Genomic DNA, 144179 nt, shown 5'->3' on the forward strand with positions numbered 1-144179 from the left:
AATGGCCACAACACATTTGAATCATCAGATTTTATTTTATTTTATTTTATTTTGACACCTGCAGATTTAGACATCCATGGTGAAATCTTAAAGGAATAATTCACCCTAAAAATAAAATTCTTCATTACATTTACTTTTGTTTTCTGTGTATCAGTGTTTATGTTTTTGTCCATACAATATCTGTGTAACTGACTCTCACTGTATGAGCAGCAGTTGAAACATTCACAAAACATGTTCTTATGGAAAAAAGAAACCCAAAGAATAGTAAGTCCGAATGTATGTCATTTATTTAACATTACAGGTCAAAAGTACCCATGCCACAGTCTCTGAACACAGAGCGCGGGCTTCCATGATCACTCTATTGGTGATTTGACAGTGCGTCAAAGCTGTTTATCACCTTCCTGAGCTAATATAAACCAACCATCTGCTTTTAACCAAAAAATAAAAAATAAAAATACATGCTCCCCTTGACCCAATACAGTCCCCAATTTAGCAGCACAGAGGGGGGAGAAGGCAACTGTAGAGCTGATAGTGTGTGGACTGTTCTGGTGAGAAAATCCACTCCAGATGTGAACAAAATCACCCCCTGCTTAATTGCCATTGTTTCCATAGATGTTTTTTTTTATTTTATTTGTTATGCAAGGCATTGGTAACTTTAATAGGATGTCACAGGATCTTTTGAATAAATGTGCTGAATTTTGTAGAAATCAAGCTAACAGAGCATCAAGAGGCAAACAGGAGGAATTAGGATGACACCTGAATCTGTTAGAGCTTTGACTACTGGCTACTTACTCCTAAACAGCCACAGATGTTCCCCACTGCCCTTCAAACAACATTGGTCGGGCTTTTTTTAGTGTGCATTTCCCCCATTCTGTTTCCTGTCATCATGGCATTATAAAGAGCCAAATATTGGCTTTGTGAGTCCCATGGTTAATCACAGAGTAATTAGGAGCTGGTCCTGTAGGAATGGAGGGTTGACTTTGCTTTGAAACTCACTCTCCCCTTGTTCCTCATAATAGGTTTTTTTACAAGCACTTTTGAGGTGGAGAGAGAGGAGAGGTTTTACTGGGCCGGCAGTGTGGTGTGTGGCGTTTCACAGAGCACTTTAAAATCAATCTGGAGCATCTAAATGACAGACCACCACTCCACTGTAATCAACCTGAATGAAGCCCAGCCGCAGAGTCCGGGAAATAAAAAAAAAAGAAGAACAAATAAACAAACAAGCAGATAATGACTCCTCAGCTAGCTTCTTTTTAAATGGTTGTTTTGGATTTAGAACTAAAAGACAAAGAATGAATGTGTGTGGATGCTGATGTCTAACAGAAGCTGTGTGCACAGGCTTGTGTGTGTGTGTGTGTGTGTGTGTGTGTGTGTGTGAGAGAGAGAGAGAGAGAAAGCGGCCACTTCCCAAATTTAATGAACTCTTTGATTTTTTTTTTAAAACGACATCCTTCTGGACTCAATCAAGTTAGTCATGTTCTACATTTGGCCTCAGCATATTTATTTAGTGTTTTCAAACTACTATGTTGTTAGGCAAGCTTTATTTTCACCTAAATATTTGGTCATGCCATTGTAAATACGCCGCACTTTTGAAGCATTCGACGCAAGACATTTTCAGAAACTTTTAGTAAAGTTACTTTTTATTCCTATTAGCTGTTTAGGTCATTTTCATAGAACCAATAATTGTTTTGTTTTTGTTTTTTCCTCAAAAAGAATGAACACAAAAAAATGTGTACAAATTCTTAACTTATATCTTAACAATGAACTTTGAATTCATGGTAAAAATAAGAATATCATGCATTGTACTGATGTGAAAATACGTCTGTTTGGAGAAACTTTCAGAATCATCTCTCCAGAAATTACCATCTTAAAATAAAGGAGCATCCTTGGAACCTTTTAAATGCAGAAAAATGTTCTTTGTATTAGAAAAGGTTTCTTTAGATTTTTCCAAATGTTCTTCAAAATGGTTCATTTAAGAACTGTTCACTGTAAGGCTCTTTGGGGAATCGAAAATGGTTCTTCTATGGCCTCACTGCAAAAACACCCTTATAGAGCCTTTATTATAAACAGTATTATCTTCACTGCTGCATATCATTCCATGATATTGGAATAGCATTGATTTTATTAGTCCATATGAGTCCAGTTCTTTCTATAGTCTTCTTTCCCTGAAAAAAAAAAAAAAGAAAAAACATTTTAAGAAGTTTAGAGGAATAGAAAGATTGTGAATCACTGCTTTGATATTTCTGTTTTTGTAGGCTTAGAACGTCACCTATTAACATATAAGATTATCTCTAATATGTAAAATTATGCCAGCAGTAAACTTTGAAAGATAGTTCTTATTAGGTGTTTTAAAAAGTTAATTTAAAAAAAAACTTTTTTTTTTTAATTTATTATTAATAAATATATACTTTGAAATGTGAATTCTTTTGTTTGGATAAACTTCCGCTGCTCCCCAGCTCGGTCTGCAGCACCCTCTCACCTTCACTTCACAGTGTGTGTGAAGTTTACCTGACCTTCTCTTCACAGTCCTCTGTGTGCTGTTTGGAGAAGTCGCCTCTGACCGCTGCACTCAGAGCAGTAATGCTTCAGATAATCTGAACACACAATATATCTCAGATGTTTTGACACCATGACAATGGCTTTAAGCAAGATATATGTCAGGGATCCTCAAATCTGGCCCACGAGATCCACTGTCCTACAGAGTTTAGCTCTAAACCTGATCAAACACACCTGAGCATGCTAATCAGTGCCTTCAGGATCATTAGAAAGTCCCAGGTAGTTTGATCAAATTTGGAGCTAAACTCTGCAGCGCATTGGCCACTGATACAGTATATGTCATTTAACCTAGAACCATAAAATCTCTGTTCTGTTCATCCCCAAAGTGTCACATTCTTTAAAGAAAATTGGCCACAATATATTTAAATAATTTTTAATTTAAGGAATTGCACATATTGTGATTTATTGCGAGTTTCTTCAGCAGAATATAGAATATTTTTGGTGGGCAAATCTGTAATTATTGTTCTGTAATTATGTTCATGCTGTTTAACTTAACTTTTAAATGATCTGATTGCTGTACATGCATCAGATATGCATCAAAAAACATCTTTAAACATTTAGGGGAATAAAAAAAATAGATGAACACATTTTCTCTACTTGTTATTTGATCAATGAGTAATTTGGGGTTCTTGCTGTGTCTTTTTTAATTGTATAAAAGCCCCAGCACCTAACCTTTAATCATCTCTTACCACACAGTGTATAGTCATTTGGGCTTTCCCTTTTGATCTTTCTTTCTTGTCTGCACACATAAGTCTTTTAAAATATCATTCATCCATTTGGTCTAAATTTAATGTGGTGTACAAACTATTACTTTTCCAAGTCTGTCACTCTGATTTGCATTGTTTGTAAATGATGCTGTGAAAACAAGTGCTTTATGTGGTAACATCTAAATGTAAAGATATTAGTTTAACTGAATTAATTTATTATGACTTAATCAGGGTTAAATTAACGGGGGTAATTATTATAAGACTTTTATTTTTTAGAGTCCTTTTAGCTTATTAGTAAAATCTCAGATCTTTTCATGTTCCTCTCAACCGACTGTTGGAGAGTCTTTTAACGAACACTTTATATACGTTTAGACCGGTTTTATGTTTCCTGTGTAGCCTATATATATATATAAATGTTGCTCGGAGAAAATGCATTTACTTTCAGACATTTAAATTATTTATTTTGAAGTTAAAAAACAATTTTATATTATTTTATATAGGCTAAGTGACTGTAAGGCATTAAAAGAGAACGGCTTAAAATAAACGTAGCATAGTATATATCTTTTGCACATGCCTGAGGTAAAACATCTCTTCATTTCAAACGATCTCGTGAACTTCCCCTCCAACTCACAAAACCCGCAACAATTCCGTTTCCAGCCTGATATTATCACCTCAAATTAGCATTCAATATCAAGACATTTTTGTATTGTTATTTTTAATATTACTATTATTATTTTTACAATTTCAAAACAAATCTCATAAATTCACATTCGGGACCGAGAAAGAAAAAGAAAGAAAGAAAGAAAGAAAAACTCCTGAAACCTTCGTGAATACATTTAATTTCACTCAGGTGCCAGAAGGTCTCCTGGAGGGTTTTCTTTTTCTTTTTTAAAATAAAAACTCGGAAAGGTTTCGCCCCTTTGCATTCAGCATGTCGAGAGGCTTATTGAAGACCCCTGCTCCCCCACCCCCCCTCTCTCTCTCTCTCACACACACACACACACACACACACACCCGCTGGTCGGAGGGGGTTGGGGTGGTGAGGAAACGGGCTGGTGTGCCCTGGAAGTGATTCTTCCCCCAAAACACAAGGTGAAACGGGACTATCGGAAACTACACGTGGGACCTGCCCTCTACATCTTTCATCAAATCAAACATTCGCTTCCGACGTATAACCACAAGGCTATTCAGTTCTCTAGCAGTATAAAATCGTACTATCTTAATAGTTGATTAAATATCTAAAGAGAAACTATTTTTTTGATAAACAATCGTTTGAGAATTAAATCTACCTGATCCGAATATTTAAGGACCATCCAAGATCGTTTGCTTGTGAATGACCTTGTTTATGCATGATGTGTCTTGATTTCTATCTGAAATAATTAATCAGTCAGAATGACTCTCAATGCCTTCCCCATTGAATCAACATCCTGTCAACAATTTAGTTTGATGAATATCTGCATTTATTGCAGCCTATTTTTCTTCCTTATAAATTTTTTTCTTCACTTGTAAATCTGATGGACATTGTAATACAAACATGCCATTTTCAGCAATAACATGTAGGCTAATAGATGAAAACTTTTAATGTTAGGGCTTTGACAGATCATAGTTTGTTTACTTGTGTATAACCTTTTGTCTTTCTATTTGATATATTAGATTTAAAGAACACTGTAAATAGACAATAACTACAATGTCCATTTTTTTTATTATATACAATGTAGATTTATTATGTAACATTTGTAAACCTAAAAAACATAAACAATAAATAAAGAATACTTCAAGAAACCTGCTAAAATAAGAAGCTAGGTTTTGTACAAAGGTTACACTGTAAAATGTTTACATACATGTTTCCATTCAACTTGCCACAAACAATTCTGCCATTCGACTCTGTTTTTTAAGTTTGCATAATAAATAATAATAGTCTAATATGTTTTTCGTGCAAAGAACTTAGCACTGCATTCTGGAACTACTTTGATTTTACTTGCAGCAAAAACAAGTTTAAAAGTTGAAATGTTAACATTATATATATATAGCCTATTAGTTAACATTCGAAAGAAACATCTTAACACCTTCATGCAAACCACTGATACTTCCTTCAAATTCAATTCATAACTGGAATTATTGGTTTAATTGCTTAAGACCGTATATTTAGCTTCAATAGAGATTAATCAAAAGAGACGTGACAAAATAAAGAGCTGCTTATTGACACCTTGCATTAAACATGCCTGCATTAAATAATTAAAAAACGCTATCGGCTGTCTCAGTCCTTTTACTTTCGATGCACATTCAGCGACGAGCCTCGTCGGCCCGCCGTTATCATTCATCAATCATAACGATAAGAAAACTACAAGCCCAAAAACACACACAACACGCGCGCGCGCGCACCAGTTTACCAGCCCCTGTGAAAAGTTTGTGAAAGTGGCCTGACGTCACACTCCCACAATGCTCGCGCGCCCCATAACTCTGCTGCTGCAGCCTGAGGAGCGCGAGACACTCAGGCCCCGAAAAAAGAAAAATTAGAGAAAAAAATTGGAAAAAATAATAAAACAACAGATCAAGAGGAGAAAGACCGGGGACGGTGGCGTGGGGCTCCCACGGTAGGTTTGCGCTTATTCGGTGCTGGAATGTGACGGCGGTTCCTTGTGAAATTGACTAATGCGGCGCTGGAAAGTTTTTGGTTGCTAGTTTTTTTTTCTGCAAGTCCTCATAATGTAGCTGCACGCTCTGATGTGTGCATGTTTTTTTAATGAGATCCCGATAATTAATGCAACTCTTTCGGCCGCCGATCGATATGACAGATGATACACGAGACCTTCATAGTAATAACACGGTTGATATTTTCTCGCGAGCCGACGTCATTTATTTTTGGCTTATTTTGTAAAACATCGTTGAGGCTCCGGGTATTTAATTTTTAATTGCACGTTCGCAAACTTCATCGATAAATACACGGCGGATGCATTTTGTTTACAAACCGATACTTTAGCATCTGATCGATCATCGGCTCGGCTGTGTTTACAGATGTTCAGTAGGACTTTGGAGCGAATCGTTGAATTTTAAGTAATTTCTGAAAATGTGCTGTGGACACACACGAGCTGAAGATCCGTTCCTGTTGAGTTTCAAACTCTTGGTTTATACAAACGCGTCTGTCTATGAATAGTTCACTGCTTGATTTGAGAAAATAACACTGGGCTGTAAATATACAACTATTTTAGGCTAGTTTGTCTCGAACTAGAACTCTGCCTCCATTGCTTATCTGTTGCTCGTCATTTGTTTGCCAGATCGGATGTTCTTGGGCGGATTGTGACTTTTCTATAATGCCTTCTTGTGTGAAAAACTGTTTGTTTGTGTATTCCTATCAAGAGGTACTCAACAAACAAGAGTGTCAAGCGGTGGGTTGAGGTGTGGGGCTCCTCGTATTAATGTTCATTTACATATGGCTTGGCTGGAGGGATGATTAAGCTGAGAATCACTCTCATTTATGTTCCATAGTGAGAAATCGGTGCACTTTGTGTCAACAAATTTAACCCACAAAATTGAAAAGAAGTTTGTGCATTCACTTTGAGTTTGATGAGTTTATTACACTTTTATAACAACTCTGAATTGAAGAAAATATTGTTACAACTGGTGCAGTTGAGGACAAATGGCTTCAGTTATAGACCGAAATGTGGTGTTAGAATGATAAAAACGTGTTTACACAGAAGAAAGCTCACTGAAATGGTTTAAGATATAAAAATAAAAGTCGTTTAAAAGTTCATTTTTGTTCTTTGGTCGCAGTTATGCTCATGAAATCTATTAATAATCCACCATTAAAGATCATCCCATGCACTAAACACCTGACATCTTTTCCCAAATACCTTAAACTATTAATCCCTCTTAACTGAAAACTTGAGTTTAACTACTGGTTCAAATATGGAGTGAAATCAAAGGCACAATGTGTTTTTTTTCAATATTTGTAACCTTTTTTTATAATGTTATTGATAAGTAAAATGCATTTGAAACACTTGAAATGTATTGAAATTAATTTCTTAAAACATATTTCTAGCATTGTTCATTAAAGTGGTTTAGGATATAGAAATTGTAATTCAAGTTAATTTGTCATTGCTTTTTTTTATAAGCATAACTGCGACCAATCTTTAAATCACCAGTCAGCATCATTTCAACACTATTCAAACACCTGTAGCCATGTGATACCTTTTTCTCAAATACCTAAAAATATTCATCCCACTAAAAGGAAAACTTGAGTTTAACTGGTGCTTTAAATATGGAGTGAAACCGAAGGCACAATGTGCAAGTTTCTTAGTTTATCAAAATGTTTTTCAGTATTTTTGATAATGTTACTAATAAGTAAAATGCAGTTTAAAACACTTGAAATGTATTGAAATGAATCGTTTAAAACACATTTCTAGCATTGCTCATTAAAGTGGTTTAAGGTATAGGAAATGTAATTAAAGTGAATGCCATTGCTTTTTTATATAAGCATAACTGCGGCAATCTTTAATTCACCAGTCAGCATGATTGCAACACTATTCAAACACCTGTAGCCATGTTTTATCTTTTTCTCAAATATACGCAGTGATGTTTGTGTTGTGCTAAAGTTATTGTTTTGTTGCTGTTTGCATTGAAAATAATCCAGATGAAATATTTCACTTTGGCTGGATTCATTGGATGTATGTGTTAAAATGGCTTTCTAACAGTGATTGATAAAGAACAGGCTGCAACGAGCTCCTGTTTGGTGGTTGTGCTCCATCATGGCCTTCCACTTCCACTGCCTCGAGCTACATAATAAGGAAATGGAAGTGAGATGGTCACGAGACAGTGCTTTTGTTATTGACATTGCATGTTGAAACGCATATTGTGATTTGTGAGAGCGTTTCGTTTTTCAGCATGGGCTTTGCTTTTGCTTTTGAGGATCTTTGCAAGGGTTTGACTGATTAAACCTCATTCATTTAACGTCAAGTGTTCTTGCGTGTTCAATTGTTCACTAGAAGAATTGAGAAATGGGTTTACAATATTTCTTTAAAATACTTCCAGCTCTTGATCCATCTCAGATGTAGTTGCATTTTGTTGAGCTTGTCATTTCTGGACACCTCATCAGGAGTTGTTTCAAACAGTTGTCTGCTTTGAGAGATTATTTGAGAGCTGTAGATGTTGTGGGACGTTTTAAACGAACGTTTCAGCGGTTTAATTTTCATGTGTTCTCTAAAAAAAGGCGTCTTGCATGCTTGATTCAGTGTGTGAGTTTGAGAGAGAGAGAGAAAGTGATGCATGTGCATCAAGGGGGGTTTCTCCTCTGAAAACATCCCACAATTCCATGCTCCTCGGTGGGTAACAGGCTGATTATCATGAGAAAGCACATCAGAGGGGTTAATAGGTAGGACAGGCTTTGGAGAGCACAAACGCTACTTAATACCCAGTGTAGAATGGGGATCAGCCCTCATCTGAGTCCTTATATCCTCCACTTACAGCATTGAGGAGTGAACAGGGACAATGCTGTGCCTGAGATATGCACCGAGTTACATTAAAATAGCTATTTATTTTGCATTATGATTTAAGTGTTCTGTGACAGTAATATGGGTTTGTGGTTCAGTCGATGAGTTTGTTTGTACTTGCTGTCGTGAGCATATTATATGTGCTTGTGTTGTGTCTAAAATGTCTGAATGTCTGAAATGGGCACTGGGGAGTGTTTTTGTGGGCAGTATGAACAGTAGCTGGTTACTAAGTCTCCCCATAAAAAAGGGAGGAGAGAAAGAGAGAGATAAAGTCAGGCCAAGTTCACAAGGGCATTATAACTCCTCCGAGTGCCTTAACACCAGATTTGATTCTTATCAAAAAATAATGTGTGTCAGAACTGACAGAAACGTGAAGAATCGTTCGTTCAGGATTCAGGTTTGGAGCGCCTGAATGATCGGAGAAACATTATTAATAGCAATCAATTAAAAACAGTGTATTGCATGTTAAATTGTATTATAGATATCAATTAGTATAGTGAGTTGTAGAAATGAACTTTATATGCTATACAGTTTTACTGTGTTTAAAAACCTTTTTGTTTACTAATAAATGTTTTTTTTTATTATTGTTGTCACAAATGGTTTTTTATTAAAGTACTTTTAAAGTTCTTTTTCACATAGAATTTGTTCAACTCAGCAGAGAGGGTAATGTTATAGTTACAGCCAAAATATTAAGATTGATAATAATAATGTGTACAACAATAATAATTTGATGACGTGCTATTGACAAATATTTTAGTCTTTTGCTCTCAAGATATTGTTCTTGATTTGATTTGAATTATATTGTGTTGATTTAAATGAAAACATTCTCAGAAACTGATTTGAATCAGTTTGGATTGTACTGTAAAAAATGTTTTGAGATAACCCGAAAAATGTGCTTCTTGTGATAACATGTAAATTAACTAGGGCCGGGACTCGATTAAAAAAATTAATCTAATTAATTAGAGGCTTTGTAATTAATTAATCTGATCATTTTAATCGCATATAAATATTTGACCTGAGAACAGTGAGAAGTAATTTTTTTTCACATGGATTTATAGTATACCATTGAATAATGACTGAATACATAAGCTTAAACAACAAAATATTGTTTATTTTTGTTCAACCAAGTCTAGCAGACCAGTGCAATTTTTGCCATTAAGTGTAGCAATAGCCTATTTAGAAACAATTTAGAAATAGTACATTTCAGAAATTCAGGAAGCTTTTAGTGCTGGAACCTTCTGTAAAGTGTTTTTTTAAGTAAAACACAATACTGTCAATTACATTCAGAACATTGGAAACACTGACTACAAACATCTCTCTGTTGCTTCAGAGGCCATAACATACTAAGTCCAACTCTGAATAACCTTGGCCAAAACAATAAAGAGTTCAACATAAACTGCCAGTTGCACCAACAAAATAATACATAGTTCAACATAAAGTGTAAAGTCCACGCTAGCTGCTATATGTTTTGCGTTGAGATGATACTTGAGGCTCGATGCGCTGCAGTGATATGCGAACGCTAGTTGGTGCTTCAGTATAATCGGTCCGCCGAAACTCATCCAGTGAGAAAGTTATAAAAAATGCGGGAATTTTTTTTCTGTAATTAATTAATCTTAGTTAACGCGTTATTTTTTGTGTAATTAATTAATCTCAGTTAACGCGTTAAAGTCCCGGCCCTAAAATTAACCAATTTGATTGTAACCAAAAATATTCAAAAATATATGACAATAGTTTTAATACCATAAAATATTCTAAAAACAATCTAATTCAGATTTAGAAGGTAGAAAAGTCAGCTAGCTTCTAAAAGTAAAAGTTGTGTTTTCTTGTTTTTACAATGTGGAACGTCATAAATCGAACGGTTTATTAGTCAGAAACGACTTATTTAATGCTTTGTTCCAAACTGTTTATCATCTTTACACTTTGACTGAAGTATTTATTTTTAGCTCCCTCATCAATCAGCGTTTGATATAGAACAAAGGGAGAAGATACAACTATAAGAAAGGAAACCAAATAAAGTTTTCAGGGTCTAAACAGAACAGCGTTCAGAGCGGGTATGAAACAGTCATCTCAGCAATCACAAATCCAAGCTCATTAATTGCATGAGAAAGCGCCAGCAATCGAACAAACAATGAATGATAGAAAAGTAACCCACACTTAAATAATACATCTGTAAGTACACACTAATGTTTTTGACGCAAAACAAGTCCAAACACAAAGTACACATGCCACACACACTGCAACCAAGTCGCACACGCACAAGAGAAGAGTGTCTTTTTTTCTTTTTGGTGGCGTGCATTCTGACTGCACTTGCAGTATGCTGCGCCTTTAGATAGTGAGAAGACGCTAGATGTTTGAAATGCATAGCGCCACTGTACACGAGTAAAGCTGAGCTTTTGAAAGCAGCCAGCCAGGTGTGGCTTTTCAAGGCTCGAGTCTATCCATCACTGAACACCACTTATGCTGCAACCCCTCCTTCTCTTCCTTCAGATCCCCCTCGGCCATTTTTCCACCCCAAAGATGGGTCTTCTTCCCCTGCGAGCTACTGTCTCTCTGCTATCTTTGCTGTGAATTTATTGTCCTGCTTCAGGAAATGTACTGTACTGTTACTGTGCAGTAAATCTGTAATGTCTTTTTTCATGTGATTACATCACTGTTAAGAAACACGTTCTAATGGATTGTTCAAATATAAAATAGACATAAATGATAAAATAATAAATGATATTGGAAGCTCTCTAGAAATTATAGAAATGATCCCACATTGTATTAAACAGGTCTCCTGCGATTGCCACATTAAAAAGCTATTTCTATCTAACCCTCAAACTGTAAGAATTAGATTTAGATAAGTAATACTGAAGTTTGGTTTTCTGTTGCATCTTTCAAGTGACAAGCACAGAGTTGAATCCAAAAATAAAAGAGTCAAAAGGTTTACATGAGAAATTGAGTTAGTAAGAGAAGTAAAACCAAGAAAAATGAGATTTAAGCACTCGTTTATTCAGAGCAACATCATCCAACAGCGACACAAGGAAGATTCAGAGGAGGACTCGTCAGTCTTTTGAGCTTGTTGTGTTTAAATAGTGAACTACAGCTGTGAAAGTCACATGACGAGAGGCGGTACTTCTGTGTGGCTGTGATTGGCTGATCACACTGTTAATTAGATAATGCACACCTACTGTTTCTGGCTGGCTGCTTCACAAATGAAAGCCCTACTTTTTACTCACATCTCAAATGGCAAATACAAATAAGCATAATGTTGCGAACTGTAATATCCGTATACAAGTGTCAATTGGTCAGTGAGGGCACGGATTGTGACTGTATGAGAAAACAAACAATCAGAAACAGTCATATGGAAAAGATGTGAAATAAGATCAAGTTTATGAACCTCAAACGGTTACCGCAGCGCTCGCAGACACACAGTCATGTACGGAGAACCCAAAAGACCTTGAGCCTGATTAGATGACTCAGTCAGAGAGGAAAAAGAAAGCTGCATGACGAGGGAGAGAGTCACAGAAAACATGTATCATTCATGTGGTCGTTTGAGTTGTGTCCCGCACATATTAAAGGCACCTGTAATGAAGAGAGAGGGTTTGTTTAGTTACAGTGTGTAAGTGTTGGTCAGAAGTATAGTTATCCAGTGAGGTGTCAGGTGATCACAGGGCGATAATGCAAGTAAAGAAGGAAAATTAAAGTTGATTAGTATAATTGAATCAGTAATCATATAATGAGATATCATTTCTTAATTTTCTTCACTAAACATTAACTACAACTATTAAGTTAACTATCAGCTGAACTGCACAGAATAAGGAAAGACCATTTAATTATTTACAACGAAATGGTCACATTTTAGATCGGGGAGCAGTTAACTAACTGTTGCCTCATTAAACTCATAATTTGCTGCTTATTAATAGTAGGTATAGTTTTTAAGTTTTTGGATCTAAAATATGCTCATGCAGAATAAGGCATTAATATGTGCTATTATATATAAATAAACAGCCAAAATGCTACTAATATGCATGTTAATAAGCAAGTAGTAAATAGTGAGAATTGGTTCCTAAACGAAAGTGTTACTGAAAAAAATGTATGCGCTACAGTTGAGCCTTTAGTCTTAAGCAAAGTACAATTAAGAAAAGTATTTACCGGTACTTTTAATACTTAATATATTTCGTATTGTTTGTATTTATTATAGTTTTATGCTATAATGAGTGGTTCTAAACCAATGGTCTTTTTTTTAAATGAGGTCCTCATCTAAATTTATATATATATATATATATATATATATATATATATATATATATATATATATGTGTGTGTGTGTGTGTGTGTGTGTGTGTGTGTGTGTGTGTGTGTGTGTGTGACCCTGGACCACTAAACCAGTCTTAAGTGTGTTAATTGAGATTAATACAGCATCTGAAAGCTGAATAAATAAGCTTTCCAGTGATTTATAATTTATTAGGCCAATATTTGGCCGAGAACTTTTTGAATATCTGGAATCTTAAGGGTGCAAAAAAATTTAAATATTGAGAAAATAACCTTTAAATTTGTCCAAATGAATTCGTAGCAATGCATATTACTAATCAAAAATTAGGTTTTTATATAATAATGTTAGGAAATGTATATGATCTTTACTTAATATCCTAATGATTTTTGGCATAAAAGAAAAACCGATCATTTTGACCCATACAATGTTTTTTTGGCTATTGCTAAAAATATACCCCAGCGACTTAACATATATTTATCATGTTTCATATTCTCTCTTTTTCTTCTCCTCCTTCAGCTGCTCCCATTAAGAGATGCCACAGCAGAAATATTATATTTTATATTATTCATATCTATTGTATATTTCTTTAAAAGCAAAGCTCAGTTTGTTTGAGTGTTTTCATATTTATTTTCATCGCTTGGTTTTAACATTGAACACATCAACCGTTAAAGGTCTAAAATTATTTTTGTAGTTGTTTCTTGTTTAAACAAGGCTTTTACCTAAGATATGCCACAAACCTTCTTTTTCTTTGCAAATTTGAAGAACAATTTTCATCAAATTAGTGTATATAAAATGCGATACATTTATTTAATGTTTTGCGATCATAGACGCTCATGATGTTTTCTGGGGCTTTATGAATGCATCTGCACTCTTTCATTTGGTCAATAAAGGACAGTTTCTGGTGAATGTTTTCTTATTAATCCTACCCTCATTTACTTTGTGACGCTCTATAAATTGGCTTTATGGTTCTGGATCTCTTCCCACTGCTCTTCATTGATGTGTGTGTTTGCACATTGGTGTTTTTACTCCAAGTCTTCATGCTGGCATAATTTGGCTTCCCGACGTGGGACATGTATGCAAAGTGCATGTTTGTGCGAGGCAGCATGGTTTGTGAAGATGAATTTGTGCTGATTTGATGTGAGTTTGATGGAGAAATGTTTCCTGGCAGCACATGAGAGCGAGGTGCTTGCCGTCTCATTGTGTGCGGTCAGGTGTGTGGTCCAGCGAATCCATTGTTACGTTTTCAGCTGCAACCGGGAGGAGAATCGCTTGAAACCCTTGATGTCGGTATTCACTCACAAAATATATGAGTGGAGAACGAAAGAAAAATAATGAAATGAAGGGAATCATGTATCGTGATGTGACTGCTTTATGTTCATGCATAGTTCTAATGCTCCTTCACTATCTCTGTTACACTTACACAGACATAATTAGCAAATAAATTAAGTCTGTTTATGCTTCACTTCTTTCACTTGCCTCTCTCTCTCTTATGTAATTTCTACTTTATTGGCATAATTAGTTTTTATAAAAATGAGCAAAAATGACAAGCACAGTAAATATCTAAAATCATATAAAATCAGTCTATCATTAAAATGTAGTGATGGGATAAAATGAGGTACCAGATAGTAATGATAATTAAAATAGAAATAACTAAACTGTACAGAGGTGTTTAGGTTGCTTCAAATATGTTTGAATAAGATCTAAATTAACTTGTTATAAGTCAGAAATGACTATGACTGAATTTAAGAAATATAAATTTCTCCTTAATGCAACTACTGCACATTTTGAAAAAATGCATTAATGTAAATAAAAAAGGACAATAAAGTAATGCGAAATTAATCAGTAATATTTAATATGAAAAGTATTTTTTCAAGGGTCAGAAAAGGTAGAAATACAATGTGGAAATTTCAGAACTGCATAAACAAATAATAATGCAATAAAAAGATACTAAGTGCACTCATCGATAACCTGAATGCCATGATTCATGATCAACAGTATTCAAGTCAAATATAAAATGTAATATGATTCAAAGTAGTAGAAATTGCTCGGGGTAACAACTGCACGTTTTCAGAACTGCATTACAATGAAATAAAAACACAATACACACTCAGCAACACCTGTTGAATGCCTCAATCAACAACTGCACCTTTTCAAGACTGCATGCGATAAAATAAAAACTGTTCTAATAAAACATAACTTAAAGTGCACAGTTGAAATCTTATTTTGTATTTTCAGAAAGGTTGCAGCTCAAATCTGAGGTTGTCTGCAGGCAGATGCTCCACAGTAACACTCATCATTGATGCTTTTCCAAAAATCTTAAAAAATATGTGGTCTCTCTCTCCCTCTCTTTCCTCCGTGTGTTCTCAGGCTAACCACAGCTCACTCCAGTGGCAACATAACAAAATTGTAGATGCTGATTTCCTCTCAAAGGGACAGAGAGAGAGAGAGAAGAGGAGAAAAAGAGAGAACAAAGGGAAAGAAATGAAAAAGAGCGAGAGAGAAGCTCTGGTGTTAACAAATGACCTCTGTTACTTGCTTTCTTCCTCTCTTTCACTCTCCCTCTCTCTTCCTCACAAAGTCCAGAACAGCACCAACAGACAGAGAGAGAGAGAGAGAGAGTGAGAAATGAAAGTAGAGAGAGGACTGTGGGTCTCTTTCTGTGTGCCCTCCAGTGGCAGCATGAAGTTTTCAGTTTGATTGAAGGGCCCTTTTCTCTGCTGTGTGGTGTGAAAGCTGTCCTAATTGAATGATAAAGTGGCCCGAGATGGAGTCCAGTGAATAGGCAACAATACACAGCCTGTGTGTGGTAGAGGGGTTTTTTTGGTTCTCGTCCAGGCCGTTCTCTCTCTCTCGCCCCGCTGTGAGTGGGGGTCCCATTATCGAGCGCTCTGCTAGATTCGGTCACATGACTCCTCCCCTGCCGAAGACCGGCCAATCAGACGGCCGCAGGGATATTTCTCAGCGACCATGTGGTTGAGTGCCCTCATTTAGCGAGCAGCTGACTCACAGCACATGTCTTTCTCTATCACACACTTCGCCTGCTGGACGCTGGCGAGAGAGAAAGTTCCATGGCCGTTCATTTTGAGCGAACGGCGTTAAAAGTCCAGACTGGCTCTGTAGTGGGACCGTACTCGATGAACGTGAAACGCTCTCTTCTGTTTAATCAGAGGCAGATGTTGTTCATCTTTTGATTCGACTGCTACTAATCAGGATGCAATTATTGTGTAGTTCACTAGCGGGTCACGAGCTGATTTTAGATGGTAATGCTTTATAATTCATTAGTGTTACATGTGTTACGAGTCCAAAACTGCACTGGATGAGCATCAGTGTCGTGTAGAGGATGTATGTCGAGGAGTTTTTGAAGTGTTGAAATTATGGAGATGTTTTTTCCCTCCCAAATTAAACAGCATAGTGTTATGCACGATGGAATCAAAAGGCAGTACACTAAAATTAAAAAAATAACAAAGACCATTTGTATCACAAATGTGCCTCTAAGAAAAAGCCCACTCTTAAGTTTCGGTTTGTCATCTTTTAAAAGGAAGTGGTTTGTAATGTCTCTTGAAATTGTTTGTAAATTCGCTAAGTTCTTTTGACCCAGCTTGTTTCAGTTTGTACTGCCAAAATAAATGTAGAGATAAATAATTGTTTATTTACATGGACAGTGTCTTCACGAATGTTACAGTAACTGTGTGCTGAGCATTGAGCTCTTTAGTGAACAAAGCTGACTTGTTTGGTTAGCAAAGACAAACAGTCTGAGAATTTTAGTTTTCTATTAACACATACATGAGATTAATGGCAATTGTTATTATTTCCCCTTAACTCACAGACAAATATACCTGAAAATGTTTGGTATAAAATAATAATTTTATTTATTTTTTATTTTATTTTACAAGATTACTATTTTTGATTAAACAAATGCATGCAGCTTTGTTAAATATAAACAAGTTTTTTCTTAAATATATTTTTTATAGATATTTTTTATTTTTGACCTAAAACTTGTGACCAGTAGTTAATGTGTATATACTTTTAGTAATACTTCACAGCAATATTACAAAATAAATAAATCATTTTCAAGTGAGAAATGACTCCACTGCATGGGTGTCATCAACAGTTGTGTGATTTTGAAATGCACAGTAATTGTCCCTGGACTCCTTTGGAATGATGGGAAATAATGGGTTCAACCAATTCAAATCCATAATCAAAACAAAGGTTTCTTCCAGAGTTGAGTAGATCAGTTTCTCTTGAGTTGTTGTCTGTCTAAAGCAGTTCCCCTGCTCTGTTTCTTCATCTTGTATTGGTTCACAGCACGCCTTTAAAAACCTTTTCTTCTGTTTACTCTCCTGGTTTCTTTTTCAGTGTATTTCAGAGGCATCACAATTTTGTCAGTAACACACCATTAACTACGACTTTTGCGTGTTTCCATAGGTTTATTCTTATCCATTGCAGTTTCTCCACTTATATATTTTTCACAATTCATTTTTAACCAAATATTCAGTCTGTCTGTATCATCAAGTTTCAGGATTTATCATGCACATTTCTTGACTCTACTCAACTTCCTTACTGTACTCTAGTTGAACTTCCTCTGCTGTTTGTGCCAGTAACATTGCAGATCCTTCCTCTCATTCAGCTGTTGTCCACTTTGAGTTTAAATATCTGCTGTGGGATGTGGAAAGTCAATCTCGTCATCAGTTTCAGACATTTGTGCCTGCTCAGCTTCATCGGTCGTTACAGTAGTCTGAGTTTAACATTGCTTTTCAACACTTTGCACTGTAAGAGAAATGCTTTGACCCTTTATATAAACCACTTTTAACCCCGGCTCCTGCTTCGCTATAAAACTGTTGCTGTCTTAAAGGTTTCCTCACATAGATCTTTTTTTATATATACAATAACGATTCATAATGGCCAGCAGGGTTGTCCGCCATTCAGAATTTAATTTAGCATGCAGTTAAAATCCATTTCAATTTTAAAGGAATAGTTCACACAAAAATGAAAATTTGCTGAAAGATAAGAAAGATCTGTGTGGAGAAATGCATTACATCACTTGCTCACCGATAGATCCACTGCACTGAATGGGTGCCGTCTGAATGAGAGTCCAAACAGACAAGAAAAACATCACACTAATGCACATGCCAGTTAATTTATTGTATTAAATATAACCATCAAAACATTTTAACTTTAAACTGTCACCTCTGCCCAAAATACAAGTCCATAAGCCATAAGACGTGAACGGTGCTTGATTTGTTTATATTTCTGCCTGCTTGAGATGAAATTACCTTTTCACTGGAGAAAGCAATATTTAAAGATGTTAAAAATGTCTTAATGATGTATTTTTTTTTTTTTTTTTTTTTACAAACATGCAGCTTGTGAATTATTGTGATGTTTTTATCAGCTCTTTGGACTGTTTGGATTCTGGTGGCACCCATTCACTTTGTGAGCAAGTGACCAAATCTGTTCCAATGTAGAAACAAACTCATCACATCTAAGATGGCCTGAGAGCGAGCACAGTTTTATCAAATTTTCAGTCCTATTCTTTTATTATATTTAAAGTAGCCAACAGCGTATGAAGTAGGATGAAATTGAATTAATTGTTTTTTAAATGCATATGTTTGCTTTTTAACTCAAAAATAACAGTTTGTCAACTCTTTCCTAGGATGCATTACTTGCACTAATTTTTACACTAAAAACTGGCATATTTAAGCATATTTTCACACTGATAATCTGGAAGTAAAGCCGTAAATATCCTTGTAAAGAATATTAAGTTGGTGACGGACCACAGACATGGAACTTTACAGAGGATCATCTCCTCCTCTTCTGTTCCTGGTGCAGTGCCAGGTCTATGCAGCCTTGCATCCATGTGCAACAGGTATGAGTAAACATCGAAGTAGTCCTATATAAACCTCCTGCTATAACCTGCAAATCCTTGGAAGGACGCAAGCTCCTTGATGTTTCTGGGTCACGGCCAGGTAGTAAGGGTGGAAATCTTTTCAGGACCTGTCTCCACTCCATTCCTCCATTCCCACATGGCCGAGATATTTGACTAATGTCCAAAAGTATGGCATGTCTCAGAGGACAGTTACATTCTTTCAGTGCACTGAATCCTCAAAACAAGCAATTCTATATTCAAAGACAAACATGGCATTGGCAGAGGAGACATTCATGCTGTTCAGCTCAGCATCACATTCTGGAAGCTGCTAGACTAGGGCCATTCAATTGGCGGCCCGTGGGTCAAATACGGCCCGCCATCCATCTCCATCTGGCCAGAGTAAGTAAGTACGTAAGTATGCAGGTCCAAATACACCTTAAATTGATTTTGCACTAATTAGTTTGTCCATAAGGTGGCAACACTGGCCCAGGCCAGCTGGAAAAAAAAAGGAAGAGATGCAATAACTACAATCTACCAGTGACGCAGTACCAGTGTTATTGGTCATAACTTTTGACCAGTGCCTACACCGGACGAAGATTATTATCATAGGAAGTAGCTTATAGATAGAGAGTCTGCGCGTTCAGTTGTAATGTTACGCATATGCTGTTCCACTTCAGACAAGCACGCCAGCAATTGAACGGACAAAAACACACACAATGTGTAAAAATATGTGGGTTTTGGCGAGTTACCACATAAACACAGTCTTAAATCAGTTGTTAAGCCCTAAACAACCAGAAAGAGTTGGGAGAAAATCGGGTATGTATTCGCGTCATGTCCATCCGGATTTAATGAGACAACGCTGGTTTGCAGTTTGTGACCGATGCAACGTTTAATCAAAGAACAAAAGAAAAAGAGAAATCACTCGACTGCTGTTCTTGCTGATTAACTTTTGTAGCTTGAATAAAGATTAATGGTAACACTTAAGAATAGGTAACACATATTAGTTGCATATTAGCATGCATATTACTAGATTATTAGCCATGTATTAGTGCTAATTAAGAACATATTAATGCCTTATTCTACTTGACCTTATTCTACATCCCTAATCTTACCCAATACCTAAACCTAACAACCACCTTACTAACTATTAATAAGCAGTAAATTAAGAATTTATTGAGAGAAATGTCGTAGTTAATAGTTAACAAGTGTTACCTATTCTTAAGTGTTACCAGATTAATCAATATATCTTATGCATACAATTTATAGTTTAAGATTTTTTTTTTATTACACTTAAATTAAAAGTTATGGTAACACTTTAGTATAGGGTCCAATTCACACTAATAACTAGTTGCTTATTAGCATGTCTATTATTAACATATTGGCTGTTTATTAGTGCTTATAAAGTACATATAATGTATGACATCCATAATCCTACCCAATACCCTAAACTTAACAACTACCTTATAAACTATTAATAAGCAGCAAATAATGAGTTAATTGAGACAAAAGTCATAGTTAATGTTTAGTTAATAGTGAGAACTGGACCCTAAAATAAAGTGTGACCAAAGTTATATTTGTTAAAGCCTGTTAAATGTTGAAAATAATGGCTTTAATAATAGCTAAAATTGAGGGAAAATTTTTATCTAAAGGGGGGGTGAAATGCTATTTCATGCATACTGAGTTTTTTTACACTGTTAAAGAGTTGGATTCCCATGCTAAACATGGACAAAGTTTCAAAAATTAAGTTGTACGTTTGAAGGAGTATTTCTGTTCCAAAAATACTCCTTCCGGTTTGACACAAGTTTCGGAAAGTTTTTTTCGAGTATGGCTCTGTGTGACGTTAGATGGAGCGGAATTTCCTTATATGGGTCCTGAGGCACTTCTTCCGGAAGAGCGCGTGCTCCCGTATAGCAGAGCACTGAGAGCAGAGGCATTCATTCACTGATCAGAGCGAGAGCGTCGCAAAATGTCACAAAAGGAGTGTGTTTTTGGTTGCCAGGGCAAGACAACCCTGCACAGATTACCAAAAGAGAAACAGCATTAAGGGACCAGTGGATGGAGTTTATTTTTACAGAGCATCAACGGAGTTGTGCAAGTGTTTGTGTTTGTTCCCTGCATTTCGAAGATGCTTGTTTTACAAACAAGGCCCAGTTTGACGCCGGATTTGCACATCGTTTATTTCTTAAGGATGATGCAATCCCAACGAAAAAGGGTCACGATCGTGTGTTGGAACCGCAGGCGGTGAGTAAAACTGCTTAAAATATCTCTGTGTTGTTAACTTAGCTATCGGCGCGTAAGCACATCAAGTAAACAACATGCGATGTTGTCATCAAACTGCACTTTCCACATGTACAGTTTAAAAAAAAAAAAGACGACATAAAGTGGAACTTAGTCATTTTCCAAAACCGCTAAGCAAATATATACAGTTTCAGTACATACCACATAGAGACGTCGTTGCTGATGCTGCTCTTGTTAAATTTCAGCCTCTGGATCTGATTCTGGATCATAAATAAACGGCTGAATCTGTCTGTTAGCCATGGTTTGTTTGGGATGATGGTTTTTTCCTCACGGTAATGTCACAGCTTCCAAACGCTCTCAACGCAAAAGCCTACTGGCGCTCGTGATTCTTTAGCTCCGCCCACACGTCACGCCTCCAGACGCTCGTGTTTTTCCGGGAAAAATCGGTACAGACTATCTTTCTCTTATGAATATAATAAAACTAAAGACTTTTTGGAGTTATGAAGGATGCAGTACTACTCTATAGGTACTCAAGATTAACAGGATATTGAGTGAAAATGAGCATTTCACCCCCCCCCCCCCCTTTAACCTTTTATAGATGTTCCTGTTGGTAACATTATTTAATTTTACTGCTGAATATGCATTTAGATTTAATTTATAATTGAATAGGCCTCCCCAGAAAGAGATTGGGACAGCCCCCTTCAAATTTTTCAGTTTGATAATCTGGTCCTCAGATGAAGATGATTGAATAGCCCTGTGCTAGACTCATTTAAAACATTGGTGTCACGAAGGCAGATTTACTGTGGGTTGTTTTCACTAGATGTACCTTCACTACTTTTATCTACATCTCTGAAATGGAAGCATTGACTGTGGCGAGGGACTTTCCTCAAAGCTACACAACTGTTTAAAGTCTTATATTCTGGTTCTTTGATTGAACATCTGAAAATCTACACCTAGCCAGCTTGCGTCACTCGTGTTATTTACGACTGTAGTGGGAGATGTCAAGGGGCTTTCGGCGTTTTGGAGACTCTTTAGGGTGAAGTGCATTATTATGTGTCACTAATGTGTCACATAATATTTCTTTAGGCTGAGGCACAATCTGACCACCTTCACTTTCCGTTTCTAGTTTGCAGTCGAGAAGTAGCTGACACTTGACCCTCGTTAAATAGCTTCGACACTTTAGTAAGTTGAATGCAAATGCATTTGCCGCACAAATAGTGATAAGGCTGTGCGATCAGCCCGTCTTCGGGTGATAAGAGTTCGGACATTACAGTTTGTTCTCACTTTTTTTGTGAATAACTTTACTCATTGTCATGTGCTACAGATTGTGTGTCCTCTTGAACACCGTGCTCTTTATGTACGCTCCGGTTTTCATCTCACTTTCAGGTTTTGTGTATCAAAGTCTTGTCAGGTGCCAGCCTCACTACAGTACACAACAAACACTGTTTGGTTAAACATGGGACATTGGTTCAAATGAACAGAAGATATACTAAACAGATACAGATGTTCCCTCACAGATCGAGCTGTAAGTGTAAAAAAAAAAAGTGATAGGTTGTTAAATGATTTCACATGAAGGTTTAAATAAACCCTACAGCGGGGTTCCCAAACTTTTCCATTTCACGAATCACGACCCACCTAGACAAGTATGATCTATTTCACGACCCACCGAAATATTGGAGATCAAAAACAGTTTATCTGGGGGGCGGGTTGTGTTAGAGTTAACACGTCCCTCGCTCGTAGATATACCTCCGGTCTCTCTTTCGGTGTGAGTTTGTGGATTTTTTTGTGCGGTGTTTTGGCCTGTTGTTTGCCGGGCAGAAATCATGAAGATAAATCTCTTCTCAACAGGGCATGTGATTTCGAAGTGTTGTTCATGCCCACACCACAAATCTTGCAATCTCATGAAGTTGGTTCAGTGCATATCCAGAGCGTGTAGAAGTGTTATTGAGGCACAAAGTGGCCCATTTTTAAGAAGATAACATATATTTACGATTTAACAAGTGAAAGTTACGAATACAAGTGTACTAAGTTATTAGAGTGAGTGTGTAGCCTATGTGTGGTCTTGGTATTCCTTACTTTATGGGGACTTTTTCTTGGTGCAGAACGTTTTGTGTGGGGGGTAGGGTTAAGGTAATGGGATAGAAAATACAGTGTAAAAACATGTAATCCATAACATTTAAAGATTGTGTCTATGGAATGTCCCCGTAAAGCAGGGAAAGCATCTGTGTGTGTGTGTAGGTTAATGTTGAATTGAGCGGGACTGAGGCAGCAGTCTGTTAACTATTCCACCGTTCACGTGAAACCCAAACCCTTTCAGCACTTAGCGATTAAGCCACACACACACACACGCACACACACACGCGCAGACTAACAGAAAGACATTCTCACCCCCTGTGTCCCGTTACACTATACACACAAACACACTTTTATGTCGTAAAGTTTGTCCTGATCGTGTCTTACTACTAGAGACTGATGATGTTTATGACTAAAACGATAGCCTATGGATTATTTTAATCTTGATGTGTCTGATAATCATTATGCAAATCTGATTTTAATGGATTGATTTGTTTTTGCTTTGTGACACAATAATTCATTTATCCTTATGCTACTGCACAAAATATTTAAATATTTAAATAATAATAACAAAAATAATTATAATGCAATTAATAATTAATAATGTTCTAATAATAATAACAATAACAATAATAATAATAATGCTTGCTATTATTATTATTTTAATTATTATTAAAAATGTAAAATAAAATATATAATAATCAAATTATCCTTATGCTAAAACACGAGGATAATAATAATTAATTTAATAATAATAATAATAATAAATAGTTAAATTATCCTTATGCTACAACAAAAATATTGTACATAGAAATATATTACTTTTTTATTTAATTGTTGTTGTTATAATTGTGTACAAATTATGAAAATTATCTAAATCTAAAGATCAAAAATATATATTTTTAAATTGTATTTATTCAGTGCATAAAATAATAATACAACGAATGATTACAATAACAACAATAATCCACATGTGTTTTATTGTTATTTATAAATCTATTTTACAATTGTAAAATATTTAATTTCTGTATTACTATTTCATTTATTATTTTATATTCTTAATAATGATTGACATTGTCATTTATTGTAATATACATTTAATACATGTACATATATTTGTAATATTTCAGTAATGATATTAACAATATTAACAATAATTCATATTTATTATTATCATCATCATCATTAAATATTTTAAGTTTTTTATATCTATATTCTTATTTTAAGTTTTTTATATCTATATCCTTATGGAATTTATAATCTTGTATTATTCCTAATAAGGATTGTTGTTATTATTTATTGTAATATACATTTATACATCCTTCATACATTTATTTTTCACATTTCATTATTTCCATTTGTAATTTTATTCTAATAATACATTCTACTTAACAGATTTAAGTATGAGAAGTTCCTTCTTTTTAATGTCTTTGTGCCTGAAAGGGAATTTCTCTGCATGCGCACATGCACAGCAGCTCAGCGTTTGTGCTGTTGATTGGTGGGTGTAGGTAGTGGGCTGGAAGACCACCCCGGGTTAGACAGCCATTGAAGGGAGAACAAGTGTTTTTAGCTCCGGGGAAGGAGAGAATAGAGGAAGAGAGAGCAGCGTCTTAATGAATAACTGCTCTGCCTCGGTGTCTTTCACCTCACGGTCTACGGGGAGTCCTCCCCCCGACACACACACATCGCTCTCTTTCTCTCCACGGCCCTTTCTTCTTTCTCTTTATCCTCATGCAGGATTTTCATTGCACATCAGTACGGCGAACTCGTGCACCAGAGCTTTGTTGCCTACATCAGTACACACGTCTTTATGTGTGTGTGTGTGTGTGTGAGGGAGGAGGGGAGCTGTAATGCATAGCTGATCTCTATCTGTCATCAGAGAAGCTGCGAGAGATTGCTTACGGAAGGACCCCACCTCACTGCATCACTATTCACACTTGTTCTTCTCTGATCTCTGAAGTCATCAAATATCTAAACACATGGCTTCTTTGAATCAGTTGTTCAGTACGATTCACTGATTCCAACTGAATATATTCACTGAATCAACCAAAGTGATTCCTGAGTCAACATGTGACTCTTTACTGAACTGCATCGCAGACAAAAGAGCTTGGGGAAACTGTGGAGCAAAGTTATTATACTGTAGTTAACTGAAACTAAAACTATAAAAACCATGAGCACATTTAAAACTAAACAGACTAAACTAAATATATCATGAAATATTAAAAGAAAAATGTTATTGCCAAGACAACATTTCTCAACTTAATGTACTAAAATAACTAAAACTGGAATAAAAATGGGAAAAAACTATGGACCTATTTGAAAAAAGAAAAAAAGAAAAGCTAAACTGATAAAATTACTAATAGTATAAAATATTTAAATATTAGACATATTTAAAAACAAACATACAAAAAAAAAACTATCTATATATAACAACAAACTGTTAAAAATATAGTAAACTAAACTATGTAAAAAAAGAAACAAATGAAATGTCAAAAACATGCAGTAAAAGTACTCAAACTGAATTGAAATTAAAATAATACAGGATACACTGCTGTTCAAAAGTTTGAGATCAGTAAGAATTGTATGTGTTTTTAAAGAAGTTTCTTCTTATCAAGGCTGCATTTATTTAATAAAAAATTTAATTGTATTAAATATTGTTGCAATTTAATATAACAGTTTTCTATTTTAATATACTTTAAAATCAAATTTATTTATATGATTTTTTGATAAATCTAATTTCAAAAAGAACAGTGTTTATTCAAAATATACATTTTGTGTTACAATATACTATTCCAAAGTTTGGGGTCAACTGATTTTCTTTCTTTCTTAAAGAAATGTATACTTTTATTCAGTGAGGATGTGTTACATGGATAAGAAGTGATAGTAAAGACTTATATTGTTAGAAAAGATTTCAGTTTTGAATAAATGCTGGTCTTTTTAACTTTTTTATTCGTCAAAGAATCAAAGAAAAACGTAACACATATTCCAAAAAAATTAAAAATCAAAAAACAGCATGATAGTTTCAACACTGATAATGAATCAGTATATTAGAATGATTTCTGAAGATCATGTGACACTGAAGACTGGAGTAATGATGCTGAAAATTCAGTGATGCGTCCGGCGGCAAGATGCAGAATCCGATCACGTTTCGAAAGAAATCTGAGGAATGTCTTCTGCACCACAACCATTTTCACTGCCTGTTTATGCAGGAATGTTATTTTTACAACTTTCTCTCTCCCCTCCTCCACGTCTCTCCTTTACTGAACATCTTCTAAATCCAGACGGGAAAGAAGAGAGAGATGGGCTCTCCTCCAGTAAACAAAAAATGAGCTAACTTTGGAGTTGATTGACAGAAAGGCTGAAAGAGAGAGAGGTCTATTGTAAAGTGTTGCCGATATCTGTAAACAACAGAGTCGTGGAAACAATAACTGTTGTTTTAAGCGGCGCTGACGAAGCTTAACTTAGAGATTGTTTGTTGCTGAACACATCTGAAAGAGAACGAAGGGAGAGAAGAATCAGAGAGCAGATTTTAATGTGCATAGTTTCTCGTCATTAAAATAAAATCCACACTTGTGTGAAACACCGTTTGATTAGACACGTCTAAATAGAAGCTCAGATGTTTCTGTGAGTGAGTAATTAAGTTTTATCGTCAGGTTTAACTCATAAAAGTAAATTTTAGTACATTTTAGAGGTGATTAAAGTTAAAGTACTTGAGACGGCATGATTCTAATCATGTTTTTTTTTTTACTTAATCTACACTGCAGTATAATTAGCATCTTGCAATGTAAATATAAAGTTTAAGGAATATGGTAAAAAGATTGGGGTTGATTAGGTTATTTAATGTTTTTAAAGTCTCTCATGCTACCATGCATTTGATCAAAAATGCAGGAAAATTTTTAAATATTATTACAATTTAAAACAATTGCTTTCTATTTGAATATATTTTAAAATGTAATTTATTCCTGTGAAGCAAAGCTGTATTTTCAGCATCATTACTCCAGTCTTAAGTGTCACATGATCCTTCAGAAAAGTTTTTGCTGAATTGATGCTCAAGAAATTATCAATGTTGTGCTAAATAATATTTTTCTGAAACATTGTTTGAAGAACAGCATTTTTTTGAAATAGAATTTTTTGTATCGTTATAAATTAAAGCCACTTTTGATCAATTTAATGCATCCTTTCTGAATAGAAGTATAGATTTCTTTACCACAAACTTTTAGTTTATTATATATTTTATTTTCTTTAATTTTACTTGACTTTTTTTTTATTCAATAAGCGACTTATTGAAACATATACTGTACATTATATATATTATATTAAAACATATACATGTATTCAGGAAACAAATTCATGACTGGACTGGTATTGTTCACACTTTTGTTTCTGGTGCAGTTTCACCAAGAAATAAGCAGCAGCTCATCTCAAGCATTTGTCACAAATATACAATATAAAAAGTAGTTTAAACAAAAATATAGTTTTGATAAAAATACCAGTTCTCAGTTCTCACACCCAAAATCATTTTGGACTGCGTCTGAAACTGCGTCGTTTTAGGAAGCACATGATTAAGAATGCTGAAGGAATGACAGAATGAAAGAATAAAAGCATGATTGAGATATAACGCAGAGACATGGAGAAATGTTTGAGGGATGCGGTAGGGAGTTGGGAGAGTGCGGGAGAGAGAGGAAGAGAGTTGGCACGTTGCCGTCTGGCAGGATGCCTGCTGTTCTGGAGCTCTGTGTCACCACCAGGACTCCCTGCCAGAAGGGGTTTCCCCTGACTCACCTCAACTCAAACACACACACACACACACCCCCCATTCACAGTGACATCAAAATCAACCCACATTGTGAACCCCACATACACTAGAGCTAAACCTGAGATATCTTTAACCTCTTATCTATCTCCACCATACTCTGTCTCTCTGTCCCCAGATCACCTGCTTATTTACATTTATGTGGAAACCAAAAGGCCTCAGTATCTCGTCCCGTCTTAAAGTTGTTTTTTTAGCATTCACGAGGGGAATCCCTGAGGAAATCAGAAAGGCATCTGGCAGCAATATCTTTTAACTCCACACATGGCTTTTCCTGTTATCCAGCTCTTGTAGCTTCTGATAGCTTCCAAAATCAGACTTAAAGCAAAACACCCCTTCAACTAAACATCGATTTGTTTGCTCTGTCATTGCTCGGCCGCAAATTAGATCAGGGAGGGAACCCGCTTTAATTGGCCTTTGTTTGTGAAGCCTGTTAATTTCCTTTTATCCACTTTTTTCTCAGGCGTCGTTAAGTGGGGTCCGTGTGTTGGCCAGATGTCTTCATGCTACAAGTATATTGAGAGCTTTTTTCAACGTGAAGAAAGGATGAATGAAAGGGGATACAGAGAGTGCCGTTTACTCTGTGGCGTTTGTGCACCGAGGGGTCAATGGTTATAAAGTCAATGGAGCAGAAATGTTTTTTGCTGACTTTTTTGGTTTCGTTGAGATTTTTGAATGTGTTGTTTGTTTTGAATTACAAAACGGATAGTTCATGTTGTGCTAAAGTGCACAATATGTTAACAGCTTTGATGCTAAACACTTCTTACTAGAGCTGCAACTAACGATTATTTTTTCTGTCGACTAATCTAACGATTATTTTTATTACAATAAATAATTAATCTAATGTTCTTTTTTTTTATTAGTTAATGAATCCTTTGGATAACTTTACAAAAAATATAAGTGCAACTTCTAATATAATATTTCAACCTTTATTCATTTTCAACTTATGTGGTTGAAGTTTTTACAGTATAAAATAAACAAGAGGCAAAGAAAATTATTTTACCATGGTAAATATGAGCTTATGATAGCGTTTATAATTAAACCACAGTAGCCATAAATTTACAGTTGTCTGAGACGTCATGAAATGTTCTTTAGCATCACAAACCATAAAATGTAGTCAGGGTTCTGCTATGGTTTAGCATGGTTTCCAGAGATCTGGAGCTGATTTGGGGTGGCTTGGTGGTTTGTGACTGTTGTCTCGTGGCGCGCTGTCTTTTAAGGGGCCGTTTTTGTAATTTTTGTAATTTTTGTAGTCAACGTAATTGATGACATTGACGCGTCGTTGCAGCACTACTTCTTACCTACCTATTGTGTATATCACTGTTCGGCAGCCATGAAGCCAATTATTAACCTTGTTTAACCCATTTTTGGGTCATGACCCAATAGTGTAAGATCAGTTTTCTAGCAGAAGGATGGCTGTTTAATTTAATTTAACTTTTCCCTCATGCAAAATAAAAATTTTGATATGCATTAACTATGTTAGAAAAACAACAGAGCACTCAAAGCTGTGCTGTGTTGTGAATATAGACACTCAGTGGCATAATTTCAATTTAACTATGGCTGTTTTTACAATAGAACACAACCTTGAATGCATTATTGCTTTAAAGGACACCTGTTATGCAAAAAAATGTGTGTTAGGGTGTGTGCACACAACCACCCTATAATGATAAAAATCCACCCACTATTTTTTTAATCCCCTTTTAACCAAGTCAGTCTCACAAGGCCTGCCATTTTGATTTTCATTCAGTGTGATGTCACACTGCATAGGGTGGGGCCACGGGGGTTGATTGACAGCCCTGCATTGCTATAGTTTCCGTCCTCAGCGGTTGTTCGCTGTCCACCATTTTTTCCGCGCTCGTGTAGATGTAACATCAATAATGTCTCGCAAACAATCTTGATGCTCTGTTTTTGGATGTAAGACTGAATGTAAGAGCTACTGAGGACCCTGTGGATTAATTACATTTTTCATGGTAATATGCTTCAAACTCTACCTAAATACTAGGGATGGTGAAAAGAATCGATTATTGATTAATCGCGAGTATGTTATGGACGAGTATGAATCGATTATTAAATTTTCAAAAATCTATTTTTTTTTTGCATTATTTTATTTTGTAAAAAAAATTATACCGGGAGCTGAACATCACGAACGCGCCCAGTTCCAGTTAGCACCAGCCAGAGCAGGTGTGTAAAATGGAAAAACCAGTAGAGAGCAACCAACCGATCCACCCAGCTCCATCTGGGCTCAAAGCAAGCGTGTGGATTCATTTTGGTTTTCATGGCAGGAGCTCTAACCCTCTTGGTGCCATGGTCGAGTTGACTCGACAAGATCTGAATAAAACGGCCGATTTTGTCAAATAGGGTGTCAAATTTCACGCGACCTCCCCTGCACCAGATAGCAGATATGTAATACTTCATCTCTGACTCAAAAAAATGTCATGCTCCTAAACAAAATCTTCGAGAGTGCATTGAACCAGTGCGAAAAAAAAGCGGAGCTAGTGTGAGAGTGAGCCATTTTATCTGACCAATGTTGTCAACGTCAGCGAATATTGGCATTAGATTATTATTATTATCGTTATTATAATTATTATCTAATGGCATCAATAAAGCTTCAATAAACCCGCGATGAAGTGTTGGGACTTCTATTCGCGGACATTGATTCTGAAGGGGAATATCTGCATTCAGAAGATGATGGTGATACTGAAAGTGAAAGTATAGCCCTACACCAAGCACAAACGGTGAATCCTTTGCCCAATGTAAATGGTCCTTTGCCAAATGTCAGAGGTGTGAACAATGTTTGCAGGGGTCGGAGTATTCATTGCGAAATTAGCAGGCGTGTTATTGTTGCGGGGACGAGGCGGGAGATTTTTACCGCGCTAGACATGTATATTTGTCTTCTGACCGCACCTCTCCGTGATCGCGGCGACAGTATTTTAGTGGAGACTTTGTCTAATGCCTCTGGGTATGTAAGACGAGGTCGAAGTATTCATAGGACAGTTAGGAGGCAAGGTGGGGAGTCGCAATGACACTGACAGTAGTCCGAGCTGTGCACACTCGGTGCGTGCGCGAGGCAGATCTGGCTGTGCTGCTCATAGCAGAAGCAGAGGCGATGTGACACGGGGCATAGATTTTGAACTAAAAAGGTCTTGTCTACTTGTGTTTGTGTGTCATATGAATAATATATATGTGCCCCATACATGGAATCAGAGTGCCTGCTGCATGTAGTAAACTGAAAACCACTATATGCATTCGGTTTGTTTCTACCATTTATTAGTAATTTACACAGTTTGTTTACTACTTACTGTTGTGAAATGGAAAATCAATAATCGAGAATCGTTAATAATCGAAAATCGACTGTAATCGAATCGGGACTTCAATAATCGTAATCGAATCGAATCGGGAAATCAGACAGATTAACCACCCCTACTAAATACATGTATCACTCCAGACTACTTTGTGAATGTCACGTCGTCATAGTGGTTAGCGTTTTATACTTGTATGCATATATAAAGTTTTTTTTTTCCATTTACAGTGCATTTGGCTTCCTATATGAACAGTGGTTCTCTCGCTCTCAGTCATGTTGCTTCTACTGGCTGTTTATTGTAGATATGCAATGCAGAGATATGTATACATGATGCCTTCTGGAGGCGGAATATGCAGCTCATTCGCCTTTAAAGCGACACACTCCAAAACAGCTCTTTTTTAGACACACATTTTCCAGCTTTTATAATAAATGGGCTGAAACTTCACAGACACATTGTGGGGACACCCAAGACCAATATTACATCTTGTAAACGGGCACAATAGGTGCCCTTTAAAGACTCAGTTTACTCAATGAAAATTAATAATGAATTTACACAACCTCATGTCATTCCAAATCTGTATGACTTACATTCTACTGTAGACAGTAGAATTTAAGACTTTCAGTCAAACGAGTGCAGAAAATGGTACAGGAGATGAGGAGCTTCAGTAGAACAACATTGAACTATAGTCAGATAAGGTTTTGTCTGGCGGTATGTCAGTGAAAATGAATTTTCCTGTCCTGTCAGCCGTTATACTGTGCTCGTAGCGCATGCTGAGCAATTGCACGCACTAATGTGGCGGCGCCCAATGTGAGAAAATACGATGCGTGTCAGATCAGCTTTACGTTCAGTAGCGGCAGCTCTCAAAGTAACAGCAGCCAAAAAAACTTAATAACCCAGATGCTGTTCATCAAAGAACAAAAGGAAAAGAAAAGAAAAGAAAAAAACAATAACTTTTGTAGCTTTAAGGATTCATCTGTATTTAATTTAGAATTTAGTGTTTGATAACTTCTCAACATATTCAGTTTCTGTTTATTCCATTGACTGAGACTTGTTATAGCACTTGCATTTCATTGCTCTTTTGTTGTTTTTGATTGCTTCCATTCATTGTCCTCATGAAAGCATCTGCTAAATGACTAATATTTACTACTTGCTGAAGGCCACATGTAAATAGGACATTTATACAGTTGGGTTAATGTGAAAATTGTTTTAAGTTCACTTAAATTAGACCTTTTTTAAAAATTCTAATAAATGTTAAAATTGAAAGTGCTCAATTATCCTGTCATGTTGGATGGCTATAGTCAGTGATTAAATTTTAGCGAGAACATTTTTCAGTTGTATATCAGTGATACTAGCCTTCAGTCTTAAAAAAAGATGCCATTAAGGAAATATAAAAAATATACTATATTTATATTGTTTCTATATTCATTTAAAGATGGAATGTGATATTATTGCAGTTTAAAAGTATATTAAAAAACTTTAATGTTAGGTGGGATTATCACGATTAATTTCCGTGTTCCGTGTTCCATGTGTGATTATTTAATTTTTTTAATCAATTGACAGCACTAGGTTTTTTTATTTTTTATTATTGTTTATAGAATGGAAGTCACAATACACCACAGCTGTTTGGCTACCGATATGTAAAGTATTCGGTTAACATTCTTAAAAATATCTTCCCTTGTGTTCCACCAAAGAATTAAATGACATGAGTGAGTGACAGATTGCAGAATTTTTTTATTTTTGGGTGAACTGTCCCTTTAAATGTTTCATTTGTGTCAGTATTTATACAGCGGCATGTATACTATTGAAAAAGTATTGTGCTGTAGCTCTGTGTATCTGTTCTGTCATGTTGCTGGGAGAGACATTCAGTGGAGTGTTTTTGAATGGCGTGATGAATTGTTTTTTGGCAATCCTAACTTTAATCTGTTTATTTTTCTTTAAACCCACATATGTGCCAACTTTAACCACAGGAATGGCACACGAAGGGAGAGGGAGTGAAAGAAAGCAAGATATCTGTGCCGTGTGTTTTTATTGGCATCATAGATGGAGGAGCTGTTGTTGCACCTTTTATGTTCGTTAGTTAGTCATAGGCAAATAAACTATTGTTATTTTTGACCTGTAGGTTTTTATGAGCACGCTGCTCTTCTCACAATCACTCACTTTCGATATTGCATCTTTACATTGCACTTTCGATATTGCGAACTTTCTTTCTTTCTCAGGTTTGCGTAATTTGTTGGTAAATATGGTCTGAATCCTTGTTTCATTTTTTTATACTTGGAAGTCATCACACAAAATAACCAGATTCTGTTGCATGACCTAAAGGGTCAAAGTGTATCTGGCAATCATGACCCTGTAAGCTGGTAGATGCTGCAACTACATGATTTTATAGGGAAAATTATATAATATTTATATAATATAAATATTTTTTCTATAGATAGCTTTCAAAGTTTGCTGATTTAATTTTTATTTTATTTTAAATTAGACAGAGGTTTATTTAGTGCTGTCAAACAATTAATCACGATTAATCACATCCAAAATAAAAGGTTTAGTTTGCTTAATATATATGTGTGTGCTGTGTCTATTTATTTTGTATTAATACAAACACATACAGAATTTGAAAATATTTACATGTATATATTTATATAAATATCTATGAATTTATATTCATATAATTTATATTATATAAAAAAATATTTTATATATAAACATAATATTTTTCTTAAATATATACATGCATGTGTGTATTTATATATACATAATAAACATACACAGTCCACACACATATATTATGTGAACAAAAACTTTTATTTTGGATGCGATTAATCATTTGACAGCACTGGTTTTATTATTTCCTTTAGCAAGGATGCATGGAATTGATAAAAAGTGGCCAAAAACATTAAAAAAAAAAATAAAATAAACCGCTCAAGTAATTTTAACATTTATAATAAGATATGTCTTGAGCATCAAATCAGCATATTAGAATGATTTCTGAAGGATCATGTGACACTGAAGACTGGAGTAATGATGCTGAAAATTCAGCTTTACATCACAGGAATAAATGACGACATTTTAAAACACGTTAAACAGAAAACAGTTATTTTAAATTTGCATTAATACAATTTCACAATATAACTGTTTTACAGTATTTTTGATCAAATAAATACTGCCTTGGTGAGCATAAGAGTCTTCTGTCAAAAACACGAAACAAGATTTTACACATTGCAGACTTTGATTTATATTATATTATATTATATTATATTATATTATATTATATTATATTATATTATATTATATTATATTATATTATATTATATTATATTATATTAGTAATTAAAAACTGTGTAAGTACCATATCCATGAGAAAAGATTGTGGCAGCCAAGCAACTGCCATTGAAATGAAAGTAAAATTTAAGCTTTCTCTGGGCATTAAAGACAACTTTAAAGGGGCAGTTAACCCAGAAATCAGTATGCATATTTAAAAATACGTATCAAGATTTGGGAGATATGATTTCACAGACTTTCATGAATTTCCTCACTTAAATCTACTATATGACTGCAAAGCATGGACCACTTTTAGCAAGCCTTATTGTACTTTATGCCCTTTTTGTTGCTAGTCATCCACTTGTCACTGTGAGATTCTTTTGAAGAATCACACAGTACACTTTACCACTTCCCTTAGCAATTGTGAAGAATGAAATGCACCAATCAAATCTGTTCTAATGAGACAAACACAAGGCAGATGAGGTGAGCCGGCCTGCTGTAACGGTCAACCACAGCGGGGCTAAGTATAGCCAAGTTTCCCTGTGTTTGTGCCCAGGCTGGTGGATGTGTTTAATGTGTAGGGGGGCGGAGACGGTGCAGATTGTGGCCACATCCCGTGCTGGTAGCCAGGGCCAGTGCAGTGTAACTGTTGAGGGTTTGGCAGGGCTTTACCTCTGTGTCAGTAGGGTGGGAAGAGAGGGCAGCTTTCCGCTCTTCACGACCCCCGTTAAGATCTCTGTACAGTCCAAACGGACACTGTTTGAGGAAGTGAAACCTGTCCGTCAAAGCAAGCGCCACAGACAGTGTGACCAGAATGTGGTGCATTTAAAAAAAAAGGTGTTGATTTTTTAACTACAGGTTCGAAATGACTTGGACAAAGTGCACATTGTGGTTTTTCACCGGCCTTCAGGTTAAAAGTTGACTTTGTTCGTGTCCAAGCCCCTGAACATCAAGATAACACACACACACACATACTCTCTGTCCCCCACAGGTCTCATATCTGGGATCTCCTGTTGCAGTTGCTCCCCTTTCCTCTGTCTGTCATCTCTTGTCAGTGTGGTCAGTAAAGCATGACCAGCCATCCTCCGTTCTGGAGTCTGTGTGACTATCACTGACCGAGAGCTCCTCCCTCCCTCCCTCCCTCCCTCCGGCCCTCTCGTTCTTTTCTTTTTTCTCTCTCTCTCTTTCTGTCCTTCCTCTTTCCTTCCTCTCTGAAATTCTTTTCTCTCAGTCTGTGCCATCTGTTGCTCTGCTTAACTACCACAATCTCGTAATCTCCCTCGTCTCCCTCTCTCGAGCGTGCTTGTTGTCACTTTAGCTCAGTATGGTGAACTCACGGGCTATTTTTGGTAACTGAACTTCTTTTTTTTTTCCCGGAACACGTTGAGAGTCGTGTGCCCCTGTGTCACAGACGTGAGACTCGTGAAGACGGAGGCTTGGGTTCACACCTAGCCCTGTCTGTTTATTGAACAAATGTCTCAATTTTGGTGTTTTATTGGTTTCTTGTGACTTATTTTACTGTTACGTTCTAATTTGCCTAGGGACGGATACCTGGATCTCACTCAAAAGTGAATCGGATGTGGTTTTGCATGTCAAATTAAATATTTTGACATTTTGGTTTGTGATTTGAGTGAATAGATTCTGTTTCTTTGAGTCCAGGACAGGTGAAGTTTGTTCTTGTGTGCAGATCAAATTAAATCCTCTTTCTTGTTTGTAAGTCCCTCCCACCTGTTGGAAGTTCACCAGAAGTGTACTCACTGACCTTTTGATAGGCTCTCTGATTGGGTAGATGTTTTGCAAACATTTGCATTTTTAAAAGTCACTCCATGACACGAGTGGGCAGTCCTAATTTCAGCTGAAATCATCTTCATAAACAAACATTCAACAAAAGGCTCTCTTTAAGGTTTTATTTATGTACTCTTAATATCCTCTATATTTCTTCTAATAATAAAAGGTATTTTGCTGGAGTCAATATTTTATCTTTTATATCTATTTAAATAAGATATTTGTAATACTGTAACGATTGTCATAAGCTATAAGTTAACAAAATAGTTATAGAAAATTATTCTCCCAACTTGTGAACATCTTGTAAGCATTGCTTCTATTGATAGTTGATTGCATTGAATTAGGCCAGAAACTATTCATGCTAGCAGTGATACTTATTATGCACCAAGTACTGATATTTTGCATAAAAATGTAGGTTTCAATTAAAAATACCTGTTTAAAAGTTTTTGATTGATTGATTGAAAGAGCAAAGTCAAGATTCTTCAAAATATTTTAATAGATAATCATAAAGGGCTGGTGAATGTGCCCTTGAATAAAATAAAAAAAAAAGACTATGTTGGAAATGTGCAGATTTTTCATGTACAGGTCCTTCTCAAAAAAAATTTTGAGATAGGAATTTGGGGTTTTCATGAGCTGCATGCCAAAATCATCAGTATTAAAACAATAAAAGACCTGAAATATTTCAGTTGGTGTGCAATGAATCTAAAATATATGAAACTTTAATTTGTATCATTACATTATGGAAAATAATGAACTTTATCACAATATGCACATTTTTTGAGAAGGACCTGTATTTGTCTATAAGCACTATGGGTGTGTTAATGATGATTTTTTGATTGTAGTATTGTGCTACAGCGCACATTCTATCAGCTGCATTTCTGGCACCTTCTTCATATACTGAACAACACCACACACATTCATAGCAGTGTTAGTTCAGCGGTAAAGTTACTCTCTCATTGTTTGCATGTGCTTTTATATGTTTCATTCGTGGGCTGGTCTGACCTGTGCTTTTTCTGAGCACCCGAGTACACCGCGCTAAAGACTGTCAAACAGTGCCTGATTATAAAACTAACTTATCTTTTGTGCTAATACTGTCAAAACCCACAAGGTTTACATGTAGACTCAGTTGGTTGTGTCTAAAATGAAAGTGAACAGTTGAGAGGAAAACGATTATGTGTCTGTATATTAGATGTGTGCAGGTCTTAAAGGGACAGTAGGTCTATTAAACATGCAGTCTACTGTTATTACTGTCAAGGGATTGATCACCCAAAAATTTAATCTGTCATTATTTACTCACTGTTACATTGTCCCAAACCTGTATTAATTTCTTTCTTGTGCCGAACACAAAAGAAGATATTTTTATGAATGTGGGTAACCAAACAGTTGCTGGTCCACATTGACCAGCAACTGTTTGGTGTTCTACATTCATAAAAATAGCATTTTTGTTCAGAAGGAAACAGAAACTCATTCAGGTTTAAAACCACTTTCAAATGAGTATATTATGTTATTAAAATAAAACACTATGACAGAATTGACAGACAGCTGACAGAATTTTTATTTTTGGGATGAACTATTTTGTTAACGTTAATAAAACAAAACACAAAGAGAAAAATCACTCACTGCTCTTGACCGAAGAAATAACCGTATTTTCCGGACTATAAGTTGCGCTTTTTTTCATAGTTTGGCTGGTCCTGCGACTTATAGTCAGGTGCGACTTATTTATCAAAATTAATTTGACATGAACCAAGAGAAATGAACTAAGAGAAATGAACCGAAAGAAAACATTACCGTCTCCAGCCGCGAGAGGGCGCTCTATAGTGCTCAGTTCTCCTGTAGTCTACACTGAAACATAGAGCGCCCTCTCGCGGCTGGAGACGGTAATGTTTTCTCTTGGTTCTTGGTTCTAAATAAATGCGACTTATAGTCCAGTGCGACTTATATATGTTTTTTTCCTCATCATGACGTATTTTTGGACTGATGCGACTTATACTCAGGTGCGACTTATAGTCCGAAAAATACGGTATATAGTGTTTTATTTTCATATTATTTTCATTCAATTTCTTAAAGGCTCCTGCTAAATACACATATATTGTACCTGAAAATAAAACACTGTTTTATTTGTATATTATGTGTAGTTCATTCATATCTTTGTTATTAAAAAATAAGAACAAGGATTATAATTTTCTCCCTCTTTGGCCTTAATATCTGCTAATTATTATTATTTATTTTTTTTTACCTTGAAAGGCTTTGCCTTGGGAAATTAGTTTGGCTGCCTGTATTGCTTAGACCACTTGCAAATGAGTAAAACCAACATGACAAAGAATTGTGATAAAATTGTGAATTGTGATATAATATTTTTCCCATGTAGCCCACCCCTAATAAGCACTGTAATGATGTAATAGATCAGAAACTGGCACACTGTCTGTATTTGACTGTGTCTGTGACCTTGAATTAGCTGTTCTCTCACTCTCTGCCTTCGGACGTAAGGGGTTAAACCTGCACACAGCAGGCAGCATGGTGTACACTGTGACCTCTGACCCCTGGGCCAGAGGAATGTGAAAACCCTTTAATCTCAAAACAAAACCTCAGACACACTCACGCAGCCAATATGGATGGCCAGTTCCCCCCTCTGTGGCAGCATCCATTGAGCGAGAGTTTGTGTGGCCTACAGAGAGGATGGTCATATATAAAGCCCCCACCCCCACTAACTGATGTGTCAAACTCTAATGAAACACCCCAAGACTGTACAGAATACCTGGACACACTTGTACGCAGAATTGTTGGTCACTTCCTAATGGATAGCTTTAAGATAGTATTTTGGAAATGAAATGGGTGTAGCGTCAGAGTTGTTTGTCTTTGTGTGCAGACAGCAGGTTAGGCTCGATGAGCTGTGTGACTGATGGGATGTATGCATGTGGAATGTTTGCGGTGGAGAAGCGTGACAATGGCGCAGGGCTCCCTGGTGCAGCTGAATGGAGTAGTGTCACCCCCGAACCCGCCCCGCTGGGTGACGACTGCAGCAGCGCCACACAGCTGTCACTTCCTCTTACCCACATACATATGGATAAACATATAGAGGTTGACGCTCATGAGAGATCAAGAAAGAAACAATACTCTATATCATACCACATAATGATAATTAATAGAGTGATGCATTCATCAGTTAAGGGATGGTAATGCATAATACTCCATACTGATGTTAAATGCTCAGTACTTAATACTAAAGAAAAGTAACAATCAGTAAAGAGATAGAAGCGTATCACACACTGCTAAAGCAAAGGAAGTATGAATGAATTCCCCTAGAGGTGCTGATATGCCAGTAGCATGAGAAGGGTGGCACTGCGGTGGGTTTCCTGCTGTGTGAGTTTGGCTCTGTGTACAAAACATCATCTCAAATGTGCTTATATTCATAGATCCATAATCAATGAATCATCCATTATTCATTGATGATTGTCTGATTTTGTCCCTAACATTACATTACAGTAAACTGCGTGTTGACTTCACAAACAAATCATACAGACAGATGTGTATACTATGTGTAAAAGAAGCTTGGATTTTTATTTTTGTTTTTTATTGAGCTTTGGAGATTTTTCATATGTAAGAGAGTCTGCAGTCTTTGCCTAAAAGTGAATAACTATCAAAAAAAAAAAAAACATACTAATGTTTTTAAAATGCTCCAGTGTATCTAGATAATTCCCTGTCTGTAATTTGTACCTGGACATTTATTCAAATGATCAAATAAACACAACAATTTCAGGTTAATTATAAAACCTAGCATGTCTATAGACAGCTTTGAACTGTTTTATCACCTTATGCCATCGTGTGATGTTTCTTTTTAAGAGTAGAAATAGTGTTTCAGGTATTATGGTCCTAAACATTATGCTTAATAATTCTAAATGAATTAAGAACTTTTTTGAGCACCAGTGGACATGTTGTCTTTTCCTAAGTGCACCAATGCAATAATCAAGGTCGTATAAACTAAATTTAGCAAAAATTACCAAGGGGTAATATCATGTGCCATGGGATTTTACGTAAGTGTACATTTGTCTGTGTAATGTGTAGTGCTATTTAAGGTCTAATTTATTTGACATTAACTTGGTGTCTGTGTTTGCTTTAGGATTACAGGAGTACATGTACACACATACATGACAGAACATGCATGGACACAAAGCTTACTTTGTGCACCTTAATTGCTGATGCGGTATAGCAAGAGAAGAATTGCCTAGTTTATTAAGAGTTCTGTACATTACTGCCCTCTAGCTAGTGTAGTGACACAGTAAATGTGTTTTAGAACAGTTAACAGTATGTCCACACAGGCAGTTGCAAATTTTCCCCTCATATTGATGTAAGGAGCCCATAATGTCAGATAAATAATGCTTTTATTGTTGGAAATGTCTGTTGATCAACCATGAAGTATTTATTAATTTATTTATTAATGCATATATAATTATAAATTGTAGATTAAATGTAAATAATGGTCAAATGTACTTGTGATTAAATATATAATCAATGCTGTTAAAGTCTTGTTTATAGTTAGATCTTCTTAAAAAAAAATTAACAAACCTAAAGTGTTACTTTTAAATATTCGAAGAAAAAAAAAAACATATATTTTTGAAAAGAAACCCTAGTCAATGATATATGTCTTTTTTTATTCTGTTTTCTTCTGAAAGGGTGAAGATAATGATGAGCAGTACTGTCACCCACTGGGCCCCAGTCATGGAAGGTGGAACTGGATGAGAGCGTGAAGGTAAACGAAAAAGACATGAAAAGAACTTAACTTAAGTTTTCAGCGCATGCAAAAAAAGGGTAAGCGCTGTTTAGCTGTCTCCTGACATGTAAGAAAAACATTGACATGCTTAAAACAAACAACAAAAAGAATCAGCTTTATCTTATATTTATATTTATTCAGATAGCAGAAAGTTTTGGAGCCGGCATCCCCTTAAACGTCGCCGCGATATCGAACCAGAGCCTGGAAGTCAAGGCAGCCACGGCCGAGTTTCAATGGCAACGGCACCCTAGGGCTGCCATGGCAGCAGCTGCCGCCGATGCCTCACACCATATTGCAACACTGACGCTGGAGGACGAGGAACGACGAGGCGCCACCAAAGTGTTTGGAGGTCCCGCTGCAGGGAGAACAGAAAGAGAGACAGAGAACGAGAAAGAGAGGGAGAGGGAAGGGAGAGGCAGTGGGAACGAGTGTTTGGTGTGCGGTGCCCTCTTCAGCTCACAGGACAAGCTCCGGCTCCACGCGTTCTGTCACACAGGAGAGAAACCTTTCCACTGTTCCCAGCCCCATTGCCCTAAGGCTTTCAGCTCCAAATATAAGCTCTTTAGGTGGGTGTTACTTGCATGTAAAGGCCACAGATTACAGTTTAAGTCTAATGGAAGAAAAAATTGGTGTGTTGTCATTTTCAATTAAATCTGGCCAAAGCAGCATTTGTTTCAGTGGTTCAAAACACCTTGTCAATGCAAACTTTATGGAAATCTTTCCACTGGCTGTTAAATGGCTGTACTGTACCATTGGTCCATGGTGATTAAATAATCATAGATGGGAGTGCTCTGGGACTCTACCTTCTTTAACAGTGAAATCTTTTCAGGTGTATTTCTTCACTCAGTTTGTTGTGGTCAGGCATGAGTGAAAATAGGAAGCTCATCCCTATAATCAAATTCTCTCATTGCTCTCATTTTTGTTGCTTGTTGTGTTAAAAGGATAGTGCAGAACGGTGGTACGCAAGGACTGGAATTGAGAACCACTGGTATAAAGGGGTATAGTCCAATTCTGTTCCTGGAGTCCCACTGTTCTGCACTGTTTAACTCAAACCCTAATTAAAGGGATAGTCCACCCAAAAATGAAAATTCAGTCATTAATTACCCTAATCTTATTCCAAACCCATAAGACCTTTCTTCATCTTCGAAAAACACAAATTAAGATTTTTTTTAATTAAATCTGACAGCTCTCAGACCCTCCATAGACAGCAACACAACTGCAATGTTTCCAGGTCGAGAAACGTAGCAAAGATATCTTTGTAATAGTCCAGTTGTTTTGAAGAACTTCTGGAAACTTCCAGAGAGGTTTGCTGTAGCAGGTTGGAGCTAAATTATGCCGGAAGGTGGTCATCCAAGGCTTGAGAGCATCCCCCTGCGGTCTGGCCTGAACTTGCTGAATGCAATGATGAAATTTCCAATGTACCTCTGTCTGCTAGTCTTTAGCTAAAGACTGTCTTTGTCTCTTTTGTAGGCATATGGCCACACACTCCCCGCAGAAGACTCATCAGTGCTCATTCTGTGAAAAGATGTTTCACCGCAAAGATCACCTGAAAAACCATCTGCAAACTCACGACCCCAACAAAGAGGCCTTTAAGTGCGAGGAGTGTGGCAAACACTATAACACAAAGCTGGGCTATAAGCGCCACATGGCCATGCACTCAGCCACAGCCGGTGATCTTACCTGTAAGGTGTGCTTGCAAAGCTACGAGAGCACGCCTGCACTCTTGGAGCACCTCAAGAGCCACTCAGGCAAGTCTTCAGGTGGTGCCAAGGAGAAGAAACACCCCTGTGACCACTGTGATCGTCGTTTTTACACAAGAAAGGATGTTCGCCGACACATGGTGGTTCACACAGGACGCAAAGACTTCCTGTGCCAGTACTGTGCCCAACGTTTCGGGCGGAAAGACCATCTGACGCGTCATGTCAAGAAGAGCCACTCGCAGGAGTTGCTGAAGATTAAGACAGAGTCTCCAGATATGTTGGGTTTACTTGGGTCTGGTTCTCCACCTTGTGCTGTGAAAGAAGAGATAAGTCCTATGATGTGTAGCATGGGACCTACCAAGGACTCGATGATGGCAAAGCCTTTCCATGGTGCCACCCCTTTTCCCATGGGCATGTACAACCCTCATCATCTCCAGGCCATGTCTAATCCGGGTGTGGGCCACCATCATTCACTGGTCCCAGGGTCTTTATCCACTGCCATGGGGATGGGTTGCCATATGGAGTCCCCATCATCACTGCACCACCACCATCCACATCATCATCACCACCATCACCACCCTCACCATCATCACCACTCCCCATCTCCACACCAGCAGCAACCTCCCCTGCAAAACCAGCAACAGCAGCACCCTCAGCCACCGCCCAAGTACCAGCTCGGATCTACCTCATACCTGCTGGAGAAGCCCCTGAAGGTGGAGATGGAGAGTTTCCTGATGGATCTACAGAGTGGACTCCAGGTTCCTCCGCCACCCTCAACCGACCCCCACTCAGCAGCTTCGCCCAATAAGGAGGGTATGGAACCTCCGGCGGGACTGTCGGATGACCTTTGCGGGGACCCCCTCATGTCCAAGAGCCCCGCTGTCATCGCTGAGTCTTTGTGTGCTGCTAACATGGACTTTTCTCATCTGCTGAGCTTTGTTCCACTCAGTCTGCAACCCTATGGTGCCCCCATGAGTTCAGGAGGACTGGTCATGGGTTACTCCACATCCTCCACCGTTTCTTCCTCTTCTTCCTCATCATTGTCAGCATCTTCGCATGCCGCCGAACCACATGCTGCCACAGCCACAGCTGCAGTGCCTCTTACCTCTTTGCAACCTCAACCTCAGGAGCAACCAGGCTCCGGTGGGGGTCTCGGTCTTGGGTCTCTGCACCCATTCCCACCAGTGTTCAGCTCTAGCCTCAGTTCGACCACTCTGCCTCGCTTTCACCAGGCCTTTCAATGAGGTCCCCACCCCAACCCTGGCCTGCCACAGGGGCTCAGGGCAGAGGAGCATTAGTGCTCCCCCTAGGGGTGGGGAGGTAGAACACTTGAACACATAGAAGCCTTAACAAAAGCGCACAACAGCTTTTAAATGAGCCTGGAGGAAAACAAGCATACGAAATATCATGGAGCTTTTATTTAGGCTGTCTGAATATTAGTTATGATTTTTTAATACCCTTTTGAACCTCTCCCACCATCCCCTCTCCTACAATTTTGTAGTTAGATAGCAGCATCATAGGCCGTAAGGCATGGTACTGCATACTTTATAAAGTAATAATATCAGTAGAAAAAGGAAAAGATTAATGTAGAAAAGATAATCTGTCTTTGAGACTCTGAAAGACTAGTTTGAAGTGATATATGAATTTCGTTTTCTTTTTCCAAATGTAAGTCCTGACTTTGCTATATTGTCTCTATTCTATTAAGATTATAAGTCAGGTGATATCTGGTTGCCCTTAAACTTAAACCGTCTTCATGGCCAGGAGTGGAAGAATTAGTGAAGGAATGAAGGAGTGAAATTGGTTATTCCAAATTTTGATGTTTATTACTTCATATCTGGATCGGTTAAATCATTATTATTAAAGATTCACATATGAATTTCAAAAGCAGTTTAAAAACTAACACCGTGCACCTGATTAGATGAAAATATCACGTTTTTGTGTTGATAATACAAATTTACACTTGTTGGAATGGTCAGTATCTAGTTTTTATGTGAAAGAAGCAGAGGGACTGAAAATAGAAAGGCAAAGAGGGTAAAAAAAAAAATTTGTTCATTTGGTACAATGTGATCACGGACAGAACTAAAGCAAAAAAAAAAAAAGAAATGACGTTATCTTACAGGTTTACAATTTTTCTCAAAAGAAGCACTTTGTTTACAGCAGAAGGCACTTGACCTCTTTGGGTTGCCAAGGTGACCCACTGAAATCCCCTCCCTTTTCCCACTCTACCTTCACACTTCCTGAAAAGAGACTGCCATTAGACACACACATACACACACACAAAGTTCAAACAACCCAAGTACCTTTGAATACTCCACAGCAATCCGAGTCTCAAGATGCTTTTTCTCCTTCCAGCACTAATTTTAAGTCTCCGTGGCAACAATATCCCACAAGATCATGATATAAATATATGTATTTTAAGAATAAAAAAGTATTTTAGGTAGGTTTCTATTTTAGAGAGATACATTGTAATGATAACCCTGGTATATGTGAATGGAAAAAAGACTAAACAAAAACAAGATTTGCAGTGTACGAAGTACCACATCAAAAATATATATTATAATTGCTTCTTTTTCAGTACATTTTGTAATTTAGATAGTTGTATTAAAACATTGCTGATGGATTTAAAAAAGAAAAAATGTCTAGCAAGTTTACAGAATGATGTATCTTGCATCTTATTGAAAAATATGGATGAAGTATTAGCTTTTCCCTATAGCTTTTCCCGTTCTTTGTTTTTCCTTGTGAGTCAACAGAGATGAATAAGATGAGATTTTACCTGCATATATTAGACTAATAGTGGCATAATCCATTAGAATGGACTAGCCTTTAATCTTTAGAGCATGAACTAGATGCCCGTAATGTGATCCAGGTTTCAGTTCGTGTATTTTGTTCTCAGTATTCGATCAGACCTGACTCATGCTGTCTATTTGTGTGTACAGTTTGTAACCTCCACGATCATACACACCGTCGCACTGAAATGTCTGAAACCGCAGTTCCAGTTGCTGTAGGTTCAGTTTAATATTACGAAAAAGTTTGAGGGGTTTTGTCATACAGTCTCTTACAAGTTTCCATTTCCCAGCAAGTGGACTGCACAAGTTCTTACCAAATAATCATTCATTACCAAGGGCCATGTGAGGAAGAGTTGTGTGCAAAGAAACAGATGATGATCAACGTACCAGCAGTGAAAGCAGTGCCTCATACAAACAGATGTATTTCTCTCTCTCTCTCTCTCTCTCTTCACCTCATCCCTTTAGCTAAATCTGTTCTGTGTCCACATCTGTGTTTATAGTGAATGTGAATATTTCACCAGCAGGAAAAACCATAGAAAGGTAAAAGGCCACGTCGCAAAAAAAACTAAGACAAAACAATATTATGCTGCTCTTTGTGCTGTGGTTGCCAGCAACCATAGACCACTCTGGAAACATTTTAACCTGCAAATGATCTTTTAGCAGAAAACATGCACAGTAGTACACGTGAACTGTTTGTCCGTTTTCTCTGTTCTTCAGCTGCTTTGATTGGAATGAACATTTTATGAAAAGGGTCTGAAAAGAGACGCAAAGAAGTCACCAGCCTGGTCTTTGACATTCAAAGCATGGGACATTTGATTGGGATATTGCCTAGTCGTTTTGTCATTATATTATTTTCTGTTTGTTGAAACAGGACCTCAAAACAACACAACGCATCACCTCATTTATTTGTTTTTTTTTTTTCATATCAAAAACCTGGGGAGAAGAAGCTTCGTTTTGCACAATTGCTATCTAAAGAATAATCGAGTTTTTGCTAGAAATAATTGTTTCATAAAAATAGTCAGTGGCTGATATTGATAGGCATTCATTGATTTTATTTTTACATGTTCACAATAATAATAATAATAATAATAATAAACATTAAAAGTAATTTAAAATTAATTTGAACATATTGACATAGTTTGGCTTGAAGCTATCAAAACATAATTTATCACTTATTTCTAAGAAATAGGAAGATAAATGTTTAACAGAATAAAAGAAGGCTATTGGCAATTTATGAGTTTGTCCTCCCTGGGTTTTCTATGAGCTGATCTGAGTTCTAGCACTTTTAAACCTTTTAAAAAAAAGAGTATTTTTCAGCCTTGTATGTTTGTGTTTTTAATTTTGTATTCGATCTTGTATGTGCCATTAGTTCAACGCGTAGAGAGAGTTTATTAATCTTTATGTAACTGTTTCTTTCCCAAAAGAGTTAACAGTATTTTAGATTTTCACTAATATTAACAGCATTGGCCCTTTTCCCACGCTGTCTTGTCATACATTTGAGGAAGTCATTTAATCTTAAAATAGATGTTAGAGGAACATGCTCCGAATCATTCTCAGTGTCTGAATTCTGATTAAATCATCATTGCCACAAACAAGAAAAATAAAAATAAAAAAAAGGTTTCCAGCTCCATCTATAACTGAGGTGTTTTCAATCAGCATTTCTTATAACATGCTGGCAGGTTCAACTGGTGTCAAATTGTTCCCAGCTCTCTGCCCCCAGAACAGCACTTTTGGTTCAAATGAAGTTTTATGTAACAACTGCCTGGATAGTTGGAGCTCAGCATCTGATTTTAGTTTTTAAACCAGCAATATTCTGCAACACAGACACATTAAGCAAATTAAAATTGATCTTTTCCTCTCTTGTTGCAATGCACTTGTCCTTTACTCCCCAAATACTAACAAAAATATTAAGGGAAATTATTAGGTAACCAAGCTAGGGTAAAACAAAACAATCTGACTTTAAAGAAAAGGAAAAATGATTCAATAAAATGCTCTTTCGGCTTATAGTGAGAAAATGGGTACGTCCGCAGAGGACAAAATCCACTTGTAGTTTGATATATTTTAGCTTAATGGGAGTCTTGCATTCCAAGCTTTTTATGTAACTTGTTTAGCGATATAGTCGTTCTATTTTTAGTACTTGCTTATTACCATGACTTCTGGAGAAAAAAAAAAAAAGGTGAAAACAAAAAAATGGAACATTCATCCTTACACTATTTTATATAACATGGAGAAGATGATTGACGGGACGAATTGTACAAAAGAATTGCATAACGGAGACAAACTGTGCTTTTTTTTGTTACACTGCTCACCTGCGGTCAGTTGCTGCATTGTAAAGTTGACAGATTTGTATATTGGTTGATCCAAAGAGATGACATTACAACAAACCTATTTACTTATTGTACAGTACATTGTACCATTTGACTTATGTGTTATGTTAAAATGATTAAAAGACGAACCCACGGTTTCATATTTCTGGTGTCCTTTTTTAAAGCGTCTTGATTTCCTGTCTGCAGCGGTGGGAGAGGGTGCGAGAAGAAATGGGCTGTTATGGCTGAAAACTGCCATTCACATACCATACAGCCAGAACAGGAAACCACACCACAGCGCACAAATGAAAAGACAAGAACGGCACAATTCCAAGTAATAAAAAACTGAGCTATAGCCAGGCTTAATTATAAAGTGGACCTCAAACCTATACTTTCGCATCTCAAAGAGTGGTTTTAGGCCCAAAATGCCCACCAACAATACATAACGCACCATCATTTCTCATGTGAAAATGACTTAAATCTGGAGGAATTTGAGGTTTTACAGTTTTGTCTTGTATTCCAAGAACAGCCAAGACTCTTGACGTCCAACTCTTCTGAGAAAACGCTCCCAAAGAGGCCGAATTGGAGAAAACGCACAACGTGCGGAGCAAACAATGTTCTTAACAAATCTGGACGGTGTTTTAAATGTCAACATATTGGCAACTTTATTTAATACATTACAAATTTACATTCTTAAAAGAGAAAGGGGAAAAAAAAAAAGATTTGTAAAGAAAAAGTAAATAACATGCTTTTGCCTAAAACAGAAATAATGGGACAAACAGCTCCACAAATAAAACCCTAAAATGCAACAATATAAAGTACTGTATTTACACCACGAACATACACCGACACATCGATCCAACGCAACAGGCAGAATGAAGTACATCTTTAGAAAATATATTCTGTAGATCTTGCATTTATTCATAAAGTCACCTGGGAGAACGACAGGGAATACAGACCGGTGCAAAAGGAGACGTAGATTTGGCTATAGTGTTTTAAACTACTGAATACTGCATCTGCTTCACTTTAGGGCAAATAGAGACAGAATTAGGATCGAAATATTGTGTCTTGTGTTTTGAGAGAGCTAAAAATAACCATTTTAAGTTCTGATCTAAAAAGTACCATGGAAGGAAGCAAATGCACGAATTTGTGTTGATACCCTTGAATCTTGGGGTAAATCCACCAGGATTAATCAGATTTTGGCTACAGCAAGTCAAAGGTGGTCATTTCATGGCAGAAATTTTTTTTACAGAAAAATGGCTTCTCTAATGTGGCATATCAAATGTGTGTGACATTGAAAAACAGGCCTTTCTCTTACTGGCATTGAACAAACAAAGCGAAACTGCATCGCAATAAAGAGTCTTTTTAGGTCCATTGACCAGCAAGCACAAGGAAACAGAAGGAAATCTACTTCTTTTAATGTCCTTGCCTCATTGTGTCTTTACATCCCATAATTTAAGTCCATGCCAACATATAATGATCACAGAGTGACCACACATTCACACAAACATACAAGACAAGCATTCAAGAACTCAGTTCTAAATCAAAGATATAGCAACAAGTTGAAATCAAATGTTATATTAAAAGGACACAAAGTTAATTTGTAAAAGTATATATGCAACTAACCCTCAATTTCTTCAAAAGCATGAGACCCAGCCCAAATATCCAACATCCCCACACAAACAAAGAAAGAAAATAATAATCAATCGGCACACTTTGGCCCATGTTGTGTGTGCAAAAAGATATACAGACATTAAAAATGGAACTGTTCATGTTGTGTCTTTACATCTTTGCTGAGGCAGAGATAGCAGGACAAAGGTTTTGATAAGTGTACAAAACCCATCTCTGTTCATTATTCCAGTCCATAGGGGGGCGCTGCTGCGCCTCACGCTAGCAATTCACACACATCAGTGCTTGCTTCACAAAACAGAAAAAAAGGAAACAAAAACTGAAAGAACTATTTCAGTCGATTTTGACCGCAGCGTAAATTTTCCGTATGAACACGTAAGCAGCATAGAAGCCAATCGTTCCCGTTAGCAGCCAGAAAGACAAAACCATCAGGGTTGTGTAGCCAAAATACAACAGAGAGGGAATGAACTCCACAATGTCCAGCTGGGAGGGAAAAAAGAAAGAAAGAAATATGTAAATTTTTAGTACCTCAAAACAGATAAATGTGTCATTGGATACAAAAATATATTAAGCTAAACACGTAAACGTCAGTCTTGGACTTAATTTAGCTAGAAAATATGTTTAAATAGGCCTATTACAATTGATGCTATGTCCATCTTTTCTTTTTTTTTGGTTTTATTAATATCACTTAATTAAAAAAGAAGAAGAATAAAATAGTAATATGCCGACAGGCAGATCCTCAAGATAATTTTTGTGCAAATAGCTGCAAACTAAAATTTTAAAGCAACTTTTTTTTTTCAAACAAGTTTCTAACAATCTGCCCATCCTAAAATAAGTGAATGCATAAGCATGTTCAGAAGCACAAATTTTACTGTTAATCTGATAACATTACAAAAAATATTTCTAAACTATGTTGCTCTTTTGAACTTCCTATATTTCAGTTTCCTGAAAAAAAAAAAAGTATCACAATTTCCCCCAAAAATATTAAGCAGCACAGCTGATTTTAACACAGGTAAACAAAAATGTTTCTTGAGCACTAAATATATCAAAGACGTTGTCAGCATCAAAAGAAATGTACAAAAGTGATTTTATGTCCATAGGAAGCAAATTAAATGTAAGTGTCTATTTTTAAGGTTTCAAATAAGTCTTTGGAAAATAAAATGTCAAAATTTCGTTGAAATAATGTCAATGTAACAATATATGTATAAATACTTAAAATAAAAATACTTATTCTGACTTGTACATATTATAATACATAAAAGAATAAGGGAGCATATTAAATTTTATTGTGTTTTAAAAGGAATAAAAAAAAAATCTTACTGAAAGATGAGCGAAACCTAGGATAGTGGAAATGTTTAAAAATGTACAATAACAACTAATTAGTATTTGGGGTGAAAGCAATTAGTCTTTTAATGCCATAAATTGATTTTTGTTGTAAATATGCCTGACAAGATTGTTACAATCAATTACATTTAAATGGGTGTCTTCTGTAAATCAGGGGAAAATGTATAATATTTATTTTTTGCTCTGAAAAAAAGAAAAAAAAGAAAATGCAATTAAATTAAATTAAAAAAAACTTAAAGTTTGAGAAAAACAACAATTTAAAGCAGTATAACATTTATTGTTTTTATACTTAAATCCTTTTTCGTCTTTGACTCCTATATGGGCTGTCAGTTGTCGATCTAATTTTAATCTAATTACACAATTTGTTGATTAATTAAATCACATGAATCGCAAATTAGATTTGCCTGTAAAAATTACCCACAAAGATTATTTAAAGCCATTCTTGTGTTAAATGAGAAAGTATCAAATATTAACTACTTATTTACTGAACTGTTGTATAAAATCACATTTGAACTTGTGATATTAGGGACAAACAGCACTCGTTTGATATCGCTTATGATATAAATGAGACAAATTCATACAGGGGCTTTTTTGGCCCCAATAACATGCATTTTAGGGCATAACTGCTTTTATGGAGTTGTTGCCCTTCTATATATTTGTCAACAGTCAACTGTATGAAATGTCAGATAATGTACAGGTCTGGGGGCGGGGCCAGTGCATTAACTGGGTTAAAATTTTAATCATGTTATTTTTATTAAGTTAATGTTTTAAACTGACAGCACTAATATATATATATATATATATATATATATATATATATATATATATATATATATATATATATATATATATATATATATGTATATATATACACAATGTTTTGTTCAAATATCTCTTTCATATCTCTGCCATTAAAAAACACAAGGTGCTGAATAGGAAAGACACTTCAGAAAATAAAAGAGGTAACATGCTATAACAAGTATAATAGCTACCTTGTTGACAAAATAGAAAACGGCATAGACTAGGACATAAAAGGCAGATCCTCCAGACACAAGAAACGTCCTCCACCACCACCGGTAGTCCTGCAGGGGGAGGAGCCAAAATGATTGACATGTTTATTCAGTATCTACTGACGCTGTGAGCTCAGTTCAAGTTCTACCAGACCGAATGCACACAGTTTTATCATGCGCACTGTTCATTCAAATGAGGTGACCTTTACTTTTGTTATCTTAACTCTTAATATTTGCCTGTTTATCTTTTGTCAGAGTGTATTTGTATGTTTCAAATATTATAGAGGTCAACAGGTAAAACAGGAACACTCAATAAATGAAACAAAGTCTAAATATGGTCCAGAAACAATGGGTTTATGGTGATTACATTTAAACTGCATTATGCCCATGGTGTTGTGTGTAATGTATAGCTGTACATGTTAACAACTGGCAAATGTTTACAGCTGTAAAATACTAAATGCTTCTTCCATTCGGCTCTGCGACTGTATACTCACCTCTGCACAAAGCTGGAAGTACACCATCACAATGCTGATCTGAGAGCAGGAAACCACAAGAATGATGAAGACAAGGAAGAGGAAGCCGAACAGGTAATAAAACTGGTTTTCCCAGATAGCCTATAAAAGAGTAGAACACACCACAATGAGCTTTAATAAATAAGAACATTTACAAGATGTACACACAGTATAAAAATGATTCCACTTGCACTAAAGATGAAGAAGAGCTCGATAAACATGGCACCGAACGGCAGGATTCCTGCCATCAGGATACTAAATGGAGAGATAAATACAATCTCATTAAGCATGCACTGATGAAGTTAAACAGCTAATTCAACTATTCACAGACTACACAAAGAGCGCCACATACCCGACAAACTTGTTCATGTACCAGCGTTGCTCAGGGACCTGCCGGGGAATCTGATTGGTACGAACTGGATTGTCATACGGCTGTTTCCGGAAACCGAAATAGTAGCCCAGATACACGAGAGGCATAGAAATACCAAACCACATACACAACAGAGCCAGCATTGTAGTGAAAGGAACCTGAAAAATGTGCGAATGAGAGACGGCCGTCAGTGTTCATGAAGATTTACAGCTTGACTAGTTTCTGTCTGAAACGTATGGCTGTTCTTCTAATGAATCTTAGACTCATGAATTATTATTATTATTGTTTAAATAAATATAATGATTCCTTTACAGAGTAAAACAGTGAAAACTATTTAAAAGTGATAATTGACACCACTGCTCAACAGTTTTTGTAAATGAATACTTTTATTTAGCAAAGATGAATTAAACTTATCAAAAGTGATCAAAAATAAAAAACATTTAATATCAAGTCTGGAATAATGATGCTGAAAATTCTTTAAAATATTTTTTTTAAATAGTATTATTTCACAACATTACTTTTTTTTTTATTTCTTACAAAAATATTACTCATCCCAAACTTTTGAACAGTAGCATATCTAAAAATGACCAAACTATTATTTTTTTTTTTTTAATATAGTTTGAACCATTATTATAAAAAAAAATGCAAATAGCCTAATATAGCATTTCTCCATAAGCAGCTAATTGCATCAGTCTGAAGAGATACTTACAGCACCAGAAGAGTGTTCTCCCCAGATGAAACAGTTCAAAACAAAACAGATGCCAAAGACAACAGCTGGGTACAGAGTTGCTGTCTAGAACGACACATCCACATAACGGTCAATATATTTCCTTATTCTTTCAGCCAGGTAATCTCATTCATTTTCATGCAACAAAAGCATCAAGACTTTGTACTCACACAGAAAGCGCCTTTCTTCCACCTGTGGCCTTTAAGAGTGCGGTAAAGTCTTCCTGCAAAGAATCCTCCGAACAAACTGCAGGACCAGACAAACGCACAGTTTGAATATAGCCACGTTTGAAAATGCAAAACCTGAAAGTCCATGGTGTTTTTTTGTTTTTTTACCCCATGAACATGAAGAGGAAGCAGGCTGTTGTCATCAGAGCTCCTCGACTGGATGGAGACAACATCCCCAGCATAGCCACAACTATAAAACAGTCATCATATTCATGACTCATAGATCAAAATTGTTAAATAAACGAGCAAGCAAGGGATATGTAGCACTGTATGAATGACAATCATTCCAATTATGCGGAAATCTTTTCTGTAGTTCTGAATGCACAGATTCCATACCGGTCTGGTCATCCGCTTCATATGCTACCCTAAAACAAAAAGATCAGCGTAATACTCACAGATAACAATGAGAATCATGCAGAAGAGCTGGATGCCAGATCCCAACAGGGAGCTAAGAATCATGGGATACTGAGGAGGGCGGAATACATCACCATGGACGTTCTTCCAACCAGATTCCTCCATGGTGTCTTCCTATTAGTGACAAAGAGAGAGAAAAAGCATTGAGATCACATGATGTACGAGATATGAAACAAAGTCAAGCATCCAATCAGAATGCAGCATCTTACAATGTCATCTTCTCTGTTGTAGTTGGCAATGTCCTTCCTCAGTGTCCTTATGATGATCATGCTCAGGATGCCTGCAGACGCCATGACATGACTTGCTTAGAAGCCATGACACCAATGCAATTGAAAATAACTAAAGTGAGGATGAAGATGAAGATCAGCCTCACCTGACAGAAAGAACACCACGACTACAGAGTTGACGATGGAGAACCAGTGGATCTGCACGTCGCTCATGGTGAGGTACGTGTCCCAGCGAGACGCCCATTTCACTTCGCTCTCCTGCAATGAAGAACAGAGTGGCTGTTTCTGAGAAAAACCAGAGCATGTAAAGTACAGACAGCATTCTGGACGGAGATGGCGACGATGTGTCTCACCTCCCAGTGCACGGAGTAGGTGAAGAGGATGCGGTTCTCTTTAGTCGGGTCGATCTCCTGAGGGACGGGGGCAACCGTTTCAGGTAAAGTGCATGTGTTTTGCCCGTCTGCTTTTATATCTACAACACATGAGTGAAGGGAGAACAAACAAAATGGCAGTAAATAAAACAGACTGAAGAGATATTTTCAACATACTGTATAAGATAAGTAAATATAAAATTTAAATATATAAGAAATACAGTGCAAATGTCTGGGATTGTTGAGGTGTTATTGAAATGTTAAAATTACTCTTAGGCTCACCAGCACTTCATAAAATAAAAAAATAAAAAACGTAATATTGCAAAGCATTTCTTGTGATGGCAAAGCTGATGTTTTATCTTTAGTTTCATATGATCCTTCAGAAATCGTCGTAATATGATTTGCTGCTTAAGAAACATTTCCAATTAATGATGACAATAGCTGTGCTGCTTAATATTCTTGTGGAAACCATGATCACTGTATTTTCAGGATCCTTTTGATGAATATAAGGCTCAAAAGAACATTTAGCTGAAATATAAATCTTTTGTTACATTAGAAATGTCTCCATCATCACTTTTTATCAATTTAGTGTTCTTGCTGATTATAAATATTTTTTATATAATATATATATATAGAAACTTACTGACCCCAAACTTTTGAATGGGAGTGAATGAATAAAAATAAACTCATCATTAATTGTATATATGTATTATACACTATATATGTATGCATTAGTGGTGCACCGATACCACTTTTTCAAGAACAATGCTTTATGGTACTTCATCTTTCATTTAATGACACATTAGGGACATTAAATCTCAAGGTGTTTTCCTGTAATAATACAAGGAACCACTCGTATCCTATCAGGCATTTTAACCAGTACAGGAGCGCAGCATCGGTATCGGTGAATCCTTAATATGCATTATAAAAGAAACCGAAATAAAAACAGAAAATGTCCATTTTAAATCAATTTATGTGTGTATACACACACATTCATTTAAAGTTGACTTTAGTTTTTACATGCATTTTTACTTCGACATTTCTTTCCATTACTAGTGACTTACCTTCCAATTTTATGCTCTTCGGCATCACCTCAAAACGTACAACTCTGTAATTGTGTTCGACATCCTCCTCCACCTTTTCTTTGTGGTAGTACAGTACGAATGACAGATGGTTGTGCAAATAGAACTACAAAGGCAGAGTAAAACAGCATGCGTCAACCAATCATGCAAAGGTCGAAGTGACATCCCCAAAAACCATTAGATTTTTTATAGAGATCAAAACAGCCTTTTGTTTCCATAATAATGTCATCTGTACAATTTTCTGTTATGGAAATCGATGTCCATGAATAAATAATGGATGACAACCAGCTGAGTGAGAGCAAACACAACTGCTCATAGCTCTGCTCACTGTCTACATCTCTAGACTGGCAGAAATGATGCTTAAGGGAGAGGATGCTCTTCAGGATTACCTTGTTGTTTTCAGTGAAGCCGAGCCTGTAGCCATGCTCAAACTGGATATCCTTCAGTGTGTCCTTCCTCTGTTCCTCTTCCGTTCCCTCCTCTTTGTTTGGGTAAAGCTCTAGCCGTGTGGCCACAGGGAGGTTATCTGCAATACTGTTCATATTCATAACATATTAATCCAAGTGCAACTGACAGAGTCGAACTATACAAATATTGGCGATTTGCTTCTATCATTGCATAAACTACATAAGCTATTCCACATAAAATAATATATAAACCATTCAACATTTTGGGGTGAGAAAGAGTTTTAAAAGTATGTTAATCGATTCTGCATTTATTTGATCAAACATACAAATAAACAAATATTGTAAAATATTACAATTTAAGTAACTGAATAACTGTTTTCTATGTTAATATTATTGAAATGTAGCCGATTTAGTTTGTCCTGTGATGAAGAAGCCATTACTCCAGTCTTAAGTGTCACATGATCCTTCAGAAATCATTCTAATATTCAGATTTATTATCAGCGTTGAAATTTTTGTGGTGCTTAATATTTATTGGGAACCCGTGATACTTAACGTTTTATTCAAAGAAAAAAGTACAACATTTATTCAAAATAAAAATATTTTCTATATATTTAATATAATATAAGCCTTTAGTAAAGCTTTACCCATTTAACACATGCTTGAGGATTAAAAGTGGTATTAAAAGTAGGGGTGTGACGGTTCGTATATAACCGTGAGACCGGCGGTTATAGTTGAACACTGTCATTAGAACTCTATAACCGCCAAAACCGTGTCATTAAAATATTTTTTACAAACATTTTTTAGATAGGATCATAAGATGCGCAATATATCGGGAGACATGGTTTTTACCACTTAATGAAGTTTTGTAAATCGTCAGACATGATATTTACCACTTCATAAAATTTTGCTTTGTAGAAAACCTTTCTTAAAAACGAATTTCGTTTTGTACAAATTTTGTCTTTATTTTAATAAATGTTTCATCAACCAATTGCATGTATTTTAATAAATAAAAAGCAAATATAGCAGACAATGATAACCGACATGGAAGCACCAGTGCGCCGCGTTCACTTGCACTGCACTAGAGCGCATCTCATCGTAAATGAAACTCAGCGTAGGCCTATGCCTCATACATTAGCATTAAATATCTTTGCTGCATCCTTTCTAGAACAGACAATGGCATTTTTTTTGCGGCTCGCATCAGCAAAGCATTGCATGGCCATAGACCGCAAAACAATCAGCGGATGGCGGGCGGGTGCGGCTTTGAAATTTGCTAAAAAAACGTTGCCGCAGATGATGAGTTTTGTGACCGATCTCCTTAATAAATGGAGGTCTGAAATCTCTGCCCCTTTACCGATCAGAGCGTGCGCTGACACAGAGTTAACCCGCTATCTCCAAGAACAACCAATTGACTCTATGGCAGATCCACTAACCCCCCCCCCCCCCCCCGACGGTTATGTTATGAACCGTCACATTTGACTCACGTCATAACCGTCATCACCAATTCTGAAACCGGCACACCCCTAATTAAAAGTGGTATTAAAAGTGTTCCTGTGGCTCAGTGGTAGAGCATTGTGTTAGCAGCGCAAAAGGTTGTGGGTTCGATTCCCAGGTAACACACGTAATGTAAAAAAAGTTAGCCTGAATGCACTGTTGCTTTGGATAAAAGTGTCTGATAAAAGTAAAAGTATTGCTAAAAAAACAAAAAAAAAACAAATACATATAATAGTTTTTTTGCCTGTTTTTTTTTCTCTTTTGAGTTTAATTTTTTAAAAGTTTTTTTTAGTTTAAAAGCTTATATATATATATAAAATTAGTTTTTTGCTTGTTTTTTTTTTTTTTTTTTACTATATATATGTAATTTATTTTATTTTTTTTGCTTGTTTGTTTTATTTTTTTTTTCTCTTTTGACGTTTAATTTATGATAAAATACTTTTCAGGAAAACAAGTCAGCACTTTCCCATTGAGCTTCATTCATGAAACACGAGCAGAAAGAATGTATGTAATCTCACTGAATGTGTAAGACTGGTTTTACAAAGAATTGAGCTCTGCTCATGTTTGATGAATGAAGTTAAGGAAGTTAAGTTAACTCACAGGTGCACATAGTACTCTTCTTGGATACGCTCAGCTAGCAGCTTGCTCTCTTCCACGCTGAGTTTGATGGGATCATCAGGCTTTTTACACAACACCTCACACTTCTTGTCCAGGTTCATGAGAACAGTGTACAGTGTGTTTACGATACGGTCTCCTCGCAACACCTCACCTGATCATATAACATTATCATCAAAATGAGAAGCATGTCAACGGCAACAATTCAACCTTCTCACTGCAAGCTTTTGGTTTAAACATATCTATGCTTAAATACTTCAGATGTGTGACTGCAGTTAAGTCACACACAATCCTTACCAAGGTTCTCTGCCTTGTAGAAGATGTTTTCAGGCTTGCAGAAGGGAAGTGAATAGTACTCATAGGGCAACTGGGTTCTAGAGCTTGTCAATTTTACAGCCTGGTAATTAAAAATAGGCAAATGTTAGAAACCCAAGCATACAAATCTAGAAACCTGTGGAGAAAGAATCTATGAATGGATGAATGATAAAAATGTGTAATACACAGTGGCTTGTATCTAGAGCAATAAAGTTGGAAACACATGTCTGTGGAAAACCGGTGGTGAACACCACACAAAATAAACGTCCCTAGAACCTGCTGTGGGTAGAGCCAAAGTGTTTTCAGCATTTTTAAAGTGAAATGAATAACCATGCCCGAGTAAAAATTTAAATCCCTCTTTTGCAACTCAAATTCTTTAAACAAAATGAAAAGTGTGAGGCCTCACCTTTATTTCAACTGGGCTGTTTTGGTGGAAATTCATGGGCGCAACCCCTGGTACATAAAAGGGGGTTACTAAAGGCAGCGTGGACACCAGTAACAGTGCCCACATCTCCTACAAAGATAAAAAAGACACACAAAGGCACATTTCTTTAGTTACTCATCTGGAATCTAGACGCCAACAGGAAAAACAAGGTGAATTTGAAATAGCCTTAATTACACATGCAGGAAAACTAGATTAATACAGCTCAATAATCTGTACCACCATCATCCAAATAAGCAGTTTTACAATTCCAGTCCTTGGAAGAAGATGAAAATCTGTGTTTGTACAGTACACACCGGAGTATGTGAGTGGTGCAGAGTGGAAACACAGAGGAGTTTGCCAGAAAGCAGAGTAATAACGGCATAATTGCAGAGGCAATGAGACAAAAGTAGTGACGGATATTTTCTTCTGTTATATGGTGCATGTCTGAGTGAATACAATTACCACAAAAAAAAAAAAAAAAAAAAAAAAGATACTGCGCATCGATTTTTGACTGGATTTTGAGATGTGCATGTTGCACTCAAAAGTGAAGTCAAATGTAAAAAAGGGACAGGTTTAAGCAGATTTAATTATTAAGAGAATAACGGTACAGGTCACAAGAGAAGTGTACAGTTTTACATATTACACCGTTATGATATTTGATTAAATGTTAGGAGCGCAACCGAATTACAAGCATACATGGATGAGTCCTTCGCATTGTGAAGTTTGAATTTTAATTTTATTCCGATTTTAATCAATCTCACACTCTCTTTTCAAAAAAATTAAATCATTTAACTTACTCCTAAATCAATACATGATGGCATTTATTCACTAGTTTCTCGATAAGTGGCGGTACAATAAGCATCGTGGTGGCAGATAGTCTAGGGTCATCTTGCCATAATGCCATTCCATTCAACTGTCAATGAACATAATCACAAACACTGCCAACCCGCAGAAGAAACAGATATGATTAATCCATGAAGGGAATTGAGACTGTGGTTTGATCACTTCACCGTTATCGTTATCGTCTCTGCTTTGATTTTGAGAGGCAGTAAATGATAAAGCAGCGAAAACAAACACATTACACTGCGTGCAGATACAGACTCCATCATGTGATGCTGTTTACTGTCAAACATACGATTTTGTTCAAGTAAAGAGAACTGTCTGCTTCAAATGGCTTGGGTTTTTAGATTAGAACAAGATTTTAACTCGGTATCACTCTTCGCAAACGCTCGGTAATTAGCTGCCTGCTAAGTGTTTATGCTAGCCGGCTGTATTTTAATCGGCAGCACACTGCGCGGAAATAGATAATCACATCAAATGGCACACTTACAGGGAGAAATACAAAACAAAGTGGTTAAAATTTGGTCATGTCTTCCAATGTGCAATTAAACCTTTATTGAAATAGACAAACAGAATTGATTTCAGCGTCGGTACTCACCAGCGCCGCCGCCATCTTGACTACACGTGTCATTGCAGACGTCACAGGAAGGATGTCAATGCGTCATCGTGCTGCTGTCATTTCACTCACGAAGATCATTTCACGAGACACGAGGAAGTCGAGGCTTATCATTGACAAGAGACGGTGGCAACAGCTGTGAAAGTTTCATATATATGCGTGTGTGTATGTGTGTGTGTGTTTGTGTATATAAATATATATATATATTTCTTTCTATGATTATAGTGTTATGACTTAACAATGTGGTAATTTCCCATGGTTTAATAAATCCATCAATAAGATAATTTAACAAGTTTGTATTGCTTTTACGAGAATTATAGTAAATTATATATTTTTTTCCTTTACACTACTCAAAATGTAAAAGAATGTATTTGTTTAATGGACTAACTGTTTCATACACACTGCATAATATTTATAGGTAACTTTTTTTTTTTTGGAAAAGACTTTACATAAAAGTGTACTGAAAGTCCACTGCATTATCAGCATCAAGTTTTTTTTTTTTTTTTTTAATGAAGCCACAGCTAAGGTCCCTCAATATGACTGCAGGAAATCAGAAAAAAAAGAATGTCACATAAGTCATTTACTATTTACTATTATTGCACAAAATTCCAAACATATATACAAAACAGAAGATGTACAAGAAAGATACATATCAAATGAGAAATTGCTTCACGCTTTGAAAAGTACCCGGAAATCTGAAAAAGGGAAGCATAAACTTACAAATTCATAAAACAACAATACACAGAGACTCAAAGAGAAATATTCATAACTACCTTAGGTACAGATGCTTTTCTTTCTGAAATGTTTGGAGCAATGGTTTAATTTTTATTTTATTTTATTTTTTCTGAGCAAATACATGCATATACATTTCCTAATCCACAATAACTTCTTTGAAACCTAATGTAGGTTGAAGTTTTAGAAATGATCTTTTCTTAAAGGGGTCCTATTATGTTTCACTTTTTCAACTTTAGTTAGTCTGTAATGTTGCTGTTTGAGCGTGAAAAAGATCTGCAGAGCTACAAAGCTCAAAGTCCACTTCAAAAGGATATATTTTATTTAACAGAAATCACGTTTCAAAAATCTACAACGAACGAATCATTTGGACTGCAACAAATATTTTCGGGGATTTCTGAAATCACAAATATCGACAAATGGGACAAGACCTGGCTGAGATGCACTAGAGAAGGCACCGAGTGTTAAATATATGAAAAAAATTATGTGTTTTTCGAACAACCTCGTATGAGAGCCTGTTCTAATACACCACCAAAACAAAATCAAGACTTTGTAAAGGAGCATAATAGGACCACTTTATGCAATCAGAGCTACAATTAATTTTATTGCTCCATGTGTACTCTCAATTCAAATACACACACATATGATTAGCTCTAAAATACATCCGTCATCATCAGGTTTTTACAAATAAATCAGAAAAGCTATAACATGAAACAAGATTATTATTTCTCATATTTTATATTAAAATTTTATATTAAAACTTTATATAACTACTGTTGTGCAACACTCAGTGTAAGGCAAAGGGCTCTGCATGATAGGAATAAAACTGCTATTACTGAGATTTTAGAATTGTATTCATTTACATATCATTAAATAACACACTGTAACTTTTCACATTTAATCCCACTACATATGTATAAAGTCAACAGGTTTGGCATGGATAAATGGCATATGTGTACATTTCTTCCTGATCAAGATCAAGGTCATGTCTAAGTGTGTGTGTGTGTGTGTGTGTCTCAAGGCTGTTGCTGATACTGGCTCTCTGTGGCAGTGTAAAAGTCCTCCAGTATACTCTGCAGGTACTCAAAGGTGGGCCTGTCCTCCGGCTTGTTCTTCCAGCACTCCAGCATGATGTCATAGAGCTCTTGAGGACAGGAGTCCAGACGCTGCATGCGGTAACCTCTCTCCAGAGCACGGATCACCTCGGGATTTGTCATACCTAAACACACCATAAACACAGAGTTTCTAGCATCAGCTCTTACCATTCATTAATTGTGGGTCATTCTGGAATCTGGAAACTGTGCAATTTGATCTTAACAATTCAGGATTTAAAAAAAAAATAATAATTTAAGGTTGTTGTTGAGATTTTAAGAAATCGTATTTTCTCACTTCATACTCCAAGAGCATAGCAAGCTAGTATTACCGCACCAGATATGATGATAAAGCCGGAAACCTACTTCTGTTTGAACCAGGTGGTGAAAAATAATTTGATTCCCTCAAATATTATGACAGGAAAAACTAACTATTATTTATTTATTTTTATTTTTTTAAAAGAGGGCTGAAGAGAGATTTTCTTAATGATGATTATGTACAGATGCTATTCAACTGAAAAACAAAGATAAAAAAATGCACTGTAAAACTAAGAAAGGAAATGTATTAAAAAGACTACCGTTATTTACCTTTAAATATAGTACTGTTACCGTTTTAAAAGTTTGAGGTTGGAAAGGAATTCAACAAAGATGCATTAAATTGATTTCTATTTCATATTCATTTTCTATTCATTAAATAATACTGACAAAACGTATCATTGTTTTCCATAAAAGTTGCAGCACAACTGTTTTCAACACTGATATTAATAAGAAATATTTCTTGAGCAGCAAATCAGCAAATTAGAATGATTTCTGAAGGATCATGTGACACTGATGCTGAATATTCACTGAAGCTGCCATCACAGATATACAATACATTTGAAAGTATATTAAAATAAATGATTTTAAAAACAATTATTTTAAATTGTAATGATATTTCACAACATTACCGTTTATAATATATTTACTCGAAAGTCTTTCTAAATTTTTCCAACCCCAAACCTTTTAACAGTTATTATATTTATTTATGTTATATTTATGCATTTAGCAGACGCTTTTATCCAAAGCGACTTACAGTACATTCAGGCTAACAGTTTTTATCTAACATGTGTTCCCTGGGAATCGAACCCACAACCTTGCACTGCTAATTTAATGCTCTACCACTTGAGCCACAGGAACACATTATTACTGACTAAGTTATGTGAAACCAAGCCAACCAAGGAGAACTGAAAAAGTTACTGGACTTTGTTATTGCTAGTAGTTAATTCTAAGACATTTTTGTTGGTTTATTTGATGGGTCTAATTTTTTTAATGGGTCATGATGGGCCTTTGTTATTTTATTTTGTACTGTTCTTTGAGGTAAACTAATAATGTTCTCAAGATTTTTGCATCAAAAACATCATAATTTAGATGTAATAGGCTATTTTCTGTTCTGTTTTTGACCTTCCTCATCAGAACACTCTGTACGGCTGACTCTTTTTTTTTATTATTCAAGACTGGTCATCAATTTTATTTTTATTCAGTTATGAAAAGGTAGACTGGTCTTATTTGTATTGGAAAAGTAAGACTGATTCCCCTTCGTCAACTACTAATTGGTCAAACTAGTTCTTAAGACAAAGTCTTAACATGGTGGCTGAGTTTATGTAACTGGCCCCAGGTTCTTACTGATTAAAAACATCAAATAAAGTTTATCTTTTGGTTTCCACGTAGACCTGCATTTTCAGCTTTTGTCATTTTCTTACTATATGTATGAATCAGTGGGCGGGGCTAAACAGGCAGTGACGTCGAAGAAGGCATTGATGATCTTCCGCAGAGGCGGTGCTTATCCACGCTATTACATCATAGAGTGGTACATTCCACAAGCTGTCATTTGGGCAGGCTGCCTTCAATATTAGCTGTTTTTAGACTTATGAGAAAGTTTGAGTTCTGAAACTTACAGGATGTATTTATAGTACAATGACCGCTTATGTCAAAAGATCAAGGGAATTTAGGTTTCTCGGTTCATGGTTTCTCAGTTCATGGTTTCTCAGCCCTTTACTGATTTTCACAAAGTTAAGTTTTATCTACACTTACAGGTAAATAAAGTTTATAGTTTCATTTACTGTCAAGATACAAAACCAAGTAGGCACAAATGGCACAGATTCCAGAGAATGACCTTTTTTGCATATTGACAGTGCACTGTGGTGACCACTAACCTGGATACGGTGTGCGCCCATAGCTAATGATTTCAGTCAGCAGAATGCCAAAGGACCAAACATCTGATTTAATGGTGAAGGAACCATAGTTTATGGCCTCTGGAGCGGTCCATTTTATGGGGAACTTTGCACCTTAGGTCACAAAAGAAAAATTAACATGCCTTCCTCTGACAATAAACCTATAAACAAACATGCATGTATCCAGTTTACCAACTTCAATTAACTTGGTTTCTCAAAACTATTGTTGGTGCATATCTCACTAACCTTCTCTGGCAGTGTATTCGTTGTCCTCTATGATACGGGCCAGTCCGAAATCAGCAATCTTACACACTAAACTCTTGTTGACCAGGATGTTGGCAGCACGAAGGTCTCTGTGAATGTAGTTTCTCTGCTCAATGTAAGCCATGCCTTCTGCTATCTGAAGTCAGAGAAAAAAAGAATGATTTAGTTACGTTTAATGATGTGCTTACATGTTCGTAATGTTTAATGTCCGTGTCACTGAGAGCAAAAGGTGCGATAAGCTATAATGGTGTGTGTGTGTGTGTGTGTGTGTGGATCCTCTTATCAGTGAAGGCAGATTCACATCTGTCCTGTTAAGTGCTTGCACTTCTCTTCCTCTTTTCAATTCATGGTCGCACCCTTTTTTTGTAACTGCCAGACACATACGTATCCAAAATAATCCTCACTTGAATCAAACATGTCATATTTAACTAATATTTCCTAATATATATTTTTGTTGAACTTCATTATTACCTGATTCTGAATGTATATCGGTGATCCAAAATTTGTTATAATGACTTTTTTATGTTTTGAAAGAAGTTTCTTATGCTCACTAAGCATCTTATGCTCAGCTTTGTTTATTAGAGAGAAAAAAATTACAGTAAGATTTTAATAATGTGAATATTCTCACAATTTCAAATAGCTGTTGTCTGTCTGAGTATAATTTATTCTTGTGATGGCAAAGCTGAATTTTCAACTTCATAACTCCAGTCTTCAGTGTCACATGATCCTTCAGAGATCATTCTAATATGCTGATTTGATGCTCAAGAAACATCTATTATAAGTTGAAAACAGTTCCATAGATTAATGGTTTTTTTTATAAATGCAGTCTTTGTGAGTATAAGAGACTTCTTTTTAAAAATTGGAATTATTTACTTCTGATTTTAAAGAATCGCTTGCACAACAGAGAACAAACTGGTATTATCTTGGATTAACAGTGACAGTAAGTTAAAGGAATTGATTGTCATGTTAATGGTGGATTCAACCCTCTCTCTCACACACACACACACACACACACCTACTGTCTGTCGGTTATCACATTTGAATATTTAAATCTACAAAGGCTAACCTGTCGTCCACATCAAGGGAACGCATGACTCTATATGTAAGAGGAAAGCACATGAATGAGATCTTCAAATCGCCTCACCTGTGCTGAGAAGTCAATCAGTTTGGGCAGCTGGACACGATTCCCTTCATCGCTTTTAATGAAGTCCAGTAAACTGCCTGTTAAACACAGGCACACAAACAGATAAATAACAGAAATATAAAGCCATGCTCTGCACAGTGGAGTCTGGAGTCACACACACCTTTCTCCATGAACTCTGTAATGATGTATATGGGCTCCTCTTTGGTGACCACAGCGTTGAGACGGACCAGTTTGTCGTGCTGCAGGGATTTCATTAAGTTGGCCTCCATCAGGAAAGCTTCCACAGACATAGTGCCAGGCTTCATAGTCTTCACAGCCACTTTTGTGTGCTTGTTGTATGTTGCTGAGAAGCAAACAGAGATGAGTTACGCTGGAATTCTTCATTTTCTCCATTTCCCTGCCCAAAGCGTGACAGGACCTGAAAAACTGCTGGGTTTCAGATTGGGTTCAAGATCAGGTCAGTTTTTTAGGTACAGCTTCAGGTTTGTGTTTTATATAATTTTATAATTTGGTTTTGAACCCTTCCAACAGTGACTCTATGTTTTTGAGATCCACATTTTCCCACTGATGACAGCTGAGGGAATCGTACACAGCTATTACAAAACGGGAAAACATTTACTGATGCTCCAGAAGGCAACACAATGCATTAAGAGGCAGGGGATGTAAACTTTTGAACAGAACGATGATGATGCAAATTCCTTTAATTTTGTTTAACGATCATATTTTTTTATTTAGTACTGCACTTCAAAAGCTCCATAAATACTTACGTTTCCCAGAAGACAAAATAAGGACAATTTACCCTGATCATCCAATAAAAAAAGTGTACACCCCATCTCTTCAGTGCATTGTGTGGCCTTCTTGAGCATCATTACATTTTCACCTTTTTTAATATTTATGCAGGAGTCCCTCAGTGTTAAAAGATGGATTTCAAAATCATACAGTCAGTGTTGGAAAGGGTTCAAATATGCAGAAGGTGCTCGAAAACCAAAGAATGTGCAGGAGCTGGTGGATTTTTCTGAAGAACGGCAGGCAGTTTAACTGTTCAGGACTAAAAGGGACTCATGGACAACTTGTTATATACTACTTGGCATATAATATAAGTTCACTGGCATTTTGCTGCTCATGTTTGGACACAGTTCTGTATTTGAACCTGGACAAATCTTCCAGATCCTACTAAACAAACCAGTCTGCTGCACAGCTCCAATTTTTGGAGTAAGCAGACACATGAGGAATACATATTAAAGTCTTTCTTGTCTTACCCATCCAGACCTCTCCAAACTGGCCTGCTCCCAGACGTTTGTCCAGTTTGAGGGACTCACGTGGGATCTCCCAAGCATCTTTTTCCCAAGGTTTCTGAGGTTTGGGACTCAGACAGGGAACAGTGAGAGATTGGCACAGCCCATCGCTTTGCTCTGTAGATGCAAATGTATACAGTTTGTTATAAACCAGCCAGTCACTGTAAACCAGCTGAGTAAACAACCCTTCGTGAAAAAGGTAGTACTTACTCTTGTAGTGGCTGACCAGATCCTGCAGGGTGTTGAAGGTGTTACGAGGAGAAATATAGAAACCGCCATTATCCAGCGTGCGGATCTTATAATGCTTCACAGTGTCTCCTGTTCGGTCGCAGTCTCTGACAGACAGAGAGTAGCTTCCTGAGGGGGAGATACAGATGTTTTTAAGGGCAGATAAGGATCTGGTAGACGTGTTATGTTATGTTACCGCTGTAAGAAAAAAACGCTGCTAATGCTTCAGTATTGCATTCCTTACATAAAACCCTTCAGTGTTAACACTGTGCTGAACATACCCTGGGTGGTTTCACTGTCTCTGATCATAAAAGATCCTATTTTGTTTCCAGATGCCAGCAGCTGTCTCTCTGCATCCTTTCTGCTGACACCTTTAAAGAACCACCTGTAGACATATACATGAATAGATTAAAAATTATGTGGAAATACCATAAACGTTTAAAAGATTATTGTGCTCAGTAAGGCTGTTTATTTGATCGAATAAATACAGTTAAAAAACAGTAATATTGTGAAATTGTGAATTTCCTGATAATATATTTTAAAAATGTAATTTATTTCTGTGTTGCCAATTTGGTGAAACATTTCTTATTATTATCAATGTTGAAAACAGCCGAATATTTTTGTGGAAACTGTAAAACTTTTATCTTTTTTTCAGAGTTTTTTAAAGTTCAAAAGAAAAGCATTTAGTTGAAATATTTTGTCACATTTTAACTCTTTACTGTCACTTTGATCAATTTAACGTTATTATATTATATTATATTATATTATATTAAACAAAGTTATTATTATTATATGTGACCCTGGATCACAAAACTAATCATAAGTGTTTTAAAAGAAAATTAATAAAGCTTTTCATTGATGGTTTGTTAGGACAGGCCAATGTTTGGCTGAGATACGTCTATTTAAGAATCTGAGGGTGCAAAAAAAAACTAAATATTGAGAAAATCGCCTTTAAAGTTGTCCAAATTAAGTTCTTAGCAATGCATATTATAAAAAATTAGGTTTTGATATATTTACGGTAGGAGTATCTTCACGGAACACGATCTTTGCTTAATATCCTAATGATTTTTGGCATAAAGAAATCCATACTTTTGATCCACACATTTATGTGTTTTTGGCTATTGCTACAAACACACCCATGTTACTTATGAGTGGTTTTGTGATCCAGGATCCCATATTATAAACAACCTTTACTGTGACACCATGGGCACCACTTCAAATGTACACAAACTCTATTTACTCACTCTTCAGTTTCCAGAGTATCCTTGGCAACATAGTTACTGGGGATGAAGCCCTCCTGACCAGTGCTAAGAGATGCTGCTTTCCACCATTCACCTGACCTAAACACACCAATCAATCAATCGATCTATCACTCAGTCAAAGAAGTGAGATGTGAATGCATGTTAAATCCTCATTCAGAATGACCGGTTTACTTACTCCACAAGGATTTTGAGTCTGTCTCCTTTCTTGAAGCCCAGGTCACCTTCATGCATAGCTTCATAGTCATACAGAGCTATGGCAATGTTCTCTGAAGCTAAAAGCAAAAGGAATCTTTAGTGTGAAAGAGCTGTAATCACACATTCACTATGCTTCTGAGTATGATACAGACTGGTGTCACACAATAACAACACATGTGGTGAGTTTAGTACGATTCCAACAGGTTTTTACACGGTTTTAAAGTATGCATACATTTTATACAGGGATTAAGGTTGAGAATTAATAGCAGGTGTTTGCACAGCACACACTGAGGTTGAATGAAATGCAAGTGGAAAGCAGTGTACTACCTGCATCGCCACTTAACCTCAAAACAAGCTATTTTTTCATGTTTATGACACATTTAACACCACATCACTGAATGTTTTACTCTTGCTAATGTCACGAGGTCTACAGTATAAGTGGAAAAGTGTGTTTTTTTAGTATTTCAGTATTTTACAAAACGCAAACATTCTGATCGAGACATCCGACCAGTTTACTAGAAACCAAAGAGAATTTCACTTACTCTCTGGCCCAGCAGCTGGGTTGGACGCGCTTCTGCTCTGTAGATGGTAGAAAAGGTGCAGTATTTAAAACAGCGAACTAGACATTTCAGTTCTCTTTTCTGAGCACAAAAACAGACCTCTCTGAGGCAGTCTTTCAGATAGAGGATATCTGTTTAAATAAATAAGCATTTCAAGCTCTTTTGAAGGTCATTATGTAAATCAGATAGCAGCAGCTAGAAGCACAAGCACAGAGCGGTCTTGATACTGTTAACTATTAAAAATGATGTTATCAGTCATTGGAATAAAGCTGAACTAAAATAAAACATCGTATTAGATGATAAGCATGAGAAATGTTAAATTAAGTCAATCTAAAGAGGAGTATTACAATAATAATAATAAAACATAAAAAAATAACTAACACCTGGACAAAATTTTTTTTTATATTTTTTATCAATATATATATATATATATAGTCAAGAGATGATCATACAGCTGAGACTACTCTGTCTCTCAGACTTAGAGAAGTACATTATTTGACGTCACAAAATGTGCTGAAACAGCCCGTTCTGGTGGTTTAGCACACTCAGCAATATTCTGTATGGAATAACCCTGAAAAGATGTCTTCCAAAACGCTTCTACTTACAGCTTTTGAGCCTGTCGTTGGGTCTTTGGTGTAATGTGCTGTCTGGTTGCGATTGTCATCGCTGCCCATTGATTTACCAACAGGATCCTGCTCCGGTTTGGTCCCCACACAGCCCATGTCGAGGCCTGAAGAGTTAACAACAGAAGACGCTAATGCAGGTTGTTCCTCTACGTTTCAAAATAGAACAGCATTTCCAGTGTAGAAAATATGCAAAACATGGGCTGTTCTGAGTTCCCACTAAACAACGGTTATTTTTAATGATCAAAAAGCATGAATGGAACAGATTATGGTGTTTGTAATATGCCATATATAACTTTTTAGGCCTACTGTACAAAAAGATATGTGGTAAGTTGGTACATCAGATTGGTATTTCCCATATTATGAGTAAGCCACAAATAAACATGATTTCAAAATCATCGTAAGCCTTTGTAGATTGTAGAGACCCTTGGCGCAATTGGTGCTAAAGGCGCTGTATGACTCTTTTGGGAAACGTAACCTTGACCTGTTAATGTAGTGAAAGTCAAAATAACCGGTTTCTCTTACTGACTTCCACGTTGTAGGCTGCAGTTCTCTCTCGCCTGTGGTTTTGTCATTAACTCACTCACACATGCACATGCGGAAGCTGCTCAGTGGAAACTGTGGTTGGTTAAGGCTTAATGTTCAAAGCTGATTCAAATCAGCTAGCCTTTACACCCTAACACTTTTCTGAGAACATAGAAGAAATTAATCAACCAAAACGTAAAGATCACCCTCCCATCAAACATAGATTCCAACTTGGTCGATTGTTGGATGAAAAAAACACTTTTGAATGAGAGGTGAGCGGAAACCACATGTCTCTGAGCTCTTGGGCCTCTCTGTGGCTATCACTTAAGAATGAAGGACCTTCGACTCGCGTCTTGGAATGAGAGTGCACTACAGGTTCATGTTTCATTACATGCTTGATAATTAACATATTAATTCTTAATATGGACGTGCATGACCCTACACAAAACCACAACCAAAACACCAAATTTCATATCAATTGTCAGTCTGTTTGTTCTGAAGATAACCAAGATAAAGAAGTAAATTGTAGAAACGTCATTGGAGAGTCTATCTGCTGAATCGTAATTTAAGAGCTGCTAAAGTTGCGTCCCTTAGTAGATGCAATGAGTTTGAGAAATATGTGGCGCATTAAAAACTTGTTTCCTGTAGCTTGTTCACCCATGTTCTGCTTTCTCTTTATCTGAAGTTGTTTCGAACGCCGAAGTCTTACTTTAACGGGATCAGGTCTGTTGTGAAAAACAAGTGCATTCAATTTTATTAAATGTACACTTGTAGTATACTTCAAATCTTCAAAGTATATTTTAAATAAACCGTGCTTGAAAATAATATATTACTGCAGTATAGTCTACTGAAGAGAGAGCACACTTTGATGACAATGCTTCCTTTAGAAAAGTGCACTCTGTAATAATGTTACATTTTTTACATTATAAATAATAGATGTTAATGTTTTGCTTTAAAGTCTGAATAAATACACTTACATACTAAAGCACTTAATCTGTAGTTTTTTTTTCCCATAAATGCTTGACAGTACTTCAACCATAATTCAAAGACAATAGAATTATGAAATTGCACACAGTATAAAGACTCAAGTTCTATTTATGTGGTTCAAAAAAGTTCAGCTAATAGCATTTAATATACATTCGAACATTCATCTGTATATAACACGCTGATGTCCGAAAACATAACGATATTGTGACCTGTATTTTTCTTTTTTTTACAAGTACTCTATAATGAAATGTATACTAAAGTAGTTCTTTTCACGGGGGAGTTGATGTTCAGCTCTCCTCTTAACCTGCTTAATTGCTGGCTTGATCACAGGTACATTTCCTTCTTCCTAATCCGATAACTGATCATGCCCGGAGGATATTTTCAGATTTGCCTTTCGACAGTGCCTCCCATCCCATCCCACCCAAAGATTATTTTGTCCCTCAAAGCCCCAGAGCTGAGAGGAACCACATCCACTTTTCCCACAGGAGCGCAGGGAGACTCAGATCTACAGCTCTTTTCGTTTGACCAGCCATGCAAATGTGAGATGTGTCAGTTCCACCTTCCTTTTCAGTACTCTCTTGTTGTTATTTGTTTTCTTTCCCAGAACCGGAGAGTTGCGAACTGTCAGAAAACACCAAAGCTGATTGACTTCAGCAGGCCAACAGCCAATAGAGAGACGTGAAAGATTACTGTAAAGAGTGTTTTTAAATGTGTCCTTTTACATGAGGAGATGGATTCTCTGAGGAGGAAGAGAATGATATTTAAATGTGTCCTCTGATATTATATTCTGTAGGACTATAGAACTAAACTATGATAGTATCAGTATAACTTAAGTTAAAGCATGATATTATTTCCCAGAAACATGCGGACTGTGTTTAAAAAAGAAAAAAAAGATAAAGGGGTAACCTATTGGATTTAACACAGTGTCATCCTTTAGAAATGAATAATAATAATAAAACAATTCAGCAGAAGAATAAACAGTTAGGCCTATATCGTGATGAAATATGGGTCTGATTAAGTCATTTTCGCCCCTTATCATTATTAATAGGATATTAACATAAAAGAGACCAGATTCTAGTTTACAGAGAAAAGACAAAAACAAGCAGGAAAATTATAAAAAGTAGCTTATGACAAAAAATTTGAGTAGACATTTTAAAATAATTTTAAATGTTAATATTAGGGCTACTATTTAAGTTAGGTTAATAGGAAGCCTCGTTTTAATAAACTAACATCGAAAATCAGCTTTAGGGTCTAAATAAACTCCTCAAGTCCTAGTTGTTCATTTTTATATAAATAAAAAAATAAAAATACTAACTAAAATAATAATCGTAAAGAGGTAGCCTAAGTAAAATAAATAAATAAATAAATAAATAATAATAAAAGTATTTTAAGCGAACTCACCACTTAAATTGTAATCCAGAAGAAAAGTATATTTCTTTTAGTGACAAAATGTCGCTAGTTAACCGAGATGCAGAAATGTTGAAGCCGCTTCACACCGGCTCCTCCATCACACTGATGAGCTTCTGAGAGACTTGTGAAACTGTCACGCTGTACTGTCCAAGAGGAAGTCGAGGGCCGTGCTTCAAAGACTGCTGAGACCCCTTCCTAGGCAACAGTTTAGAACACCAGGCGCTCTCCGAGTCAGCTCAGCTCATACAAACACAATGAACCCATCCGATTCATAACGAGCGGGTAATGGCCAAAAATATCAATCAATCAATCGAGCGCTTATAACGCTTAAAGGTTGTCTAGGTAGGGAGCTGAGTAAGTATTGAGACACTCTGAAGTCAGAGGAAATCTGTCACAAATATTCCGCTTGAATATCCGCATGCCCTTTTCACGCAATAGTCTTCGTACAACACTGTAAAACCAGGGCATTTTGTGTGAAGGTTGCAAAAAAAATAGCTGTTTAAAATCTTTTGCAATGTAACCACTTCTGATAGAGAGAGAGAGAGAGAGAGAGAGAGAGAGAACGTTCAGTCAAACTATCATTCAAATTTTGATAAATATTAAGAGCGATTTCAAATAAAAGTGATGGCAAAGTAAAAAAAAAAAAAAATGGAAAAATGTAACAATTTTTTTTTTATAAATTAAAATGAAGGCAGATTTATATCAGATTATCTTGAGAACAGATTAGAAGAGCGAGCTGAGTGTTTCTATAGTGCATAACCACAGACAGAAACACAGATGTATTATTGGATTGGAAACAGACAAACAGTTGGTCTGGCCTCACAGTTAAACAAGGACAGAATAATCCTCTATCAAATGATGAGATTAAACACCCTCTTCTTTTGAAAGAGACAGAGAAAGAGAAACATAATAAACAGGCAAATATATCAATCTACCTCTTCTTTAAAACAGCTTCATCCTTAATGTGCAAATACTATGAAATCGGACAGCCAGGAATATTAAACAAAACATACATGTGTATGGATCAAATAAAACTTTCCTATTAAAATAAAATTAGAAAACAGAAAGTCAGGAGTGATCTGTTGATGCAAGGGTTTTTATTAGGATTTCTACCTTTGTACTCTAAACTCATACACCTTTGTTCAGTATACAAAAGTAAGCAGGTCGAGTGTTATGGTGATATTGTGAAAAAATTATTCTTAATTGTTCCAATGACACTTGATTTACTAAAATGATTTACGCTCTTCCTGCAACAACGCAGGTGTTTCCCACATCCTAAACCACTACGGGTGATCGTTCACAAAGTTTGACCACAGCCATCAGTTTATGCAATGCTCTTATAATTGCTTGTAATTCGATATTTGTAGTTGAGGAACTAACGATTCAGAGTATTTTTAGTATTAGATCATCTCCAAATGATCACTTAAAACCATCTAAAAATAGTGCAAAGGAAAGGTTTACAGCTAGTTTGAAACGACGGCACAGAAAGTTCCAAAAAGTATACCTTTTTCTTCAAAGTTTTACCCTTCCTCCTTTTGCAGCTGCAAGTGGAAAATTCACTATTACAAAATATATGCTTGACATCTCAAAAAACCCAAAAGGGGAAGCGGAGGGTTTTTCTTTTTTCTTCACGTCTACAAGAAACAGGCTGTAGTGCTCAGACAGAGACAAAACTAGACGAGATGCGACCCCTTTTACATGATAGAGAGAATGAACATACAGTAAACTGAGAGGCGACATGACAGTGTTCACAACACAAGACAGCAAGCAATTATACGTACTCATGCTATATGTGCTTATTAATAACCAGTGATGTTACAAAAGAAAGTGAAACAGAGGAAATTAAAACATATCTAGCTGATAAGTTTATTAACAGTTAAAACTTCCTGTTTTTGCTACAGCTAAAGATTGCTGGGAAATTGACTCACTGAAGGAATGAATGAATGATGCATTTATTTAGCGCTTTATTGTGTATTGCTGTATCCTCCAAGTGCTTTACAATCATGTGTGTTGGGAGGGGGTTGGGGAGGGATTATGGTCTCTTCTCAACCACCACCAGTGGATTATCCAGTGGATTTAATACTTCATTCATAATCAATGAAGTAACCAATTCATCCAGCACAAATTTACCCATGTACAGTATAACGATATAGCTGCACATGCTACTAATAAATCTTATTTAATTCCAGTCTGGACTGCATTATGAATTCTCTCTTTGATACATGAGAATTATGTTGACAGAGATGAAGCTGAAGTCTAGTGTTGGTTCTTCTGGAAAACTAAAGCGAACACCAGAGATTGGCACTTGGAAACTGGCGGCGAAGGGTGGAAGGAAAAATGGGTGTGTGCATAACCACAGCAACTAGATCATAGCTGAATCCATTGCCTGTATATATAAAAAAATATATACTTATATATATATATATATGAAGAAAAACATTTGTGAAAATACTTAAAGACAATTAACATAAAACAGAGATAAATAAATGAGACCTTCATCCTTGCTCCGAGTCTACATTTTTTCCCCGGCTCAGACGAATTTTCTTCTCCTTTACTGAACGCTGGGAAGCTAAGATACAACAATAAAAGTTACATAATTTAGAAGATGCTTAATGTATTAGTTGAATAAAGAATTAATCAATGATTAAAATATGATCTCTTACCATCAGTGTCCTGCCCAAGTCTTTTTCTGCTTGTTTCATGGTTTTTGTTCTCTTTCTCCTCTTGCTCCATTGGTCTGCTGCCATGATCAGACAACTTCACCACCAGCCACAACAAAGCAGAAGTTAGAACTGATCTCATAAACGTGTTTGAAATTGAATCACATAGCATAAATTCAGCGCTAAGATTACCTGTATTCCTGATTTAAGCGTCTCCATTACCACAACTGTAAGGCAAAACAGTCCAGTTCAACATAGCACAATCCAAATAAACCTAAACCAGCCAACACGAGTGAAGCTTTACCTGGTTGCAGGGAAATGGTTAGCGGTGGGATTTTCTTCTTCTCTGAGCTGACAGATGTTTCAGCCGCTGGAGATGTTTCACCTTCCTTTACCTCTTCCGGTTCCTTATTTGTTTCCTGTGCTTCCTCCTGTTGGGTAATGTGAACCATAGATCATAAGCCATTTTATTTTAATCGTACAGAGTCTGTTGCTAAAACATGAATTCATTCATTTTAGGTCAGTCGTAACCACTCATCTATATATGACTCTCTATTATAGATCAGTGGTCATAACCTTGTTGTGCTAATTTGCTCTTTTATTTAAATTGTGGCCACAATGTAACTATGTTAAATGAAGGAATGAAACAATACAACATGCCCTTGATTTTACAAAACCACAATATCACTTTTTTTTCTATATGGCCAGGCCTTCGTAAACAGGAACAATGCAAACACAAAGAAACATTAGTATGCAGTATACAAAACAAAGACAAAGCTGAAACTTTTCCATGTCAAAGAGCAAGGACTGCATTATATTGTATTAGCTCATAACGTTTTTTTTTTTTCTACACTGGTAGACTACCATGGCTTTATTGAAAGCAAACTAAAGAAAGAGAAAGTTTAATTTGTTGTTTTATGGTAGTTTAGCCAAGTATTTCTTAACCAAGCTAGCATTATGCTAAGCTAGCAGCTAGCTAAGCATTTAGCTCACAAAGTGAAAACTAACTGAAAGCATTAAGAAAAAGAAAATGTTTAACTTGTGTATTTTTAGCTTTAGTGGTATACTATGATATGCAGTTTATAAGTATAATTAACATAATTGTAATTGCTTTGCAATGATTTGTATTGTAAAAAGCGCTATACAAATAAACTTGAATTAATGTCAGATGTATACTCAAAATGTTGCTAATTGAAGTGTTTGTGAGTTCATAACATTGTTTTGCTGATTTAATTTTTTTCTATTGCTTGGTTGGAACAGCAGCTACGCTATTTATGTCTCTATTTGTTTCTCTGCTTCTGCCACATCCCGTGGTAACTAGAAATTACACATGCGTCACATACACCCTTACAAAGACCTGAGATGACTGAACACCTGAGAAGAGATGATACATAATTTTAATATGATTTTTTCTAGATTTTCTGCTCAGGTATTAACAAGGTACACTCATTAAAACTGTCCAAACCAAAGGAATGTCTTTAATGAGGGGATATTTCAGCATTATTTGAAGTTTACCTGTGTATTATTGTCTGGTGTCTGCTGGTCACTTTGAGGGCTTGATGGGCTTTGAGATGACGATGAAAGTGTAGCAGGTGGTGAGGAAGATGAAGACGAAGATACATCACTCGGTGAGTGTGTTTTCTCCTTCTCTTTGTTTTTTGAACGGCCCGACTCAGATAGGTCTAACGGTGCTTCCTCTTCATCCTCTCTCAGATTCTCTCCAAAAACCCTCTCTGGCTGCGCTGCTGAAGGCTTCCACTGGGGCGGCGCTGTGACAGCTTCTGCCACTCTATTTTCTCTACTCTCTGCATGCTCTGACAGGTTTCTGCGGGACCAGGGCCGCAGACCGCTAGGTGTTGGGCCATGTGTGCGAGACTGGTGGCCACTGCTTGGTGGGACCAGTTTAGGGAAACGCAGTATGTTTGAGCTGGGAATCGGGGTCTGGCTTGGGTGGACTGCTATCCTGCTACCAACACCAGAGCCGCCAGCTGCTACCGTTACCCAGTCAGTAGATTCTGAGAGCGACCACGGGATAGACAAGCGACCGGTCTTGATCGGAAGTGGTCGAAAGGGGACGGGGGTGTGGATTTGTTGCCGGCTGCTACGTTCCTCAGACCCAACAGAATTAAAAATAGGGTTGTTCTTCAGTAGTCTAAGAGGGGATGGAAGAGAAGGAGACAAAGGGGACTGTCTGTGCTCAACCGAGTCCACGCTGGAAGATCTGTGGATGTATGAGGGGAATAATTAAGACACATCACGTTAAAGTGCCCCTTTTTAAAATTTGTTAAATAAGTCTCAGCTGTCCCCAGAATACGTTTGTGATGTTTAAGCTGAAAATACCCCACAGACCATTTATAATATCATTTCCACTCAAATGCCTATTTTGAGTGGAAGCAGAAACACGCTGTTTTCGTGCATGTATCTTCAAAAGAAAATGAGCTGCTGCTCCCCGCCCCCTTATCCAGAATAGAACAGTGTCTTTACAGCTCGTAACTCAAACACTCTGCTGAAAACATCTGTTTGGTTTTGGTTATCATGTATATCGCACTGAAATCATGCGTTTGAAACCATATTAGTTTAAACTACTGATATACGGTTCTCTGAGCACACACAAAATGGCTGTCTCACCTTTTTTCAGCATTGTGGTCTGTGCCCCATCTTGAGATGGGCAACATGGGCTTATTCGACTCCTGAAAGAGAGAAATTTCAGCAAACAGCGAAACAAGATTTACCATAAAACCACCAATTTCAAAAAAGAGCAAAAACAAATTAAAGCTTACAAATGAAAACACCCTGCCCCAGCTTTGCATAAGTTTGTGTTCAGAAGCTTTTTCTGTATAGGATAAAGAACATTTTTATTAAAAATAATAATAATAATAATCAGATGTTACAAGCTAATATATAGTCAATATATTCAGTAGAGGTAAAGTAAAATCTATAATCTATGATAATCTAAAGTATTATCAGAATAAAACAGCTCTGGTTCTCATATATATGTCAGAAATGTCTTCCGTATCTTACCCAGGCTGTGTGTTGGGCTGTGTTTGACAGATGCTGCAGGCACAGTGGCGTCCCCTGGTGGAGTCTGGCTGGACTTCAGCCCTGAGGCCAGTAAAGTCACAGCAGCCACTGCTGTGTCCGGTGACACCTTGACCTCTGGGGTGATTGCGTCTTCTGAATGACCGTTCTGCTGACTGAAAGGTGTAGCAGGGAGTTTTTACACGTCTATTATATACAATACATTGTACCAGCCTGTTAAACGGGTTCTGACCACAAGTGACTAACCTCGAGCGAAAGATATTTTAACAAAATTTGGTGCACGCCACAGTATATTGGTTAGTGCTGCATGGTTACAGGTACAGTAAATCAGATCGTGCCACTATATGACAGGATCAGGACATGCAAATGAGACACAACAGGAAACACTTGCCCAAATATGGCAAGGAAGCATGAGGAGGAAACTGGCCACTTACTTTGACGGATCCCTCAAGCCCTTCACCTCCTCTCTCAGTCTGTCGTTTTCTTTCTTTAGTGCGCTCATCTCACTCACTGCAGCAGGAAACAAGAATATCACTATGATTTGTATTTTATTTTAAGAAATTAATACTTTTGATCAATTTATGGATCCTTGCTTGATAAAAGTAAATAAAAACATAACATTATAAAATAGATAAAAGTTGTTTCAAACAGTACTGTTTACTGTATATACTGTATACTGTTTACTGTATAGAAACGAATTAACGTTGTCGATGCCACAACATTTTACATTTTCTCTATTTACAGCTCACCCATTAGAGAGATGTGCTGCAGACTCTGGAGCTGGGAGTTTTCATACTCCTGTTGCCTTTTTTTAGCCACATCCTGAGTGACTGTACACCTGTCACACAACCCGGCCCGCAACCTGAGGATCAACAGACACATCCAGTGTGGGCAGTGGTGCATGAGATCACATTTAAGAATGACTCTCTCTCTCACACACACACCTGTTCTCCAGCTGTTTGATGTTCTCAGTAAGAATCCGCTGCTGTTCTTTCATCTGCTGGTTCCTGTTGTAAAGTTCTTCCATGCGCTTTGCATCGCTACAACAGAATGCACATAAACCATTATTCGAGGTTATTTCAATTATCATGTCAGTTGTTTTTAGCTTGAAAAATATGGCATTCACACTCACATATTCTTTTTATTTGTCAGCTCCAGTACTTTCTCTTGCCATCCTGTAGAAAGAGAGAAGAACACAGTGAATCTGGACAGCTGGGGTGTGAAGCATTAGATGGCACATATGACAGCTGTTATGAGTTTACTTAAAAGTCATAATTAATACATTTTAACTTTAAACTGTTGCTTTCGGACAAAATACAAGTTAACATGCAGTTTATTACTACTTCACAAGTTTGATTGGCTGGAGGTGTGTGGATTACTGTGATGTTTTTCTCAGCTGTCTGGACTCTCATTCTGACGGCACCCATTCGCTGCAGAGGATCCATTGGTGAGCAAGTGATGAAATGTTACATTTCTCCATATTTGTTCTAATGAAGACACAAACTCATCTACATCTTGGAATGCCTCACGTTGAGTACATTTTCAGCTCATTTTTTTGGTCAACTATTCCTTAAAATATCAAGTTCAGGCTTATTTATGCGGACATTTTTGGGTGCTTTATGAAGCATTAATGTGAGTCACCATGTAATGCCACAGTGTTGAATCCACCCCACCTTTATTCATTAAACTATCGCCTTTTGTGTTATAAATTATTTGCATATATTTGCATATAAACAGATCACCACTTATACTACTAAATATTGTAGAAACTTAATCTTCTATAAAGTTGCTTTGCAATGATTTGTATTGTAAAAAGCGCTATACAAATAAACTTGAATTAAATAATGTCAGATGTATACTCAAAATGTTGCTAATTGAAGTGTTTGTGAGTTCATAACATTGTTTTGCTGATTTTATTTTTTTCTATTGCTTGGTTGGAACAGCAGCTACGCTATTTATGTCTCTATTTGTTTCTCTGCTTCTGCCACATCCCGTGGTAACTAGAAATTACACATGCATCACATACACCCTTACAATGACCTGAGATGACCGAACACCTGAGAAGAGACGATGCCAACCTCTCAGAAGACCTCAGAGGATGCCAACCCTGAAACAACATAAACTACCAAATTTTGCCACAAGTTTGATTGCAACAATAGGTCCAACATCCATTCATGAAGCAAAACTCACACGGAAGTCACTTTCAAACCAAGCAGCTTTCTGTTTGTCAATGCGGCAAATTCATGTGACCAAGAGAAAAATCAGAATGGGGATTTTTTTTTTTTTTTTTTTTTTGCCCTCAAGCGAAACTCCTGATCATGCAGATTCCTATTTGAAATTACTGGATTTCATCTGATAAATTTTGCTGAGCAAGAGTAAATGTGACCTATTTGTTTTTACTGTTCATAGTTATTACTGGTCATCGTTTTGAGAAGTTGTCTATTGGCAAAATCTCAATATATATATATATATATATATATATATATATATATATATATTGGCTGGTCTTACCCTCTAACTCATGTTCATGCACTTCCCGCAGTTTCTGCAGGAGTTCAGGAAAGCTCTCCAGAGCCATGCTAGTGTTCCTTCACACCTGCCTCTTCACTCGTCTTCCTTTGGATAAGGATAGGAAGGATAATAAAGGAAAACATGAAAAATGTAATATTTGTTAAATCAATGCTTGATTAGGTTTCAACTGCTGTCAGATCATGTTTTGCTGTTGGCCTGGCAATAATACCTGTTAAAATATGAGCTTACATTTCTACACTCATATATACCAAGGCTATTAAAACCTGCTCTTGCCAAACTGGTTCTGCGAGTTGTAGACCGCAGGCCTAACTTTATTTGTGTATGCATGCATGACTGTGTGTAGAAGAGAGAGGGAGAGAGTAAGAAATAAGGAGAGACGGAATTAGCATAACATGATTGTGCTTGCATCTAAAAACAAACAGGATAAGGAAGTTTATTTATGACCCTTGCAATACGCAGATAACTTATAAATGGGTTTCAATTTGACACATACAACATTAACATCTAAATATGACAACGTTCAGCTTATCTTACCCGGCCTGTGCTATCTACAAATGTCTACTCCTTCGCCTCATAAACGACTGCCTCAGAGATCTTTGAAACTAAATTCCTGATGATCTCCATGGTTGACGTAAAGCCCTAGACACAATGACCAATGTTTAATTGAAATGCACTGAACTGTGAACGTATTTCATATATACATTTCCATTCAAAAGATTAGGGACTTCATTTTGTTTTTAAAGAAATGTATACTTTTCTTCAGCAAAGAACCATTAAATTGATCAAAAGTGACAGCAAATCAGTATATCAGAATGATGTATGAAGAATCATGTGACACTGAAAAGTGAGTAATGATGCTGAAAATTCAACTTATCATCCCAAAAATAAATAACATTGTAAAATAGATTAAAATAGATAAACAGTTCTTTTAAATTGTAAAAATTTTTACATTTTAATTTTTTTTTTTTTTGTAGTTCTGACCAAATAAATGTAGCCTTGGTGAACACGACCCCATACTTTTGTATAGTAGAGCACATAACTTCTCTTAAAACTGATGGGACACAAACACACTTTCTAGTAAAACAGGGTGTTTCATTTAAATGCAAAGTGGGAACTGTGCATACCAACATCTGAGTACATTATAATTACTCATTATATTTTTTTAACCCCATCTGCATGACTTCTGCCTGCAAAGATACAGCAAGTCACTGAGGGCTCTTGGGAGGGTGTGGTTACACCCCCACCCCCCACCCCCCTCACCCGTCCCAATCTCTTTTTTGCATTTTGATCTGAGTGCTTTTCGCCTGCTCCTTCGCTCTCTCTGCATGTTGGGATACGTTAAATAACAGTTTTGAACGTTACAGCTGCGGGAGCAAGAGGGAACCTGTCTTTCAGAAATGTAACTTCACTTTTCACACACGTCTACACACACACACACACACAAACTAATGTTTTACACACACCTCTTTGAGCTGACTTTTTGTAAAAATGATAACTAACAATTTAGAATATACCAGTACATAGGTACACATCTGACCTCTGACTCTCAGTGCCCTTGGCATTTGGGGTCAGAGGTCATTCACAGTGTCTGGACAGTATACAGTGTATACTGTAATTGATCTACAAATACTATTGAGCTACTGTATCTACTGATACTAAATCAGTCAGTTAAGTCAACCCCGATGGAGAGGTGGAGTCTTTGAACAGGCCTGCGGCAAACTATTATTTATTAATATACATGAGGAAGTATGCTTCTGAGATAGATTGGTGGATCAGGTCTGACATTGCACAATCTCTGCCTATGATTTTGCCCGGGTTTTGTTTTTTATTGGCAGTTGACGGATGTTTGTGTTTTACATGTTTCAGTTTAATACCTGTTATATTACCACGGGCAGGACAATCAATATATGAGAGAGATGAGAGATTAAGATGTGAGCGAGTGATCGAGAGAGAGAGAGAGAAGGAGGGAGGGAGGGAGGGAGGGAGAGGAAGTTGCAAACAAATGTCAAACTTTGAGAATCTGTAATGAGTTTATGATACAATATCAATGCACTCGATCTTATCAGTATTCAATTAGTACTTTTAAATTGTTTTCTAATGATTCTCATCCCAAAAAAATAGTTGTGATTATTTAATATTCTAATTATTTTAATTCATATAAAGAGAAAAACTTAGTAAACAATCATTTTATTACTTAAAATAGTCATGTGAACGGAAAATGCTAATTCGTATCACTGATCAAATAGAAAAACATAACACGTCACCCCACCCAACTGAAATAGCTTAAATAATAAGTGATTGTGTTTTTGTATATATGATGTGTTGCGTTATTGATCATTGATCACATCATGCAACGACAGCTAAGTAAACAAACACCAAAACACATGATATCTTGTCAATACAGTGTGTTCAGGAGAAACGAGCCGTCCACTCACCCTGTGCCAGCTTGTGGACGTCAATCACGTCACCTGCCAATCACGCGATGCTGTCGGCCTCCTCGTCACGTCAGTGTCACCCGGAGCCCCCCGGAGAGCCACATCAATATCACATTGAAAACTAATGGGAATGAGAACGAAATAGAGAGGAAAGATACAAAAAAAGAGTTACATACGCCCTGTGCTCCTCTCCTCCTCCTGCTCTCCAAGCAGCCCCTCCTTCTTCTCTCCACTGACGAGGAAAACAGGTTTGAGCAGTTCCTTGCTGCGGCACACAAACACCAGTTCTGCCCTGGATAAACCGGTCCTGCTGAAATCCCACTAAACCTGCCCAGCCACAAAGAAAAAAAAAACCCTCAGAAGGATATAGAGAAGCTTTAGACACACAAAGCCTCTTTTTTCTGCTTTGATTTGCCCTTTTAATCTCAATGAACTAACGCTGCATTTATTCAGCTTTGTTGCAGTAACATGGGAAAGTTTTTATTAGCATTTATTTACTACATGCTAAATAAAGAGGGGGAACATTTGTCTCTTTAAACCCTCATATTTCTTGATAATAAATCATCATACTGAAGGATCTGTATTAAGTCATACGTCACTTTGCAAAATCCAAGTCATCAAAATGAAGCAGCATTGGAGCTTTCCTCTGATCTCCACACCTGAGAACCTCCTAACAAGGTGACTCCTGTCCTACTGTGCACCCATAGGTAAATGACCCATGGTTTTACTATAGTAACTACTGTAAAAACAATGATATACTGTATGGTGTAAATGCAAAACAACCTCACGTTTAACTATGGTTTTACTACATTAATCATGGCTAATAAATGATTTAGCAGCAAAACCATATTAATCAGATATTTGTAATGGTTTTACTGCAGTAACCTTCATCTAATTATGGTATTTATACTAAAAACAAGGTCAAACTGAAAACCTTGGCTAATTTGTGGAATGTGAACCATAGTTTCTGTCAAAAACCTGTTTCACTACAGTAAAACCATTATTGTGTTTTGTAAAAATACTCAAGTCAATAGTCAATATAGGGATATATATATATTGGGATATCTACCTGTAGAAACGATTAACCGGTAGAAATGTGAGATTTTTGACAATCGTCTCTTGTGGGTTACACGTTCATATGACGTTTCTGTCACTCGCAAGTTTTTAAAGGAACACTCCACTTTAAAAAAAATAAATAAATAAATAAATGCTCATTTTCCAACTCCCCTAGAGTTAAACAGTTTTTTTTTTTTTTTTTTTTACCATTTTCGAATCCATTCAGCCGATCTCTGGGTCTGGCAGTAGCACTTTTAGCTTAGCTTAGCATAGATCATTGAATCTGATAAGACCGTTAGCAACTCGCTCAAAAATGACCAAAGAGTTTCTATATTTTTCTTATTTAAAACTGGACTCTTCTGTAGTTACATCGTGTACTAAGACCGATGGAAAACGTAAAGTATGAGTATGGGTCACCATACTTGGCTGAATGTCACGTCACTCAAAAGAGAAATCATTATGCTATATGTATGTATTGTCTGAGAGACGGTTTCTAAATGCAGTCAGAGAGGCTTGCACATGAAGACAGAGCTTGAATCGTTAAATACGCACGCTTGTATGTGTCAAAATGTTCACCTTTGCATAAATCCTCATAAACACAGTAATTTAAAAGGCCATCAAACAGCTGAGAAAGAAAATATGGGTAACAGAATGGATCCAGGCAGCTCTTAAAGTGACAGCAGTCTAAGATTACGGCTGTCTGTCATTCATGTTAATCAAACAACAAAATCTTGACTAAATCACTTTTGTAAGTATATATCTATATCTCTAACTATAACTATGTAACTATATGCAACTACATATCACTTTTGTAAATATATATTTATTTTACACAGTGAAGAATGTGCATTGTTTTTATAGATTTGATTACTTTATACAGTGTAGAATCTCGTATTTATTGCTTCTAATATTTTCTTATTCTTATATAATCACCAATTACAATTTAGTTTTCTTCATTGATCTTGAGTTTTTTTTTTCTTTTTTTAGGGTAGTATTACTTTTTTTGTGATATTAAAACTGGTGGGAAAATTTATGAAATTTTATGGTATCAAAAAAGAGATTTTTTTAAGGCCTTATTTAAAGCAGAAATAACTATATTGTGACATATTGTTACCGTGAAATACAATTACTGCTACTGTGCAAATAGCATATAAAATCTATACAGGTGGAGCTGGGAAAGGAGGAGGGTTTCAGAGAAACTCTGAAAGTGAGCTGAAAAAATCTCAAGTGAATGCATTGGTATATATAAATTTAAGGCAGAATGATTTTGTTGTTGTTGTTGTTGTTGCTAATTTATGTTTTATTGATCTGTTTGTGAATCAATCATCCATGTGAATATTTCATTTTTTATCTCAGAATTTTACTCTAGATGTATTCTGGACTTCTCCAATCATTTAGGTCTCTTAAACTGCCCCTTATTACAACTTCCTGGAAGCTCACGTTCAGATCTGCCTCCATTCAATCAACAACCACTAGACAGAACCAAGTCACTGCTCTACATTTCAGTCGTTAACCCATTTAACTCAGATGTACGTCACAATATAGAAGAAGAGATATGTCGCTACTTCGGTCTCATTGTGCCTTTAAACCGCTCTTTATGATGCGGTTACTGATCTAAGCACTGACAGGAAATACAGCTCTTATAGAAACCTATGGGCTCCTCAGAGAACCTTTTGAAAGTGTGCCTAGAACACTACTGTTGTCCATAAATGATCGGTCAACATGATATGTTGATGACAAATGCTTCCTTGCAATTTAGTAATTCCTCATAACCAGATCCATAATAAATCTCAACTCCATCATATTATGTTTTTCAACCAAAATCAGTGCAAGACATGAGAAAAACCTGCTTCAAAACAGAGACACACTTCATTTATCCTGGCCTATACATTTTGAAGTAAGGAATCACTTTAACAACACTGAATGAACAGGCCAGGTCACCATTAAGCATATTAAATATGATGAACCAGCAGGGCTCTGGTCCAGCGTGAGTTAGTCAAACCTATACAATGCAGCTCTGAGAGAATGACACCAGAAGTCATCAAGACAAATGAAGGTAATGTCAGATTCTGCAGTACCAGACAGACCAGATCTCCACCCCAATAGGACTGTTAGTCATACGCAGCTTATGAGCACACTATTCCACTCTAGACTAAACCAGATTTATGTCAACTTTATAATGTGTCTATTTTATATGATGACATTTTGGAGAATAACAAACCTTGTAATAGGTTTAACTTGTAATAGAAAATGGCTATGGATTGCATATATGGATTTATAGAAGGGCCAAAAAGATCCAATCTCCAAATGGTGACAGATGCAAACTGGTTTCTCAGGTTCATGAAGCAAAGTGGAAAATCTGCAAAATAACTGTAGAGCTCTGAGATGTGATCTTTTTTTTGTCCACTGGGTGGAGTAACAGCACAGGTTTAAACAGTGTAGAGGCCTATGGGGTCGACACAGGTCCCATTCATCAATATTCACAAATTATAATGAACAAAAGTTCATTATAAAAGTTGCCAAAGACTGATTTATACATGCACAACTTTAAATAACTAACTAAAAAAGTGTTTGATATTTTAGAATTGTAATAATTACATGGCTCGATCATTCAATAGTAAAATACACACCAGGGTATTCTGGGCCTGTTCATAGTGCAGGAACACACACACACACACACACACACACACACACACAGACACACACAGGAGGGACTGGGATTCCACAGGATCAGAGCAGCACTACGATCCATGTCTGGAGCCAGATAAGACTTCAAAGAATGAGACAGATTTACAAGACATGGTGAATCCCCCTTTAAAAAATACTGCTGCATAAATGTTTATGTAACTCAAAAGACGTCTAACACCGCAGAAACAAGCTCAGTCATCGTAAAATGGCAACTCACATGAAAGAACAATGGGCTACCTGTGTTTTGCGAACAAAGCATTATTACTTTGCTATAAAAACAGATGCAAATAATTCAAAATTGATACAATGGGATCCAAACCTGTAATATAATTGGTGAAAATGCTTACATTGAGGATTATGCTAATTTAATATATCCCCCACCACATTACATATTTTAAACATAACAATTTGGGGTGCAAAGTTGAAAATTTATGTAAAAAGTGTGTTAAGAACATCTTAAGGATCCCAAAAAAAAAAAAAAAAAAAAAAAAAGTATCTGACTGTTTGTACAAAGTCACATGATCAATTTCACTAAGTTATACACTAATTTTACATTGCGATGTTTATTTGATTCTAGATCCTAAATTAGCTTCATTTCCTAGTTTTATTTGATCCCAAATCACAGCTTTTCAGTGCAGACTTTTAGGCGTACTGTAACTTGTTAGAAACTGCATGATATACTCATTGGAGTAAAGAGGTAAATATTTAAAGTGTTGATGCAGTTCGGCTGTCAGTCACAAGAGGGCGCTGTACAGTGATTAACCTGTGAGACTTAATACCGCAATTGAACAGAGGGTCAATCTAAACTCAAAATGAAGGCTTAACATTTTTATCACACACTGTAGAGATGCTTCATATAAACAAACACGTCCACACACACATTCATCAACGGCGGCAATATATGATTTCCCATTGGAAGTTGTGATGTCGTTCCTGCTCTTAAACTACTTTTGATAAACTCAACAGAATGTCTTTAAATCTGCTGGTATGGGAAGGATGGAAACCAGGTCCATTGCTGTTTAGCAGCACAAGGCATGGCCAGATCGCTCTGTTCCGCTACGGAGCAAAGGAATGGATGTGTCTTGATCATTTGTCTGTAGTGCTGCCAGAAAACAACATGATGGAGCAGTCAGTCAGTCCAAGACCCGATACCGTCCAAGCCCACCCAGAGACTCCACTTACAGTGACATCAAACAAGAACGAGAGAGGAAAGAAAGATACAGGACCGGGGTCGGGAACAGGGGAGCTTTGGTTTCCAATCCCCGAAGAATACGGTAATCTTAACACAGAGATCCACAAGTCACCATTTCTTTGTTTCTAATGATGGAAAATTACCGTAGCATAAATAGATATATTTCACTTTATGTGTATTTCAAATGTAAGCCTATATCCTAAATCATTAGAACATTTGTTTGGACGTGCCATAGATTTAAAATCTTTTAATCTGTCACATGCTTCGGCAAAATGCAGTGTGTTTTCCAGGTCACAGGTGACCTCACCGATCCAGACGGTCTCTGTTTGCCCTTCAGTCCCAGTGACAGAGGCTGCGCTTGAGGATTTTGTTCTGGTGGCTTGATGAAAGTGTAGGCCAATGATGTAAAAGAGTGCAAACAAAACAAATCTGATGATAAGTTCTTAGAAAATGTACTCTTTCTATTCTTGTTGGTTTCATATGGCTTTTTAAAAAAAAACCTTTTAGAACATTTTAAGAAAAGTTTCTGTTTAATGGCTCTAAAAATGTCATGTGGTGTAACCAAGCAAAAGGTAATAACATTTTCCTCACAACTTGAATTTGTGTGAGTGTAAACATCTTGATTATTAATTCCAAAAATGTTTTTAAATATATATTTCAAGATTATTCGCAACAATTAATGCATAAAATCGCTCAGATGTAGTCACCCCACATGACATTCTGTATCCTCAATATAGAATGTATTGTAAGTGTGCAGATCTCAGTTGTCTAAATTACATTTATTTTTTAAATAAGTTCTTTAAAAAATAAAAAAGTATTAATCTCAAAACTATTCATTTTTAAATATCAGTTTATATGAAGTTGCATTTCATGACATTTTACACCCTGAATACATGTTAGTGTACAGATCTTAATTATTATTTCCACAAATGTTTCAATATATTGTTGAAGAAAAGTTTTGTATTATTTATTTATAGATACCCCAAATTATTAATTCAAATGCTACTATGTTTCTGTGGAGTTGACAGCCGGAACTAACTTTACATGGGGGGGGGGGGATTGGGGGGGGTGATATTATCATATGATACCAGTATCACCCTGGCTTTATCTTGATTAAATATCAAAATAAATTTTAACAAATTGATGAACTAATTAATTAAAATTAAGAAAATAGCATATTGCATACTAAATTACATTTGAATGTTTTTTTTTATTATTATTTTTTTTTACTTTGCAATCCATTGATACCAAAACCCCACTAAACACACTTACGTAGCCACATTTGTAACAGTTACACAAATACTGAAGCAGTCTAATTGACTACAGGGTGCAGAAAGGGAATGCTGAGTGTAGAAGGTGGCAGTGACTTATAACATGTACAACAAGACACGCGCTCATTCCGCTGGGGGGAAGCTGGTGGGTCTCCTTTCGCGGAACCAACACAGGAAGTTCTGTGGCACAGAGAGGAAGTTGACTAAAACAGAGCACAGGAACACCCCCTCCTGATTCCTGTGTCCTAGGACGTGTGTCTACCCACACGGCAGATCACCACGTCCACCTCCGCCTCACAGACCACTAGACACGTCGTCTCTCAGCATGCATGCGTGTGCGTCTGAAACAGTTTCTCACAGAACATTAAGGCGTCTGAATGTTTGTATGCTTACGTAAAAGAAATAATTCACCATCTCACCCAAATGTCACATTTTTGCTTCCACAGAACTGAATATATCTGTTCAGAGATATGTCTACGCTGCTCTTTTCTACAAAACACAAGTTTTACTTTGAAAACCCAAACAGAAATAAAAAAGGCACAAACGTTGAGCAAATATATTACAAATTTTCAACATTTAAAAGAACTGTTTTGTTTATAAATACACATCTTTTGTAACATTCTAAATGTCTTTGTTGTCACTTTCGATCAATGTAATTAACCCTTGCTGAATAAAACTGTTCAACACTTTCAAAAAAATTAAAATCAATAAATAAAATAACTGACCCCCGTTTTGAACAGTAGCGTATATTTAAAAGAAATACATCATAAATAAAAAAGTTAAAGCAGCTGTAGAAAAATAATTGTAATGTGAAACATACCCAAGACCTTTTCAGGACATTAAAGAATGGCAATAAAGGTCCAGAGCTCCGCCCTAATCCATAAATAACTGACTGTCCACATCCATCTTCATCTGGCCTAATAGGGATGACGAGAGATGGTCTGATGAGCAGAGAAAGGTAGACTAGGAAAGGAGGAGGGAATGAGGGTAATGTTCAGATTTGCATCCATCACAGGCTATTTTCAGCACTCCTGTTGGAGCGCTAGATGGAGTGGTGAGGGGAGGCTGAGCAGAGGGCAGCAGCTGACCTTTGACCCCAGAACCTCTTTAATATAAACTTTATTAGCTTGCTGCAAAACGTGTTTGAATCCACTGAGGCAAGTCTTGGTTCCTCCTGCATATGAACTCTTAGTACAAACTGATTCGCTCACTGGCTAAAACCCCTTTACACACTGAGGATTTATACAGCCGTCTATCAACATGATTCATCGCATGCACAAAAATGCATAAGAACATGGACACGTTGTAAAGACTAATGAAGGCAAATCAACAAACATAACACATACCCATCAGTGAAAGCTCATAAGATTTGATTAGTGCACAAGAATGCGGCGTCCCATATCTCACCCGGCTCACCCTCATCTGGCCCCATTGGTTGTCAGCGTGGCCATTCATCCTCAGCCCGGCCAATCAGCTGCAGTGACAGTGCAGCCTCCAGCCAATCACAGCATAGGAAGCCTTGACAGTGAGGGAGATACTCATATGTGTTTATGGCCTCCTGCCTCTATGACAGAACACAGAACCCTTCAGAGAAAAGTCAAGCAATTAGCCAATTATACCACACAGGCCTATTAGAAACTAAACATCCCAGTGTTTTCTTACCCTTTATACACAGCGATAAGACTCGAGCTGACAGAGTGAGCGTATCATGTCCCACGGAAAGAAGGAAAAGTGATGGTTATGAAAGAGAGGTAAGGAAGATTAGACGTATTTGCCGGGAGTCTCTCTTTATTTGAGAGAAGACGGATGAACTGAACTCTCAGTAACTCTTTGACTCCTGAGAAAGAGATGTAAAAAATTAAGTGAAAAAGTAGTGCAGGTGAAACTGCTGCATTTGGATTATTAATCTAAAACCAATATAAAGCACTGTTTATCTAAGAGCAGACTGATCCATCATATTAGCTCACTGAATTCCCTTGAAATACTGTTCAATAGAGCTTGAAAAAAATGAAACAAAACACTGTCCAAAAATCTTCCGTAAAAAAAAAAAAAAAACATTCTTCAATGTGTACAATGAGACGTACGAGTCTTGCAAACAGGCAAAGTTTAAGGTCATTCATATTTTTGTATTATGGCTCTGTCTAAATAATGCTGTTTTTTTTGAATGTTGATTAAAGTGCCACTATTATGCAATTTTTAAGGTTGCTAATATTGTTTTATGAGTGTCCTAAAACAGTTTTACATGCATGCAAGGTCAAAAAACACGTTCGATTTCACAAAAAAATATCTTAGATTTTACCTAATTTGTAAATGATTCATAAACGACTCGTGTTCGAAGAATCAGTCTATATATATATATATATATATATATATATATATATATATATATATATATATATATATATATATATATATATATATATATATGTATATCGATACTGACGAGAGTATCGAAAGTGTTGATACTCAAATACAACATATTGATAAGGTTTGTTTTATTTACCAGTGATTTTACTTATTTAACAAAAAAATTTAATGAAAAAATAATGCATACAATATGCATTCAATTGGACAAATAACCTATGTTAGCAATAATTGTGTGGGATATAACTATTTTCCTTCTCATCTGAAAACAAGCAAATGTTGCAAGACAGAACCAATCCATCACAGAGCGTGTTCACTCACTTCTGACAGTACATTCAAACAGTGCTGCGTTTCCCGAAAGTATCATAAGAAAGCATTAAAGCTTTTGGGAACAGCAGCCCTGAACAATGCTTATCAGAGGACAGAAAAAAAAACACACATATGTGTGAGTTATTTCACAATAAAAAAATTAAATTGTAACCTACATAGTTTGTGCAATTGCATTTATTTAAATTGAACATTGAAAGATGATATTGATCATGTCCTGTTAGAAATCATACACTGTCAGAATAAAAAACGTAAAAACAGCCTGTCACTGGCAGTCTCTTATTAAAAGAAAAAAAAAAAAAATTTTTTTACTAAAGTGACTATAGTTCAACTAGTATTTGTAGATTTGAATCATGTGTAAACAAAAAATATATATATTTGAACCATGTGTAAACAAAAATAGTACCTAATAAATTACAATTAAGGCATATTGAATGCATTTTAAACAAAGTTAAGTGGTTATCAGTACTCATTTTACTCTTAATAATATAATTTCATAATTTAAAATTTTAGTTAAGAAAGTATATCGGTATCGATATCGGCGATACTGCCTTGAAAAATATCGCTAATGTCTCAAAAAAAAAAAAAAATGGTATCGCCCATCGCTACTCTCTAAACCCCTCCTTTCCGTGAGCCCTCACTGCTTTGATTGGTCAGATGGCGCAGTGCTTTGTGATTGGTCCGGATTGCTCTACCACATACAGCACGTGTTGAAAACGTTGATAGCCCTGCATAGAGACTTGTCAATACATAAAAAAAAGCACGACTGGAGCAGGAGGTTTATCATCGGTAAGTGTCAAGTGTTGACAAGTTTGTGGAAATTAAGAGATGTGATAAAACAAATTTACTTTCACAGTGTAAGATACAGCATCTTTTTGACATGATGTTAACCACACGGAAAGTTAACTGTGTTTGTGGGCAGGCAAGCTGGCGACGTAGAACTTGGGCGGACATTATGCAAATATATTACTTTGTGACGTAACAGAATAAGATTCAACTTCCTGACGACTCATTTAGGCAATTGCAAGCCGACTCTTTTTTTTTAACAGACAATAATTTACTTATCGATCACTGTCGGCTTCACAACTTTGCAGTTATAGTTTATGTTCACATACAGCTACATGACACACTGCATGACAGGTAATAGTAGAAAATGTATAATAGAGGCACTTTTACAATTTAACAATGTCCAGGCCTTCCATTAGACTAAAAACCTCAAGGAGACTTCTTGGCAAAATATAGATAACATATTGATATGAACTGATTCAAATTGTTATAAAATATTCACAAAAACATGTATGTGTTTCATGACAGTCACTGGAGGAAGCAGCTGCAATGCAGACAAGAACTGATTTACTGATTTTAAAAGAACAGAGACGAAAAAAACACTAACAGTAATGAATTAGCCATTTATACCTCAAGTGACTTGTTGATTAATAATAGCATTGTTCTGTTCCTTTTAACATAAGGACTATATTAGTCATGGGGATTAAAGTGTGTCTAGAATGTACTGTATGTAATACACACACACACACACACACACACACATAAATATATATATCCTTCTAGTCTCTTTCAGGCTACACAAAAAACACACCATTGTGTGAAAAAAATATTACATAAAAAAAAAGCCTAACAATTTATTAGGTTTGTCTAATTTCTAGTTTCAAGATATATTTAACTGAGACACAAGACTGTATGAGCTATTTGATATTTGATTTGATTTAATATATGACGTTTTTTCAGCGTTTTTTCGATATTTTTCACTGTAAAATAAAAAAGACAATTATATCCCAGCACAAATCGTTTTCAACACCTGCACATGCTGTAAAAAAAAAAATAATAACAATAAATTTACAGCTAATAATCCATTTGAGCCAAAAAAAACAAAAACAAAAAAAACCTGCTACCATCTTAAAATTGATTATTCAGATTTCAGATTTTCTTTCCAGACACTCTTACAAAGACTTTTCCAGTTTATAAAACTGCTCTATCATACTGTCCCTTTGAATAAATGACAGTTTCCTAATGCTCTTGAGGCGTTTATACAGCACTCTCTTAGCACTTTCACAGGACTCTCCAAGACCTCTCACAACCAGTAACCATTGCTATAAATCTCACACACAATGAGCTCTTAAACACTAGGGTGGTCTTCTCTCTTGTCTCTTTCCTCTCCTACACTTTCTTCTGTAACCATCCCAAACTTTCTCTCACTCAAAATGAAACATTCATCCTACCCATTCCTCCATCCTTCAGACTCCCTACCCCAGAAGGCCCAAGTCTCCCTTTACCCTCCGGAGGTCTCTGTGACTCACTGTCCTGGGTCTTGCTCTTGGGAGGGGTTGGTTGAGTTGGGAGTCATCCTCTCCACAAACGCGCCATCTCAGAGGGCCTGATGTCCACTAAAGCCGTTTCAAAACTAATAAACAATTGTCAAGCGAGAGGTAAAGCAGAGAGCTGTATGGCCATTCTAAAAGCACATCAAAGGGTCCGCGCTAAGAGCTGTGTAGAAGAGAGATGTGGATGACCTCTCCAACGCACACACGCACACATACACAAATCACATATGCACCTCACAAATATCACATGCATACATAGCAGACACTGGGATTAAAGTATTTCAAAATTACAGACAGAACAGTGACATATAAATGTAGCTGGATTCACTTTGAGTTACTGTGCGAGTCACTTGCGGGAGGAAATGACATATTTGGTGCTAGATAATTTTGGTCACGGTTTTAAGTAAGCCAGGAAGCAAAGATTCCGACACAAAGATTGAACCGAAGAAAAGAATACAGCTCTCTTTGCATGGCATTGGATAGTTTAAGTCAGAATAAGTAAAGGTAGGACAGGATAGGGTAGGATAGCCCAAGACAGGAACGGGGATAGGATAAGTCAAGTCAAGATAAAATAAGGATAGACCGGGACAGGACAGGGAGAATAAGAAATTGTAGGATAGCTTGGGATAAATCAGGGCAAGGTAGAATATGATTAAAATAATTTTGGAAGAGGACAGGATAAGTCGGATAATGAACACTGGGATAGGAAAGGAAAGGAAAGGAAAGGATAGGATAGGATAGGATAGGATAGGATAGGATAGGATAGGATAGGATAGGCTAGGCAATAGGATAGGATAGGATAGGATAGGATAGGATAGGATAGGATAGGATAGGCAATAGGATAGGATAGGATAGGATAGGATAGGATAGGCTAGGCAATAGGATAGGCTAGGCAATAGGATAGGATAGGATAGGATAGGATAGGATAGGATAGGATAGGATAGGCCAGGCTAGGCCTGGGCAGGATAGACCAAGATAGGGTAGACCAGGATAGGATGAGTCAGGACAAGTTAAGATGGGATAGGATGAGATAAATCAGGGTGAAACAGGATTGGTATAGGATAGGGAAGGAAAGGATAGGCCAGGATAGGATGGGAAAGGACAGGATAGGCTAGGACAGGATATGATAGGATGGACCAGTATAAGACAAGACAGGACTGGATAGGATCAGAGAGAAAATCTGAATGGCATCACTATCCCTGACTGTCCACTTAACACCCTGCATTTCATTTCAGACCCTCATATTCTTCACTGATATCAGCATTCTCACACACACAACACACCCTGCTCACTCTGGCCGGGTCTGGGTGTTGGGCGGCAGAGGAGCCAGGGTGGCTGAGCCCTAGAAAGTGGGAGCCAGCTCCTCAGTGTGTGAGTGTATGTGTGTGTGTGTGTGTGAAGGGGGAGGAGATAAGTAAACTTCACAACCCATGAAATAAATCACATCATGACATGACAGTAGGACACTGAGCAGGACCACTGATAAAACCAGCAGGAGGGAGGGAGGGAGAGAGTGAGAGAGAAAGAGAGAGAGAGAGAGAGAGAGAGAGAGAGAGAGAGAGAGAATGGAGAGAAAGTAAGTGGGAAGAACAAGGGTCATGGTAATGGGCGAGGGGGTAGAGCGATTGGAAAGAGAGATATATAAAGAAATCAGGGAGAGAGCGAGAGATGGACGGAGTGGGGGCTAATTTCCAGATTCATGAATGCATTCTTCCATTTCAAACAGCTGTCCACCTAAATCTTCACTGGCTGAGAAAGGATGCACCCCCACTATATGCATTATGATTCACTTTGATCCAAAAACACTTTTAAACTAAATTTACTGGTTTTCCCCCCATTTTTGCTGGTGCTAGCTCTTCATAACTAAGATGGCAGGTGATGCATCATTTGATATACTGATCTTTCATTGACACGCTAACAAGGCCATTAAAACAGCTGAACTAATGTTACTGCTATTTAGCAGCTCACACAAATCAAGGACTGTGTATCATTAACCGAGCCGCTCTGGACGTCCCTGACAATTTGACGCGATGTTCGTCGTACTTATTAGCTGTTGGCTGAATCAGACTTGACCGTACATGAATGAAGTCTCCGTAAACCATCTGACATCCCTGCTCCACAATCTAACCTCCGTGTTTATTCTACAGCCCAATTATAGAGAAAAACAAAATGTCAAACTGTGTACGGAGAGCATTCATTGTTTGTGTATGGTGAGAACACATCAATGGCAGCACTTCATTGTGTAGCTGATGTCTGCAGTTTAATTTATGATCTCCTATTTGTGTAAAATGTAGGCCATAATTTTAATATGTGTGAAAGTAAGAAGTAAACGGAAAGTGGGTCGTTTATGTATTTTCAGGACTCATTTATCTCTATTGAAACTGGTTGAATGAGCCTGTGCTGGCTTGACCCTTAAAAAACTATTGTGGTGGTACCACGGTACAGTCTGCATGATGTTATTAGTTGGCAACACTATGACATTTTCTTATATACCACGTCACTGAATGATTATGATATCAGTGTTTCATGGTTTTTAGATGGCATTTCAAGCTATCTAAAAATTAATATAGTAACACTTTTACTATGGTATAATGCCGGAAACATAGTAATGCCAAGACTTAAAATGACATAGAATGACTCTAAACAATTTGTTCCTAATGCAACAGTGTTTGATAGCCATTTGCTTTTATGCTAATGAGCTGTACACTACACATAATGCGCCCACATACATGACACATACAAAACCAAATGTCATAACTTAAACGACTAATTCCACACACACACACACACACACACAATCCAAAAACCAACATGACACAGTGCCCTTCACACAGGTACACATCCCCTCCTCTCTCTTATCAGACCGCTGTGGGACATAGCTTGTTTTAGGAGTAGGAAAAACTGAACAGAGCACATTAAAGAAAATAGGAGTGAGTGTATGCAAGTCTGTTTTCCTGGCCAGACTTTCAGTCTTGTAGCTGGAGATAGCAGCTGGAACAGCCATGTGAAGCAAGCCTCCACCATTCCCCTCCCTCTGCTTTATACTACCTGAAAACATAATACTGCTGTTACACATAATCTCTCTCATATACACAAAAATGAATTCTGCCGTTATGTTTACTGCAGTTAGGTCATTGCTGTTATGAAGTATGTTTTGAAGACTGTAAATGTAATAAAAAAAATGCTTGTGCTGTATTTGTCTGATTTTTCATTAGAGAAACTGATGACATTTCCTGGAAGACGGTCTGCCCTTTGTTAACGGGATATTAAAAAAAGATTATTAAGATAAAAAAAGAGAACATAGGAAAAAAAAACTATAAAATGATTAAAACATTTAGAACATAGAATTGCCACACCGTAGAAGATTTTGGAGATCAAAACTCAAAAAGTTAAATGTTGATCGATGCAGTAAACATTTTCAACTGGTTCAAATTAGGTGCCATTAAATTAAATACAGATGACAGGTGACATTAAATACAGATAATTTTACTGAGCGAGCTGGATTTTTTTCAATTCAGAAAGTCAACACAAAATGTTGTGTTTTGAAATTGTTTTACAGTACATGTTTTCATGGTGGAAGTCACTGCTTAGTCAGTGAACATCGCAAAAATTGCAGCTCAAATTTACATTTCATCTCAGTGTGCACTTATTTGTAATTGTGATAAAAGAAAACTACCATGAACTGTGATGGGGACATGAAAATACAGTGCGCTGTCAGAATATAAAGCGCTAGCATCTTCTTCGCAAACCTTTACATACACAGTCACGGAGTTGGAATAGAGTGATAAAGTATTCCTGAGAGAAAAGGCAAAAGTGAGGAGGAGTGTGTGTGTGTGTGTGTGTCATAGTGCGTATCTGGCCGTAGTGGAGCCCGGTCCATGTAGTCTGCATGCTGTCAGTGTGAGTGGCCTTATCTTCCCCAAACATTTACTTAACCCTTTGTCTTACAGGGCCCAGCACAATGAGACGCAGCCAGAGGAATCCCAGCGGGACTTCAGATGGACAGGACTGCCGCTCACTGATACACTCACAGTCACACTGACTGCAGTCTAATCTGCACACATTAAACTCACATTACAGCGATAACTACAGCTCACCAACCTCACTTTGCCTCTAATGACATCACTTAAATCTTGCTTTGTCCTTTTCCTTTTCATTTATATAACAGTGGCTGGCAGATGAAGAGTCTTAGCCAATCAATTCCAGCACATAAAATAATTTCCATGCAATAAACTAAAAGGACTATTGCGTAAATGCTTGTCGTTTAATGCAGTATTGGTTTATAAGCTCTAGATTCAGGCCATTTTTTCGGAGGTAACGGGTGAAGTGTGCTATAAATACCTTTCTGTTATCTGAGCATGTGTTAAATTCTGGGTTCAGAAGAATGCAGCAGTCGGCCTTTGTCTCTGTGTCCACGTCGTCAGAGAGGAGCTTATCAAACCCAACAAATACCATTACAGTGAGAGAGAGAGAGAGAGATCCATTACTTTCAGACAATCATTTCTTCATGACACATGCAACCTTTCTTATGCAGGATGAGACGGAATTTTTTCATTGAGAATGGAAATCTGTAGAATTTTTCAGAATAGATTTAAACATGGTACAAAATATTTTTTTTAAAAACAAACAAACATATAAATGGTATGGGATGTTTTGAAATTCTGAAATGATGGCTGTGGCTGGAATACACTACACAGCTTTTTTACATTTTTAAAAACTACATGTCATACACTTTTTGACCTTTTAAATGGTTACAGAGGAAAACTTTGCCATCGTACACAAAATGACTGAGGATCAAATTTTAAAATACTTTTAAGTCATTCTGAAAAAAAAAAACCTCATGAAATGTAAACCTCATGAAATACGCATCTCATTGCTAGAAGATGCATGACAAATAAAAACAACAAGTGTTCTAAAATCATTTCAAAATATTAAACATGTCTGATATTCTCCATGACTAGATGGAATCAAAAGTCTGAAGTTAAAAAATGTGAGGGTATATTTCCATGCCAACAACGTACTAAAACCAGAAAAGTTTTTAATTTGCATATAGACAACTATGTTGTCAAAATGATTCATGTTCACACACACAGGAAAATGGATAAATAACACTTATTTTATAGAGAAACACCACACGCCTGTACATTCGTATAAACTGAGCAAAAACACATGCACAAGATGTCACCATTTTCAAATTTTTTTTTTTTTTTGTAGCTTAGATACGATAATGGTATTGTTTTCCAAAATGTGCATTTTGCAACACATTGTTGTGTTAATGAACTGCTAAACTGCATAAAGGTTTTTAGTGTTTAGTTGAAAACTCTGAGTCTGTACCCATCATACAGCCTACAGTTTCCTGTGAAATCTGTAGACTGGCTCTGACTGACTCATCCAGACTGCAAATCAGGCCAAAGATTTGTGTAAGTCCTGTAGTGTTATTTAGCCTTAAAGATATAGTTTAACCAAAAAATCTAATTACCACAAGATTTACTCACTCTCAAACCATCCCTGGTGTATATGACTTTCTTCAGATGAATACAGTTGGAATTATATAAAAAAATGCCCTGGCTCTTCCAAGCTTTATAATGGCAGTGAATGAAGGTCGAGAATTTGTCCATTCCTGAGTGAGTGGTGTTTGTGTAAGAAAAATATTGAAATCCTCTAGCATTTTTCTCGAAAAAAAGCTTTGTTTTGTACTTCTAATTTGTGACCGGTGTATATGATTTGCTATCTCCTCTGCATTTTTTTCCCCCGCATTCGTCACTTCTGATCGGTGCTATGCCCACATCCTACATCATCCATTGGAACGCAACTCATGAATGCACGTCCGACAGTTTATGGAAACTAGAAATTATGGATTTAAATATGGATTTTTCTTACACAAAACACATAAATTCGGTTTCGAATGCCTTTTTTCTTCTATGGCATCACTGCGAAGAACCTTTATAGCACCTTTATTTTTAAGCGAGTGGCTGCCTCAGCGAACAAAAAGAAGCCATATATGTAAGCATTATTGGCATTAATAAAGATTTTAATGAAAAGTAGTAATTTGTTTTATGTTAAATTCAGTCGTGTGTTCATATTTACTGTCACATTATTCAAAGAAATGTTTGCAAAAAAATATCTTTACAGACTGCACGGTAGTGCCACAACATATTTTCAAGTCTGGTCAGAGTAATAACCACCACACTGAGACATCAATAATTAGAAATCGCTAAAAAAAATTCTCAAATATAGACAATTCGAGAGACAGAGAGAAATGAAAGTTGCGTATATGCACGTCTGTGCATCTCTCTTTCTAATGAGTTTGTTTATTACAAAAACAGAGAGTTTGTGCTCTCGTTGCTGAAAAATATAATGTAGCGACTTTGTGTTATTAATAAAAGTAATGGGGCAGTGTTGACAAGTTTCTTTGCTCCTGGATGTGTAAGCTGCGGGATCTCTGATAAATGTGTGTGTGTGTGTTTGTGTGTGTGTGTGTCAGTAAGCAGCACGTTAAGGTAAGGCTGTAATGCACACCAGTATAGGTGTGTGTATTGTAGGAGTTAGATGACGTATTATAAGGTGTAACGGTATAGTAGTGGTGTCCCAATCCTTAGGGGATAATATTTTCACCCCATAGGCATAGGCAGGGGTGTAGCTAGTGGGGGGGAAAGGCTGAAAGAGTACATAGAGGTTTGTGGGACCCCAGCGATAGTCGTTGCGTTGCTGTCATTGCGAAAACTCCAAAATAAAGAAATTAGAATTACAATTCAATGCATTTGCTAAAGAGGCTCTATACTGTAAGAGCGTAAATAGGTAAGAAAGACAGTGATTAAGTGTTTGTGTGTTAGGGGATGGGGTGTGTGTGGGGGGGGGGGGGAGTGAGAGACAAAGAGACAGAGAGAGAATTCAGCATTAAAGTACTTCCAGCTCACTCTCTACTCCCACACATAATCAAACAAATCATGATTAAAAATATTTCAAGGTCCAGAGTCACTTCTATAAATCTGGAAGTGTCTCTTGAAGATATAGTCGGCAGGCACCCCCCCCCCTTACTTTCAGCCAACTTCTTTTGGATTTAACCCACCAGAATATATGTGTCTTTGGCTTTCTCTCTGGCTCCCTGCGTCTGCTGTGTTCTTACAGTAAAATAAATAGGCTGCATCTATCTGTAAAGTGCAGCGGAGGGTCTGAGAACAGGGTTATCCAAAGTGCATGTTCAGAAGCAGTGCGAGAGAGAGACAACAGAATGAGAAAGGGTGAGAGATTAACCCGAATAAAGGAACATGAGAAACAGACAGACAAAGAGTAAAGAAATAGATAGACAGACGGAGACAGGAACGTAAGGAAATCCTGCATGGAGACGATGAAGAGGGGAGAGGGGGAGAGATAATGAAAGAGAAGAGAAGGCAAAAAAAAAAGAGAAAAAAAAACTCCACATGTGCAGCAGGCCCTTGTCTTTACGATGGCTATGATTATAATTTAGTGCTGCTGTTTCAGGGCTGACATCATCAGTGTAGCACCAATCAGATGGCACAGAGCCTATAAATTAATGAGTGGGCTAGAGTTCAGCTGACCGGGGCAGGGTCAAAGTTCATTCCACTCATGAAAAAGTTTCTAATGGAATGTGACAACGCAAAAATCAGTCCAGACTGAAACTACTTTGCGTGTGTTTTTCATAATTAAAATAATAATAATAATAATAATAATAATAATAATAATTATTATTATTATTATTATTATTATTATTATTATTATTATTATTATTATTATTATTATATCATGTAATATTAAATAAATAAACAAATTAATTGAAAATACATATATGACATGTTTACTTGAAAATTTATATACACTTTAAATTAAAAACACAACACTTTTATTTTTGCCCCATTTTTCATGAGCTGAACTCAAAGATCTAAGACTTTTTCTATGTACACAAAAGGCCTATTTCCCTCAAATATTTTCCCCAAATCTGTCTAAATCTGCGTTAGTGAGCACTTCTCCTTTGCCAAGCTAATCCATCCACCTCACATGTGTGGCATATCAAGATGAGCTGAAGTTTGGTCTTTTAAAAACACTAACGAATAAAGCCACTTTACGTGTAGTCCGTGAGGTATTCTATGGGAGTAAAATGCTCAGCATGAAATTAAACGCATTGCATTCTTATTATGGGCTCATCTTCTTGTCTGTACAAGTATTAATTACTAATTTATTTTTGTAAACTGAGTAATGTTTTTTTAAAAAACACTCTTAATTAATGCATTAAACCAGGCTAAGAGTTTTAGAATGTCACTGTCAAGGTTGCGTTTATTACTATAGCAACAGTAGACTCACGAAGCTCATCTAGTGGATATACAGTATATAACTCCCCATCAAGAGTTCTATTCTGCCACCTGTTGGGACAGTTGTGTAACTTATAATAACTAAAATAAGTCGTGATCATGAGAAAACAACTTCTATGTTGATGTAACAAGAAAATTAAGTCGTGATCATAAGAAAACAATAAAGAAAATAACTTTGCTGCCGTACCATGAAATATCATTCACTAAATATCGGCAGTCAGAGCAATCACAGGAGTGCTTTGCTGTTTTTGTCTAGAATATAAGTTAATAATATAGTTAAATTGTGTTGTATTTTAAACACAATATTATCTGTTTTTGCTCTGTTTTGCCAACAGATATAGTACCTATAAACTAAAGCCACAGCAGAATTGTTGTGCATCTCCAAGCAACACAACAGTGTTTAATTTCTGAATGAATCTGGGTTCTGAACGAATTGAGTGAATCAATGATTCAGAGGCCCATTCATAAAGAGAGCCATTTCCTTCATTCCTGAATGAATCAGCCGTTTAAATGAATGGAAAGGAAGACTCATAAAGACAATTAACGCCAACTGCTGGCAGGTTGGTTTTAGTTTCTTAAAACTAGCTTTCTTTCACCCTCAATACTAGGGCTGGGCAAAAAAAATAATAATAATTTTCGATTTGTTTTTTTTTTTAAATGACGTTGATTTGATATAGATTCTCAAAAGCCAAGAATCAATATTTTCTGGTATTTATTTCAACACACATTTAAAACAAGATTTGATTAAATATAAATCTTATCATTACCCTACTATTTTTGTTTTCTTTTTCTTTTTTTAATGGTAAACTTTGGCAAACTCTTTGTTTGCCAAAAAATAAAAGGGTTTCATTTTCATTTGATTAGGATAAATTAAATTAATGTTTCATGCCTTAATCTGATAACCAGAAAAAAATAAGAAGAACATTTTATAGGGCCCTATTATGGTTAAAAAAATGACCCTATACAAAAAAAGACTAGGATTAAAATAGAGGCCTGTGGTTCTTAATTCTTTTTATTTTTTATTATTAATTCACCATTTGTAAAAAGTTTACTGTCATTTTTTTGAAATATCAATAGCATTTGTATTAAAACTATATTCATTGAATGTAATAATAATAATAATAATAAAAAAAAATAATCAAATAGAATCGGGACATCTGAATCGATACCTAGTCCAACTCAATACCCATGGCTGAGGTGCCCTTGAGCTCCCTGGGCGCTGGACAAAATTGCTGCCCACTGTGCTTGGTTAGATTTTGGATAAATCAGGGATAGAATGAGTGTATTATTTAGTAATTTTTATTTATTTATTACAAATTCATAATCACATCAGTGGTCTAAATGTATTAGTAACTGTACACAGATACATTAAATGCAATAATTTATGTTTTAAGGAGTGTGCGTGAATCTGTGTGGTATATTTTGGCATACTCAGTCACTGATTGCTCAAATGGTTATTATCTCCACATGGATTATGCTGTAATATAATGAGTTGGGAATAAAAGGGCTCTAGAATGAACACCCATGTTGAAGTGAAGGTGGAATCAGAGTTCAGAGAACACTGGACTAAAATGCACCTGCATAAGAGGTGTCTAAGGTGTGGAACAAGTACATGCTGTATTTTTGCGTGTTCATGTGAGAGCACGTGTTTGAAACCAGTGGGGGTGTGATTACCTGACTTGATTGACAGGCTGATGGCGCTCTGTATGTAACTAGCTGTTTTGACTCCTGCTCCCCGCTGGAGGCCAACATCAAGAATAACACACACCTCAGTAACGTCTCACACCCTGCATGAAATGCCTGGCACTTTGGAGACGAGAAGGCGAGAGAGAAAGCAGTCCTGGGCCCTATCACTCCACACTTCACCTGAAGAGTGAGACAGCAAGACACACAGACAGACAGACACACACAGAGAGGGTGACATGGAGGACATACTTAAACTAGGGTCATAGGGCAGCACAGGGTCTCAACTTACAGCAATTCAACACACAATATTAAAAGGTGTAGAACAAATTGAATACTGAGAGGGACATATTAAGGTTTTGAATGCATTTAAAATTTAATGCAATTACTTGAATGCATCCTTTACCAATATGTATTGTATTATGCAAATGTAATAAACATTAGCCAGAGTTCTTTTTTTTATGTATTAAATATTTTTTAATAGAAAATCCTAAAAAAAAGGCACCATGGTTTTCACAAAAATGTTGAGCAGCACAATTGTACTAATGACTGATGAAAAGTTGCCCTTTCATCAAATAAATAAATTAAAATTCTATATTTACATAGAAATCTGTTTTTTTTATATATTGTAATAATATTTCACATTTTCACTTTAATTTTGTATCAAATAAATGCAGTCTTGGTGAACATAAGATAATTCTTCCAAAAACATTAAAGAAAAAAAAAAAATTACATACCCCAAACCTTTGCATGCTAGTATATAATGAGATGGTTATATATTTAAAATAACTAAAATACTTTCTTAAAATGTTTAAGTTACATACAAATATGATTTCTGTTATTGTTCACAACGTCCATCTTTTTTATAAAGATATTATATTATTTGATTTTGGTTATATGAAAGTATGAAAGTTGCTGTGTCCCTAAAAGTATGCAAAATACACCGTATTTACCATCAGAACTAACATGTTAAATCAAGACTCCAGAATCACAACCAAAAAACTAACCCAGCAGAAGCCAAACACTTTTTCTGCAAAATGTAAAAGTAAACTGTTTATCGCCCATAAATTAATATCCGTTCCCACTGTTCCTCGTTGTAAGCGTCAATCTATCACTTCAGGCTCATGTCCTCTCCTCCCCATCCCTTCACGCCTCTCCCTGATTCTGTCCATCTCTCTGGAGTGGAGGAGAGCGGGAGGGATGCTGGGGGCTGGGAAACCTGGACTTGACCCCTGAATTCTAGGCTCCACCGAGTCTCCTCACCAAGCCTCCCTGATGACAGATGAATAGACAAACATTCTCTCACACACCAACACATACAAGGCTACTGCAACTTTGGAGATTTTCATTAATGCTCTGTTTTCTGTTGTTTCTCTCGTTGGCTTTTTGTAAGTATATTCAACAGTTTTTTTGTTTTTTTCTTCATGTAGGCCTACCTCAAGTTAGATAGTAAGGGTTCAAAGTTGAAGGGGAGGTGAAGCTACACTTAAGAAGTGCAAAGCATAGCTAAGAGGAGCTACGCCAAAAACATCTATTCAGAAAATAAAAGAGATTTCACAACAACGTCACATCAGGTATTATAATAAAAATATGTCGCCGCTTGCCATGCTAACTTATCGTGACAAAACACAATAAATACATGGTCTGTAAACAATATACCTACAAAACGAGCTGCCATCGTGATTCAACTGCATGTTTTGGTGTGAAGAAGTTGTTTAACGGGGCTTTACCGGGAGGTGTGAGCCAAATAAATAGCGAGGCATCGTAAATTATGGCCTGGGAGATGGGGGAGGAGGAGGTGTGCATTGATCGTAGACAAAGATCGAGTTTTTCTTTCTCTTTACCCCACACCTATCCCTCAACATTTTTCCCCTTCCTGGCTATTTTTCCACGGCAAGGAAACGATCTTGCTCCCGGCCACGGAAGTCATCGCTCTCAGACGTCTCCGTCTCGTCGTTTACAATGCTATTTTCCTTCTTATTTTGGCATATTCCTAGTCGGTCTGGTTATTTGTTGCTATTTCTTTTTTGTCTACTCATGGACAAACTTAGATAATGAATCTAAGTTTAGTAATGGCCACCTCTAATAATACACACGTGAAATGGCTTTATATTCCCACAACAGGAAAAATAGACGAGGACACGCGCGCGCAACAGCCTCTCCCACCTTCTCTCACACACACACTCAAGATATGGCAAGCTGGCTAAATATTTGTTTGTACACTTCTTTAAAAAAAAAAAAAAATCTTTATTTATTAATATTATTTTTTGCATTCTTTAAACTAATTAGTAATACTAACTTGTATTGTATTGTATATATTGATTAATTATCTTACTAGCACATATGCCCATTTGATTTATTAAGTAATGGACTTGTAACCAGCATATTTTTCAGTTTCTCTAGTCTAGCAAATATTCCATAGTAGTACTTATTCGTTAAATGTAATGAATTAAGTAAATACAGCCTACTTATTTCGAATGGTGACTAGTATCTAATTAATTAGTCGCTACAAGTACTTACAGTCTTTCAAGATTTTCTCTTGGGTTGTAATATTGTTTAAAATAGGGCTGGGCGATATATATAACGATATGATCATGCTCCGTGATTACCGCTAAATCGCCATCACCTGCTTATAATTGGAGCGGCATTTAATAGACAGAACCGTAGATCACTAACAAGCTACAGAATATTTCATTCATTATCCTAGATGAATCGCCTTCGATAATGAACGCGATATTCCATAGCTTGCAAGTGATCTGCGGCGCTGTCTATTAAATGCCACTCCAATTATAAGCAGGTGACGGCAATTTAGCGGTAATCACAGAACCAGATTTACTGACTGCGCATGATCATATCGTTAGATATATTGCCCAGCCATATTTTAAAATATTACTTGAATTACAGATCATTTTTATTGAAATGAAAATATGAATTAAAATAGTTATTAGATACAATGAAAAAGTGTAGTACTAATATTCATATCTTCTAGAATAGTTAAAAAGTAGCAAAGGGATAATACTGAGATGTATTAGAAATGCTAATATATGAATACAATTAATTCACTAAGAATTGAATAGATAGCTTCCTAGTCAATATTAGAATAAGTACTTGTATCTTATGAATAGTTACTAGTAAAATTGAGGATATTAATCAATACCTGTTAATTAGAAATTGTGCTAGTTAATTTTCAGAAGTAAATGCTAAAATTGCTTGCCATACTCAAGGTCGTCAAAGTTGGTAAAACATTTACTTATGCTTGTGGACATAGGTGGGATAAATGGCCCAGCATTGCAGTACAATATGATATGAATGGTACAATTAATGCAGATTTATACTTTTGAGCATGTTCTTACAGATAATGCTCATGGCCTTTATTATAATCCATCTTTAAATATATTGCAAAAAATCTAATTAATAAAAATAGATGAAGGAGGAAGACTGGCAGGGCTGATGTACTAAACATACACGCACCATGTCAATATATGTAAACACTACAGCACACCTTTCACACATTTTCTTTAATAAATCATAAATACAATGGAATTTTATGATTTAAAACATGTTAATTAGTAACTCACTGTTGACTGTGATCATGTAACAGGCAGTGGTTATTTGATATATGTGTCTAATGAAGCTGACTATATGCCAGGTGTGTGTCCGGAAAAGCATGTGTGCGCAAACACCAACACTGAACACCTGTCCTACTTTGTAAATGTGTGCATGATTGCATGTGTGGTGTAGCTGCAGTAGTATATATTTGAGCCTGTACTAGCATTACATTTCAGTGTGTGTGCATGTGGCGTGCTGTGATAATTTTGTACATAGATGCACTTTGTTTTATGGGCCCTTAGTTGCAACACGACCTTTGGCCTGAGCACACCTTGACCTTTGGATAGGCGGGGTCACCGTCTTGTTTTTGTTTTCGTGAGTGCATGAGTGAAGAGGGACTCTCCTTTAATCACCCTGTCATTTAAGGCACATCCAAAGGGACTGGACTTTTTTTTTTTTTTTTACCACATTGTTAAAGGAACAATTCACCCAAATATTAAAATTGGTTGTTATTTACTCAAACTCATGTCATTACAAACCTGTATAACTTTCTTTCTTCTTCTCCATCTTGGAGTTCTACTTGTGATAACTGAGGAGGTCTACTTGTAATAAATGTATTCAGCTGATTGTCCTCAACTTTTAAGGTACATAGAAAAAGGGTTACAAAAGGGTTGTAAAGCAAACACTGAAAATAGCAATGTGCTGAAACATCTGCTTGCTCACGTCCACTTGTTTTTAACTAACATGCACCCTGCACTTTTTGTACGATGCAATTTATAAAAATAAATTTATAAAAAAAAACTTTTTCAGCCTGGATTGGATTCAGTGTGTAGTTAGCCACTTTACCTTTATTTTCAAATATTCCTATGGGTCTACACACCTGCAAAAGGACTTATTTTTTTCTTATTTGGATATTTTTTATTTATTTTATTATTTCTCAAGTTTATTTGATTTTCTTTCTTCTACATGTTTCATTGTTTTGTTTTGTTTCTGTTGTTTTTTTTTTTTTTTTTTTTTTTTTTTTGTGTGTGTTTGTTGTTTTGGACCCCACTAACTTTTGGACCCTAAAAACTTTGACTTTGTTGGTTTTGTTTTGTTTTGTTTTGTTTTTTTGTTTTCGGTCCCAGGTTTGGTCCTAAAACACCCTGTTCAAAACGATTTTGTCTCTTCTTTTTGTTTTGAACAGAAAACCTTTCTTTCTTTATGTCTTTCTTTATTTATTTATTTTGCATGTTTTATTTGTTATTTGTTATTATTTGTTTTGTATTGTTAACTTTAATTGTTTGGAAAAAACTATGACTTAGATGTTTTACCTAGTTACAATAATACAACATGCATGACTGTATCGTCAAAATATCTTCTTTTCTGTCTAGAATCTATTTATCTGGGTTGTGGATGCTCCCTTTAACTGATAATATTGAAAATGATGTTCTTTTCAATAGGGCTAATGCAAGTTATTATTATAATTGCATCACAGAATTATAATATTGCCCCATGAAGAATAGGTTCATTTGATCTCTCTGAATTGGACCATTTGTTCCAGGTACTCTGTATTCTTCCAGAATGTGAAAGGTGGGGTGCATATTCAAGAACAGAGTCCTCAATTACAATATAATAGGAGTCCTGTGGAGAACCCCCAAGAGCTACTAACACAAACACACTAGTGCAAGTGACAGTGTGTGTCTTAGGGAATGTGGGGTTGTTTTTTTAAGTCGCAGGGGGCCAATAAGGCAGTCAACTGGTGTGGTGCTGTGAAGAAAGAGAGACTTCAAGAGAAAGATGGAAAGAAAGACAGCCTTGGCAGACTTAATAGTTCACAAACGCTATAGCTTAAAGTACACAGGGCACCTCTAAGGTCATTTTACTGATAGTGTGTTCTGAGAACTGCAAACTGGCAGAAATGTTGACGCAACTAAAAGGTGAGAATTGAGAACACCACTGCTGGATCCATCTTGTTCACATAGTAGTCTATAAAAGACAAAGTCTAAGAAAACTCCCTCTCGAGCATTTCTGAAGACCTCAGCTGGATGCAACTTTGGAGCAAGACTCATTATTATTGCTGTATTATTGTCGATTCTCTCCCCCTTTTTTCCAGCCAGTGTCTCTCTTTCTCCCCCACACTTGGCTTGTTCTCTGGCCCAGGCTTTACAGTGGGGTTATATAAGAACATATTACAGTTTTAGTGCATTCTGGCTCTGGTAGCTCTGGCAGCTCTGATGTCTGACTGCTCATTGTCAGGAAATCCTCAATATGAAAAACCCTGAAAATATGTAAGCGTACACATGCACAGGTGAACAAAATGAAGGATTGTGTCTTGTTCTAAGCTGATTTCTTTTACAATGAACTTTTCTAGTTTTAAATCTTGTTAGAAGTGCATGCAATTGTTTGAAATGATTCACAGAGTGGTTGTGATAATTCAAAAAATATGTGTAATTGGCCTCATATAAAATGAGGTTTATGATTGACAGCATTGAAACCAATTTTAACTTGCATAATATAGTTGGGAGATCTCATGGAATCATGAGAATCCATGAGATCCCCCCCAAATATTATGCAAGTTGAAACTGGCTTAAATTTCAATGTAAATACAATACAATGTAAAAAATCATAAACCTCTATGACTTTTTCAAATCTGTAAATTTTTTCTTGTACAAATATAAATCTCTTATGTAACTACCGGTATTAATTCTAAAATGAATAAGATGTATTTGAGATTTTAAAAAGTATTAGTTTTTAATATAAACTACAGATTTATGCTTAAAAATGTGAAAAAATATTTGCCAATAAGAAAAAAAAAAAAAAAAAAATTACATACCGATTTAAAAGACAGTATAAATATAATTTTTTATTATATTATCTGAATTCAACTCTTTACAACTTTTTACAATTTTTTTAAGATTACGACTTTACAACTTTTACCCCCCCCCTCCAAATGATTGTAACATTTTTACAATCATTTAAAGATTTTTCAGTTATTTTAAATTGTAATCATATTTCACAATATTACTGTTTTTACTGTTTTATTTAAATAAATGTAGCCTTGGTGAGCATAACAAACTTATTTAATTAAATAAATACTAAAGCGTAACATAATAATCAAAGATTAAGTCAATAATAAAATGATTTAAAAACATTGTACTGTATAGATATTCATACATAACTTTTTTTTTTTTTTTATTTGAGAGAGAGAGAAAGTGATAATTTGCAGTCTATAAGGAATTTGAAATAAAAGGCTTAGTTAAGTCCCCAAGAATCCATGGAGCCATCCCCGAAATTCTGGTGATTTCTGCAGTGGTTACAGACACAGTCACCAATATCCATAGCCACACATCACAATGTTGACACACACGTACAGTCAAAAAGCAAAACTCCTTCAGCCGAGTCCACTGTCACTGTAGGATAAATTGTCACCCCCTCCATAACTTCCTTCATGGTCAAAACTGCTCTACAATATCCTGTTTTTACCGCAGGATAGAGAGTGCAGTGCAGAGAAAATGAATAAAGGAAGGTGACCCTGGGAAACCTCTGTCTTTGGCCTCAGTAACGCTCAACAGAAAGAGAAAATAAGCTATCCATCTTAAAGAATAATGGAAAGGAACAAAGAACAGAAAAAAATAGCTTGAAACTGCCTTAACCTCAAGTGCTTTTGAAAAATCATCATGGTTGACTTTTGGAGATGTTAAATTATCATAGAATCTAGACTATGGAAAATGTGATAATAGTATTTAAAAGTCACGAACTCTCCTTATCTTTGCTGGAAGTATTTGAAATTTTTATTTAATTTATTTTTTAGTGTGTTATTACTTGTAATGTCAGTACTTGAATAGATACATTTAAACAAGCTCATCACCAATCGCTGCGCTCAGTAGTAGACTCAGTTTAGAAGTGACAGTTATTCATTTCAGTGAGTTGTGTGATGGTGATGATGATGGCATAGGCATATAAAAAACAGTGGATGAAATATTGCTTATGAAGCACTACTCCTGAGGTTAAGGTTATGAACCTGATGCAACAGTTTCTTGAACCTGCCCCTCAACACCTGGGCAACAAAAACTAAAACACCAAGAGATAACGCAAGCTTATTTGGCCAATAGCAATAAAGGTGGATGGCGGAGCCTCTCTGTCACCATGGGGCTGTAAAGTGGGTGGGCTACATGCTGACATGCCCACATAGAGCCAACATGTTGTAGCCCAGCCCAAAACCTTAGCACCATAAAGCCAAGCTGGAACACAACCTTTGATCGCCAACACTCTGTGGAGAGAGGTACGCTCAGACACCGGGAGTCATTCACACGAACACTATGAGAATACAGGTTACACTAAAGAACTATATAAGGTCATAAACATCAAAGCATTCATATACAACTCATATATGGCCTTCATCTTGGCATTATAAAGTCAGGACGTTTTAAAAATGAACACTTTTTTTTTTTAGCTAAAAAGGCTAAAATAGAAAACTTAAATTTTTCTGAGATAATGAAATAATATGAAAATATATGTTTTTTTTTTTATGAGGTGGCAATTTCAGAAAAAAAAAAGCATGGAAATCCACCCCCAAACCTAAAATATTAGTGGGGTATAGATCATTCATATATATATATATATATATATATATATATATATATATATATATATATATATATATATATTATGAATGAGATACAAATGTATTCATATAATTTTGCCACCAATTTGGCAAAAAATTTATTATCCATGAGAGCCTATGTATTGCCATAAGAGTACATTAATATATTCATTTAAATCCACAGAGGTTTGTGGAAACTGAAAAAAAAAAAAAAAAAAAAAATTATAAATCCATGAAAATAACCCCACATTCTTCATTATAGTAATAAAAAGGGTGATATTAATGTCAAAATATGATAATCTTCTAAAACACACTGTGGCCTGTTTGACCATCAACAGCCTTTTAAAAATCTACATAGTTCTGAACTTTTTTCCATTAAATACTGTATGAAACTCAAAAAAAATTGTAATGTGTGTGTGTGTGTATATATATATATATATATATATATATATATATATATATATATATATATATACACACAACATTTTATAGTGTAGAAAAAAATGAAAGGAGAATAATGATATTTAGTGCGGACGCAAAGCAGATGTTTGGCAATTTTATATGCAATAAAACAATGATATAATTCCAATATATATCAACAAAATACAGCAAATAAATTTAGGTTAACATATTCAGACAAAACGAAACACAAAATTTCGAACAATTCATATAAATGTGCCCCTTTTCAAAATTTGCTGAAAAGTGGGAGCCATTGCACTTTGGATCATCGGAGGAATACAGCATTAATTAAAAGTTTCTGGAATCAGCAAAGACAACAATGAAACTTGTAAAAGCCTCATCCAGGGAAAGTATGCGATCTAAAGTCATAACGACCATAAAGATGCATTCCCTGAAGGATAAGGGGAATTATGGGAGAGCCTCCACCATTCTTATCTCAACATAAATAATGTATCTTAAAAGTTAATCATTAACATCTAAGCCATGAAACATTCAGAAGCCATAAAAAGCATGTTTTTTGTCCTCCCGATCATTGCTTAAGGAACTTGAGAACTGTTGCCGAGTCGCTGCTTGTCGCCTGCTGTATTTTGGTGGAGTTGGCCGTGACATCACTGACAGATATGCCACGATAAATCAACAAGGCAAAGCAGCATAAATTACAGTCAATCTCTTGCATTCCTAAGCCCGTCTCTCTACATTTGTGTAAAGTTTCTATTAGGTAGATCTTGTTAAATGTCTCTTTTTTCCAGAATGCACTGGAGAGGTTTAGAAAAGGTAGTAAGTCTCAAATCACGCTTGGGACAGCGCACACCAGGAATTCTGTGGGGCGATGGACATCGGGGTGTATGTGTAGTCTTCATATTTGATGTCCACATGTCCTGAACTGGTACTGTCCAACTGTGTCGATGCCTTATAAAGAACAAAGAGAGATATTGTTAGATGCCCAAACTGAGCTTAACAGTAGATGGGCTATTTTTAAAGCGACAGTTCGCCCAAAATTTAAGTTGAGTAAATCATGACAGAATTTCCATGTCGTTCCAATGCAAAGTGTTAGCGAATTTAAAAGTGAATGATGTTGTATTGGACTTGGAGAAAACAGCTGGAAAATTGTTCAAAATCTGTGTCCCATTTGAAGATAGAAAGTCATCACAGGTTTTGAACAAGAGTTCCAACTTTAAACAAACAAGGTTTCAAAAGGTTTCAAGATTTCATCATCCAAAGAACCTTTTGTCCAATGGAAAGGTTCAATGAAGGATAAAAGGTTCTTCATGAAACCTCTGATGCCAATAAACTTTATTTTTAGAGCGAATATGAACTCCGGAATAAATCATTTATCTATCCCATCTTTGATATTTGCCTTTCAGCGACGGTGACATTTACAAAGAAAGAATACAGTTCAGTCAATCACATGAGTACATACTTGTGCGACTGAGACAACAGTTTGGCCTGCGTACGGCGAAGCTGCGATATTGGGTTCGCTCTTGATTGTAGAGGCGTTCTCTGATGCAGGCAATGAAGTGGGAGACGCAGCGCCAGACACTGTTGACCCTGAAGACAAACAGAACAAAATGTGACTGACAGCCACAATAAAGGAACAGCACACTGGACAGGTTATTTTATAGGTTATAGCAAATGACAATTAATGGTGTCAAACATTGGCTGCCGTTTGTCCTGGTAAAACACACACACACCTCATGTCGACTAAATGCAGAGAAAAGTGCACTCTCTCTCTCTCTTTCACTCCCCTTTCCCTCCCTTTACTCTCTCGCTCACCCCATATTTCTCTCCACACATTCTCTGACTCACTCACTCCCACACTTCCATCCAAATCACTCATGCCTGCTTTCGTCTAAAAAATGAGCCTTTTAAAAAAAAAAAACATCGCTTTTAAAATGCTTTTCTCAACTCTTACCTGAGGATGCTTTGGTTTTGGGCATCTTTGGTTTGCGTTTTCTCGTCTGAATGCTTTCTTTCTTCATTGCTAATGGCCTTGGTATCTAAAACAAGAGTACAGTAGAAGCATTATAATTTAACTATGACCGATTATTCATTATGCAATTACTCAAGAGTTGGGGGTTTAGTTATAATGGCGGTTGAACTGGGTGAGAATATGGGTCTTGTTGTTGCAGTGGTAACTAGATTATATTTCCCTTTTTCTTGTGAGAGTCAGTTTGGCAGCGGTGAGTTTATAAAACACTAGTTTACTGATCAACTCCCCTTCCTTTCTTCATTCTCATTCTCTTCCGATAAAACACACCTATGACCTCAGTATCACGTGGACTTCAGGTTTGCACACACATACCCGGGCTGACGTGCTCATACACACAGCATGCACCCTCCCAAATCGAGCTCTAGTAAGAAATATCAGTCTTGTGTGGCACAGTAATGCCGACTGAATCACACACTCACCCCGTGGAGCTTCATGTACAGTCCACAGGCGTTGCAGACGGGCTCTCCCTCTGCGTTTCTCCTCCACAGCGTGGTCGTACTGGTGTGACAGTTAGTGCAACACAGACCTGCTCGTCGTGACGTGCTTTGCTGCGGAGACAAACATACAGAATTTAAGGGAAGTGATAAATATGGCAGACTTTGATATAATTTTACAGAGCTGAAGAGAGGAATTGAGACAGGGGATGAAAGAAATAAAAAAATACCCCTCAAACAAAAGGGGAGATCAATGAAAAAACCTTGAATCACAAATGTGTTAAAAAAAAAACATTTTGCACTGGCTTAGATATGTAAATGTATTATACAGCATTTATTTTCAATGCAAGCAACCATGGTCTTAAATAATAGAGAAAATGGATGGGGACTCTGTGACCAGGCCTGCAATATTCACTCCAAGCATCATTTTATCAATTCAAAGGGGGATTTTAAAAGTAGCTACACATCATTAATATTCTTCTAGAGAAAGAATGAAGCTTCTCAGCTGAAATTCAGCATAAAGTTTGGCGTTGTTTTGAGTTTTGCGCTGCTTGGGCTAAAAACAGTCCGACCCAAGGACAAGGTCATGAATGCAAAAATGAAAACAGAGAGGTAGAGACGAGTGAGAGAATTGTGTGTGAGAGAGTTATAAAGAGAATGTGTATGTGTGCGTGAGAGAGAGAGAGAGAGAGAGTGAGAGAAAGAGAGGGAGAGAGAGAGAATCCTGGGAAACAGGACAGCAGTGAAGGCTTTGCTGAATTTCTCTCTTTCAATGGCCTTCCCCAGTATACTGACCCTGAGATCAACCCACTGCCCTCTTAACATGAACATAAATAAGCAAAAATAATTTCATAAAAGTTTCAGCTAGGTATTTCCAAAAAATAAAAAAATAAAAAAAGGGAAAAAAATAAGGATATTTTACACTTTTCCTTCTAAGACTGAACTCTTTATTTGACTTAAAAAAAAAAATAATAATTTAAAGTTTTTGCCAATGAGGAATAGGCCTACTTTAAATTAAAAATTATTTGTCTGGAAATTTAGAAGAAAATTTTGCTTCACGTTTTAACATCTAAATCAGATGGTTGAATTATATTATTTAATATGACTGTATAAATCATTATTTAATTGAATAAATGTTTATATCACGTCAAACCAAAGCAAGTCATTTTAAAGGGTCAGCAGGTAGAAATAAATGTTTAAATTTACACTCGGCACCTGCTGACTTTTTACAATGTTGCATTGGAAAAGTTCGTGTTAAACCTAAACAAACAAACAAAAAAGAAGTTATTGACGATAATTAACAAATGGCTATTCACCAGGCGTTTCTGTGGTTTGATGAGAGGTCGATTGATGCCGTTCATCTTGTGGTAGAGGCCGCACGCGTTGCACAGGTAATGTCCGGTCCCGTCTCTCCTCCACAGCGGCGTCGAGATGGAGCCGCAGTTCACACACTCACGCCCTTCACCCGGCAGCTCTTCCAGCATGTCTGAAAGGACATACAGTTCGTTTTTAATGCATTTGCCAAGGTTTTGTTCTAGGTTCAGGATGATTTATAAGAGGACAGTGTTCGTTAAAATCATTAAATACAACTCGAGACGAAATAATTGTTAAAGGGATCTATCAGTGATGGGATGTTTTCAAGATGTAGCCTAACTTGTCATTTTTGCTGTTTCTTCCTGTTTTATTTTTCTAAAAGGCCAAATATCAATCAACTTAAATGGACAAAATAATGAACGATGTATATTGATCAGAAATCATTTAGACGCTGCGTGTCTTTAAATATGCGCCGTTCCCACTTTAAATCGGTGACTTCCTATGTTCTGTCCCACAAACATTTATTTACGTGTTCCGCAATTTCCGACTAAATTTAAACATTTTAAAATATGTTCAAATTTAGGCGTAGCTATACCTTTCAAAAGTAATAGGGCTCACTCTAACATTTTATGTATTTGTAGTATATATGATTTGTTTATATAAAGGGAGTGTTCTAAAAAGTTTGCGCATATAAAACAAAATATTGTCTAATTCAAATAGGGAGAATGCTCAGATAGGCCTATAATTATTATTTTCATATATCCAATATGTTCACATTTGCTCAAATAAATTAAATTAAATAACTAAACTCTAGAAAAAGCCTAATGTGTTATACAAGTTGTTTTTCATATTTTGAAGCCCTGTAAAAACTCAACACTTTGGATTGATTCACCTATAGGGGAGGCCTGGTGTTTTCTGAGCATCAGCGGTATGGAATGTGACAAAACTCTAGACGGAATGAAGAATGGATTAATAAGAGAAAATCCAGGGTCACTGGAGTGTCTATTAGGGCGGCTGACGAGGCACGAGGGCCTCAGGCGAGAGGAATGTCAATGGGGCTCTTATCAGTGTTAAAGATCCAGGGGTCACCGATCAATCAAGATAATGACACGTGACGCTCTCCAACAATTTATTTCAAATAAGATGTGCGTATTAATAATCTTTCTAAAACTATGTGTTGTCATTTAGCAGTTGAAAATGTCTGGGCTATCTAATAATGTTGAGTTTTTCCTGATGGACCGCTGTACTCTAAAATGCAGCTTTACTCAAGTTTAATAAACATTTGTCGTAGCAAAACAACAGAATACGCAACTGCTCAATATCAAACGCATGAGCCTTGTGTAAGCCCGAATAAATCGCCCTCGGTTGTAGAGAGAAATGTGACGTTTTATGGACTATCAAAGAACATGCGTCCGTCTTAAGCGCTGAGCTTCAAAGGGAACGGCCGCTAAATGTGTATCTGCCTGCAATGGTCTGTTTAGAAAAGTTTGATCAAGGTGACAGTAGCTTGGATAGTTCTCACAATTATGAGGTGTGCACGGGACCCTTTCATCAATCCACAAGTGGACAGACAAAAGCGGGGAATTAAATTAACATTTAAATGATTGCATTGCCCATTGAAATATGTGTATTATAGTGGAATAAGATCAAGTTTTGTTTTGATAAGGTTTTGTAATGTGCCTGTGCACCCTAACCAAGCTGGTATTCGAGTGCCTTCTAACAACGATAGTCTAACATAAACACCAAGACAGCAATAAATAACCCTGAAAACCACTGCTATAAATTGTGAGATCACAGCATTAAACGAAACCCCCTCCATTCCAGCCATTTTTTTTTTTTGCCTGCTGACTAGAAAGATGGATTTTAAACTATTGCCAAATAGCGACCTAAATGTAATAACTAACTTTAAATAGGACATTTGTGCAAAAGGATAGAACAGAATCCTAAACGAAATTGTTTTAGAAGCGCGTTAAAGTGATGCACTGTTTTGTCAGTGTTTTGTTAGTGTATACACCATAGAGAAACAATAACTATTGTGACGAATAATCTTACCTAAGCTGGACCTCCTTCCCGGTAGCGTTCCCTGGCGTCCCTGAAGACCGATCATTCCGCCATCGAAGGGCCCTGGCGTCCATGAGGTTGCCATCTCTGGGCTCATGTAGGCCGCATAGGGACTGGAGTACGAGCCACCGACGGAGCGCACCAGCGCACTTCCATATTGATCCGCCCGGCCGCTGTTACCCAACACCAGCGGATTCTGGTACGAGGCGTCCCTGCCGGTGCTGCTGCTTACAGGCGGGCTGTGCGAATAAGAGAAACCGGGAGGAGGATGAGGGCTGCCCGGGTTGAAAGAGGAATTCTCCGTGCCAGTCTGTGGCCAGCCGTGGTGACTGCCGAGCCCGTGGGCTTGATGCGTGGACTCACACGTCTGTAGGTAGGGCAGGGTCTGGAGCATGGCAGGGACACGGGTGGTGGGCACATACACAGGTGAGCTGGCGGACGGATGGATGTAGTTCCCGGAATCGTGTGCGTAGGGGGACGGGTTGGAAGATAAAGCCATCGAATACATAATGTAGACTATCCAATGACTAAGCTATCCTTTAAAGTTGTGAAATCTTAAAATTAGCACAAATTGCAGTGAAAGTCTCGGTAAAGTCCCCCCTAAAAAATCTCCAATGCAACTGTTCCGTGAGCAGCGGCCTCAGGAAAAGAAAATCACTCCTAATAAAAAAAACAAAAACAACAAATCATATTATTTTCGCAGAATTAGATGGCCTAAGGTTTAGAAAAGAAGGAGAATAAAAATGACTTCAGTGAAACACATAGATACATTGTTATGGACTAACAGCATGCTATTCCAACGTTAAGTCGAAACTTAAAATAAGTCGAACTTTATAAAGAATCATAAACTGTAGGAAAAACAAAATACATCGGCTATTGGCTAGGCTACAGTCAAGATGGACAAATCGTTATAATTGTCATGATTTTTCGGTTATCTGTATCTTTAGATTTGTATTTAATATACTAAAATGTAATTAATTAGCCTACTGTCCATATCTTTACATAGGGATATAAATAATTATCAGCAGCAGTCTCAGATATCCTGGGAAAACTCTATACCAGACCATTTAATCATCTGTGGGGATCGAATCAATCCGCACTGTAATCTCTCTAACATCTATATTTTTATCATTGAAAACGCAGATTACATAAAAACGTTGATAGCTGTAAGGAAAGGGTTTATATAATTTCATCCAAGAGCTCTCGCTGTATTATCTCACCAGATAAGGAGAGTCAGTGATAAAGTCAGGAACCCTCTTTTCCAAGTGACTTGATTTAATATCGCCGTGGAAGTTCCCACTCTCTTCTTTCTTCTTGATTTTAGCCCAGAATCCAAACTTCAACGAGTCGGCGACACACAGAAAACTTGTAGCTGTCCTCTCCGCGTTTGGACGTGTCTCTGTGCCTTGTCTGTATCTGGAGATAGCTGCTGCTGCAGATAATGCCTAATATAACTGTTCTCTGATTTGCTCTCTACTTTACTGCGAGTTATTTGTAAGAGCAGAACCACGTGACGCGCTCCAAAGGTAGGACCCACGGAGGAGGAGAAGAACGAGGGATAAACTAGATGTTGTGTTGCGGAGGAGGGGTGTGCTCCTACCTGTACGATCTATATTTGCTGAGTCCACTGTATTTTAAACGATTGTGTTTTTAAGTCGATGAAAGTTCACTTTTAAAATACATCTAAAGCTGTTGGAAAATTGCTTAGATTGAAGCACCAAAGCAACTATGATCAGCAGAAAAATCACACATTATTCTATAGTGCTTTAAACTATTGGTTATATTTACTTGTTATAATTTTACTAATTTATTTTAAATAATTTAAATGAGTCTAAATACGTTTCAAACAATACCAAAGCACTGGAGTAATACGCGTTTTTCTCGCGCTACTGTGCACACTGTGGATTTTGTTTGTACTTTCTTGTAAAATAAAAATGTTGCAGTAAAATAACCATAGCTGTCTGTGAGAGAACGTAAAGCTCAATTTTATGACCCGATAAATCTGGATGTGTTCTCTATAAAAGCTGTAGAGAGATAAGAGATACGAGCGACAGCTTATGACGAGACAACAATAATCACACTCATTATACTCAGTTGGAAATATTGTTATCTTAGCGGTATTGTTAGAGTTATCACCCCTCCCCCCTTTTCGGATAAAAATAGAGTTTTAAATATGTATGTAAATAAATAAATTTATAACACGTGCTAATGTAAAGATAACACTCAGTAATAAAATTTCAAATAAAAGTGCATCGATTAGCCAAAGCAATAATAAGGGATGATACAAAATTCCAAACGCACATTTTAGATTTATTTATACAAGGGTTGATTAACGAAAAGCTCTTCTGTGCAAATAAATTGGCTCAACAATATCAAATAGGGATTTCACTTCTCAGATAGGCCTATTCAAGTAGGCTTAACCAAATGTTTTAAATTTCTCTTAAATTTCAGAAAGGTGGTCGCCAATCAGTCTCCTCGACAGGCCGCTGATAATGAGATTAATAAGTGATGTTGCGACCTGTGAACTCATTGCTCGCGCCACAAACGCGTGGAGAGGACAATTGAGCACACACCCTGTCTGCAGTGAGGGAGCCAGCGACTGTTTGATCACTGGAGAACCTACACGGGTTAAACAAATCCCCCTTCACCTCTCAGGCGTTTCATTTGATCAGATCCATCTTTACCTGAGAGTAAATCACCACAGAGGATTTTCAATTGAAGCCGTTTGGTTTTGTCAATTGATAGGCCTATAAATGATGTGGTCACAGGTTTGGTACATTAACCCAAACTTGAAATAAAAGTATATTGAAAGTATATGATTATTAATGTGTGGGAGCCTACCCGAATACACCGTTATGAATTGTTATCTTACGTTACATTATTATTATTATTATTATTATTATATTATTACCAGTTTATCACCTGACATTGCAGTTATCCTAAACAGGTTTTGAAAGACAATCTCGTCTTGACAGACAACCAAAGCAAGAACTTAATGACGCAGAGAAGAACTGTAAATTCTGTTCTGCATGAACGGTCACGCGCAATGCCAAGTGTTTTAGTTGTGTGTGTTTGTTTGTGTGTTATTGCTGGGGGAAACGCACGCACACACACACAGAGAGAGAGAGAGAGAGAGAGAGAAATGCGGAGTGAAACCTCTGAAATGGTTATGCTTTTAAAGATGAACTTGCCTTGTTACAGAACGGCTTGACATATTTTATACGCAAATATTTTCTAAATAAATGTAAAAATGTGAGAAAAACGCAATCATAACTGGTTAATTGCAATTAACAGGTTGTGGTTAAACATGACGAACTACGAATCTTACAATAAATTAAACAAATTACGCTATATTTTATATTCTGGAACTCGTTTAAACACATAACCCAGCTTAGTATTATTATTAGCCTATTTAAATGACGTATATATGCTACCATTTGCTAAACAAAATAAACAAGTGTCTGAGTATGCAACACTGTTTGTAAGTAGTAATTCGATTGAATAGTTTTCTAAGATAAAGTATTGGCAGAGATGATACTGAATGACGTCAGACACAGGGAAACTCGCGTCATGAATCCATCACAGACTACATCTATTAATTGAGTAATGATTATTAGCCTAACTGATTTAGCGTTTCATACATTTCACGACACCTTTCTGATTGCTTGAAACTTTTTCAGCTTTTGTCCATAGTAAAACATTCCTACACGTCCAAGAATGAGATTCCAAGATGATCAGCCTTTCAGAATTGTTGCTGGTAGCCCATAAATAAGTATACAAATAAATCTTTTTTTTTTTTTTTATCGAATTGAAAACAATGACATGTTTGCTACAAGATTCTTAAATCATGTTGTAAAAATCCTACAATTAAATACATTTTAAATCCCCTGACGTCGTTTGTTTGTTTGTTTAGTATTTAGTCTAGTATTTATTGATTTATTGAACCTTTTTTGTTTGTTTGTTTGGGTCAGGAGAATGAGGGCAGTATTTAGAACTAAGAATGATAAACAAAATACGAAATTAACGGACAAAACTGATCACAATTTGAGGGAAACAATCTAAACTCATTGTAGAGGGGGGAAAGTCTGGGTACAATTCCAATGTTTATCTTCCAACAACAACAAAAAACCTAAATATTGTTACAGTTTTTATTAACATTTACTGTTGAATCAACAGTATTACTCTGTAGACAACTATAGTCAACATGATAATTTTCGTAAGCACTATTTACATAACCAGAGACTGACTGGAAGTTTGATGGACAGCTAATGAGGCTCGCGCGGAGAGGGCCTCACGAGGCACCTCATTCATAAGCGCGCGGTATCAGCCGTCCCCTCCTGAGAGACAGGCATTAAACCCAGCCTTAACCCCCAGCGTTTAGTAGCCGCTGAAACACTTAGGATGAACCTATTCCGAATCATGAAGGGGTCACCAGGAGATTAATAATGCTCAATGCGTCTTAACGACTGAGTCTGAGACTGAGACCACTCTCCCCGAATACTGCTCACGTGCTCATCTTACCTTGTTATTAAAGGAGCCACACTTCTAATAATGACGGTCGTTCTCGATAAACAGCGTCAATCTTCCTATTATATCGGCGTTAGCCTACGTCAAAGTGTCCAAAAAGAATAAAGATTCTACTTTTACTAAAGAAGATTCCACTAGGATATAATAGTTAGAAACGTTTAACGATTTCTCTTTCTCTTTTCATTTTGCACACCATCATGACATCTTCATTTCAACTTCATTTCCCTCACCTAACCTAACTAAATTCAAACAGGTTGAAAAAGTGTATGATCGAAGGCCCTCCCTTGATTTTATTTAAAGATGTAAGGCTGTTTTTACAGTGATACTTTGATGCAGTCGTTTGTTAAGAGCGCATTCCTTCAATGTAAACGGAATTTGAGTCTTCAGGTTTGGAAGCAGGCTGATAACTCAAGAATGCTAAGAGGTATTTACTGTCTATATATGGTACTTCTCGACTAATTTCACCTCCACTGGTACCTTACATTGTGTGTTTGCAGAGGAATTTATTTCTCCATCTGTGTCTGACTGCAATTTCCATCCATTTCCTGCATTGTTTTAATAATCAGGCTATAGCTTATTTCAACTACATATATAGTTGGTTTTCACAGAATTATACAAATCCTACTTATGTATAGGTTTCTTACTTTTCTGTATCAATAATGAGAATAATAGTATCAAATAGTGTCTAATTTTAGTCTATCTTTCCTTTATTTTTGTCATTTGTCTTAGGTATAAACCAATTTGTATGACATAAAGTTTCTGTAATTCATATTTATTTACTGTTTATGCCATTTTTCTTATTATGTCCCTTTTTTGACTGTTTCTGTAATTCAATATTTATTAATATTTATCCACTCCCTATTTATGTATAGGTTTCTTATTTTTTATATATATTTATTATAATACAAATACAAATTTCCATGACAGGAATTACATTTTTTTTTGCTTTTGTTGTTTCTGTAAACCACATTTTGTTTTACCTTTTTTTCCCCACTTCATATTTATGTGTAGTTTACTAATTGTCATATATTTATTATTTACCAAAAAAAGAAATAATATATGAATTTAAAATAAATGTTTTAAATACTGATGAGCTTTATATTAAACAAGAATATTCTGGATGTTATTTCAGGCCTATCTTATATTTCTTTTATTTTTGTCGTGGCATTTGTTTAATCAAACTTGCGTGACGTGCATGATTTTTTTCTTTCTGTAATTCATTTTATTTATTTATTTATTTTATCAAAGAATACAAAGATTAAATGAAATCTTGTCCTTGATCAGAATAAAACTGTGGTCAGTCTGTTGTGGTTTTTGTGGATAGTTCAGCTCATAACGAAAGACACTGCAGCCACTAATCAAAGTTTATGATGCAGTGTGTGGCTGTTATGACTCTGTGTGTGTGATAATGTAGTTTTAGTACAGAGATTATGAGGTTTTGGAGTAATGTCACGATGACTTGTATTAGAGATTATAAGATTATTCTGATTTCAGTTTGATGCTTCTTCATACAGTATTGTTCTTCTCCATCATGTTCTGATCGGGAGCTGATTGTTTTTTGATTATTAAAGCAATGGCTGTATGTAGCTGAAGTATGTGTAATATCACAGCCTGTGTGTGTGTGTGTGTGTGTGTGTGTGTGTTGTTTGGTCCAGTGCATGCGAGCTGGGGAATGCGGAGCTGGAGTCAGGCTAATCTGTGAGAGCAGAGAGACTGGCTCCTGTCTGCCTGTCTGCCAGGCCTCTATCTGTGCGTCTCAGTTCACACCCTCCCTCCGTATCACTACAGTGCTGGAGCACAGCATGGGATTCAGCTGGCCTCCTCAGGGCCACGGACTACCAGTGTGCACACACACAAATCTAAATCATCTCTGCTATATACGGGGAAAAAACATCCAACGTACACTTCTGAGTTTTACATCATCTGTACCAATAGACATAATCGAACACATGCACAAACAAATACACAACATGAACTTTACGTGACACGTATGCACACTAAGATGTGTATGTTCTGTCAGAAACATGTGGATTGAAGAGTTGATTCTGAATCACTGTTATACTTTTAATAATAAAATATATAATAATGATAATAAAATAATTATTATTTAATAATATTTATAATTATAATCAAATTAATAAAAAAATACACAAATGTAATTTAAAAATAATAGTATTTATGTACATTTTTAATCAATTTGATTTGAACATTTGAAATTGGGACCATAATTGCTGCACCACTATTCAAAAAAGGTTCCGATTTATTTAATTATTCATTTATGAATGATTGATTGAATCAATGAATAAATAAATTAATTAATTAATTAAATTAATTAATACTTTTATTCAGCAAGTCCCTTGAAATTAATTCCAAAGCTACAGTAAAGACATTTATAATGAAAAATTTAATAGTCCTGAAAAAAAAAGAGATTTCTAATAATAATAATAATAATAATAAGCAAAATCAGACCTGATAATAATAATTATCATTGATTATAATATTGGAATAATTATTATTATTTGAGCATCAAATTATCAAATTATTTCTGAATGTCACTAAAGACTGGAGCAATGGCTGCTGAAAAAATTTGCTTTGCCATCACAGAAAAAAAAGTTAAAATATATAATATTAGAAAATGGTTATTTTAAATTAATAATATTTCATATAATATAGTAACAATATTTCCTAATATTACTATTTTGATGTATTTATAATCAACGTTTAATCACTTTTATCTTCTCTTTTTTTGTCTGCAAATTCACTTTAGGGATTTTTTATTTTAAATAAATTACATTTTAATGTGGACTTTTAGATCCCATGTTATACTGCAAAATATGACATGCATGGAGGTGGTCTGACAACTACATGGCTCAAATTTCTCACAGATAATATACAATTATGTGTGCTTTATCAACAGAGAAACTGGCTTTGTAAAGCCAAATACCATTCTTTTTGTCAACAACCACCAATATGTAATATAAATGCAACTGCAACAAAGCATAAGACAAGAGAAAATGTCTGCAATCTTTCCAAGCCCGCTAAGTAACTCCACTAAAAATCAGGAAACTACTTGATCAAATCAATACAACACTAATATGTTCTCTACTAAATACCTCTCAATTAAGATCAAGGGTACTGATGTGTTAATGGGTAGTTTATGTGTTAGTGTATTGGCACAACATCAAGGCAGCTTCATTCAGTGGCTCAGTAATGCAGTACTATGTGTAGTCTGTACAGAGGAAGTCCCTCTCCCTTTCTAAACAACTAGAAATGTGTAACTGAATAGCACACAGACTGAAGCTGATCTGGGTGTGAGGAGGAAGAAGGGCTGTGAATGTGGGCCAGGATCGAGGTCAGCGCAGGGTTTCAGACAGGTATGGCACTCGTGACGTGAGTCAGAGAGGTGGCACAGCAGTCACTGGGGCACAGGTCACATGAACAGATGGCCATATCCCAGCCAAAGAATCTCTTTTTTAACTGTGTCATTGAGAACATATGCTGTATTTGCAGTATTGAGCGTTTGCAGTACACATTTGCAGTCTCCGACCCTGCTTTGTGTGTGTGTGTGTGTGTGTGTGCGTAAGGTAAACGAGTCAAACATGACATTTATTCAGTCATACAAATTTAACATAGCCCTAGTCTGCTCAAAAGCCAGACTCTTATTCAGTTCTTTCTTCATTTTCTAAATGCAATCAGCCAGAATCCCTTGAAGGAGATAAGCCTGTGTATAGCGGATGTATGGCGAATAGATATGATTATGAATGGATATGAAGTATGCAACCTCTCTACAATACGACTAAACTCTCATGATACTCCATGCATCCAACCATAATCCATCAACCATTCACTGTAGCAGACAAAATTGTCGTCTATGACTGTGGGCAACTTAAGGAATTTAAACAAAGTTTTGTATGTTACATATTGCACATAATGCACTAAATGAAAGCAAATATAAGAGGTTAATATAAATTAATGCACCACATACTTCATCTGAACAATGAATGTCTAAATGTTTTGTGACTGTGCATGTAAAAGACAGAATAAGTTTGAAATAAACAGAATTTTTTCAGATAATTCTGAAATAAACTGAAATTTCATTAAGATATCTCAGTGAATATATATATACTGCCTGAGCAAAAACTGTTTTATTTTATTTCAGTTCATGTTTTTAAAATTACAAGATAAACACGTCATGATTTTATAATTTATTATATTTTACTAAAATAGTTTGTTAACTATAATATCACTGATCAGTGCAAATTATTTTAGTTATACTATTATATGACATTAAAATTACATTTTATTTTGTCTAAATAAATGATAAATAAAAAACTACTTACTTCATAAAATCAGTCAATTTGGGCATCTAAACATTATAAAATGTAATATCAAAATATTAAATAAAGTCAAAAAGATAGCTAAAAAGATTACATAGAGTATCAATACATGTATAATAATTTATTTTAAATAATGATAAAATTAGTCATTTATATTTATAATAATACATTTATATAATACATTTTTAGAGATTAAAGGAAGCAATATTCAATATCATATAACACCTCTAATCCATATCATAATTATAAATATATTATCTCCAATATTAGCCTATAACCAATATGGTATTGATAAAATGTGTATCTCTAATAATCATATAAAATCTGCTTATCTAACAAAAAAATATCCCCACCAAAATAAGTTATAAAAAAAAAACCCACAAAAAGTGTCAAAACAGCATACTAGATAAGAGACGCTCTGCAACTGAGAAAGTGTGAAATGTTGCTTGAATGCTGTGAGAACCCTCTGAGGTTTCCGTTCTCTGAACATACAGATAACTCGAGTTATCTCATGCAACTGAATGACAAGAAGGAAAACAGACTCTAGCACACAGAACGAAAGATGGAGTCTCTAGCAGTGAGGTAAGAGGGCTTTTAACAGTGAGCTCACCAGGAACAGCTCTGGATCATGACGTCGGCACACAGAGCTTCACACAAAGTTACGATTCACTACACCAATTAAAGTCTTGTAAGTCGTAATAGGGCAAAAATGTATGAAGTTGAGCAGTGTAAATGGTTAAGCTCATTTGTCCAGTAATTATTAGCTTCAGGAACCGTCTTTGTTCTGCTTTATGTGCTGTAGTTTAACGCTTTCTACCGTTATCATTTCACTGCATAATTGTCCAAAGACAGAACATTTTCCCTGCGTAGTGACCAGCAGTAATGAACAGTTAAATAGGGTGTGAAATATCTCCCCCTGAGGCCCCATAAAAAACAACTTATACACACCATTTAACCCAACCACACACACACACACACACACAGAGAGAAACAAAGAGGGACACTAATGTGTGTGAAGTTACTGACAGGTGTGTAAATCTTCATAGAGAAAACTGGCATAAGAATTTCCAAACACATCTGGGTTTGGCCGATTCATAGAAAACTCTAGTGCTAAATGTAATTGTAACATAATCGATAAATAATGCATTTTAGAGTCAAAAGTTTGGGGTTGGTAAGATTTGTAATGTTTTTTAAATAAGTCTCTTATAAGATCTATGCTCACAATTGCTCAAAATAAAATAAAAAAAAGTCTAAAAGTAATCATTTCTAACTTTCAAAACTTTTTGAAGGAAATAAGAACCCCATACATGTGTATATACTCTACGCTTTAAGGGTAATACCATGAAAAAAAAAAAATTAAGAGGGCAGTTTGGTGTGTTTATATTTAAACATAATTTAAAACTTTAATAAAATGTCATTTTACGAGTTGTAAAAATCCTGACTGTAATATGGCCTTTGATGTTTGTGATATATTACTGCATTAGATCATGTCCAGGTTTTTTCCAGATGAACGCGTTCACATTTCTATATGAGCGTGCATGTGTGCGTCTGTGCAAGAGAGAGAGAAGAAGAGAGAGAAAAGGAAGAGAAGTGTATCATTCTCCAGCAGAAAACAGAGGAAGTCTGTATGATATCAGCAGTAGAGACCTTACAGTCAGGAACTCTCCGGATCTGTAACAGAGAAAAGAACATCAGCGCATGCATAACCCTGAATATAACAAACACATTCTGAGAAACTGCTCCAAGCGCTACCAAAATGATCCGATTTCTAAACCAACACATCCAGTGTGCTCAGATCATGGTCAGCTTTACTCTTCACTGCCTCCCTCAGCGAGTGAAGCCATTACTACAACTGACTTGACAAATCACATTTGTGATAGTGTTATCAGATGTTTTATCTGTTAACCATGATGTATGGGAAAGTTTACAAAACTAGCGTGTCCTAAATGTAGCTTGATAAGAAGATAACGCGAGAAAATCCTGTAAACATGAATGGAAATGCTGTTTGAGATAAATGAAAAAAAAAAAAAAAAAAAAAAACGTTAGACAAGTATCCAAAATACTAGTATGATCAGTTCATATGCTCTTTTTAAGCAGCAATTGCTGAACATATGAAATTAATGAATCGTTTGTGAAGTTGCTACTAGTTGTTTATGTACTTACTATCAATAATCAAAGTACAAAGATCCAGTCTCATAAATCATTGACAGTAACAAAGTGAAAGAAAATTATTAAAAAAGATAATATTACAAAATATTTTTATTTAAAAAAAATAAATACTGGTTTTTACTTTTATATATATATATATATAAAACAAAAAAGAAAAATCATTATAATAACTAAAAATTTATTAAATTAATGATAATAAAAACACCAAATCAACATGTTATAATGGTTTCTGAATGATTATGTGACACTAAACCTTTCCAAAACATAGAAAAAACCAACATCAAACTTTCTAAGAGTAGTGTATATTATTCCATTCATTGTCATTGTAGCATTTTGCCAGATTTTAGTTATTGATCGATTTAAACTTCATTTATGTTCCTGATTTACTTTTTAATACACTAATCTTTTACAGTCACATTAATAAGGTTCTGCTCATTCTCGTTATGCTGTCACTAATTACACGAAGGAGTGCATTAGGTAACGTTTCATTACGAAAATAAGTTGTAAACGTCTCACTACAAAAGCCGAAATGTCAAAGTTCACTCCATGTTTTCCCAGTTCTTCTGGTTAATTAAGGTGACAATAGTGACTCATTGACAGAGAGAATTGAATTTGCATTGAATGGAGCTGGAATGGTGTCCTTCCCCACTGGTGCTTTAAATATCCCCTCGTCTGTTTACTTTCCCATCCATGACCCTAAGAAAGAAACGAGAGAAAGAGAGAGACCGCGAGAGGGAGGTCATCTCTGGCCGGAAAGAAAAGGTTTATGTATGTATCTGTTATAAACGCCACTCATTGATGTGTTTTCACAGAGAGTGTGTGTGTGTGTGTGAGAGAGAGAGAGAGAGAGGTGGAGCTTGCTTGATCTGCTACAGAGGAGTTGTGCAAGTGTCACACGGCCTGAGCTGGCAGCTTACCAGAGTCATTCTGCTGAGAGCTCACATTCCTTATCACACACACACACACACACACACGCACACACCTTCTTGGAAAAAGATGCTTAAGCTGTAAAACTGCAGGTCTGTACATGTGTGATATTTGTTAAGATGTGGACCCTGCACACTCATAAATCATTCAGGAGAAAGAAAAATATCCACAACACCTAAAGTTTCTGATTAGTGCAGACTAATTATTAAATGGCATTGTGCTATTACTGAGCCCGAAGTTCTGGACAATACACAAAACTTCATGAACTGAACCACAACATTCAAAATCATATGTGATCATTTCAGGAATCTGCATATAAACCCCAGTGGCAACATCACAATTTCACATCTCCTCAAAAACGTACAATCGAGTCTTATAATGAAAACACCAAGGGTCAAGAAATCAAATGTGATTATAGATCTAATTACATCTAACTATTTAAAACAACAACGTGTAGCTACAAAAGCGTGCAAAAATTCGACGTGGTCACTTGAAGGTCCAAAGGTGCTGAACTAAAGTCGAAACTTTCGTGGAAAGTCCAAAAAATGCAATCAAAAGTGAAAACGGCACGTGTTCTTATGGTTTCCTTGTTAAACGTAATAAATACTATAATAATCAGGGCTTTGGTTAGAAGCGTTTCACATAGACATTTAGTCCACAGTTCTGTTATGAGATGCATTTATTTACGGCGTGAAGAAAAATAAATACATAAATAAACCAGCCTGGTCATTCACAGCTTTTCAAAGCTATTTCTTCGTCTTTCAAACAGTAGGCTGCATGAACACTAAAGGTTTTCCATGAACATTTTGGAAAGTCACATTTCAAAAGCGCAAAATTAATCTCGCGTTGATCTTCTAGGCTATAATGTTTAAACCATAAACCTATTACAGCATGTGAAAATTATTATATATAAAAAAAAACGAATAGATTAAATTAACAAACAATAATAATTGCCTGAAATGTACCTAGACATTATTTATTATAGTTTAATAAGTAGCTTTTCCGCAGCTCATTTGAGTCGCGCGTCAACGCTCCTGCATCATTTGCTCTCAAACAGCCCTTTCCTTCTCAACCCAGCAGGTGGCGCACTTTCACAGTATATACTCCCCCAGACATCATTAGGCCGCTGGTTCTGCATTTTACGCCATTATTCACTCTTTAGGAAGGACATTTACACGATATAGACGACATATCATCTCCAGTTTTTTTTTTTTTCATTAATTCATTTAGAAAGGCAAAAACACAAGGTTTAGTAAAGCACTCCAAGGAAGAGAGAAACGTTTTTTTTTCTGCACTGCACAACTAATGCACCAGTTTGTAAAGTTTATTTAAGAAATATGTTTTTTTTTTCCTTCTCTCAGATAAAGATGTCTGTTTTAATCTAATCATGAAAAAGATGAGGTTGAGAATTTGAATAGTATCAAACCTTCCCATGACTGATTTATGAAATGAGCAATAGAATATATCTGGATTATTCATTTTCATTTTATGCATGATTAATTGTATTAATTATTATTAATGCATTCTTTTATTTTATATAAACTAATATAATACAAAATATAATAAAATATAAACTTTTTTAAACATTTTGTTTAAAATACAAATATATTCACTAAAAGGGTAAATAGGAAATAACGGCAAATTTAAAGATGTGTCAAAGTCAGCACCATCCATCTATCCATCCATCTCTCTCTCACTCTCTCTCTCTCTGGTCACAGGGGACTGATTAAATGGTTGTGTGTGTGAAGAGCTGAGACAGGCGAACAGGGTGCTTTAGTGAATGCTCCGTAATCATATTAGCTAGCACTTCACCAGATAAAGCAGAGGGAGCAAATCACCATCAACACATAATGGACCTCAGAAACCTCATCAAACACAAAGAGGGAGGCAGGAAGGGATAGATAAGAGTTCGATTGAATCCCATCGTCCTAGTACATATACCTCTGAGCCAAACACACTCACAGACATGCACACACACACATACACTTCCGCCGTTTAGAAGAGATGTCACCTTTCAAATACAGTTGTGATCATTAGTGTACACACACTTTGAGATGTAAGATGTTTATCATTTGCAAACAGAAGCGTGATCAAAAAAATTCGCATTTGTTTTTAGTACTGCCTCGAGAAAGCTGCATAACAGATATGTGTTTATACTGGCCACCAGGCAAATTTAACTCAAATTATACAAATGGTTCTGTTCAAGGGTTTAAATATACCCTTGGTTCATTAACAGCCTCAGGCATCAAGGAATGGCTTTTATAATAGCCTCAGTTGAATCCCTCTGTTGTTCTGAGTAGCAAATCAGGTCTTCAAAAGCTTGAAGTAATTGTAAAGGAAACAACACATGATATTAAGATACTTACTTTTGAGTATGATCATTATATATCAATTATTTTGTCTAATAGTTTCCTCAGGACATATTTGTGTTAATATATTGAATATTCTGCCATAAACTGTAATTGTTCAGATAATCAAATGATATAATTTGATTTGATTGTTGATATATATTCAAAATATAAAACCACAATTGACAGAAAAAAACGGTGTAATTGATTTTAACTAATTAATTGCTTATGTAAGACAAACTACTATTCTTAATTAAATGCATAATTTAAATAATACAAAAATAATCAAAATGATAGATAGATAGATAGATAGATAGATAGATAGATAGATAGATAGATTTAACAAATGATAAAGTGAGATTTGTTCAACACAAGACTAACTTTAGTAATTAAAAAACAACTTTCTCTCCTATATATATTCCTTAAAACCCAAGGTTTCTCTGCTAAAGTTCAAGCAAAAAATATAATTTTATTGTCCCTGACTGGTTTAAAAAATATTTCACTTAGCACACAAACACTAATTCCCCAATGTTTCTGAAAAGCAATGGAAACACAAATTTAAAGTTGATATGCCATTGTTTATGAGAGAGCCACGTCCAAAGCAGCTGGAAGTGTCCAGAGGAAAACACTGTCCGGACAGAATGGAAAAGCAGTTTGTGTGCAGTTTGTCAGAGATCCCGGTGGTCTTTATCATACTGCTGGTGTGTGTGTGTGTGTGTGTGTGTGTGTGTGGTGGGGGGGTTAAGGGAGTTCTCTCTCTCCTGATGTATTTTGGGGCACCACATTAGGAAGCACAACTGAGTCTATAAAGACACATCACAAAAGCACTAAGTGTCTCTCTCACACAGACACACACACACACACACACACACACACACACACACACACACACACACACACAGTGTGAATCATCACTAATCCTGAGCTGTGGGCACAGGCCAGTTGGGGAAAGATATACTTGCTTTTTAATTTACCCTTACACAACAAACCACACTGAAGTAGGGGTTTCTATTGTTTTATTTGGTCCAGACCATGGATGGTGATAAACTGTTTTCTACTAAACTAGATTAAATTAAAATGCCGTTTGTGATTGAAAAACACAAACAGGCCAATTGACTTTCAGTGAGGAGAACAGAACTGAGACTTTCACTTATACAGTGTGACAAATACCCACTGTTACTCAGATTCATCGCAATTATTTCTGCAATACTATCGACTTTTTCAGAAATCACTTAGTGTCAAAAGCACTACAATCCTGTTTGCAGTCAGACAGGAGGATAAAATATGTGGAGTGGGCATTTCCTGGAAGAAGTCATCAAATAATCAATGTGTGAGAGGGTCAGTGTCTGATCGGAGAAATGCAAGATCCAGGGTTCACATGTTTCAGACAGCACTAAAGCGTATCAATATGCCATAGATATACCTGCAGAAGTCTGTTTAAACCAAAACTCTGAAAATGCATCCAAAGTTGCTATATTCACTATAAAATCAATGCATTACTTCATGAACCCTCAGAATAGATTCATTATAGGAACTGGCAGTCCTAACGCCTGTAAGTAAGTGATAATGAACAGTTAGTCAGCCCAACCGACAGGCTAACAGGATTTATTTTAAAATGATGTCCAAATGGTCCATCCATGTTCTCCAAGGGGTTGTGGTTTGGCATCAGCTGTAGATGACCAGACAATGATAATGATACGCCAAAAAAAAATCTTTCAACATTAGCTGTCATTCAAATAAAATAAACATACAAACTGCCAACATATACATTTATATATATCTACCTTTAAACTTGTTTTTCCATGTGAATTCAAGTAAAAAAAAAAAAAAAAGAAATTTGAATCTGAAATTACAATGACCTGTGGGTCGTACAGAATCATGTAACAACCTCGGAGTTCACAGTAAGTCTATTAAAGATCTTCACAATGATTATATTATGTGGATGTCAGTTAGTGCACTATAACGAGCAATCATAGTTGCATTAACCTTTAGCACTGGTGGAGTTATATATAAACAACACAAAGTAATTCCGCAATGGCAGGTTACTTCCGACAGATAATCACGGCTAGTAGACAACAGCGACTTCTCGCGATAGTTTATGATTTTGCCAAAAGCTTAGAATCAGCGTCTAAAGTGACACAGAAGGACGGGTTATAGCCGACAAAAGGGGACAAACTCGCCATATCTTTAATGAACCCTATAGTTGAATGAAGAAGGGCCTCGCTGTCTTGATCTCGGTCCCAACGGCCCGTGAAATGAGCGTGTGCGCGCGGTGCGCGATGACGGCCGAGTGGCAGCGCGCGCAGTAAGCACATTTTCCGTGCGAGGCTAATTAAACCTCCACAGAATAAGTGGCGTCCTATTAGCGCTTCAGAAGCCCGTTTCGTTAATAAAGCAACCTGGATCGATGCCCTTCATTACCTTGAGCGCGGTTCCTCTCTAAATAAATGCTTAAATACTGGATGGCCCAAAGCTGTTGCTAGTGAAACAGCGTTTTAGAAAGATATCCAGTCGTGATTACACGTGCCACATATGATCGGTAAGCTTTCCTCAAACAGTGTTACTTAACCTTTCCCTTTTCTAGTCAAGTAAAAGTAATTTTTGGACAGAATACATTTTGAACATACATAAGGTCGAACAAATCTAGATATATGTGTACAGTATGTTTTATATAGTCTACTGTACAACTGAGTAGGTTTTTACGTGTGTGAGCCTGTTTTATGAAGCAAAAAATTCTAGCTTAAAACCCCAATTCCAAGGTTCTTACATATTTTTAAACAAATGTTTTAAATAAGAAACAAAAACTGCAAATAAATACAAAAGTTAATAAATATAATTAATAAAGGTAATAAAAGAGCTGATGTCGACTTATAGATAGCTATAAGAAGGGCTCGGACCTTTCTCTATGAAAGTGTGTACGACCCTCTCGGGTAATATCTTGCACTAAAGCCTAAAAAGGATTGTAAGCAAAAATGTATAGAAGAAATTAATAAAACACAATGTCATCAGGGAATAACATTGTGTTAACACGGGCACCATGCGTATTTTCTTTTTAATGCCCTCCACATCAAAAGAATAATTTATTCATTGAGAATGAATTTACCAGAGTACAGGCAAGAACCTTATTTTCCCATCCTCCCCTGAGGCCGTCATGGCTGACTTGTGTCATATTTACTGTGTAATTGATTTTTAAATGCATTCTTCATCTTGTTTGCCTCCTGTTTCCCCACCCAGAGCAATTGATCTCTCTGCACTCGTCTGCCGCTCTCCTTTCTTTTTCATAAAGGAGCGGAGTTTGATAAAAAACAATTTTGCTTTCCTTTTCATTATCAGTTGCTCTCTCTACCTCATTTGCCACCACCAAAAGGACACTCTTAGGGACCCGGAGTTGAGAGGGAACGGCAGAGCAGAGGTCAGTGGAAAGCAGACGCAGTCTTCACACCCCTGGGAGAGATCGCACGAGATCAGAAAGTGCCGGTATGCACAGTACTTCCTGTAGGAGGTGGAGGGGTGCACAGAGAGAGAGGCATTGCTAATCAATCCATGGATGCATTGTAAAATCAATGCACTGTATAATTAGGGCAATCCAAGGGTAAAAAAAATTGCTGCTCTGCAGTTTAGTCTCTCTGCAGTCACAGGCCTCTCTTTAGAGGTGGACGGCATGCTTTACCTGGAGCATTGCCATACCTCTCTTCATTTTAGATATTGCCAAATATATATATATATATATATATATATATATATATATATATATATATATATATGCACTGCTTTGCGTGGGTCTCTTACCTGGAATCCAACACTTTAATTTTGTCAGATGTGACCTGAGATTTTTGGAGTGCAAGCATATATGTGTGCTTATACATGGTGAGATTGCTCGCATTTTCTGTGTGAATGCTGCCATAACTCTGGTGCATTTTGAATGATATATGAATGCAGTGCAGATCAAATACATCTAACAAACTAAAAACAGGATGTGATGTCACAAGATGTAACCCTAAAAAGGACAAAATGCTCAACCACCGTCTCCTTGCAGCCGATCTCTGTGTGCAGTGGAGGTATTCTTGGCTCCATTTGGACTCCTTTATAAATTTAATAAGCTCTTCTCGAGTCCTCAGCAGGTAAAAATACCACCATATGTACACAATACAATGAGAGCATTTAGCTCAACACAGAGCAGTTTTAGATATTCAGTAAACACACAAAATACATATCAGAATAGTTGTGCAAAATAGGTTGAGACTGAATCTGCAGTGTTAAAAATGACAATGGACTGGATGTATAATTTGACTGCCAGAACATTTTTTTGTGAAGTCTTTTATACAACACAATGCAAAAATACAAAGTGTGTAACTTGAACATATGGGTAAAATGCCTGTGAAAAATAAACACAGAAAATTCCTTTATACTAACACAGTACATTGAGCTTGGTTTTTGCAAATGTTTCTTAAAATATACATAGATAAATATATATGTCTATAAAATATACTGTTTTTTTTTCTGCACATGCAAAACACAATAGCATTGTACAACTGTAATAAAATACATAAAAAATGAGTTTACAGATCCTTATACCACATGTGAATCTTGCTCCACCCAAAGTGATTTGAAAGCACATGGTGTTGTAAATACAGCTTCCCAAATCACAAACTTCCCAGAAGAACATTCATCTCCATCTCATCCTTTGACCCCATTAAAGCTAAATGGTATTTAAGTGGTTAAAAAAAAAATTAAAATAAAAAACTCCTTCTGGTCAATGATACAGCCAAATAAATAATGTGTGCTGTTAACAGTCCTGCATGACAAAGTACCAGGATATTTGTACACATAGTTGGAAAATGTTGGTGGTTTTAGTGCCATCCCCATTTAACAATTGAAAATCAACAAGCAACTTGTAGTAACCCAATAAATAAATAAAATAATATTAATAATAACAATCTGCGTTAAAGATTATCATCTGATTTTAATGTAATCCCATGTGATTTACATAAAATATTGTCTGTACACTACAAGTGTAAATTGAGATCCCAATGATCTGTTCTTGAGCTCACCACCTTTATCATTCTGAACACATCCTCCTGCTGTCCTTCAGTCAAACCAAGCTCAATGGCTTTGGCACTGGTGACCAGGGACTGATGTCTTTCTTATTGAATTCCTATGAAGTCCTCCAGATGTCCATTATTGAGAAATTCTCCTCATATTAAAAACAGGGCCATCTGACAACTAATCCAGCACCTCAGGTCTCTTCTCTAAACCATCAGCCATCCCTTTCCTCCCTCTCTTCCACAGCCTGTTTAATCACTCTAAAGCGTCCTTTCCTCCTCTTTTACCTCTGTCTGCTGTGGTCTAATTTCTATTTTCAGTCCTCCTCTGGTTCTTTGTAAGTAGGCCTGCTATAGAGAGATTCACATCTTCTCTGCTGAGGTCTCAGGTCTCTAATATTCAGTTTAACCTCATACAGGACAGTTCAGATTTCAGATTTCTAGTGGGTCAAAACAGAATTAAGGAAGCGACATCAGGAACTTACATCAGAAGTTGTTTCTCCATTAGGAACATGCATGTTTCTATATATATCTCTTGGTGTAGATCAATTCACAAAATTAAGGTCATCACTAGATCTGAAAGAGAGAAATACTTTTATTCAGCAAGGATGGATTAAACTGATCAAAAGACATTACTTTTGAAAAAAAAATTATTTCGAATAAATGTTGGTCATCACAAAAATATTAAGCAGCACAACTGTCTTCAACATTGACAATAATACAAAATTTCTCTTGAGCACCAAATCAGCATATTAGAATGATTTCTGAAGGATTATGAGATACTTATAACTGCAGTAATGGCTGCTGAAAATTCAGCTTTGCCAACACAGAAAAAAAAAAAACATTTTAAAATATATTCAAATAGAAAAGTTATTTTAAATTGTAAAAAAAAAGGGGGTTTGATGTGAGGTGTTACCCAGAAGCTTGGATCGGGATGTAGATAATTTATTAGGGAGAGATTATACAGTATTATTTCCTATCTTAGAAGCATTCGCTTGTGCTACTCAAGCCTATCAATCAATGATGTGTGATGCATTGCACATGAAAGAAAACAAAACAATACAAAATGTGTAAATATGAATACCTACATTGTATTATTCAAAGTATAATTTCCAGAATGTATTAAATTACATAAAATTTCATTTTATATATAAAATAAGTGACACTTGTCATTTTATGAGCTCTTTTTCGTTGTAGCTATTTGTAAAATATAGCAAGAGGACAGAGAAGAGGTGACCACTGATTGGTCAGCGAAGGCGTTTTGTCAGTGTAAGCAGGTTAACAGTGTTTGCAAAGGCATGAGTGACATCATCATCTAGTGTGGTGTATTGCGGAGCTCCAGTGTAAGGGGTTTTGCTGCAGTGTTCTCCATACTGTTGCGAAAAAGCCTTTAATGCAGGCGTTCCACTCCCAATGCAGCAAGATACAGCAGTTCACCTACTGGGATGCATGTATCGTTTCTGTCTAATATCATGCCCACATCCCAATGCACAGAGCGAATGAGAACCACATACAGTAGACAAATACATGAACATGCAATGACACACAATGCACCTACAGAGAGGACATTCTTAAGCTTGACAGCATATAAATACTCTATAGATTCGGTTATGTGCATCCTTTTTCTAGACGTGTATGTGTGTGTTTATTTTTCCATTTATTTATAAGACACTTCATCATCGGTTATGTGCATCCCACTTCCTTTCCTAGATGAGTGTGTGTTTATTTTCAGTTTGTTCATTAGACACTTCACTAGATCTCCTTCTGACAGAACTCTCTGACTGTGTTTCCCAGTGACGCAAGACCTCACACTTGAAGTTTTGGGCGATGACCAGCAGAGGGCGACTACCCTCAACCTCAAACCACCCTCTGAAGAGTGCAGAAGCACAGACTGAATCGATTATAATTATGTAGTCATGATGTCTTACAGGTATATTGGCTTTCCACACAATTGGATGCATTTAAAATACACAAGAAGGGGAGATTTTGTGCTTGAAAGTGAGATAAAGATGTTTATATATATATATAACATAGCAATGAATTACATAAAAATGAATTAGGAAGGAATTGGGAAAATAAGAATGGAAGCATTTTGGCCTGATGGTTGGAGGATTATGGGAAAGAGAGGGGTGTAAAGAGAGGTAGAGTGCTGACTCCAGCCGAGTAAAGGCCTCCTCTCTCTGCCTCTTTCTTAATTACTGCATTGATTGTTGAAGCACAAGGCTGAAGACCCGACGTAGAGAGAGAGAGAGAGAGAAGGAATGGAGAGGTGGATATGGGTTGATCGGAAAGTGGGCAACTCACTCTCTTCATCAGAGAATGTGCATCTGTCTAAGGCTTTTTTCCTGTAATTTCTAGAGGCTACTGTCCAGCCATTTTTACAGTATAAATAAACTCCTTCCACACCATTAAACAATTATAATCAATATGTATCAACAAGCAACCTAATTAGTTATAAGAGACAAGCAATTAAATATTAGTGCCCTGTGTAAACAAATTTACTGCCCTAATTCAATAACAGTAAATATCAAAGGCGATACACGGTCAGAGGGTTTAACTGTTCAGGACTATTTCGCTCCAACACGCATACAGTTAGGAATTTTAAATACAGGCTTGGTGGGAAAACATGCCTCTATCTACATGTTTGCAAAACTCCAAATACTTATACATATCACTTCAGTTTTCAGTTTAAATGACCACTAGGGGTAGTAAAACTAAACTACACTGGAATTTAGATTACAGTGGCAAATTATTGATTAATAAAAACATTTTTTGGACAGTTACTTGCATAATACTATGTTAACATGATGTAATCACATTTATATATGGTTTTTCTGATGTAGTAAACTTGCTCGGTAGCTCACCTGGTACAGTGATGCAGGTGACTCAAAGACTCATAGAATCAAGGTAAAATAGTATAAATGCTTTGGCAAATGTGTTTTTATTTTATGTTTGCTGTTGTTAACACTATCAGTTAGGTTTAGTGTAAGTGGTACGTTATTTTTGACCATGATAACGCATTAATCTTATAGCGCCAGTCACCGGAACGTTCGGTCATTAATTAGATGGTCCCTCTGGGTAGAGGATCAGGTTTGATGGTTTGACCTCTGACCTGTTCTATAACCACCTGAATGATTATACATCGAGGTCCCCATTGCTATTCCCAGTGGATTTCTAAAAGCACAATCGATTTCAGAACATCCTTAATGCACAAATGCAAACACACTGTTCCTATTTAGTTAATTACACAATTTTTTAAAATGAAGACAAAAAAAAAAGAAATTCTCTGGCAAATGAAATCTTTAAGACTCAATAAAACTACAAAAGACCTGTCAGTAACGTAGCTAAAGTACCACTGCATTCTGAACTAAAACAAATGCTTGACATTTGACTGCAAGACATAGTGCTGTACAGCTCTGAGAACTGAAAGTCAATAAATCACGCTCCAATAAGTTCATCTTACAGGCTCCTTTAGTATTCATTTGGGCTGCCCCTGACATTTGGGTTGCCCTACAGTCCCTCCCTGTGCTGGTCCTATACTCTCTCTGGTTTACATGAAGAGAATGCCTGACATGGTCCGTCAAACAGGCATAAATTTAGCATGTCCCATAAATAAACCCCTGGCTACAGGACCTACATGCACACATGATGCCAATGGCATTATGCAGACCACAAGACGTTGCAGGGCCTCCGAGGTGTGATCATACAGAACTTTTTTTTTTAAGGTGATGTGTGTATTAAAGGTTTTCAGTGGTAAACTTTCTAATATTCAAGTTTAATATACAGAGACAACTGTAAGTAATTGTTTGGTGGATTGATTCTGCAGAAAAGTGTAAACACTGTGGTGTTTTTAAAACACCGGTTTGTTTGAGAATCTGCCCAGCAACGGTTCAACCAACAGAATGAGTTTTTTTTATTGAATATGTCCATTTCATTCAACAAATAAATAAAGTAAAATAAAATAAACAGATCTTTTTGTTAAATAAATTATCAAAAATTGCTGGTGCAGATTTCAATTGAACAATCATTCAAATTAACCGAGTTAAATTACTGTTTCATGTATTAGATGACCATGGAGTTTTAGTCAATTAATTACTAGATCAGTAGAAATATATATATAATATATATATATATATATATTCATGAGAACAAGTTCCTTGATTATAGAGATTTTATTAATGCCCATGACTTTTACCAGGACTCTTTCTTTGAACAGGTCATTATTTCTGCAACTTTGATGACACTAAAGTTTTTTTTGGTAGCACTTTAATTTAAACACTTTAGTTTATTTTTCATTACCAAATTCTACACCCTTGATCCTAGTACCTTAACTTAACAACTACCTTACTGATTACGAATCTATTGAGGCAGAAGTTGTAGTTAATAGTTAGTTAATATTGAGAATTGAAAATTTAAGTATAACAGATTTTTAAAAATGTTTTTTAATGAATCTCTTATGCTCACCAAGGTTATAATATAGTAGTCAACATTTGAAGTGGATGGTTTTAAAACCACTTTTCAATCCACTTCAGATGTTGACTAGTGTAATTTGATCAAAATTTCAGTAAAAACAGCAATATTCTACAATATTTTTACAGTTTAAAATAGCTTTTTGTAGTTGAATATATTTTAAAATATAATTTGTTCCTGTGATGCAAAGCCGAATTTTCAGCATCATTACTCCATTAATCAGTGTCACACGATCCTTCAGAAATCATTCTAATATGCCGATTTGCTGCTCAAGAAACATTTCTTATCAGTTTAGAAAGCGTTGTACTCAACTTAATATATCTTTTTAGACCATGGTGCATTTTTATGTTTAGATTCATTGATGGCTAGAAAATTCAAAAGAGCAGCATTTATTTGAAATAGCTATCTTTTGTAACATTACAAATGTCTTTATTTCCACTTTTGACTAATTTAATACATACTTGCTGTTTCTTAAAAACTGACCCCACATTTCTGAACGGTAGTGCAACTTGACAATTTGTAACAACACAATATGTAACAGCCATAGGCTGAAATGTTTATTCAACAGAGCAGCACAATTGTGTGAAAGTGTAAGGGTACGTAGGGACAGAGAATGGAGAGAGAGAGATCTTTAGGGACTGAGTGACCTGAAAAACTCAAACAGGATTCGCAGGTAAGATTGCAGACTCACACGCAAATTTCAGCCAATCGGAAAGGGACAGCAGTTGGGACAGAGGAAGAGAGAGAACAGAAGAACCCAGTGCATTGTCCCTGTTTGTTTGTGCAAAACGAGTCCAAGAGATGGGACAAAACCCACATTTGATATGTGAAACTTCTATTTATAGGAACAATGAACCGCTAGACCACAATTGCATTCTGGCTTTATGTTATATCCATTTGAAAATCATGTCTATATATTTTTAAATACTTTTCTGCTGCTATAATCAAATACTTTAAATCTCATCACAGACTTTAATGTTCATCTCTTCTCGGCACCATCTTTTCTGACATATG

General features: G+C 36.2%; 5 protein-coding genes across 9 annotated transcripts; 1 reads left to right on the top strand and 4 right to left on the bottom strand.

The window, feature by feature from the left end:
* Positions 1-5609: 5609 nt before the first annotated feature.
* On the top strand, positions 5610-48051 carry plagl2 (pleiomorphic adenoma gene-like 2). 2 transcript variants are annotated; one of them, XM_026199505.1, is made up of 4 exons: positions 5610-5857; positions 41004-41139; positions 41243-41667; positions 42572-48051. In XM_026199505.1, exons 3-4 carry the CDS (start codon positions 41360-41362, stop codon positions 44043-44045), a joined length of 1782 nt encoding a protein of 593 aa, XP_026055290.1. In that variant the 5' UTR covers positions 5610-5857; positions 41004-41139; positions 41243-41359; the 3' UTR covers positions 44046-48051. The 2 variants fall into 2 exon arrangements, with proteins under 2 accessions (XP_026055290.1, XP_026055288.1); XM_026199503.1 differs by having other exon boundaries at positions 5614-5857; positions 41004-41080.
* A 1235-nt stretch (positions 48052-49286) lies between these two features.
* tm9sf4 (transmembrane 9 superfamily protein member 4) lies at positions 49287-60605 on the bottom strand. The gene is made up of 18 exons (XM_026199502.1): positions 60497-60605; positions 59041-59148; positions 58617-58716; positions 58305-58473; positions 56196-56340; positions 55789-55912; positions 54707-54825; positions 54500-54611; positions 54336-54406; positions 54108-54240; positions 53821-53902; positions 53656-53731; positions 53468-53551; positions 52741-52916; positions 52580-52643; positions 52371-52490; positions 51859-51948; positions 49287-50005 (listed from the first exon to the last, which is right to left on the bottom strand). Exons 1-18 carry the CDS (start codon positions 60527-60529, stop codon positions 49856-49858), a joined length of 1956 nt encoding a protein of 651 aa, XP_026055287.1. The 5' UTR covers positions 60530-60605; the 3' UTR covers positions 49287-49855.
* Positions 60606-61079: 474 nt separating this feature from the next.
* On the bottom strand, positions 61080-74594 carry hck (HCK proto-oncogene, Src family tyrosine kinase). Of its 3 annotated transcripts, none has more exons than XM_026199510.1 (13): positions 74545-74594; positions 70101-70225; positions 69478-69514; positions 68916-69012; positions 68723-68818; positions 67760-67863; positions 67461-67607; positions 67215-67367; positions 66116-66298; positions 65956-66032; positions 64794-64947; positions 64530-64661; positions 61080-62465 (listed from the first exon to the last, which is right to left on the bottom strand). In XM_026199510.1, the coding sequence occupies exons 2-13, from the start codon at positions 70215-70217 to the stop codon at positions 62263-62265; spliced, it is 1500 nt and encodes a 499-aa protein (XP_026055295.1). In that variant the 5' UTR covers positions 70218-70225; positions 74545-74594; the 3' UTR covers positions 61080-62262. The 3 variants fall into 3 exon arrangements, with proteins under 3 accessions (XP_026055295.1, XP_026055293.1, XP_026055296.1); XM_026199508.1 differs by lacking the exon at positions 74545-74594 and adding an exon at positions 73032-73187; XM_026199511.1 differs by lacking the exon at positions 74545-74594 and adding an exon at positions 71935-72580.
* LOC113041144 (RBBP8 N-terminal-like protein) lies at positions 74123-83994 on the bottom strand. Of its 2 annotated transcripts, none has more exons than XM_026199507.1 (15): positions 83707-83994; positions 81251-81351; positions 79872-79914; positions 79684-79779; positions 79489-79601; positions 79174-79249; positions 78722-78894; positions 78481-78533; positions 78329-78390; positions 77216-77921; positions 76005-76131; positions 75893-75927; positions 75704-75797; positions 75534-75609; positions 74123-75426 (listed from the first exon to the last, which is right to left on the bottom strand). In XM_026199507.1, the coding sequence occupies exons 2-14, from the start codon at positions 81315-81317 to the stop codon at positions 75536-75538; spliced, it is 1719 nt and encodes a 572-aa protein (XP_026055292.1). In that variant the 5' UTR covers positions 81318-81351; positions 83707-83994; the 3' UTR covers positions 74123-75426; positions 75534-75535. The 2 variants fall into 2 exon arrangements, with proteins under 2 accessions (XP_026055292.1, XP_026055291.1); XM_026199506.1 differs by having other exon boundaries at positions 81251-81355.
* A 29634-nt stretch (positions 83995-113628) lies between these two features.
* Positions 113629-120821, bottom strand: LOC113041146 (transcription factor GATA-5-like). Its single transcript, XM_026199512.1, has 7 exons — positions 120566-120821; positions 119337-120005; positions 117287-117456; positions 115956-116084; positions 115459-115543; positions 114967-115094; positions 113629-114455 (listed from the first exon to the last, which is right to left on the bottom strand). Exons 2-7 carry the CDS (start codon positions 119851-119853, stop codon positions 114336-114338), a joined length of 1149 nt encoding a protein of 382 aa, XP_026055297.1. The 5' UTR covers positions 119854-120005; positions 120566-120821; the 3' UTR covers positions 113629-114335.
* Between the last annotated feature and the right edge of the window lie 23358 nt (positions 120822-144179).

The sequence above is a fragment of the Carassius auratus genome, chromosome 23, assembly GCF_003368295.1.
Source record: "Carassius auratus strain Wakin chromosome 23, ASM336829v1, whole genome shotgun sequence".
In the NCBI taxonomy this organism is placed as follows: domain Eukaryota; kingdom Metazoa; phylum Chordata; class Actinopteri; order Cypriniformes; family Cyprinidae; genus Carassius; species Carassius auratus.

What these genes read in the sequence shown, in the direction of transcription:
- plagl2 (XM_026199505.1), top strand. Translation starts at nt 41,360, where the DNA reads ATGGCAGCAGCTGCCGCCGATGCCTCACACCATATTGCAACACTGACG. An exon ending in TCCAAATATAAGCTCTTTAG is followed by an intron (nt 41,668 to 42,571) that starts GTGGGTGTTACT and finishes TCTCTTTTGTAG; the next exon opens with GCATATGGCCACACACTCCC.
- tm9sf4 (XM_026199502.1), bottom strand. Translation starts at nt 60,529, where the DNA reads ATGACACGTGTAGTCAAGATGGCGGCGGCGCTG. An exon ending in TTCCTCTTCATGTTCATGGG is followed by an intron (nt 53,732 to 53,820) that starts GTAAAAAAACAA and finishes CTGGTCCTGCAG; the next exon opens with TTTGTTCGGAGGATTCTTTG. An exon ending in AGCTCTTCTTCATCTTTAGT is followed by an intron (nt 52,491 to 52,579) that starts GCAAGTGGAATC and finishes ACTCTTTTATAG; the next exon opens with GCTATCTGGGAAAACCAGTT.
- hck (XM_026199510.1), bottom strand. Translation starts at nt 70,217, where the DNA reads ATGGGCTGTGTGGGGACCAAACCGGAGCAGGATCCTGTTGGTAAATCA. An exon ending in GATACTCTGGAAACTGAAGA is followed by an intron (nt 67,864 to 68,722) that starts GTGAGTAAATAG and finishes ATATGTCTACAG; the next exon opens with GTGGTTCTTTAAAGGTGTCA. An exon ending in AGACAGTGAAACCACCCAGG is followed by an intron (nt 67,608 to 67,759) that starts GTATGTTCAGCA and finishes TCTCCCCCTCAG; the next exon opens with GAAGCTACTCTCTGTCTGTC.
- LOC113041144 (XM_026199507.1), bottom strand. Translation starts at nt 81,317, where the DNA reads ATGGCTCTGGAGAGCTTTCCTGAACTCCTGCAGAAACTGCGGGAAGTG. An exon ending in CTGACAAATAAAAAGAATAT is followed by an intron (nt 79,780 to 79,871) that starts GTGAGTGTGAAT and finishes ATTCTGTTGTAG; the next exon opens with CGATGCAAAGCGCATGGAAG. An exon ending in GGGGCAGGGTGTTTTCATTT is followed by an intron (nt 78,391 to 78,480) that starts GTAAGCTTTAAT and finishes TCTCTCTTTCAG; the next exon opens with GAGTCGAATAAGCCCATGTT.
- LOC113041146 (XM_026199512.1), bottom strand. Translation starts at nt 119,853, where the DNA reads ATGTATTCGATGGCTTTATCTTCCAACCCGTCCCCCTACGCACACGAT. An exon ending in TGTACATGAAGCTCCACGGG is followed by an intron (nt 115,544 to 115,955) that starts GTGAGTGTGTGA and finishes CTCTTGTTTTAG; the next exon opens with ATACCAAGGCCATTAGCAAT. An exon ending in CTGTTGTCTCAGTCGCACAA is followed by an intron (nt 114,456 to 114,966) that starts GTATGTACTCAT and finishes GTTCTTTATAAG; the next exon opens with GCATCGACACAGTTGGACAG.